This window comes from Actinia tenebrosa, unplaced genomic scaffold (assembly GCF_029948245.1).
Source record: "Actinia tenebrosa isolate PJP-AT-01 unplaced genomic scaffold, QUT_ActTen_1.0 PGA_scaffold11__36_contigs__length_13525064, whole genome shotgun sequence".
Classification (NCBI taxonomy): Eukaryota; Metazoa; Cnidaria; class Anthozoa; order Actiniaria; family Actiniidae; genus Actinia; species Actinia tenebrosa.
Window position 1 is genome coordinate 10814131 of NW_028292571.1, and position 106530 is coordinate 10920660.

Consider the following 106530-nt stretch of genomic DNA (forward strand, 5'->3'; position numbering starts at 1 on the left):
CCCTATCAGCAACAACGAAGTAGGATCATTAATAAGGCATAAAGAACACCCTACTATAATGACGTGCAACGATTGCAACAAACGATTCAGTTCCTTACAGCGACTTAACTATCACACCGAAAACAAGGTCTGCTTTAAGCAACGCGCAGCAACGACATGCGAACATTGCAATAAGACCTTTACGACCAGCCAAGCTCGTTCCTACCACGTCAAAAACAAGGTCTGCTTTAAGCAACGCGCGACAGAAACGACATGCGAACATTGCAATAAGACCTTTGCTACCGCGCAAGCTTGTTCCTACCACGTCAAAAACAAAGTCTGTCGCCGAAACAACGCACACAACCTTACTTGCGAAGAATGCTACAAGGTACTAAGCTCTCCTCAAGCACTAGCATACCACATGGAACACAGAGTCTGCCTCAAATCTCTTTGCAAAAGCTGCAACGCATCCTTTGAAGATGCCTGGCACAAATACAGATGTAAACGATACGACCTTTCAGAAGTCGTCTGCGAAGAGCATGGCGACGTAGCAGAACGTTGTTGTCCAGTCGACACGGTAAGGCAATTAAACAACCAGAAAAAAGAAATAGACAACCTCTTTGTGAACTTCGACGTCACATTTGAAAAGGTCGCCTGGGAGAACGTAAACTACTGGAACGACACTTGCGATAAGTGTGGCTGCGTCAGGAAGGAACAACACTTGTGGCAGTGCTTATACGATCCATCGCAAGCATGTACTTTCAGTCGCTACGCCGAAATGCGTATGAAAGATGCGCTGCTACAGAAGGCGGAAATGCTACGCCAGCAACGACGATGAAGTCGCCTAAGGATGCCATTGCGCGATGGACCTAATTCATTTCGAGGTTCCTTATCGTTAACATTCTATAGAGGATATTGAATGAAGTCCTTAACGGACTCCGTAGCCCAACCCACTATTGTCAAAAGCGCACCAAACCGTTCTGCACGCTTCAGACTACACATTTCATCATACAATTCCTGCACACGCTCTTTTAACCGATCTATTTCTTCCCTTTGTATTTCTATGGTGTTTTTTTTATCCTTTGCGTCGGCGGTCATTCTTCTTACTGCTTCCACTGGTTCCATCTATATATGAATCCAGATCACATGCCTTGTAATGCTCTGATAGTAGGACCCACCGGCTGCGGAAAGACCCAGTTCATCGTGGAGCAGCTATTAGGACCCTTTAGATACCGTTTCGACTACATCGTGCTATTATGCCCCACCTACGTGAATAACCGCACCTGGGAAGGCATAGGAGTGAAAGATGACGACTTCTTTGTGGACATATTGGACCCTAATGAGTTATCCAACCATTTGAAGTTCTGGCACAAACAATTCCCTAAAGATACACAGACTTTACTCATACTGGATGACATTGCCTGTGGGGACGACGTAAAAAAGCGCACCTCCGAATTAGTGAAGCTCGCTTTCAGCGGCAGACATGACAATATTAGTGTTTGGTTGCTCTCGCAGCAGCTTACCAGTGTCTCTAAACCCTTCAGGGAAAACATAGGCTCCCTGGTCGTATTTTATACACCCAGTAAGTCTGACCTGGAAACCATCTTAAGCGACTACGGCGGTGAGATATCCAAGGAACAGTTGCATGAATACATGCGGCATTTAAAGACGCATCAACATTCCAAGATGATCTTCTCTTTGAGGTTTCCGTATTCAATAAAGATCTCAGATCTTTAACTCCTAATGTATATGGAGATTGAGCAGCTCTTAGATGAAGTCCCCACACAGTTAGACGAAAGTAACCTCAAGGAACAACTCAACATCCTTGTGTCTTCGGGGAAGTGTAAAGAAATGATAGGCAAGGAACTTACCCATGAGCAAGTTAACAAGTTGTCAGAAGAGGAAGTCAAAAAGTTCCATAAGAGGTACGAGGCTGCCCTTGCAAGTAAGACCACGGACGCCGTCGCAGACTCCGCTATCCGACTTGCGACTAAATTGCTTGGACTTGCACTGCCCATAGACGATGTGGAGCAACTGCGGAAGGACATTAGCGAGGACTATGTCATATCCCAAGAACTTAAAATAACCTGCGGGTGGTTGTCTTTGAAGTGCGGTAAGTTAATGGCAGTAGCCTCTGCGGCACGTCACGTAGCTCAGCACGTCGACTTGAAGGAGGTACTAGGTTCCTTCGGAACATCTTGGAAGGACTTCAAGAAGGATAGAGAAGTCGAAAAGGTCTTCCAGGCGGCACTTGCTGAGGTACCTGATCAAGTCGCCTCAAGTACCTAGTCAAGTACTTAGTCAAGTCGTTGTCAAGTCACCTCAAGTACTTAGTCAAGTCGTCCTTAAGTCATTCTCAAGTACTTAGTCAAGTCGTTGTCAAGTCATTGCCAAGTCATTGTCAAGTCGTCATCAAGTTACTTGTCAAGTCCTTCAAGTCCCTTAATATAAGATGAGTGACACCGAAGAACAACCTCCCGTAGAAGATACCAAGATTACCAAGGCTAAATCTCCGGGCAGAGTCGCTGCCGGAAAGAAGCTCGCGGAGATGAATAAAAAGAACAAAGCAAAAAAGGAGGAAAAGGTGGAGGAAGAGGAATCCTTTATCAATCCTGGGTACGTCATTGGCGCGTTAGGAGTCGCTATAGCAGCAGGCAGCCTTTACTTACAATGGCGGGCTACGAAGCCAAAAGTAAAGTGGGAGGCCCCAACATATCACACACCTGTGGAGGTTAGAAAATGCAAAATCCCTGAAATGGAATGACCTTCTCGCTTTGTAATATAATGTCGACTGCATTGTTGAAAACTGTTGAAGAGGCAGCTATCATTACCTCTATTGTTGCGGGTATTGGTTGGGTTGGTAAGAAAGTGCTCAAAGAAGACTTTACTGAAGACCCAAGCAAGAGCTTCGCTAATTTCGCTAAAATGACCGCTGCCGTTGGCAGGGCTATCCTGCTAAAGGATTACCTACGAAAGGAAAAGTACCTGCCAACGGCGTGAAAATCCCTGTGATTTTCTAATATATAATGGTTAGCTTAGTCGCAGGTGGAGTTATTGCAACTTTAGCATTTACAGGAGCTAATTATGGCGGTAGATATCTGGATAAATTAGTTAGCGATGATAAAAACGCAGAATCTAACGCCGAAAGAAAAAGGCACGACTTAGCGCTGGAGAAATATCAGCGAGACGTGGCGGTTTGGAATAAAAAAAGACAAGCTTACAGGGATTGGTTGGATAAGAATTACCAAGACAAAATGCAGGCGGATAAGAACTTCGAAAACACAGACTACGCCTTCAAACTTTATTCGCAGGCGCACCCCACAGTGGTGTTAAAGAAGCCTGACTTTAAGAATTACTACCAGCTGTAATGTAGTTACGTCACTGATTATAAGTTATGATTATGTATGTACATAAATTAAGGATATATAAAATAAATGCACGAGGAGATACAACAACTGGCGACGAGCGATGGCTACAAATATTCCCGATTTTCCGCCTTTTAACGTCCATCTTGACAACAACGCAGGCCCTAGATGGGAAAAATGGTTAAAACGACTTGAACGACTCTTCATTGGAATGAAATTAGAAGATAGCAAACAGAAACGAGCACTTTTACTTCACTATGCGGGACCTGATGTTGATGACATATTTGATACACTTATTGACACCGGAGAAGATAAAGATTACAAGAAAGCAGTTGAGAAACTAGACGAGTATTTTAATCCTCAGGTTAACACTACCTACGAAGTCTACAACTTCAGAACAGCGAAGCAAAAGGAAGGAGAATCGTTGGATACATATCACACAAGATTGCGCCAGCTTGCTAAAACATGTGAGTTCGCCGACGTAGACAAAGAGATCAAAGAACACATTATTTTGACCTGCACATCTAACGCCTTAAGACGCCGCGCTCTAAGGGAAAATTTCAGCCTTAAAGATCTACTTCAACACGGAAGGGCATTGGAATTAAGCGAATCTCAAGCAACCCAAGTAGAAAAAACAGAATCCCAGGTCAATACAGTGAAAGACAACTGGAAAAATGCCCAAAGATACGATCAAAGGCCCGTGCAGAATGCCGGCAAATTCCGATCACGTGCTAGGCAACCAAAACCACAGTCACGCAACAGATCGACGTCACGCACTAGCGAAAACAAGCAACAGAAACCTAACTCCAAGAAGTTAACATGCTGGCATTGCGGAGGAAACTTCCCTCATCGAAATGAATGCCCTGCCAAAGGCCAAGAATGCCGTTCATGCGGAAAGATAGGTCACTTTTCACGCATTTGCAAAACAAATCCGCCGAGAAACAACCGTGTACGAAATGTCACGCAAGACAACGAAGGCGACGAATACTCTACCGAAGAAGAAGAAGAAGAGGAAGAATACTCGTACACAGTCAAGCCCAAGACAAATTCAAAGCTACCATCCTGCAACGTACTAATCGGAAAAACCCAAGTCAAGATGATGATAGATTCCGGAGCTACAGTCAACCTGATCAACGAATCGACGCTCAATACTATAAAACAGAACGTTCCACTAGAGCTGGAAAATGCAAAGCACAAGATATACCCATATGGCTCAAAGATTCCAATACCTGTCAAAGGCAAGATAGAGACAGATATCCAATTTCAATGCAAGAGCACAGCAACCACAGTGTTTGTAGTTCAAGGAGATGCAGAAAACCTGTTAGGCTACGACACAGCGAAGGAACTAGGTATTATTCAGATAACGGTGAATACCGTCACAACTGGCAAAGGATACAACCTAGATTCAATGCTTAAGGAATTCGACTGCCTGTTCGGACCAATCAAGAAAGTCAAAGGGAAGACAATCAAGCTGCACATCGACGGAAACGTCCCTCCAAAGCACCAGCCTCATCGCAGACTCCCATTTCCCATTAGAGCAGATGTAGAGAAGGAACTTGAACGCCTCGAAAAGTTAGACATCATTGAAAAAGTTACTGGCCCCACCCCTTGGGTCAGCCCAATTGTTGTAGTACCCAAGAAATCTGGCGAAGTACGAATATGTGTTGATATGCGAGAGGCAAACCACGCCATAAAAAGAGAAAAACACCCGATGCCAACTCTAGATGAACTCGCAGCTGATCTTAACGGAGCAACTCGCTTCAGCAAACTTGATCTGTCTTCGGGATATCATCAATTCGAACTAGACCCTGAAAGCAGACACATCACAACCTTCACAACGCACAAGGGTCTGAGAAGGTTTAAGCGACTTATCTTCGGAGTGAATGCAGCTTCAGAGATCTTCCAGAACGCACTTGAAGAGATCCTCTCGGGATTACAAGGATGCAGAAACCTGTCTGATGACATCATCGTTTATGGAAAGGACCAGGAAAGCCACGACAACAACCTCCACGCTACACTTACCAGGCTTAAAGAAATGAATGTACGTCTTAACAAAGCAAAATGCAAGTTCTCCCAAGCAGAAATTTCCTTCTATGGTCACGTATTTAATGCAGAAGGCATGAAACCCGATCCACAAAAGGTCGAAGCAATAAAGAATGCCAACCCACCACAGAGCGCAAGTGAAGTGAAATCCTTCCTTGGAATGGATCAATATGTTTCCAGATACATACAGAACTACGCTGACATCACAGCGCCTCTACGCAATCTTACAAAGCAAGAGATAGCCTGGAAATGGGGAGATGAAGAGCAACAAGCCCTCGACAAGATCAAACTAGCCCTGACTGGCAACGAAGTAATGTCCTACTTTGACCCTGACAAGAAAACCGAAGTCATCGTCGATGCAAGCCCTATCGGACTCGGAGCTATCCTGCTACAGGAGGACAAAGTTATCAGCTACGCAAGTAGAACACTGAGTGATCCCGAGACACGATACTCTCAAACTGAAAGAGAAATGCTTGCTGCAGTCTGGGGATTAGAGAAATTCCATCTATATGTGTATGGTTCAACATTCGACATCGTCACCGACCATAAACCTCTACTAGGCATATTCCCAAGCCATAAAGCAGCCTCAGCTCGAATGGAAAGATGGAAACTTCGACTTGCTCCATACAATTGTAATCTTGTTTACAGACCAGGGAGAGACGACAAGAATCCCGCTGACTTCCTAAGCAGGCACCCAAACACGAAGGAGCCGGATGATGACCATATCGCAGAAGATTATGTCAATTACGTTTGCAGAAACGCCATTCCAAAGGCAATGACATTACAAGAAGTCAAAGTAGAGACCAAGATAGACACAACCATGCAGGCTTTGGCTCGAGCCATAGAAAACGAAAACTGGTCAGATCCTGCAGTACAAGAGTACAAAAATCTCAAGGAAGAACTGTCCATTTACAACGGAATCATTCTCAGAGGAAACAGAATTGTGATCCCAAGCTCACTTCAAGCAAAAGCAGTTGATCTCGCACATATCGGACATCAAGGGATCGTCAAGACTAAAGGACTGATACGAGAAAAGGTATGGTTCCCAGGAATTGATAGAATGGTTGAGACCAAAGTAAGAAACTGTCTAGCCTGTCAAGCTACAACAAAAGGAAAGGTAACACCGGAGCCAACCAGGCCAACAAAACTACCAAGAGCACCTTGGAAAGAGGTCGCAATCGACTTTTGCGGACCATTCCCTTCAGGAGAATATCTAATGGTAGCCATAGATGAGTACAGTCGCTTCCCGGAAGTTGAAATACTGACATCTACCTCAGCAAGAGTAGTTATTCCCAAGCTTGATGCAGTTTTTTCCAGACAAGGAATTCCGGATGTTGTCAAAAGTGATAACGGCCCTCCATTTAACGGCGCAGAGTTTAAAGCCTATGCAGAAAACTCTGGATTCCATCACAGAAAAGTCACACCCTGCTGGCCAAGAGCTAATGGAGAAGCTGAACGATTTATGAAAACACTTGAGAAGTGCATCAGATCTGCTCATGTAGAGAGAAAGAATTGGAAACAGGAGATGTACAGATTTCTTCGTCAATACCGAGCTACGCCGCACTCTTCAACCTACACCTCACCTAGTGAAGCGCTCAATCAGAGAAAGCTAAGGACTGAACTTCCTCAAATTACATCAACGATCATGCCAACAAGCAAGCTACAACAGAAGGATGCAGAATCCAAATTCAAGATGGCTGAGTACGCAGATAAAAGAACACATGCAAAGGAGAATGCTGTAAAGCCGGGAGACACAGTGCTAGTACGCCAACCCAAACGAAACAAGTTGAGCACACCTTACAACCCAACACCGTTCATCGTGGAAGAAAGAAAAGGGACGATGATAACGGCATCCAACGACAACAAATCAATAACAAGAAACTCATCACAGTTCAAATTAATACCAAGTCATCTTGCACAGTACCAGCCCAATGACGAAGACGACGACTCCATCACTGGATCACCGGAAATGACGCAGCAAGAAGATAGCGCCCCTACGAGACCACCAACACCTGTGCAGAGACGTTCCAGCAGTCGTCAAGTGAGACCACCTGTCAGGTTCTCAGACTATATCGTCTACAAGTGAACTCTAAGTGAACTCTAAGTGAATATTAAGCACTGAGACCACGCAAGAACATTGTTGACATTTATTACTAATTACTAACGAAACACGTTCATGGGGATGATTAAATGTTTAATTCAGAGAGCATTGATTTAAGAGGATGTAAGCTTTTTCCACGTAGAGAGGGATGTAATGTAGTTACGTCACTGATTATAAGTTATGATTATGTATGTACATAAATTAAGGATATATAAAATAAATGCACGAGGAGATACAACACCAGCCTTCTAAGAAACAAAAAAATAGTGAGTTGGTCTTCGTAGGAGTCGCAGGGCTGGCAGGAGGCGTGGCCTTGGCGTATCTAATATAATGATCGTCTTTTTGGAAAGCGACAAGAATAACTTTACCACTTATCTGAATCCTCCCATCCGCGCGGAAAGGGTTCGGTTGGTTAGTTGCTCTTTGTACAATTCTTGGTATAATTTGATTGGCGGCTTTGTCGTTGACAATGCCGCCAAACCAAAAATACCAGATTCCCAATACACACCTATAACACTGGCTAAGGAGCTAGCAAAGCATGGATATACTCTTACCACAGGATTACCCCATGAAATGAAATTCAAAAAAAATAGTGGGAGCGTTAATTTAAAAGGCAGTTCATTGGTAGAACTCCTGGGCCTTACTAGTACCACAATAAATAGCGGTACTACATATGATGTAAAATGGAAAGTCGCATCCTCTTACGAAGTCTATTGCGACTTGATCCATAGTTACAATAATGGAGAAAAGTCTTCTCTTATGTCCAAGTTTCTACCCAAAGGTAATCCATTTGACCTGGTAGAATACACCCCCATTTCTTTGAGCTATGACTTGTCTAATTTGGTGGAAAGCATAAACATCACCATTAAAGTGGACGGAAAGACGGTGGATTTTAATGGACGTAAGATCAATCTTGTTTTATCCTTCGCTTGAATCAAGCGAAGCGCGATTCTATTCATATAATGGGCCGAACTGAGGACAAACTTAAAAGGATTTACTATGGGCCTGAAGGCTATTGGAAAGGAGCGTCAGCTATTAAAAAACTCGCGACCGCGGCCAGGGTATCAGATGAAACGGCTAAGAACTGGCTAAGAAAACAAACCCTCTGGCAGGTTTATCTTCCCGTGCCTAAGTACATTCCCAGGCCCAGCTTTACCGTAAATACCCCCAATGAAGTTCATCAGGCAGATTTGCTCTTCTTACCGCACGACAAGGTGAGAAAGAAGACCTATAGGTACGCTTTGACCGTAGTTGATATCGCAAGCAGATACAAGGACGCCGAACCCATAACCAGCAAGGATTCTGGGGAAGTCGCAGAAGCCCTAGGTAGGATTTATAAGCGCGTCTTGAAATGGCCTAAGCTGCTGCAAGTGGATGCGGGGACAGAGTTCATGGGCGTGGTGACTAAGACCCTGAAAGACCACGACACTAAGATTAGAAGAGCTGAAGCTGAGTACCACAGGGGTCAAAGCATCGTCGAAAGATTCAATAAGACCCTGGCCGAGCGTCTCTTTGGGTACCAGTATTGGAAAGAGCTGGAAGATCCATCCAAACGCAACAGAGAATGGACTCAGAGGCTCCCCCAGGTCGTCGCGGCTTTGAACAACGAGGCGGCCAGGGCTACGGGAATAAAACCCAGAGATGCCATAAAAAAGAAACACGTGGAACACAAGTCCTACGTCAGAAGTTCGAGGGCGGTCGGACTGAAGGAAAAAAAGCTCCCCCGCAACATAGTGGTCAGATACCTCTATCAGCCGGGGGAACTCGAAGGTGGCAGTAAGAGAGCCACGGATCCTAACTGGTCTTTGGAAACGTATGAGATTTCAAAGTCCGTCACCAAGGAAGGGCAACCCGTGTTGTATTACCTAAATGGCCCAAGTCGTGGATTTGTCATGGAAGAGCTGCTCATAGTCCCCAAAGACTCAGAGTAGCGCAGCACCGCGCGCCCGATTACACTCTAGGCATGTCAGTCTTACGTTACCTCTGCAATGCCCGCGTTTGTTGTTGATACGATCCACGGAGAACTGCTGATCGTCATTCGGGTCAAACCTCCATAGTAGAGGTATGTTACATTTGGCACACCTTGCCCCTTTCTTATAGACGTCGTCCACGCAGAGGTCGAACGTCATATTTTTTTCTTCGTCGTGGCGCTTGTAGCGAAGGAGTTTCTTCGTAATGTTCTCTTTGGCTACGTCTTCTGGGGTCTTATCGTAACGCAGTTGCGGACCCCAAGCTCTTTTCAATTGCTTGGCGTATTCTACGCGGCTTACGGCGGTGTAAATTAAGTTACTCCAACACAAACGCTGGTCTATGATCCACATCGTTTCTTTTACGGTTAATCCCTGGGCACTATGTACCGTCATGCAGTAACCAAGTCTCCAATCGGGGTGGGAAGTAATCCTTTCTACGTCTTTCATTTGCACCCAGGCTTTATCGTGGGTAACTGCGTTCTCTAAAGTAATGTCAGTGCCAGGTACCCGTACGTCTCTTTTCTGCATTCTGGTATCTCGGGGCTTATAGCAAACGGGTACGAGATTAGTGTGGAATCTTTCGCGGTGAATATTTAACAGATCTTTTTGAATACGGGCCTGAGAAGCACGCTTACTACTTAAGACAACATCTTTGGGGTTCCAGGCCTGTATGAATTCCTCATAGGACTTGGCTCGTACTCTCTTACGGAGTACTTTACATTGCTGAGCGTCTGTAAGGCCCCTTAGTTCCGCTTTGAGGTTCCTTACTTGATCCTTGCTACGGTAATCGGTGTTAATTTCCTCTGCGTAATCTACCATTCCTTTTAACCATTCGTGGGGCATTTCCCCTGCTATTGGGGGTGGCTGGCAAGGATCTCCTGCGAAGATTACCTGGCACTTACCTTTTAGGAAGTCTACGAACTCTTTTAGGATTTCTAAGGGCACAGTACAGATTTCATCCCATAAGATCACAGGAGGAATATCATGAATAGCTTCTGGGACCCATTTAGTGCCATTCCAACGAAAGAAACTGTGGTAAGTTTGTGCTTCAAAGCCCTTAGCGGCGAGTTCGCGTTCTAAACGATGTGTAGGAGTTAATACGGTTACTTTAGGGAATAGTTGCAGGACTCTGGTAGTCTTACCACTGCCTCCTGTTCCGTAAAGATAAGAGAAGCGGTGGTAAGAAATGGGGTCTGTGACACTTGGTAATGGTTCCTCAGTCGGGGTTACCGTTCCTTTAGTATGATTACCGTCGTAGGTTACTCTTGCTCGCCAGGCCTTTATCTCTTCGTCCTTGACCCTCCATTGCCCGCTTTCTGCTAATTCGTCGTCGGTGTAGAACTCTTGCATCTTTTCAAGCACTGCAGGTTTGACGTACAAAGAGTCAGTAGCTACTCTTGGAATGTCTTCCTTGTCAAACCGCAGCAACATCGCTAAGAGATTAATGTGGGCGTAAGCTAACATGCTAGCACGCAGATGGTAATACTGCGGTCTGTGGTCTTGATAGTAACACAAGGCATTCCATTGTTGCAGGGAATCTGTGAAATGATCCCACTTCTCTACTGACACCATTGAACCTTGGTCGTGAGCTCGTTGCACGAGGAAGCTTAATTCTCCTTTATCTGTGATTAAGCGGCGTTGCATGTGCTTCTCCCCTTCCTTTGCGCCCTGAGTGAACTTACCAATAACTATGCGGGCGGTAGCATTGTCTTCTGGCAACCATTTGGTAAACTCCCGACGACATAATATTGCCTCATGAGCAGCGTACGTAAGGAGTTTCCGTTCTTCAAGGAACTTTAATAGCGGCACAGGGATCCATTCCTTTTCTTGCAGATGCTTCCCATACCACGCGTAAATTATGGGATGTAATCCCTTCTTTAGCTTCCAGCTGGTCAATCTAACGAATCCTGTTGCTGGGGCATCGTACGTACCATCCAAAGCTACCCTAAAGAATTGGCTGCCCGGATGTCCGTAACGGTCATAATACTCTTTACAATCTCCTAGGCCTTTGAAAGACGCAGGGTAACAATGTTTCATATCCAGCGAGACATACTCGTCCTCGTCGTATTCCATATTCCAAAGACCTCCGTGACCATGTTCTATGCAGGCTTTTGGAATTGGAAGGTCGCTAGGAGTCGGCTTCCAGCCATTACGCTTCTTTGCGGCTAAGAAGTCCAGGGAACGAGAACTTAATACTTCGGGAAAATCTTCACCCAGGTCTTCACAAACGCTGTCTATCTTCAGCTGTTCCATTTCGGGTCTATACAAAGTACCGTCTTGTGTCATAAATTGCCTACCTTCTGCGTCCATTAACCAGATGGAATTCTCATGAACCAAGTCTGCTAACGGAGATACTTTGTAGACTGAGCGCCAGTAAACACGACGAACGACGTAAACGAATGAACAAGCTTTAATAATGAAACGTAGTCGCAAGATGGCCGACCAATAACAACAGTAATGAACAGGCGTCACTGGCGCGGGCGCGCGCGCATGACAGGCACAAATGTCCGCGGGCACAACGGGCTCGCTGGCGCAGTATCTTCTTCTTCCTTATTTTCTGTTAATTAACTGGATAACAAAGTTATTATGGTTCATACATCTACAGGTCGCATAATGTCTCAATATAGGAAGTAGTCCTTGAGGTAGGCTGGGGGTTTGCGTGTTCGTTGTGGTCTCGAGGGAGATTCTTCGCTGCTGAGTTCGTTGTTGATGGGCAGTGGGACGGTGAGAGTGACTTGCGAGGGTGGTGGGTCTTGCTCAGTTGTTTCTGGGGTTGTGTTGGTGTCTTCTTCCGATGCGTTGTCTTGATTGTTTGGTTTACACCAGCTTGGTAAGTCAACTTCGTATGGGCGGATAAGTTCCGATGGGGGTGTTGGTGGACTTGGTTCTTCTGACGCTAACGTTGGGTCTACGGTGGCGAAGTCTTCGTCGGCATCGTTGTGGATTACTTGAGTACTAGTGTGGGAGGAGGCGAGGGGAGCGGGAACGGCATAGCACTCACATAGCTTGACCTTGTATGATGTGGCGCGAAGTTGGGATCCGGTGAACTTCTTAATGTAACACCAAGGGTCGCTCACTTCTGTAACGATGTAGCGGTCACGAGCACGTAGTTTGTCGCGGTCAGCGATCAAATAAACTATGTCTCCCACTCGAATCTGTGGCTGAGGTGCGGCAACTCCGTGTTTGTCTTTGGACTTTTCGCTGTGGGGATGGTTAGTGGACCTCTTCTGGTGCTGTGCTACTATATTCTGGTAGTCAGATAGTGGGAGTTGGTCACAGGTGTATTGACTGCGCTGTGTCCATAGTTCACGAGCGGAGAGACCTTGATGGCGTAGGCGAGAGTTGAGACGAGCTGTTGCTAGTGCGAGGCCAGTAGAAGTAATGGGTCCACCTCCGGGCTCCTGTCGCAGAAGCTCTTCTTCTAGCTCTTGAATAGCCTTTTCGGCGACTGGGTTCTTATTCTTATTCTTTATGCGACCAACATCGAGCCAAATGTTCAAGTGTTTTAGACCGTCGTTGTTGCTAAGAGATAAGAAGCTTGGTGCAGGGTCTACTCGAATGACTGCTCTTGGACCGTCCAAAGGGTGTAGTTCCACAATGAGGCGTGTAAGGGCGTCGCGCAGGGTGTCGTACTTTTCGTCTTGTATTAAACAAGTGTTGGTGTAGGATGTCGAACACTCTCTGAGTAGTAAGATTGCTTGTCGTTGTCGTTTGATAACGTCAGCAGCGAAGGATATGCCGACGACGTCGGGTGGTTCTTCAGATGATTGGCTTACGAGAGAACTTGGAAACTTCCGTAAGGAGGCACATGGGTGGCATGACGAGGATACCCTGGTTAGGGCACTGTTCATGTCTAACGCAAAGAAGTGGCGTAGTACAACCATCTGAAGCTGGTTGCGAGATGGATGGTTTAGACGAACGTGGAGAGCTGTGAGAAGACCATCAAGTACGGACCGTGGTACTACTATTGCCTCAGATGAGGGGGTGAAAGGTTGGTTGCGTTTGACTACTAGAATGCCGTCTTTGGAGATGGACGTTACGTTTAGATAGCGTTTGATGTCTTTTATGTTAGTCAGTTTCTTCGAGGGTCTAGTTCCTTGTTTCAGATGGGCATGGACTCTGCGGAGGTCGGGACATCCGTTTTGGATTTCTCGCCAGGCTGATCTCGTGGTGAATGGAAGTGACTTGGTGTTGTCGATGATGTCTTGAACGGACACGTCATGGACGACAGAGTCTTCTGTTTCTTTGATGAAACTGCACACCTGGCATGTTGGTTCTTGGCACTCTGGAGCGTTGCGGCTCGTAAAGTCTGAAGGGAGGTTAGCCGTACCGGCCAAATGCTGCAACGTGACTTGATATCGGCTAACGGTAGTTAGGAATGATGTTACCCGAGGGCTTGCGGAAAATTCGCCGCGACAGAGTTTATTGATGGCTTGGACGCATGGTTTGCTGTCAGTGAGTACGCAAGTACGGTGTTCAGACTGTATTATAAACGGGCTGAAGTGCTTGACGGCCGCGGCGATACTCAGTGCTTCAATTTCACAGGGCAGCCAGTTGACTTGGTGTTTGCGGAGTTTTGCGCTGAAAAATCCGGCAAGATAGAGGTTGTTCTCACGGGACACATATAGTGTTGCTCCGAGGCCACGTTTGGTTACGGAGCCGTCTGTTACGATCCATAAGGAGTCGGATGGACGTGGTAGAGCGATGGCTTTGGTTGACGTGAGGGCCTGCTGAGCAGCTTTAAACTTGTGGAGAAGACTTTCGTTCAACGTAAGTTTGTCTTGTGACTGGAGACCCGAGATTGCGCCTTCGAGGGGGTCGATTAGGGAGGAACACTCTGGTAGGACGCGGCTAAGGACTTTGTAGGACCCGATAAAAGAGCGCATGCCTTTGACGGTAGTTGGAGGAGGACAAGATGCAAGAACCGCGACGCGATGAGGACTTGCAGATAGTTTGCCTTGGGACCACACCCATCCTAATATGGTGGTGGACTTTGGACAGATGACCGTTTTAGTTGGTGAGAGTCTAAGGTTGCACCTGTCAAGCTGTTCCAGGACCCGTGCCCAGATAGGTAGAAGGTCTTCGGGGCTTGCTCCTCCGCAGTACAAGTCGTCTGCTATCTTTGCCACGCAGCCTTCTTGGATGAAGTCACCAAGTACTCGACACATCATCTCTTCGAGTGCTGTTTCTGAGCCGGGCATTCCCATTGCGGAGCGGCAGTAAACGCGTACGCCACGAAATGGTGTGGCTACGCCGCAGTACTTCCTGGATTCTTTAGCAAGGGGTATTTGGTAGAAGGCGCGGCTGAGATCAGACTTTATCAGGAACTTCCATGGTGCAATGGTGCGTAGTGTGGAGTCAACGTCTGGCATGAGTGATGGTTGGGGTTTGCTGTAACGTCCCACGTCTGCAAAGGCAGTGACGAGGCGATGACCGCCAGAGGGTTTCTTTATGAGGAAGGAGGGGTTCAGGTATTCTACTGCCACGTCGATATCTTCGGGTTTTTGGAAGACTTGGTCTCTTTCCAGTTCGTCAAACTTCTCTTGCAGCTCTATTAGTTGGTTTCGAGAGTATTGAGGAAGGCGCCCTTTACGTTGGGGCGGCTGTACCGGTCCCATGTTTACGCGGGCTTCTATATGGCCCGCTGCTCCGTTGTACCCTGGAATGTCCGGTTTGAAGACGTTGTCGTATTTCTGTAGGACCTTCTGGAATTGGTCACGCATGGAACTTGTAAGTAGCTTGTCTGGATCTAGACTTACGCTGCCTGAGGACGGCGGGGTAGGCTTTACTTCTGTAACGGGGAGTGTTGAGGGTGGAGCCGCTTCGGGAGGAGTCGCTGGGACGGTTGGGCGGGCCCAGCAGATGTGGTCGTGGCGTCGGACGGTGTATGGTTCGTCGGACGTGTTGGTAATTCGCACTTTACCTCCGACTGTATCTATGACTCGTGGTTGGGGCCATGGGTTTTCGCTGGGTGGAGGGCGTTTGAGTTGGGACGTATCACTACGGGGTTCAATGGCGATAGTGTTGTCAGTTCCCAGCTCGGGGGGGACGTCAACTTCTAGGTAATCTCCAGGCCAGATAACGGTGGTGGGCGACGATGAACGTAACACATACGACGTGGCGTGGCGTATGGTGTGAGCCTGAGTGCTGTGTTTTTCATCGGTGTGGTACAAGATGGTTTCGGAGCCTTGTATAGTTATCTGTTGAGTGGCTGGGCGAACTGAGATGTCGTTTGCGATGAGGAAGGGTATTCCAGCGAGTATGTCAACATCTATGTCCTCTACTACGAGGGCGTCGAGCGCGAGTTTCTTGTTGGAACGAGAGAGCAGGACGTGTACTTCGCCAATAACGGTCAGCGGTGTCGTACCATCGGCTTGCAATGCTTGTTGGGAAGACTTTTCGACGGTAAGACCAAGTGTCTGGGCAACGGACGCTTTAATCATGCTGGTTTCGGCGCCGGTGTCGAGGGTCAGCCTCACTGGGTGTTGTCGATAGAAGGCGTTGAGTAGGGGTGACCTTCTGGTGCTGACCCTTCGGGAGATGGAACGTGCGGACGGAAGGGCTGACGCTTCACTGTCAACTTGATCAGGTGCGTACAGATCTAGGTTATCGTCGTCTTCTTCTACTTCCTCTTCATAGTTGGTTGTCGAGCGAGTCTTGGCGAGGAAGAGTCTGTCCTCAGGAGGTAAGTAAGGGCACTTACTTAGGAAATGCTGTTGATCTGCGCGGCCTGCTTCTTTGCATAGTGGGCATGACCTGGGGCGTCTGGAAGTCGTTGGGCGGCGACTGTTTGGCAATTTGTTTGGTTCACGTGAGGCAGGGAATCTAAATTTTGACGCTGTAGCGCGTAGTATCTTGGAATCAGCGGCTGTGCGTAGTTCGTCAAGCAGTGAGTCCAACGCTTGGGAGATTTCTGGTTTTATCGATGCGAGGGTTCTGGAGCGAAGTTCCGTGCCATATCGTTGTTTTACGAGGTTTGGTAAGTCCGGGTGGATTAGTCTAAGCCAGGTGAGAACGATCATATTTTCAAGACTGGGTGTTGATTCCTCGTCGGCGGTTATAATCTCGCCATGGTGGGTGATATTGCCATTAGCGATGAGGAGATTGTCTTCGACGAAGGACATCAGTCGTTGAAAGAGGTCTTCTGGGCGTTCGTCATGTTCCAGTTTAATGTTATTAAAGTCGATAAAGTGTGCTCCGGTGGACTGGAACCCATAATGCATGCGAATCATTTGCCAGATGGAGTTGATAGATGTTGAGTTCTTGACAATTGAATTTCTAGAGATAACTGGGCAATAATTAGCGATTTGGCCAAGCATCAACTCCAGATGGGTACACTTTTGCTGTGCTGTTCGACGTCTAGCGACAGGGACTGCTTCACCGTCATCAGTAAAGCCTCTTAGAGGGCCTCGAGATTTCTTTAGCCACGTCACGGTATCACCAAGGAAGGATGCGAAATTTACGTCGAGAGATAATGTATACTGTAGGTTTTGTCTCCATGCTTCGAAGGAAGTGATTGTCTCGTTTTTAGTCAGTGTCCATTGTTTTGGTGCTCTTGTTGAAGTCATTTTTGGAGTCGATGGTTTGGGTGATTGTTGATGAGGCCGTGTGAATGTGTTTCGTAAGCTCTTGTGTACGTTTCTTGCTGTTCGTTTTCCAACCACCGTACAGGTTGGCTCGTTACGAGACTTCTGCTATTGATCGTTGTATTTATACTGTTGTTCGTGGGTCCTTTAATCGCTGCCACCACGCCAGTAAACACGACGAACGACGTAAACGAATGAACAAGCTTTAATAATGAAACGTAGTCGCAAGATGGCCGACCAATAACAACAGTAATGAACAGGCGTCACTGGCGCGGGCGCGCGCGCATGACAGGCACAAATGTCCGCGGGCACAACGGGCTCGCTGGCGGAGGTCTTAACCTTCTTAGGAAACCTTAGTTCCCGCCAAGCGTGCCCATTATGTTGGTAGATAACAATAGGAGCTCCTCTACCTCCATATTTGTGAGTCCCAGAGTAAATAAACCCGTCTGTGATATCTTTAACGTGTATACGCCGCTCTAATGCCACTTCCAACTTCTTAATATTGGCTATGGTTCCTCCAGTCTTGCGGGTAGAATGCTCCCACTTTCGAATGGCTTCTCGGCGCTTTAAGGTTAACTTACCACCACGGGAAGCATCTTCAAAGAATTCCCGGACTAGCTTACCAACACAGTTACCAGGATGTCGCATTGGTTGTAACTTCTTTACATCTGGCGTGGGCATTTCATACGCCCCGTAAATTACCACTGTAACAGGGTAAGCAACCTCATAGAATAACATGTCAATTCCTTCTAATGCTCCCGGGTTGGTAGCCTTACTTAAGACGAACAGGTTCTTTTTACCAGACGCTCTAATGGGATTGCGGCCCCTTTCAATAATCCATTCCCCGTCCAGATACTTTATAAAGGTCAACTCCAAACGGTAATTACCCTCGGGCATTAGGTCGATTATCTGTTCTGCTCTTTCCTGCGTCATAGTCTCATCCGTATTACCTTCCATAAATGTCGTAAAGGCAAAGTCTGCGTCTAACCTGTCCAGAACCTGGGTTCTAAGTTTGCGCACAGTCTTGTTCTTGATACTTTTGATGGTATCCATTATATATAAAGGATATTTTAACCTCCGTTTGCAGTACCCAACAGAGCAGCAGTAAGGGACACACCGCGGAATTTCCGTAAATCTGCTGTACCCGCGTTCGTAATTTCCCGGGTAAAACCCGCAAATATACGGCATCAATCGCGAGTCCCCCTTACTGCTGCTCCTATAGACCATTTCACATGCAGATCCCGCGGCTCAACCTTAGCCTCGTCAGCGTGTAATATATTCTTTAGAAATTGCCTACAACCTGTGAAATTTTTAAGTGTTTCAATTGTTCGTTGATGTGTAAATTCCTTTCATTATTGCGGACTGTAGTCAAATTCTAAAGAATAATTACACGCTGACCAGGCTGAGGTTGAGTAACGGGATCCGTGAAATGGCCTATAGGTTGCTATCAATAGACGTTACTTCCGGTAATAGCTCTTTTTTGATGGCTTGTAGAATCTTGGAGGTTGTTTTGATCTCTTGTTTTCTGGTTTGATGTCGTGAAAATAGTCAAATACAAAAGTTTGAGGACTTATTTTGATATGTTTTGACTTAGCATCCGCTAGTTGCCCCCCAGTCAACTCCAAAAAGTCACGTGATTGATAGTAAAAGCAATATCTATCGCAACCTCTGAGATCTAAGGCAGGTTATGGCAAGTCACAGATAGAACCCTGAAGTAACCTAAGCATTGGCGGATTTAAGTCAGGGCATGGCTAAGACGTCGAGGATCAAACCCTGAAAACACCCCTGGGCTGAAACCGACCTTGATTCGGACGTATTTAATATGCATATTTCGAACTTTAAGTTTTTTTTCAAGGTGGCTTTATATAGCTTCGGGCTTTAGAGTAATAGAACTAGAAATTATTTTATAGCAAATAGAGATCTATATCTTGATATCAGATACACTCACCTTATTAAAGACTATGAGCCCGGTTAGGAATCATTTTTCGTGAAAATAAGCACGTGAATAGTTACCATAGCAACGACACGTCAGACACAAAACAGGCCCTTTTTGCCATTAAAAAATTAAAATCTCGAGTTTCCCGTGGTTAATCTTTTTTAGATCGTGTGATATGAAAGTTCGTTTTGTTATACCTATTATATGACAGCGTTTCATTAAAATCGCTGACTACAGAAACCAAGATATTAAAGAAATATCGATTTTTCAAGATAAAAAGTCTTCTGTAACCCAAATATTTTTTATATTGCGTCATTTACCTTATCATTCTACAAAGAAAATACTAAGAGGCTATTCAGTAAATAATACTAAAGGAGTGACGCATTTCCGGTTCGAAAAGCTTATTCAAAACCGCTAAATGTAAGTCATAATACAAACTTGTCATCTACGAGTGCATACCATGCATATATCCGTAAAAAAGTTAACTAACAAAATTTTAAAAAAATAGCGCAAAGTTTTGTAGATTTACGGTCTTCTGATGAAGTCTACTGAGAGTACTAATAGCTGTTATTACAGTCGAGCCTTCAATGAGATCATAAAAGTGAGGCTATCGGGTTGGATCTACTGAATGCTTTTAGCTTATTTGCCCCTCATTTGCATGCAGGCATAATATCTGCTATTTGTGCAAAATTGAGCAATTACTTACAATTTTTTTACTGATATATGGTATGCACTCACATTAAAAAGCCGATGGTAATCCTCCTATTAGAAAACTACCTAGAAAAACAGAACTAGGTTTGTTAGAACCGGAAGTCATTAGTGGAACTGTATTTTAATAACGTCATCAAAAGCCAGGAAACAATGTCAAGATTTGTTGTCATCACTTTTGTTGTCGTTTTGTGTTTTGTTTTAGGATTTTTACCCCCTTTCTTTCTATTCTAATACAACAGTCGGTGTAGCAAGAGGCTAAGATCGCACATGTTTTGATTTGGCGCCAAATTTCCTGCCAAAACCACAGGAACCCCATTTCTGATAAAAGACAAAAAGAGGTAGTCCCAAAAGGCTTTTGCTGTTAATTAATCATAGGAAAATATAGAATAAATATATCTCAAAAAATATAGATATGTCATTAACTCTGCAGGGAAGAAGAAATGAAGAAGGATCCTAAATGGAATGTTACAATGCCCTTTTGTTCGCTTGCTTGACCCGACTGTTCTCAAGGCTTACATGAAAATACAGAAGATATCAAACTTTTGTTGCATATGGGATACGTTGCTTTTTTTTTTTTTTTTTTTTTTGTATTTCCATGTTTGCCTCGCATTTAAAACAAATTTCTAAGGGTCCAATGGGTAGGCATGTCACTGGAAAATTTCAAAAACCCAGGTACTGGCACAGAAAGGTTAGAATTAAAGCCACCCCATTATAAAACAAGTTCAAATTTTTGAAAACACAAATTAATTTACCTTGTGGTTTATCGTTCAAGAGATAAAAGCAGTTTTCCCATTCAAGACCTAACAGCATTCCCTTGAGTATTATTTTTTCCTTAAGGTGTTAGCCAAGCAGTGCATATTGACCCGGGGGGTAGCTTGGGCGTATTTTTTTTTCCAATTCAGACTCCAATTCATTCTCTAGAGTATCATATCTTTGTTTAACAGCTGCTAATCAGAAGACAGATAGACCTCTAGCTAGGCTGGAACGTGTCATTCCCTAGAGTATCATTTCTTTGTTTAACGGTTGCACAAGAGAAAATACATGAATATGGATGCCATTCAAATAAAGAATTTTATTATCTAGGGAATGACAGTCTGAAATGAGAAAACATTTCTATGCCCAAGGTAAAAAGTCTATTCACTATTTTCCATACATCGGTTCACTGGTCAAACATATAGCATTCAGTCGAGGTTGCAAGGTTCAAATTTGAATAATCCTTTGAAAGTACCTTGGCGCCTCGCTATCAGATATAGAATCACCTTCATGGCCATGATTTCTATTGTTTCTTTCATGAATTATTAATGAGTTTTTTGGTATTCTATGAGGTAAGAATTAGGGGGTGTAAAAACCTAAAAATATATCAGTTGTGAAGCGCAATGAGGTTTTCGTATCCATTTATCGTAAGAAAAATAATTCCACTCAAAATGTCCTTAATTCTGTTGAGGGAGTACTTCTACCTTGGGCCCCAGTGGCTAGGGTGGGCTAGGGTTGACTCTAAACAATCATAGGATAAAGTTGAGCATGATAGAGTACAAACACTAAAAGTGTGCAACACTTTGCACTATTTAGTAGTAAATAGTGCTAAATAAGCAATAGAAAACAATAAGATTAGCATAATTTAGCAGTATTTATGTTACACACTCATAGTGTTTGTACTCTATCTGCAGGAAAACTTACAGATATTGCATTTTTGAGTTCACACAATATCATAGATTGGCTGAGGGCTCTCGGCCAATGGCAAGCAAGGTAGTAAAATGTATAATAATAATTGACTATTCTTTATTATAGTCCTTGGTACTGTCGCCAAGGGATACCCTAATAGGTGACGGAGGGCTTAGATCTTACATAGAAGCTTAAGCTTGGTCTTCCTCTGGAGTTATGTAGGTCACAGAAATAGCCTACGAAAAGCACTGCTAACTTTTATACAGATCTAAATACCACACTAACTCTCCTCTGATACATGGTATTTGGTTCAAACCACTACATGGGAGTAGCTTTTGTAAGGTCTCACCCTTGATTGAAGGAGTAACTTTCTGTCCAGATTTACTACCTCAACAAGACCTAGGTCATTTCAGGGTTCGATCCTTTGGTTGGCCCCAAGACTATTTTAGGGTTAAATCTGTGAGTTAGCCGTGCCCTGACTATGATCAGCCCAGAGGTTGTTTAAGGGTTCTATCTGAGAGTTAGCCCCACCCTGACTTAGATCAGCCCAGAGGTTGTTTCAGGGTTTGATCTGTGAGTTAGCCATGCCCTGACTTAGATCAGCCCAGAGGTTGTTTCAGGGTTTGATCTGTGAGTGAGCCATGCCCTGACTTAGATCAGCCCAGAGGTTGCTTCAGGGTTCAATCTGTGAGTTAGCCAGGCCTTGAATTATATCAACCCAGAGGTTGTTTCAGTGTTCGACCTGCGCATTTCTAGTGTGGTGACTTAGATTAACTCAAGTGGTGTTTCCAGGTTCAATCTATAAGTTAGGTGTGATATCTCTGGTCATTTCAGATACAATTTCACTAATAACAGTCTTATCAATCATTAGGCATTTAGTTCTTCCTCTCAATTTCAGCAATGATTTATTCCCAATTAATACTATCAAATAACATATATTACAGATGTTCCTTTCAATCTACTAATTCCATGCTGCGATGAAGATGTAATGAATCATAAACCCACAGGCCGACGAAAATTATAACAATACAGATGTCTGCATTTGTGGGTGGCTAGAAAATATAAAAAAAGCTCATTCAGGGTATGTCTTATTGCCGCACAAGCCGATTGGATAATAGCAACGTCACCAGCATTAGTGGGCATATAGGCATGATATTTAATGATAAATCAATGATGAAATTGAGTTTTATTTGTGGATTACAGAATACATTCCTCAGGATTGTGAAGTTTAATTCTGCTTTCTCCTGAATGAACAACCTGGGGAAAAAAGAAAAATTAACTTCAATTAGTTATACACTGAGCTCAAATAAGGCCACTGCTTCGTATAAATTGCGATTCCCAGTCACACACGCAACCGAGACCAAAATCACAAACGAAAAATTGAGTTTTGGTGGACGTCAATCAAAAGGGTTTCTTAAGCATTACTAAGGATTCCGACTAAGAAATTTCAAACGTTTAACTGCAAACTATCAGTATTGACTTATCTGATCTTGAAGATACTCAAGTCATAGTCAATACCGATAGCTTTGCAGTCAAGCGTTTGAGTTTCGGAGCCAGAATCCTGTGACATTTTTGAGAAAATATGTCCAGAGCAATAAATTCCAGTGACAAGAGGAATATGATAATGGCAACGGTCTTTGCACATTTGCACCTGTTCATGTGAGTATTCACACCAGTCCTGGTGTAGAAACCAATAGAAATGATAGAAAACCCTTTTCACTGATGTCCAACCAAACTAAATTTTTTGATTGCGATGACATTCTAGTTGACATTGCAGCATACACTTAACATATAGACATTCTAGTCGTTCACGTGTGACTGGGAATAGCAGTAACATTACTGTGTAAATCGTATTTCAATAGACCCTCTTAGCTTTGTTTTGCCCATTTCTTATAGTGTGTTTCACTCACGTGACAAGACAGCCATATCGGTGTACCAAATAATAGAAACTTTCTGCACAGTTTTTGAAAAAAAATAAAGTTCAATTTCCGGAGGATAAAACATGTTTCGTTTTGGTACACCAACACGGCCACTGTAACATCACGGGACAAGGCTCTACAACAGCTCAATTTTGGAGGACAAAACAAAAGAATTTCAATCTCCTGAGAATTGGAAACCTATTGTTATGTCCTCCAAATTAAACTGAATTTACATGTGCTGCAAGTGGTCTATATCATGTTTGTGAGACAAAGAAAATTTATCACATCAATAATAGTAAAATTGCAATGATTGGTCAAGATTGCTCTTAAACTGATAAAAATATGGAATTTTGAAACTAAGTATTTTTGTGGAAGTTTTACAAAGAAATATATGCGTCCAGCCTGATAACAAGGCTTGACCTGCATGTGATTGTACATACATTTCTCTGCAAGAATGCTTAGTTTTACAGTGCCAATCGCAATACCATTGGCACCAAGAATTATTTTAAGCAAATTTCTAAACCAATCAGAAGGGTGTTATTGTTACCTTTACATTATTTTGTGGTTAGAGTAATTTTTGATTGGTCAAAGAACAACAGGGGTGCTAACAGGAAAAACACAAAATTCCAGTTGGAAAACAAATGGTATGTGTCATCTGGATCAGGGCAGTTCCAGAAAATTTGGTCTTCTGTTTGAGGTAATCCAATTTTCTTGCTCTTTTAACTTTTTTCGATAGTTGCATGTACCATTTTTTGAAGGTCAAACTTTTGAAATGCTTTATTACAATTGCCCTATTTCACTATGATGTCACTGCTTGTTTATGTGGGGGATAGAATCGCCAAATCCAATAGAAAATTCAATGAAATTTGCTTCTAGCGACACAGTTTAATCTAAAATGGCCTGGTTTTCAGATATGTGTCAATATGTACTAAAAAATATTCTGAGCATTTGCTGGCTATTCTACTTCTCTTCCTGGATTGATGTGTTTTAGAACAATTTTCGGTGAGTTTGCATTGATTTGACCCCCTCCGATGACCCTGATCCTTTGCGTCTAAACAATAGATTGTTTTGATGTGACGTGAATGAATTTCCAACCAGATGGATTGGTTTATGGTAAGTACCTCAGAACATTCCTGAGATATTTCTAGGTGCCCACAGTATTTCGATCAGCACTTTAAAAATCTTTTCTGAACTAGATAAGTTTTTTTCATACCTTCTGTCAGACGAGCTCTTCCTCCTGTGGGTTGGCACAACACCATCGAGCAGGAGACACAGAGGACAACAGTCTGTGCATGGCTGAATACAGTTGTGATTTTATAACACCCTATGATAACAACAATAACAACTTTAATTAACATGGTTGAGAGATTTAAGTTTTGAACATTATTCAAGCCTGCAAATTAGCTCCAGACATTGGGCATTTGTTGACCGGACTCTTCTGTTATGTTGTGGATCATTGAAAAAAAAAACATGTTCACTCCAGATTGCAAACCTAGGAGCAGGTGGAAAAGTTTATCTGAACAGTGGAAACGATAGTCACCTTCCAACATGTAGCTATGCTACTATATGCCCACCATTTAAAATGTTATAGCTCATTTGAGTTACATTGGATCAAACTCTGGTTAATGATAAGTCGCCATGCAATCTAAAAAACGCTGTCTCAGAGTATTGAAATGGTTTTGATTCATAGGGGAAACTCCAGTTTCAAGTCTCCTGTTGGTTAAGCTTTGCCTTGGTTTTGTGTAGAATATTCATGTGTTATAGTCAAGGTTTGTGGAATTTCAAAGTGTTTGTATTATAAATAAAAAATAAATCACTTTATTTAAGTGTTTAGTTGTTCTAGCGCTTTCGCACTAATTGGGGACACTTTTTGCTCATACGCACTACCACTACACTTAATATTCACATGTTGATTTTTACAGAGGGAGAAAATCGGAGAAAATCCTTGTAGCATAGGAGAGAACAACACATCAAACAAACTCAATTCACATGTGGCGACCGAAGGTCTCGAACCAGTGACCCGACCCGTTGGACTCACAGTGGTGAAAGAAGACCAATAGCCATGAACGCCACCCATGCTACCCACCAATTGTTGAAGCTATGCATTCTTTACTTTACTGTTGGTATTTGTGAACATTTTGACACTGATATGAGGCGAAGGCTGTTTAAATGTAATCAAGGAACACAGTGGCAATTTGGAACCTGGAAAAGGTCCAAAGGTCTCAGGTATCCTGATACCTTAATGTAAAAATGTTATCCCATGTTATTACCGTGGACTGGTTTGACATAACAATCCACTGTCAGTATCATGGGAGAGTTTAATATAGGCTGAGAACAAGGGCTCCTTATTAGGAAAGTACAAGCAGCTTTGGATTGTCAGCCATTCTCCAATCAATACTTCAGACCAATCTGTTGTGGTACTTCAGTTTCAAATTCTGTTGCTTGATAGAGTTAAAAGTTATACTACTCTTCCCGGTAGACCGAGGTAGTTGTAATTTTTTAATCGCCTTCATAGCGTCTGTTATGTTATCCAGAAGTTCATTTCAAATCGACCACGTGATGCCAATGCTGTACCACGAGGACAAGTTTTTTATACCACGTGATTAAAACTGGACTGAATTTTTGATCACGTGGTGTAAAAAACTTGGTACAACATTGGCATCACGTGGTCAATTTGAAATGTACTTCTGGATAACATAACAGACGCTATGAAGGCGATTAAAAAAATCACAACTGCCTTAGTCTACTGGGAAGAGTAGTATTTGCACTTTTGCACTTATCTAAATGATGAAAATTTTCATTTTTTTACAATTTGGTTGGATTTCAAGGTAAAAATGACTAGTGATGTACAGTTTCATGAACTCAATGACATTATGACTGTTTCCCAATATGTTTTGAGATGCATCTGAACTTTATTGATTGACATAAATTAATGTCCATCCCAAAACAGTCCCTACACCATGAAAAATGTTTGTTGCTTGACATAAATTATTTATGTCCGCCATGAAAATTTTGTCATAAATTTATGTCCATTATGCAACACTACACAATGAGAAATATTTGTTGCTAGACATAAATTTGTCGGCCGTGAAAAGCTACATCATGAGAAATATGCGTTGCTGCACAAATTTATGACTAATTTAGCCTCAATTTTTGTGGAAAAAAGTTCACATGTTCTAGTGAAGCTTCATTTCTGTGTCAAAATATATTATTCACAATTTATCCCATGGGCAAAAAAAAGTAAAGAATGCACAACTTGAACAAAACAAATACTTACTATACTAACTCATACTAATTTTTATTCGGGGAAGGCAAAGTGATTATTAGAGGAATATTCAAATATTCACCATAATCACTGAGCCTGAGGAGAATAATTGTTTTAACATAATTTTAGACTTAAATATCAGAGAAAAGTTGAAATTTAGGATAAAAAACGTTATAGTATTACTTCAAATCTGGGAAACTTTGGAAAACCTAATTGTTTCAGAATCATCTGTCGCTCAACAAAACACAGCTTGAGAAACTCTATATTCAAGACTAAAATTAGACTATAAAGCAATATTGAACATAGATAAAATAAACAGAATTTGGCAGTGCATATTATTAAGTAAGTTCTCTTTGTGTCGTTGCTGCTTCGTTAAAACAAAATATTGTTTTCATGTGACAACATAATGACAGAGGGCAAATTATAATTAAGGAATATACAACATGCATGCATGCCTCTGTACTGTGATATAAACATGCTGGGAGCTGTATAGCACAAGAGAAGCAAGCTTAGGGACACGAGTAGTCAAGTGCTCTCTTGCTTTTTGAGTGCTCTACAGCTCCAAGAGCGTTTACTTCTGCAGCCGGCCAATCAGCACATGTTATATTTCAAATATTTTATAATGGCACATACGAATGAAAGTATAAAGAGATGTTTGGAGAAACAAGGTAAACAACACACTTTCTCCTTACCAGGGCATTTTACATCCATGAAATAACTGTTTGGACTTTGAACAAGTCGTTTCAGTTTATGACACCTTTTTTCTTCCTCAAGAGAAGGGTTTAACAGATCTTTGAACAGCTACGGAACAGAAAAACAAACAATTTAGAAAATATATCCTGCCAACCAATCCGGGGGGGGCTGACCCTGTTCCAGAGTAAAATCGCTGAAATTCATACCCTGTTCCAAAGCAAGATTGCCAAAAATCGTAACCCATTCCGGTATTGCGAAAATGGATACCCTGTTCCAGAGAGGTAATGATGAAAAGGTAAATTATACACTGTGAAAAAGATGAAAAAACTTACTGACAATTCGGACGCTAGTCCTTCGTCAGAGTAAAAGAGGAAGAGAGGAGAGAGCATGATTTCATATACCCTGTCCCAGAGCGAGCGCGATTTTATATACCCTGTTCCAGAGTAGAATTGCTGAAAACCATGCCCTGTTTGGTGGCACGTACCTGTACAGCGAATATAGGGGAGTACCCCCCCCCCCCCCCCCCCCCCCCAGGCAACCAATGCACTATTCAGTGTGCAGTATTTGACCTTTTTTGAAATAGCTCTATGCAAACTCAGCAAAAAATAAGATAAGATATGGCCACTGGACACTATACAATATGTAACTTTTGATTGAGTTTTCAATAAGTTAAAAATTTATATAGAAAACGTGGAATCTAGGCTATTGCACCACGTGAGAGTAATAAACTTGCGAGAATTAAATATACTCCTTCATAGAAATTGTGATCTAAAACAGACAGAAAAATTTCAAAATCACAATTCTAAATAAGCTTTTTTGAAAAATAAAGCAGTTTTATAAAAGGATAATTTTAGTTTTGGAATAAAAATCGTTAAGTCGAGCGTCTATTTGGAAGATTCGCTGATCAAGTTGTTTTCAAATCCTAGAGTAAATGAAGCCTTTTTGCTTCAAAACTTAAACAAAACGGCCTAGAATCACATTATTTCATACAATAATACCTAAAATTCTAACTATGGGACAGCTGATTTGCTAAATTTTAAGCTGATTTTAAGTTATCGATAGTTTTTTCGTAGCTGACTCTCAATGATTATAATTGAAGCTTTGACCATGTGTCTAACGAATACCAATCGAAATCGTCAAATTTTCGACAAATTATTTAACTTTGAAGCGATATTTTTACACAGTTCGAAAGATTGAAGTTTCATCTATCTTCCATGAGGTTTTTGGGGATTTATTTAGGGATTTAGGTGTAGAATTTAGTGCTTTTTTGGAAGGACCTACCGGCATGATTCAAGCTGTTTCACGTCTAAGACCAAAGAGAACGATTTGATCTCAGGGGCGGACCCTCGTGGATCAGGGGCTCGTGTTGCACCACCACAGGTAACCCACGTTTAAGAGGAATTTTTTTTTCAATAACGAGCAATAATGGCAAAAAATGCCAAAAACTAGATTTTCGTATGAGTTTTGATCCCAATTTTCGCTTTTGGTTAACACTCAAAACCTTTTTTAAACGGTTAGAAACTGATGCCTATGATAAAATGCCTGTTTGAAGCGGTATTTTCAATTGTACAAAAATGTATTCTTGCATTTGTGTTAGCGTTTGCTCTATCAGGCTTTTTTATAGAAAATATATGGGAAATAAGCAAATGAAGGCCTAAACCTCATTTTCGATTCAAATTTTTGTTTTCATCGGTCATCTCCAATTCCTAACAAATTAAACTTTCTGAATAACAAGATTTTAGCCTTGTACAACAGCCTTTCTTCAAGAAAATAGTTTTTGGCGCTCACTGCTTGAATACGAAAAGAATTCTCCCTTAATACTTTTATCCATTGTTTATTACCTTATATTATCATCGAGGAAAAAGACAGGTGTTTCACCAGGAGAAGTGACATTTCTGGCAAAATTAGTGTGTTGTTTAGTGTTCTCATGATACTACATACGTGTCCGGAAATTTTTGTATCCGTATCCGGAAATTTTCGAAAACGCTCCGAATACGGATACGTGTGGACGGTCGTATCAGCAAATTTTCGAATACGCTGACGTAAACACGATTTTGCACATGCTCAATAAGAAAAACTATCTGTGAAAGGGAATAGGCACTAGCGTGCATCAGGGCGAATCAAAAAATTTCCGGATACGTGTGGACAGCGAAAACGATTCGAAAACGATTCGAATCGTCTGCGTGTGGACGCGAACATTTTCGTATCTGAAAAAAAAAAAAAAAAAAAAAATTGCGGATACAGAAATTTCCGGATACGTGTGGACGGGGCCTAAACATAGTCGAAGGCGTTAGGCCTATTTTCAAACTGAAAATTAATTAATCCTGATATGCGCTGATATCATATGCAATTCGGCCAGTTTTGTCATTTGAATAAGCTGTTATGAATAAAAAGTAGATTGATCGCCGAAGCAATGTTCTTGTATGTTAATCTGCGAAGGTACGAATCTACACAATAGATGTCGCTTGAGACAACTAACGAAAATTCGCTCCAATAAATAATCCGTAGTTTACAGACTTCAATGAAGACAAATCAAATAGTATTTCAAAGAAGGTGTTAAAAGGAAAATAAAAGGACGACTAAAACACCTTTCCAGCTAAATTGAGCATTTAAATATGAAATTGAGCGAAATACTTTGAAACCTTAAAATGTCAACACAACTATAAGGACACAGGAAGCCCAAACTCTGGAACTTCAACTAGTATCCACGAGTTCGCCAAAGGGCGGTTTGATTTTTAGTTCTTTTTTTTTTTTTTTTAATCTTTAAAAGAACGTATCGCTCACAGATTTCTATTGTTTGTCTTCTTATTGATCATGAGATGATGTCTTAAGGTGGCTCGACTGGGTTTTGTTTGTGGCGTACCTTCGAAGTTTGAAGTGGAAATGCGTCGCTGCCAATAAGTTAATTTCAAATAAATTGTTATGACATGTCTAGAGATAGATTCAAGTTTTACATGAAATACAATTTATCACGATCGGAGTTACCATAGCAATACTGTGACGTCATGTCATTTTTTTATACATTCCGTTTTTTTGGCGAAATCAGACGTTTGTTTAAAAAATAGTTTAAAAGTTCTTAAAGTTCATATGTTTGTCTTCAAATTAACGAAGTTTCGAAGATTTGTATGGAAGCGTTTCGAAATAATTGCCATCGGAATTTTTGGGCAACAAAAATGTAAATTGTATAAATTGCATTTCATGTAAAACTTGAATCTATCTCTAGACATGCCATAACAATTTATTTGAAATTAACTTATTGGCAGCGACGCATTTCCCCTTCAAACTTCGAAGGTACGCCACAAACAAAACCCACTCGAGCCGTCTTAGGTGGCTGTCTACTTTTGAACATTCGATTTGAGCCAGGGCGGGAGGAGGGACTCCCTCCTCCCGCCCTGATTTGAGCCCATGATGTGCGCGCGCTCAAAAACCGCTGAAAAATCTACATAATTTATAATACATAATCTATATAATTTTGTTTGTTTATTTATCTATTTAATTAGTTAATTATTTATCTATTTATTTGTTTTGTTTACTATAGAATATCTTAGTTTTAAGTATTTTGCGCGCATGATTGTAACGTTCGTTAGCTCGCGCGCATGTGATTGTTGCTGTCTCGCAATTTTGAATGTTATTTCAATCAGTTTTTCCCTGACGATGGGTTTGTAACCCGAAAGCTCGGGGCAGGAATATGAAAATAGAAATCGTGGATGAAACAAAAAAGTAGTAAAACTACAAGATTTTATTGAAGAACCTCAACCTTGAGCTTCAACAGGGCAAAACCCTCAAATTTTGCACGGTACTCTCTATTTTGTAATAGTTTATTTGAATAAACTCCTAAAAATCTAGGTCATATCAATATTTTAGAAAAAGTTGAATATTCTAACACATAAAAAATCAGATTTTTGTAGGGCATTTTGTTCGACTTTATGAGTTTTTTTAAGAGCACCGAAACTACAAAATACTGACAAATCAATGTATCTATTTGTATTTTCTTCGAAAATATCCACTTCTTATTGTAGAATGATTGACTAGCCTTCATTCGTGCACACATATAGTCTGCAAATAACTATTATCTTATGAATCTTAATTTTTTTCTAATCACTTCCGGTGGCGAAATTTTTGATCCAAGAGCTCGCGCGTAGGCTTCCATGAAATGCTGATTATCTCGAAAACAAGCTCGGGGCACCCAATTTTTCTTTCCAGATTTGGAATAAGCATTAAATTTCAATTCGGAAAATCGAAGTTTTAAAAAAAAGTTTAATATTTTTTCCAAAAACCACCTCATATATGATCAATAAGTCAAGAAGACAGTCCGAATGGAATTCTATGAGCGATTTGTTAAAAGATAGTACAAAACAATTGTTTTCACTGCACTTTAATTTGGTACCCATAGTTGTGTGAAATAAATATATTATTAGTACTTTTTTATGGATTTAGTAAGAGCACCACACACCTTGAAAATGTATTAAAAACGTACATAGTATTTCAATATAATATGCATATGCCACAATAAATTCCCATTTTCTTTTATTTCAAAATCACTTTTCATGATACCTTAAAATATGTTGCTTTAGATGACCTTGTCGTGTAAATGCCTTATTACAGTATGTACACTTATATGGTTTGACACCTGTATGGAGTCGTTCATGTTTCTTTAGATCACCTTGTTGTATAAATGCCTTGTTACAGTGTGTACACTTGTATGGTTTGACACCTCTATGGATTCGTTCATGATACTTTAGATGAGCTTGGGTTTTAAATGCCTTATCACAGTGTGTACACTTGTATGGTTTGACACCTGTATGGATTCGCTCATGATCCTTTAGATGACCTTGTTGTATAAATGCCTTATCACAGTATGTACACTTGTATGGTTTATATCCTGAGTGGGTTCGTAAGTGCCGTAAAAAAGCTTGTTTCTTTTTCCATGTTTTTTTGCATACAGGGCAAACAAAGTGGGTACTGTGATCACAGTGAACAGCAAACAAATGACTATCATATTCTTCAGCTGTTTGGCAGTTAGTATCACACAAGACACACTTTATTTCCTTGTTTTGATCCACACGTGAACACCCATTATTAGTGTGTCGCTCCAACATATTTGCATAAGGAAACTTCTTTCTGCATATTTTACATTGAAGAGATTCTGAAACAAAGTTAAATAGCTACATTTAGTTTAATCGATATCATTTGCCAGACCCCGGGTAATCTGCGGGAATTTCTGAGATTCCCTCAACTGTACCTAGTGGATTGTGTAAGCCCCCCCAAAAAACAATGTATAGAGCGTTTTCACTCATGTGAGAAGGCAGCCATAAACAATAGAAACTTCCTGCACAGTATTGGCATAAAAATAGAGTTCAAATTTCAGGAGGATAAAAAATGTATTGTTTTGGTACCCCATAATGGCACTCTCACGTATTCTCACGGGCATTTTGAATGCCTTATTCACTGATGAAAGCTCAATCTTTAGGCTCCATGCTTTCTCATTCCAAAAATTCAGAACTTTATTCATATTTCCGCTCTCATAAAGATGATTACATAATGCCAATAAAAATCAAAGAAGCGATTACATCAAATGAATTACGTGAAAAAAGAAACCGAGCCAATAACCTTTACTTAACTACGTAGATATACGACTGTATGCAAAAGGGTTTAAACAAAAACAATATTTGTATCCTTACCGCCTTGGTCGTCTTGGTCGTCTTGATTTTCTAAAGGAATCCCAAGTTCCTGTGCGTACTTATCCCCATACCACACCAGGAGTTCTGTTCCCTCTGTTATCTGTTTGTAACTGCGGTAGAATATATCGCCTTTATATTGATAAGAGACTAGGTTTTGCTCTGTTTCACATCGGGAGCAATTTACAAATCTCATCCAGTTGGCGTTTGCTTCGTCAGCGCCGTCCACAAAGTGACTGAATTTCCCATCTTTCATGATCTGCAACACAGATTTTCACGCATCAGGATTTTTGTATCAGGGGTGGCGTAGCCTTTCACTTCTGGAGTTTAAGGATCGATTCCTTGACCTGCCTTCACATTTGGGTACAGTTCGTTTCACTAGCGTAGGGAGGGGAGATTTTGTATCGTGGGGGGGGGGGGGGGGGGGGGGCGGGCGGTGGGGATGGGGATACGGAGATGAGGTCAAATGTCCCCCAAAACAGTTTACTCTCGACACCAACATCTGATTAGTTCATGCAGGATTCCTGTGAATTTGGCGGGAAAATGGTACATTGGCCCCCTTCCCTCTATAATCGACTGACTGACTGACTGACTGACTGACTGACTGACTGACTGACTGACTGACTGACTGACTGACTGACTGACTGATTGATTGACTGACTGACGGGCATTTCGATCGGGCACAAGTTCAAAACGAAGCACAAAGCCAAATTTCTAAACCGGATGTCAACTAATTACCTATAGGCTTACTGGCCGAGTTTGACTTGCGATTTGAAGGTAGCGTCATGTATAATCTAATACACGAAGCTAAGATTGTCGGGATACACTTTTCTGAACAATTTACCTCCCACACATAACTCGTGTCCGTTTCATCAGCCATGTCTTCTAGTTTTACTTTTGTTCCTCGATATGGACCAAATCTTGACCTGTTTGGAATAAAGCCAGATTTAAGGAACACCCCTAGGCCTGCGTCGGGTATTGTCGACGGCTTTATCTCCAGAAAATCTGGCAAAGATGCTCTTGCGGCTGTTAGTGTGCTATCAACATTTTCCTTAAGCTTATTATCTGGAATAGCTTTTAAAGGACCGTGGTTGGGGCAATCACCGGAGTAGAGGTCTTGGCACTCTTCGCAGTCTATCAGAAAGAAAGAGAGAAATCAAAGCAAAGACTGTCAAACATATTAATAATCGAATAATGAGAAATTAAAAAATAAAATAAGAAGCCCAACTGACATCTCGGCTCACTCGCTCCAGTGCTCTTCGGTCGTATAGGTCTAGTTATACCGCCAAGAAATACTGGCGCGAGAGAGCGTCTGGCATCCATAATACCCAATGAAAGAAACTTAAGTATAGAAAATCTTAGTATATAATCTAGATTTTCCTCCTTCAGTCAAGATCGGCAAAGCCATATGCATATAGCATTTGATCATGAGCTGTTTGTCAGTATTGCGAGTTCTGTCAATCCGCGTTGTAAAAAAATCAGCTATAGTATAGCAACCCCGACTGAAAACCAAAGAAAATGCATAAAGCATCTGTGCTGTTTGTCAGTATTTGGAGTTCTGTCAATCGCCTTGTAAAAAATCACCTATAGTATTGCAACCCCGAATGAAAACCAGAGAAAAAGGCGAAATTTGTCTCGAGTTGTCGGGGGGTTAAATAATTAGTGAATAACGTTTTCCTTTACTTGGTTATGACCCTCACTGGAAGTATTTTAAAATTAATATGCTTTTGGCTTACATAAGTAATGATCGTCATCTGGTACTTCAGCTTCTCGATAACTTGCTGTCATTGATCTTGTCCTCTTTGGATATCTACTCCCTGGTTCAAGGTTTTGTTTCTCTTTCTCGTCCGTTTCGTCACTAAACAATGAAGCGTCGTTGAGCATCTGTTCGGAGATCTCGGCGAGGTCTTCAAAGTCGTCAGTACTTTGGTTATTTCTTGATCGACTAGTCTGTCAATTATCAAGTTTCACACCTATTTTACCATTTTTAGGCGAAATAGTAAATTGCACTAATAGTTTCGTAAATTTTAAAATAAGCAAAATCGATAAAAAACTGTAAAATTTTCAGTTTTAAAACAAACTTGCATTATATGAATAGACTCTTTTACCTTGGTTGAACTCGTTTGATTGAATTCTAAAAGTAGGTTTCTTTTTGGGCGAAACTCTGTCACAAATAAATGATTGAAATAATAATTCATTCGCACTTTGCACATTCGTTCATTCGTTCATTCGTTCATTCGTTCATTCGTTCATTCGTTCATTCGTTCATTCGTTCATTCGTTCATTCGTTCATTCGTTCATTCGTTCATTCGTTCATTCGTTCATTCGTTCATTCGTTCATTCGTTCATTCGTTCATTAGTTCATTCGTTCATTCGTTCATTCGTTCATTCGTTCATTCGTTCATTCGTTCATTCGTTCATTCGTTCATTCGTTCATTCGTTCATTCGTTCATTCGTTCATTCGTTCATTCGTTCATTCGTTCATTCGTTCATTCGTTCATTCGTTCATTCGTTCATTCGTTCATTCGTTCATTCGTTCATTCGTTCATTCGTTCATTCGTTCATTCGTTCATTCGTTCATTCGTTCATTCGTTCATTCGTTCATTCGTTCATTCGTTCATTCGTTCATTCTTTCATTCGTTCATTCGTTCATTCGTTCATTCGTTCATTCGTTCATTCGTTCATTCGTTCATTCGTTCATTCGTTTATTCGTTTGGGGGAAATAGGACGACGAGTGGAAAATTGAAAAATCGAACAAAGTCTTGATGAATTCTTTCATACATGCATTGTCTTGCATTTTTTGGGAAAGGGGGGGTAACGAGCGCGTTCTATACTCTAGCCTGGGTTTTTTAAGGAGTGCCTCTCTCTCCCTTATCTCCCTCCTAACGTCATTGGCACTTTGCATACATTTTTTTTACAGCGTGATGCGTCATCCTTTTTATGAATCCGAATTATGGCCCCTTCCCCAATTCCACACAATGGGGCAGAACAAAATGCATGGTGGTCCATTTCATTACATCCAACTAAATTTAGCTAAATTCAAGTTATAGTTATAGTTAGATTTCACCTGGTATGAATCTCTTGATCATCTTATTTCTTTTTGCTACCTCTTCTGAGACGCCTGGAATCCAATCTTCGTCACTATCGTCGCTATTTTCGCTACTTTCACTTTCATCTAAGGAGGTAAAGACTTTTCGCTTTTTGCCTTTGGTTGTTGCTGGCCTTGATTGCCGTTGCAGCCTGGGCGTTTTTGGAACTGGTAAGCCTTAAATTAAATACATAGCTAGTTAAAAAAAATAGTATCCGAGCCTTCAATGATCCAATCTCGGTACCTAACCGATTAGAGAACGGTAGCAATAAACACGATCAATCTATAATGGTTCGCTTTATTACTACTTCACTCTTGAATTTGACGCCTGTCACGGATTTCCATTTTTTTATGGCGGAAATAGTTGAAATCTTTTCGCATTATGTTATGATACTGAATGAAAATGTAAATCCTGTTAAATACCTAAATACCTGATGGGGCTTGGAGAAAAAATTATGTTTTCTACTTTTCCCACCCCGCTCTCCTCCAGTAAATGTTGAACACGTCATTTCTAGAATCATTTCCAAAGAGGAATTTTACATAAGCACGAATAGGAAAGCAAGGGAAAAATGGGCAAGCAAGTTGCAGCTTTTTTTTACCAAGACTTTTCATAAACTCGTGGTTTTCTTTTATTCTCTTTTGTCTCTTCAATTCGTACTCGGAAGGTTTCTGATAATCTACCTCCATCCTCTAATCTGCAAAATAAATAATAATAAAAATATATAACTTTTTGGACATCTATGGAATATAATAGAAAAATGCAAAACAAATTAGTGCAAGAAAATGTTTGGACATGGGTAACGATTATGCCCTTATTTTCTTTGCTGATTTCTCCAAAGGATTTGACCAAGATTTGACCTTGTAGACCATAACGTCCTAATAAATGAGCTTAATAATCTAGGTATTCATAAATGTATTGTTAGGTGGGTAGGGTCCTTCCTATAACGCGATGGTGAAAGCTTCTGTTGAAAAAAAATCTGTCGATTCAACTTCATCTAGGCAAATGTAAGGAAATGTAAAAAATAAACAAAGTACAATTTGTTTAGTCAATCTAGCGATAGTAAGCTTAAACTTAGTCGAAATATTTCAAAGAAAAGAAAAGAAATTTGAAAACTTTGTTAGAAAGCTATTTTATACAGAGTTTTATTTATGCTGATTTAAAACAAGGATAGAAAAATGGGGTGCCTTGAGCTCGTTTCAATATAATGAAATTTGAATATTACCATCTTGACTATTTTAAATCGAAAAAATATATATACAAAAAACACGGGAAAGGTTAACCAAGCTTCGCACAAAAACTAATAAAGTTATGGAATTAATTTTCTCAGAACATTTTCGTTGTACTTTATATTTGAGGATAAACTCAAATATTTAAAAAAATTGTTGAAAATAAAATTATTAAAGATTCAGCATTATAGTTAATGAAACGAAAATCTTTTACAAAATAGCGACAAAAACAAAATCAAAAACAAAGCCTTTTTTAGTTAAAGCCTTGTTTCAAAGTTTTTCTCAGACTTCAATAAAGGATATTGTTTTAACAGTTGTTTTATGTAAGTAAAAAGGGAAAAAAATCTTATTTTTCTTACCGAAATTACTGAAGTAAGCTTAAAAGCTATCAAAACTATGAAGAATTTTAGACCCAAAAAACTAAACAAAATGCAAATTTATTTTCAATTTTTGATTCAAATATGATTTCAGAGAAGTTAATTCTTATTTTGTTAATAGCTAGACAGTCTTACCTTGAAGGAAAGTCAGCAAAAAGACGAAGAAAACCTCTAGAAACTCTCTCTTTTGTCTTTTGCTGTTGTTTCTCCTTCAAGTCAACAAGAAATGAGGAAGACCCGTATGACGTCTCACGAATACTGGTTCGTGATTGGCTGAGCTACTCCAGTTTTGAAAAAGAGCGGGAAAACTCACAAAGGTTGTCAAAAAAGGCGGGAATGAAACCAAGTTATGGCGGGAAAAGTCAAATTTTTTCAAAAGACATTGTTTGTATTCAATGACAATTTACAAAGAGTTAGTTTTAGCATCAAGAAGTTCATAAGAAAAGTTTTGTCCCAAAACTTTTGTAAAATCCCACCTCTCTGGTTAAATCAACCAAAAATGTTGAAAAATGAAATGGGCTTCCTGTGTCTGACAAAATTCAATACGTCAGAATACATCAAAGCTCATCCTTTTTACGGTAAAAACACGCGAACAAGGTAAACATGAAAAGCTGTCAAAAATAAGCCCTATTTCATTGAAAAAATAAATCGTCCCCATTTTTCAGAAGACTAGAAAATAACCAAATAACTAATTAGCATTTGAAATTTGTATAGGAAATCGCACGATCTTCTCGTACAATTTGTGTTAAAATTAGAAATGGTAAAAAAATGTATATATACAAGATTACAAAAGTTATTTTTGCTTTCTTGTGGCTGTTTTAATGTGGCTGTCATGTATTAATTTTTTTCCGGCCTGTGATCCAAGCTTGTAAAATCAGACTTTCATTGCCACCCTAATATTCACCATCCCCGCGTCCAGAAGCGATAAATGGGATAAATCTAAATTTTTCATTTTGTAACACTGTTCTGTTTAGAAAACCTGTATACATAAGACAATATTAACTATTCTTCCATCAAATAAATAAAGATGTCACAGACTACTGTTGGTCTTATGTGTGTTTCATTGTATTCACACAGTAAAGTTTAACAACCACTAGTGCAATATTTCTAAACTGTGAATGAAAAATGATTGCACTGTTTTTTTGCCTGATTTTTCTACTCTATTTTTAACCTCCATTACAAAAAATTTCCATAATTTAGAGTTTGCTTTGCCATTTTTTGCCTTCCCCCTACCAGAAAGCATGAAGATTTTCAATAGTTATTTTATAAACCTATTTTAAAAAATCTTTATGCATAATACAGTATCATTTGTTCTTCACACCAGACAGATCGGAGATTCTGCTTATTGCTGTTATCATGTGGCAGATTATATTTGCACAGGTAACCAATCTAAACTAACACTGCAGTGCAGTATGTCTGGCTGTGAGCGACAATGCAACTATAGAAGGATTTCCTAGATATGGAGTCAAATCCACTTCTCTATACAATAAAATATGAAAAGAATTCAGTTCGACTACGACTTGTAATTTCTATAACTTTTTCTTGTTCTACAGCTCCACTCGTGTTTTATTAGAGAACATACCATAGCTAAACCTTATCTCTATTAGTTAAGTAACTAAATCGGCCCGTTTGTACGAAGAGTGGATAGCGTTATATGTCCGATGGATAAACCATTGCTATCCACCTTTCGTAGGGTGCTTGGTACAACTGGGCTCAGGACGTACTCCTTGCCTTTTGCTTCGCAAATTAAAATAAATATTTAAACAGGTCTTCATAGGTGTATTTACATCAATAAGCGTTACAATCAAGCTGGGTTTGCTTTTTCCATTATAAAAACACTAGGCCAGGGAATAACATTACACTCTTCTAATAACCTAGAAAATCCTTCAGTGAATACGTGCTAAAATGCTGCTGATTTTGTTGGTCTGTGTTTTTGTTGGTGGAAGTTTTGCCGGAAATCCTGATGGTATGTTTGTGTAATACCACCTCTTTTCTATAAACGCGCAAAATCTTTTGACTTAGGCCCCGTCCACACGTATCCGGAAATTTTGTATCCGCAAATTATTTTTTGCGGATACGAAAATGTTCGCGTCCACACGCAGCGTATTCGAATCGTTTTCACCGTCCTCACGTGTTCGTTTTCGTAGAATTTGCGGGTACGGTCACAAAAGTTTGAGGACACGTGTGGACGCAACCCGTATCCGTAAAATAAAATTTGCGGGTACAAAAATTTGCGGGTACGTGTGGACTGGGCCTTACATTATATCATTTATTATACAGATATTATTATTATCAACTTATTCGTTTTAAAATAAGTTTTAAGCTTATGAGAGGTGTTTATTAGATTAAACTGAGAACTAGCAACTAACTTCACATGAACCGAACTTAATGTCATATTAAAGAAGACTGATTTTTTGGTATTCTGCGAACTCCACGCTGAAATTTTAGTGAAAGAATTTTAGTGTGTAAACAAAATAGTTATGGAATATGTACGTATGAGTATGAAGTACGGAGGTGTGGAGAAAAGATATAAGCATATCTATAAGGAGTTATTAATTGAACAAAAGAAAATGTGAAGAATATTTTGGTAGAGTGCTCACACTAAACCCGTGAAACAAATACTAATTTTTAGCACTAAATAGTGATAATTAAACAATAGAAAACAAAGGATTCGTATAGGAAATCACACGATCTTCTCGTACAATTTGGAAATTAATAGACACGAGTAATGTTTTGAAAGTTCTTGTAATTGCACGAGCCTTTAGGCGAGTGCAATTAAAGAACTTTCAAACATTACGAGTGTCTATTAATTCCAAATTGTACGAGAAGATCGTGTGATTTTTTGTTTATAGTTCACTCAAAAAAATTTCAGTAAGAAATGCGAAGCGACGCCGTTCATCTTTGTCTATTTGGAGGCCGATTTTCAGTCCATCGCGAAACTGAAATGCATAAAAAACATTAGTTCTTACGGCTTTAATATTTTATTTAATTCTCTTTAAGTACAAAATGATAGAAAATATTTATTTTGACATTGTTTTGGCTGTGTTGCCATAGCGACTTAATTCGGTACTCCTACGGAGTACAATTAACGCTATAATTGTACTCCTCTCGACCAATCAGAGTCGAGTAATTTTGTTGAGTGTACTATAATGTATGAAATAGTACTAATTAGTACTATTTAATGTTCACGGTTTTAGTGCGTGCACTCTATTTGATCGAAGTTAATATGAATACAGAGCTCGAATAATCAGCGTTATATAAACGCGATGGAAATAAGACCTAGCCTCTTACTTTCCCATGCAGATCATTAAAATTTGTGATACATTTAATACCATTTCTCATTTTTTATACGAAATAAGATCAAACATTCCCTTCCTCATTCTTTATTTTTCTGTGCTTTTTTCATTCCAAGTTTATGCATTTCGATATAACACAATAACTCTTTGACTGTTTTATCCAGAGAATGAAGGCATCAAGAATGCAAATCTATTCGAAGGAGACATGATCCTGTCTAATGATCAAAAGCTATCTGCGAAACTTGGTCTTGATGTAGACTCCGGTAGCGCTCGTGGATCCATTAGGACGGGACATTGGCCTGGTGGAGTACTGGTGTACGACATCGCACAGTCTCTCCGTAAGTCTTGACTAAAACTAGCTCAAGCATAGAGCAGTTTTCGTATGACTGTGAAAAGCTCACGGCACGGACACGGTCGTGACACGGCAAGGCATACGCCAGCCCACTCATATTGCACGAGAATTTACTCTCCATCCAATCAAATGCCCGAAACACGCCACGCTCGCGGCGCAGACACGGTCACGCCAATGTCACTGCACTGCCAGACCAATCATATTGCGCGAGAAAAAAAATACCACAATCAAAATTCTCAAAATCATCACGGTTGCGGCAAGGCACGAATACGCCACCGACTTCACAGTCGTACGAAAACTGCTCCACACCAAATCGACAATATGGCTATCTACTTGAATAACTAACGTTCTGCAATGACTATCCTCGCGTTTACGGGTAAAACAAAAAAAACATTTTCACATGTATCTCTCATGCAGTCTAGAGCAACAGTTTTTCAAATTGGTCTCAATTTTTCGATTCGGTGTGTATTAGATAGGCCATGGGACTGGACTCGGTTTAAAGACGATGCGGAATTCACCGGTAACAAAACATGCAAGGGATGGGCCCGGTTCGAAAAACACAAGTTTATTGAAGCCGGTTTAATCCCCCCCCCTCCCCCCCCCCCAAAAAAAAAAGAAGAAGAAGAAAAAAGGACCAGCCTCTTGCTCGCTTTGTTCCCGGCAAGTCTACCATACTTACGGCGCTTACGGCGAGGCTAAAGCTGAAACAATCAGATCAATGCCGTTAAATTTGATATTAAGAGGAATATTTTTTCAATAATGAGCAATAATGGCAAAAAAGCGCCAAAAACTAGACTTTCGTATGAGATTTGATCCCAATTTTCGTTTTGGGTTAACACTCAAAACATTTTTTAAACAGTTAGAAATTCGAAACTTATCTAAACTATGATAAAATGCTTGTTCGAAGCGATATTTTCAATTGTACAAAGATGTTTTGTTGCATTTGTGTTAGAATGTTGCTTTGTCAGCCTTTTTTATTGAAAATATAATGGGAAATAAGCAAATGAAGGCCTAAACCTCATTTTCGAATAAAATTTTTGCTTTGGGTTAACACTTTGATTCCACTTTCATCGGTCATCTCCACTTCCAAACAAGTTAAACTTTCTAAATAACAAGATTTTAGCCTTGTACAACAGCCTTTCTTCAAAAAAATAGTTTTTGGCGCTCACTCCTTGAATACGAAAAGAGTTCTCTCTTAATTTTTATTCAATAGAAAGAGATAGTCGAGCAATGAACGCCATAAGAGCAGGAATGAAAATGTGGACGGACAATACTTGCATTCGGTTCAAACAGAGAACCAACGAGTATGCTTATGTGCACTTCCATATTGGAAATGGGTGAGTAAGATCCTTGGAATATTACATCACATTATATTATATCTGTTTATGTAATGAAAATATGTACCTTGACCTAGATCAGCCCAGAGGTTCAGAGCCGGTTCGATCTGTGAGTGCCTGACTTAGATTAGCCCAGAGGTTGTTTCAGGGTTCGATCTGTGAGTTAGCCATGCCCTGACTTGTTGAGCCCAGAGGTTCAGAGTTCGATCTGTGAGTTAGCCATGCCCTGACTTAGATTAGCTCAGAGGTTGTTTCAGGGTTCTACCTGTGAGTTAACCCTGCACTGACTTGTTCAGCCCAGAGGTTCAGAGTTCGATCTGTGAGTTAGCCATGCCCTGACTTAGATCAGCCCAGAGGTTGTTTCAGGGTTTGACCTGTTAGTTGGCCATGCCCTGACTTAGATCAGCCCAGAGGTTGTTTCACCATACTTACAATTCTATTCGCTAGATGTTCATCGGAGGTTGGTACGAAGAACAGACTTCAATATCTGAGTCTTGCGTCTGGCTGCTGGATACCCGGGATCGTTGCACACGAGATTGGTAAGTTTGTTTGACGGTATTATTTGATATACAGCTGGATTCAAAAACAGTTTTCGCCTCGTTCATCATGTCTGGGACCTCTCTGAAAAACACCTCGGAGATGGCAGCTTGCAGCATAAACACTACTATTATTATTATCGTCATATTTCGATTTGGTGTATTAATTTGATATTTTTACACTCCAATTTAGGACATGCCCTTGGGTTTTATCATGAACAGTCGCGTCCTGATCGCGATGATTACGTCACGATATATTTAAATAACGTTGATTTTGGTAAGTAGTCTTGATACCATACAATGCTCACGCTGATCAAAAATATTGAGGGACCTGAGCCTCCAAACAATTTATTTTTATTCGCGTGGCCATCGATTGTAAGTCCATATTTGGTAAGCTTACCTTATTTGTGACATAAAATCCACCCCCCAAACCGTGCTGACGAGGCCCAATACAGGTCGAAACAGCTGTCCACGGTTTCTAGTTGAGCTGGCTCATTTTTTACGCGACTTGAAGTTGTGAAAGGCCCATTGGCACTCTTCTTCAGTCGTTTCATGTAAGGCTCGTAATTTACCTATTACGCATGTTCTTATTATCCTTACTGAGTTAGATATGAGATATAATTTCGACAAGTATCCACGCTCTACCATTGACTCTCTAAACACCCCGTATGATTATGGAAGCATCATGCATTATGATGCAACAGCATTTGGAAGAGGACGAACCACCATCGTACCAAAGAGAAAAGGGGTAATTATATTTATCAACACCATCACTGCATTCTTATTATTAACATCATTATCGTCATCATTATCATCATCTTCATTACCACCATTAACATCATCAGCATCAGCATCATCGTCATCATCACGATGATGATCATCATCTTCATCATCACCACTAACATCATCAGCATCAGCATCAGCATCAGCATCAGCATCAGCATCAGCATCAGCATCAGCATCAGCATCAGCATCAGAATCAGCATCAGCATCAGCATCAGCATCAGCATCAGCATCAGCATCAGCATCAACATCAGCATCAGCATCAGCATCAGCATCAGCATCAGCATCAGCATCAGCATCAGCATCAGCATCAGCATCAGCATCAGCATCAGCATCAGCATCAGCATCAGCATCAGCATCAGCATCAGCATCAGCATCAGCATCAGCATCAGCATCAGCATCAGCATCAGCATCAGCATCAGCATCAGCATCAGCATCAGCATCAGCATCAGCATCAGCATCAGCATCAGCATCAGCATCAGCATCGACATCAATATCTCCATCTTCAACATTTCCATCATCATAATCACAATCATCATTATCATCATCATCAGCATCATCATCACCATCACCACCATTATCATCATCATCATTATCATCATCACCAGCATTAGAACATTATCATAATAATTACACCCAAAGAACGCCAAGGCAGACCGGGGACGATGACCTTTCATTCTTCTTGTTTTTTCTCAGGTGACTATTGGTCAGCGAACTTATATCAGCAAGATCGACATTGAGCAGATGAACCTGTTGTACAAGTGTAGCGGGACGACAGGGGGGAACGGTGGTGAGTATGCTGTAGTTGCTGGGTAATCAGCTGATAAAAGTCTTTGAATGGTTTTCAAACACTGACCAGCATGTGCTCTCAAACAGAAAGAATTGGTGCGTGTCAATCGGCTGATAAAAGTCTTTGAATCTCATTATCTGCTCTAAATGGTGTTCAAACACTGACCACCATGTGCTGTCAACCAGAAAGAATTGCTGGGTTTCACTCAGCTGATAAAAGTCTTTGAATCTCATTATCTGCACTAAATGGTGTTCAAACACTGACCACCATGTGCTGTCAACCAGAAAGAATTGCTGGGTTTCACTCAGCTGATAAAAGTCTTTGAATCTCATTATCTGCACTAAATGGTGTTCAAACACTGACCACCATGTGCTGTCAACCAGAAAGAATTCTTACCCTATAGGTTCTCTGCAGTAATCGGGATGCAGCTCAATTTGGAGAACATAACAATAGGTTTCCAAATCTCTTGAGATTGAAATTATGAAAAATGCATCCTCCTCCTAATTGTCTCTATTGCTAAGCACACTAAGATTATTAGCTTTCAGATGCTTATTTATAAAGTACTTTTCCGACTTTTCTAGGTTCAACCGGAGGCAACAATGATTGTGTGGACAACGATAAAAACTGCGCTTACTGGGCGAGTAAAGGAGAATGTGAGAAAAACCCAACTTACATGCTCAAGGAGTGCAAGAAGAGCTGCAAAAAATGTACGTTTATATTATTAAATATGTTTATATTTTACCACCATTATTTCCCGTAAGTGGCTCTTGCGGAAGGCTCGCTCCACACGCACTACCACTACATTCTATATTGAATAAATAGAAAACGCGCGCGCGTGCTGTGTGCTGTCATAAAGCACGCGGGGGTTGGCAGAACACAAGAGAAGTGTTAGGAGAAGCACGACGCGTAGCGGAGTGCTTCTGGACACTTCTCGAGTGTTCTGCCAATCCCCAAGTGCTTTATAACTGCACACAGCACAGCAAGCAAGTTTTTTATTTCTTTTATAAAATACAAATTACAATAATAGATAGGAATGACGCAACGGAAAGTGCGCGCGCGTGCAATGTGCTCTCATCTCAAAACCAATCAGAACGCGACATTCATAACAGTTATTTTATAATTATATCATGAACAACACTCAACTCACAAGTTGATTTTTACGGAGAAAGGTAAATAGACCCCTTGCCAAAATGGCGGACGAAAATTGAAATGCCTAATTAAAAGAAAAAAAAAATTTTATATATATATATATATATATATATATATACCAGCACTGAAAAGAGCACCTTTACGTTAATAACCGTACAAAGAATCATTATGCCAGATGTTATATTGGTCGAAAAAACTCAAGTTGAAAATTGACAAATTTACAGACAATTTGTATGTCTGGGGGTATAGCACAACATTCAAATGAAGAAATATTTCACCATTCAACTATTAACTTTATGTAGAATAGATACTGAAAATATTGTTATATCGGGGTTAAGTGCACTTTAATACAAGTTCCTTTACATTCACGCCTTCCGTGATCTGTGAAGCGAATTTTGGATAAATATAATTAAGCTCGATAGCTTTGAAATACGCTTAAAGTGTTCTTAAGGATTAATACTTAATTACTCGGGCTTTCCAAGGAATGCCTGAGGTATAAATTGGGCTTCGTTATTTTTTTCCTTCATCCACAAATCGCCCTCGAAGCCTAAGGCGCATGCGTCAAATCAAAGTCTATGCGGATATGAGGAAGGACTCGTCGCTGTTTCAAGTAATGAATAATATGGAGTCTAACACCCTCAACATTTTTAGCACGCGTGATTTTGCACAGACTTTTCACCATCTAAAAGGATGACAGTGTTCACGAAGAATTCGTTCGATTTTCTGCTATGAAGCCCGAGTTCATGCAGATATGCGTCTAGTTCCTAAAAAAATTAAAAGCGCTTCTTCGGAACATTATGACTCAAAGAAAGATTCTTATTTCCACTATAAGATGCGAAACTATGAAGCCCAAGCATATAGAAGAGTTCAATTAGGGATTCCTTAACAACACTCACAAGATGTGGGATCCGGTCTTAAACTCTCTCCAAATTGGCACCAATGAACTGAAGTATCTTAAGTATATCAGTAAGCTATTGAGATTTTTCACTGTGAACTCACGCTATCCAAAATTTTAGTTTTGCTTTTTTTTATCAAGAAAAAGAGATTGCAGTCAAATGTTTCAATAGATATTAGTTAGAAAATGGTAAAGAGACATGAAGAATGCACTTTGGTCTTGGAATGCGCTATACAGTATGCAGTATTCAGTATTCAACTTTTTTTGAAATAGCTGAATATCAATCAAAATACTTTTTCATGTGCAAATGCAACACAAATTTCGCGTGCAAATGTACACATTCTCGCTGTCTGATTAGCTAACTAGCAAAAAAAAGAAAAAAAAAGAAAAAAAAAAAGATGGGTGGCCACGGTTAGGCGCGTTGCACTGTAACAGTTTTCGTTTCTAAGAGTGTTTTTTTTTTTCGTTTTACTAACTATGGAGATTATAAAGTTATAAAAGGCTAATCTTTTTTATCTGACAGCAACTTTTACTGTGATGTCATATAAAAATCTTTTATTGTTAAAGATGAACATTTATCAGTCTTTCAAATGCCCGATTGATCGTACTCATTGAGAACCGACTTAATTTAACGATGATCTAACCTTCATATAATCTATTTCTTCTATAACTACAATAAATTTCTATCACCAAAAAAACCCTCTTTATTCTAAAACCCTATATATTCTATATTATTATTATTATTATTATCATTATTATTATTATTATTATTATTTTATGCAGTACTAAAACGTATAGATGCAAAAAATCTATGACCTGTATAATCTAAAAGGAAACTAACTACAATAAATTTAAATAGATGTCCCTATAAAATCATTGTCTTTAAAACGTTTCGGGAAAAAAAAAAAAAAATATATATATATATATATATAAACAATCAACTACAATAAATTTCTAGCACCAAAAAAACCCTCTTTATTCTAAAACCCTATATATTCTATATTATTATTATGCCAAGTTTTATTTGTCTGTATATATCATGTTTACATTGACCAGCGGACTAAGTCTAGGCTGGTTAAGTTCATCATTTTTTTTCAATCTTTTCTTCAGCTTATGCATATTCATAGAACTTCTTGACTATTTTAACGTTCTGGCTTAAAATCCATTTCTGACATCGTTCTATAAGAAAGTTCACTTCCCTGTCTGTATTTGTAATTGTTCTTAGGTCTTTTCTTAGCTGTTCGTGATGTCCTGCGAGAAAGTCAAACACTATGTTAATCTGATTTACACTTGAGCTTTTGCACTCTTTTTTGATGCCTGCACGTAGTTCCGTGTATTTTTCTTGTTTTTCAACAGTTCTCAGTTATTATTATTATTATTATCATCATCATCATCATCATCATCATTATTATTATTATTATTATTATTATTATTATTACTATTATTATTATTATTATTATTATTATTATATATTTCAGGTTGTATTGATGGAGATAAGAATTGCCAATACTGGGCAGGGATTGGAGAGTGCGAGAAAAACGCTGATTGGATGAAAGCAAACTGCAAGAAGAGCTGCAAACAGTGTTAAATGTAATGCACGTCTAAGAAAACGTAGATTAAATTAATCGTTCACCACATGCTCTTTGTTCATTAGATTGTTTTAGTTTCTTTAATTTTTTTTTTGCTGTTCGTTTGTTCGTTTGTTCTGATGTTGTTGTTGTTGTTGTTGTCGTTCATAGTTATTTATCCAATGAGCTATTACAAAAAGGAGGAAGGGAATGGGTCCTAGATTGACTGGTAAGCCAATATTTCCTTTCACAGTTCCCTGCGCCATCAGAGATTATTAAATTATTAGATTAGTCGCCCTCACAGTTCCCTGCGCCATCTTAAAAGGTAGCCATGCTTTTGTATCGAAGCGAGACGAACGGTTAACTTGCAATGATAGAGACATGTGGATAAATGTTCAAGGTGTTTTAAAAAGGTCTCTATATTGCAAGCTCACCGTTCGTCTCCCTTCGATGCAAAGCACGGCTACCTTTCAAGATGGCGCAGGGAACTGTGAAGGCGATTAATCAATAATCTAATTTGTCTTGATGTAACGTTTACCCATTTCAGACCATGTGTCACGTGTTACGAGAATAGGATTCTTCGTTTGAGTTATATATAATATTCATGTGTCTTCTCGCCAAAACCGTTAAAGAAAGAAATGATACTCTAGGGAATGCCATGTGGCGTGAAATGAGAAAACATTACGCCCAAGGCAGAGTCTACTGATTAGTCACTCACAGAAAACGTTTAATCCCACAAGATATTCATGCCAAAATAGACCATGAATAGAAAAGGAAAAAGTGGTATAGTACTGTCACGACTCTTTTACTCCGACGAAGAACTAGCGTCCGAAACGTCAGTAAATTTTTCATCTTTTTACGGTGTAAAATTTACCCTTTTATCATTACTGTTTCACTATAAACACCGACGCAGCTCACACTAGCTTTTAGATAGTTAACTCTTACTGTCACGTCTTTAAGGTTTGATGCCTGAACTCGGCCACATCAAATGCGTCATAGAGTTGCTTGTTAGTTCTCTCTTATGATTTACGGATATACTGCCGGGTTCCCCGGATGAATTCAGATTGAGTTCAGAATTCCTGATGAATTCAGTTGAAAAAGGGCCACCTTGTTCAAAACCCCAATTTATCGATACCCTGAAACAACCCTCTAGGGTGATCGATGGGGGCATAGATAACTCACAGCTTGAACACTGAAACAGCCTCTGGGCTGCGGGATCTCAGTCAGGTCACAGCTAACTCACTAACTCATAGATTGGACCCTGTAACAACCTCTGGGCTGATCTAAGTCAGGGCATGGCTAATTCACAGATCGAACTCTGAAACAACCTCTGGGCTGATCTAAGTCAGGGCATAGCTAACTCACAGATAGAACCTTGAAACAACCTCTAGTCTGATCTTAGTCAGGGCACGGCTAACTCACAGATAGAACCTTGAAACAACCTCTGGGCTGATCTAAGTCATGCATGGCTAACTCACAGATAGAACCTTGAAACAACCTCTGGGCTGATCTAAGTCAGGGCACAGATCATTAGCTCACAGAGAACCATAAGACAAACAAAAAAAAAAAAAAAATTGAATCAAGGGAGGTATGTCTGAATGTTTTATCGGATTCATTAGTTTTAAGAGTAGGAGGCGTTTGGAACGTGCTCACGTATTTTCTGAAGATTTGGACAAGAAGATTTAAATTAATCTAATTCTAGTCTAATATTCAAAAAAAAAAAAATCAACGCCTAAAAGCTAACACCTGCTGCTATATTGCCAATTTTTGCGGGGGTAACACTCGAAATCCTGCAGCTGAGAAACCCCTGGCTTCATTATATCTTTTCATATATTCTTTTGATGTTCTGATTGAAATGCGTATACGTAAGGATCCTTTAAGAATCTTTCGTTAAGAACGAAATGAACCATTTATTTAACGAATAGCATAAGGTATCGATATCCAACACAGAGGCAATTGTTAATGGAGTCAGTATGTCTAAGTGTTAATGAAAGAAACAAAATTTACTCTCGCTCTCTAGAAAACATAATATTAGCTTTCATAGCTTGGGGCGATTTATAAACTACTATTAGAAATATTGCATGAGCTAAATGAGACAAGAGAGAATATTTAGACTTTTGTTTAAGTAATCTTTTTATCTGGATGAATAAATAGATTAAGAATTGAACAATTTTAAAAAAAAAAAGGGACAAAGATGGATGGGAAGTTGTAAGATGGCGGGGGCGGAGGGATGGGGTGGCAGCGGGCGGGAGGGCTGGGGGAGGGCGGGGCGGGAGGGCGGGGGGGGGGCGGGGGGGCGAGGGGCTGGCGCGGGGCGGCGCGAGGAGCGGAGGGGGCGGGCGAGGGCGGCGGGGGGGGCGGGGCGGGGGGCGGGGGGGGGGGGGGGGGCGGAGGGGGAGGGGAGGGACGGGGCGGGAGGGGGGGGGCGGTAGGGGGGGGGACGGGGCGCGGGGACGGGAGGAGGTAGGGGCGTTGCGGAGGGGGGGTTGCGCAGGTTTATGGTTGATGTATTCTTCTTTATTGCTTATTTCTGTGCTTCGTCTTTCTTTTCTTTATTTCTTTCTTTTCTTCTTCTTTCTTATTTCTTTCTTTCTTTCTTTCTTTCTTTTTTTTCTTTCTTCCTTCCTTTCTTCCTAACTTTCTTTCTTTCTTTCTTTCAATTTCTTTCTTTCTTTCTTTTCTTTCTGAGCCCGACCTGAACAGGACTCATCTCTCCTTAATGTTAAATATCTTAAAATTACACTCTAAATTAAAATAAAAATATAAAATATAAGAAGTTAATTTTACCGGAAAGAAAACAGACGTGTCAATGCAGACTTTTCCCTCTATGACTGAAATGCTTTAAGTTTTGCAATAAAAAGTTGATCTTAAGTTCTGAAATATAAGTTGTTTTTTTTTTTTAGTTTGGTTTTGTTGCATATTCCACCCTTTTATTGAAGAGCTCGACTAAGTTTAGCAATTAAGAGTTTCCGAGGTCTTCATTGAACTCAAGTGATATTTCTCCCTTTAAGTTTTGCATTTTCTCTCCTCCTATTCAAATTGTCTAAGTTTAGCAATAAAAAAAGTTTTCTAGATCTTACATTGAACTCAAGTGATCTCTCTTCGCTCTAGGCTTTCATTATTTCCCCTTTTTCTTGAAGTGCTTCTGTTTAAGTTTTTTTTGGACTCGTAAAAAGTTACTAAGATGCTATATTGATAACAATGTTTCAAAAAACCCATTAAATCAAAAAAAACAAACAAAAACAAAAACAAAAAAAAACAAAAAAAACAAAAAAAAAAACAACTAAAAACGAATTAAATTCATGCGCTGCCGCACACATCGAATGATTTTTAGCTTTTTTCAAGTATCTTGTCAAGATGTATTTGAAAAGAAAGAGAGCGTCCACGTCAAAGTTTAATTATCAAACGAGTGTGTGTGTTTGTTTGCATCGAATCTATCGTTAATCGACACGTGCAAAATTGTGGGAGAGTCGTGACCAAAGCTGATGATAAGTTTAATCTTGAAGTTAATCTTGAATCAGTAGAACAAACAAAATATCATTTGGAAAGAAGATGACATAAATAAGGTTTGAATGAAAAAAAGTTAAACAAGAGGCAGAAAATTGAATAAAGAATTTCGGAAAAGTATTAAACCAAATATTGAATTTTCTTCTCGGGAAGTATTTCAGTTTTCTTAAAAGAATAAAAGATATTTAAATCATTGAAAGAAAAAGTTAAGAATATCCGGAGGTAACTTTTTGGTTGAGGGAACAAGGGAGAAGATTTTACCTTAAAAAAAGGAGAGATTCAATGGGTTTTAAAATGTTTTAACACCCAAACACAAAAAAACTCCCCAATATTACGAAACTTCTCGATCGAGGAGTTGAATAACAAACCGAAAATTTATTAAAATATTTATTCAGAAAGAATTTTTACATATTTTTCAAAGGGGATAATATTTTATAAGTCATTATAGCTCCTGAGTTGAGAATTATTGAGAATTTTGACACGAAATTCAGATAAATTTCAGTTGCCATGGCAATTTATTGCAAATTTAGCAACCAATCAATGCTAAGTTTTGGAAAATATATATATATCGTCAAAAGACTTTGCAGAATGTTTTACAAATGAATGGCAGAACAGAAAGAGCGAAACCAAGCAAGTGAACGAGGTAAGATTGTCATTCAATTCTACTTTTACTGTTTGCTAAGCCACATTATTGAAAATATTTTCAAGCAAGCATTTTATATTCGAATTCTCTACAGAAGAGTTACTAAACATAAGGGGAAATTCAATCTTGCTCTAGGTGATTAAGCTCATTCTTTCAGCCTCAACAAATTAGTTAACCCGTCAACAACGAAAAAAAAAAAAGGATATTCGTAGCGCAACATTTCGTAGTTCAAGATTTTCTTAAATGAAAGAATAAGATTTACCAAATATCTTTAGTAGCATATTGTTGGTAAAAAAAAAAATTTCTTTTCGACAAAATGAAATAAAACAAAAAATATAAATAAATAAATAAATATATATATATAAATGAATAAATGAAATAAAATAAAATAAATAAAAGCTGATAGAAAATAGTTGGATTCAAATTAAAATGCATTGTGCTTAGATTTCAAAGGCACCTGTTTCACTTTAAGCTTTTTTCTTATTTCCTTAACGATAATTTTTATCATGGATCAAAAGTAAAATCTAATTGTGATTTACAGTGCTATTGTTTCAGTTCCTCTTTATTTTCTACTGAATCGGAATTGGGGGTTTAAAATATTATTATTTTTTGTAGAGGAAAGAAAAAACCGGAAAATCATATCCGTAGAATAACTCTCGAAGGACGGGAGAGAACCAGCAAACAATTCTACTCACAAGATGACACCAAGATTCAGAATCCACCCATCCATTCCCCAGGCTACTCACAGTTAGCTCTCCCAAATTCAAAATGGCGGACGCGGCTAAGATAACACACGTAGCCTGGCAAAACACTCGGAGTTATCTTCCAATATAGACGAATCGCTTTTTATTCTTTACAAAACGGCTTTCTAGTTGTCTTTAGATGATTCTATTAATAAAAATGATCGCCTTACACATCGCGTACATATTGACAAAAGACCGCTCGATCCTCCGAAATCGGTCACGGTGCTCCTCTGAGAGTCAAATCACGAGCTTGACGTCATGTCAATAAATGAAGAGAGTAGCCTGGAAACGAGGTGACACTCAGAAACGTGCGCATTCACATGCCTCGCCACTATTGTTAGCTTAATCTTAAAAATTTTGGCATTATATAAGAAAAATAATAGATAACCTTTATCGAATCTTGATTTCCAAGTGAATTGTGAAGAAAGGAATAATGATAATCTTATATCTAAAATCGAGCAACATGAATAATAAAGTATAGTAGCTTTCATGAATAATTTTCAAAGAACAATGATATATTCCAGTGCTTAACAAACGGTGCCAGCCCGGAAAGTAGCAAGCTGGGAAACGACTGTTTTATTCAAAGATTATAAGTCTTATTTCTATTCAATTGCCTTATTTCACTGTGACTGACGTCACTGCTTGTTTATGTGGGGGATAGAATCGCCAAATCCAATAGAAAATTCAACAAAATTTGCTTATTTTGACCGTTTATATCTCACTTTCCGAAAATTGCGCATGCGCCAAAATATGGATTATGACAGAGCCCTAGTTCTTTGCCGCAGGCCAGAAGAAACGCAGGCTCTGGGTACTCAACACTCGAGCATGCGCAGTGAATATCCTCTCAGAATAACCGTTCTTCGACCAATCACATACTAATACTAATAATACTGTCAATCAATGCTAATGGTATATTTCAATTTAGTTCTTTTTCTTTTTCCGTGAAAGACGAAACCCGAAAGAACCGTCTGAAAAGATTCTTTGGAATCCAACAGAGTATATGTTCCATGAATGAGAAAAAGAATCAAGCAATAGCAAAATACTGGAATCGAAAGACAGCCTAATAATAGGATTCTTGAATGACAAATTAAGTCAAAATGGAAAACAACTCCAATACAAATAACATCGCCACCTGTCCTTTAGTTGAAAGCAATATGTGGTTCTTGGAGTACCTAGAAGATGTCTACATTATAAACTGCGTCTTCAACTTTGTGTTCGCGATCTCAGCAGTTGTTGGAAATTTTTTTGTTCTGTACTCAATCATTAAGACTCCATCCTTACATAAGCCATCAAGCTTTCTCATTTGTAACCTAGCAGTGACGGATCTCGCAACGGGATTTTTAGTTCAACCACTTTATGTCATCTACAAAATAGCAGAGATGAATGGTATTGTGGATATGTCATGTTATTGCGGCGTTGTCGTCAACATGCTGGCCAATCTCTTCTCAGGTATGTCTTTCATGACGGTCACGTGCATCAGCATCGACAGATACCTGGCTTTGTACCTTCACTTAAGATACGTTGCTGTTGTAACCACACAACGAGTGGTTAAGACAATCACGATGTTCTGGCTCATTGGAATCTTCTTCGTCTCATTTTACCCATGGAAAGTTTCAGTTTCTTTAGGATTTGGTGTCATAGCACTTGTAATGTGCTTGGGGATATCCTCTTTTACATTCTTCAAGATTTTCCAAGTGGTCAGGAAGCATCAAACGCAAGTTTATGATAATACCGCGTCATACAATGTAGAGGATAAAAGGATTGCCTTTCATGCACTGAACCTGTCTAAGTATCGCAGGTCAGTCCTTACGATGGTTTACATATATATAATACTTGTACTGTGCTATGTCCCATACATGGGTACTCTAGCATCACGGCTAGTGATGGGACTCACTAAAGAATACAAACTCGCTCTCAACGTTACAACAACGATAATCTATATCAATTCTTCGATAAATCCACTAGTTTATTGTTTTCGCCTGAGAGAGTTTAGGAATGCAATTATGAGGGTTCTTGGGAAGACAAGAGCTTCTAGCGAGGTTTCACGAACATTTCATTCTATTCCAAGGCCGAAAAATCGCAGAAGATCCTTTAAAACGAGTGATAGAAAATCCTCTTTTTAAGGTTCAATCTGTGAGTTAATGTTAGGTGCGCCCTGACCCGAACTATAGCAGCCAACAATGAGAATGTTACGTTCAATTCAGGGTTCGATCTGTGAGTTTGCCATGCCCTGACTTAGATCTTCATTTCCAGAGGATGTTTCAGGATTTGATCTATGAGTTAGCCATGCCCTGACTTAGATCTGACCAGAAGTTGTTTCAGGGTTCTATTTGTGAGTTAGCCATGCCCTGACTTAGATCAGCCCAGAGGTTGTTTCAGGGTTTTATCAGTGAGTTAGCCCTGCCCTCAATTAGATATCAGTCCAAAGTTTGCTCGTATGAATTATATATAGTTACATTATAGTGTTGTTAAGTAGAATGTATTTATCATTAGTTCATATATTATTTATAATTATTACTTGCGTTCGTAATGGAAATCAGAATTATTTAATCAACGCTAGCTTGGGGTTTCCCATTCCATAGCAGGTGTCATTCCCTAGACTATTGTTTCTTTGTCTAACGGTTGCGCACGAGAAGACAAATGAATATGGATACAACTAAAACAAAGAATTTTATTCTCAAGACCATGTGTCATTCCCTAGAGTATCATTTCTTTGTTTAACGGTTGCACATGAGAAGACACATGAATATGGATACAACTCAAACAAAGAATCTTATTCTCAAGACCATGTGTCATTCCCTAGAGTATCAATTTTTTGTTTAACGGTTGCGCATGAGAAGACACATGAATATGAATACAACTCAAACAAAGAATCTTATTCTCAAGAGAATGACATGTGGTCTGAAATGGAAAACAAAAAAGATAAATTTCGCATCACTGCTGTAAAATAAATACCATATCCGCCACGTAACAAGACACGCCCAAGCAAAAGAAATATGTCAACCAAATTGTTACAAATAATAAGCAATAAAGTCAATCAATCTACGTCCAGGTGATAGTTTATTGGTTACTTCAGAAACGAGTGAAGGACGGGTAACGAGCAGAAAGAAGATTTTGATAATTAATCTTATCAAAAAAATATAATATTTCCATGACGAGAAAGAGCACATCAAAATTAACAGGTCTCTGCAGTTTGGCTTCGATTGGCTCAGTAACAGCTAAATTATAAGCAATCAAAAATATCGAACCTTTTAAAGAAATGTATGTTTGTGAGTTTGCTACACAAAAGGTATGAAAACCCAATATCTTGAAACTCCAGACATTTACTAATTACGATGTACTCTTTCTTGTTATGGTGTTTATTTTTTAACTAGGTTAATTCTAAAGTTGGCAATTCGTTCCTAAAGTTGGCAATAGACCTTATTCGTGGTGTGACAATGTTTTCCCAATTCAGCGTGACAAACCTCTGGGGGAATAAAGAGCTATTGTTTTGAAACTCGTCGGGATATCATCGTTATTCCTTTCGTATTCTTTGAGATACTCATGAATTTTTCGAAGAGTAAAAACAAAAGAAAATGAATAATAAGGTCTATTGCTCCCCTAAGGGGAGAAAGTCCGCTTGTCACGCTAGTACTCCGTCCACACTAATGTCAAGACATTTCGATGCTTTTTGGCTCTCCGTCTACGCTAAGGCCCCGTTTACACGAAGCCGAATATTTTTGTAAACGCATATTTTTTTTTATCCGTTTAGGCCTACCGTTAACGCGGAGACGGTCTTTAGCCGGCTATTTTCGAAAACGCTTTTCAAAGCGGATATTTTTGAAACGCTGGCTATGCGTTTCCGTGTAAACACTCGAAGCCGGATATTTTCGTAAACGCTGACGTTACTAAACGTAGGAGATCGCAGTCTCAGGAACCATACGCATGCTCATTTAGCTCCTATGAGCGTTATCGTGTAAACGGTCGAAAACGATGAGCGCTACACGAAGCCGCATGTACACGCACATTTTTTTACCCGTATAAAAAAAACATCCGGCTTCGTGTAAGCGAGGCCTAAATCGCTCGAAGATGATGAGCGTATTTATCAAATAGGAATCGATTTGAAAATGCTGTTCAAAGTGGAGCCAAATGAAAACGGATATATACACACCGCTTTAGTGTGGATAGTCCAAAACGGAGCCTTTTGAAAACAATGACGTCTATAGCATTGCGGGATCTCTTCTCCAGGCCTCCCGTCCTAGTTTCAAAACAAATATGGCGAATGAGTACATTTTAATGTTTTTGACTTGTTTGATCGCTTTGTTTGGAACAAAATATTGCTTTATTTAACATTCTGTTGGCATGCAACACATAGAAGAAGAACTGCATCCATTCTAAGGACACTAGTATTTTCGAATGCTTCACAACGTAAGACTCGGGCAACTAATCTGTATCAAAGGCCGAGAAAAGGTTTGAATACAAACAGGTCGAACCAGCGCGTGGTGGAAAACGCCGCGGGCGCTGTTCTACCGGGCACGCGCAGATTGATGCATTACGTGTTAAATAGGTTTATTATTTTACAATGTATTCACAGTCTCTTATTTATTTATTTAAATTGATTATTCATGCTTTTCAAAAGAGTCAGAAGAGTCTTCTGGATTAATTTTTAGACTTATATATTGTAATGCGCAATTGAAAATTTTTTAAACTGATTTTTTGCGCAATATAAATTGATAAATCAATTTTTAATGATAGTTGATTATTGATTTCACTGCTACGTCCCCGGATGAGAAAATTTCTTTGGTTATTGTTTACTCGCATTACTTTTTTGGGGTACTTTATGGAGCATCTGCTTAGAAAACAAAGTGACTATTAGACAACTAAAGCCCCGTTTACACTAGCGATTTTTGCTGCGATTTTCTTTTTGTTGCGATTTTGTCCATAATAAATAATGGTAAAGAATTTATCCGTAAAGTTTTTTTCAGGATACCAAGATTTTCCTAGACGAATGTCTCTTTTGAAGGATGAGACAAAAGATTTCATATTTCCGAAAATTGCCACAAAAATCGCCGCAAAAATAGCCAGTGTAAACGGGGCTTAAGACAGACACACATTCATTAATTCATTCAATACTGGGCTGTTTGAGTTACCAAAGTATAAAAAAGGCCAGATCTTTAAATATCTTTGTGTCTTTTTTAGTAAAGATGGTTTTTGTTCTTTGAAAAGCCCTTTAGCTAACTTGCATAGTCTCACATATTAGACTTTTAAACACAGATCAATTTAGTAAAAATATACAATCATTCATCTATTTATTCTTTTCTTGCGGCGTTTGCCCTCAAAGAATTAAAAAAGCCATCTCTTACAATATCTTACTGCTCTTTTTAATATGGTGTTATTTTTGTTCTTTGGTAGCTCTGTCTAGGCCTTTATACCTATCTTATATCTTGTGACTATCGTTAACCAACAATTTGCACGAGTTTGAAGAGCTTTCGCTTCTTGATTACTGGTAATTTTCACCAATTGCATTCATATCGCGAGAAAATTACCACCATATTCAAGCATGCGCTAGTACAGATTTTAACCCAGTAATTAAGACTAATTTTCGTTATCAACATTTCATGATAAATCCAAGCGAGTGTTAGTTTAGGATTTAGGCAGATTAAGATTCCAGTTTTTCCTTCCCGCAAACGGCAAACGTGGCCACGTTTTTATCGTTTCCCAACATTTCACTTTACCTTTTGCAAACCTTCTCGACAAAGACAAGTATTCTTTTGTTTATCTACTACTTGGAGATTTTTGCGATTCCTTTTCACTAATTTTAAAGAATTTTTTAATGGTCAACTGACGGTTCACGTTTGCCGTAAACGAGAATCTTAAGCTTAGTAATTACACCGGGTGATTACCATCGTTTACCTTTTTCTCATGATAGCGTGTAAAATAATAACACCCGTTAATTTGTGCTTTAGCACACGTTTTGATAGGTAATTACCAGTTGAATTTTCGCCATTTACACTTGAGCTTCGCCTAAATCTTCTTTTAATCTGTACACGTGCCTTTCCTAGAGCTTCAGCCCTCAGGAAAACTCTCCTTTATACACCTTTAACATTAAGCTACCAATTTCTATCCCACCCAACCAAGGTTATTTTCAAATGGACAATTATTTTGGACACTATTTATTCCTTTATTTATTTTCATAAAGAAGCTTTTTATTTATTTTTCTATACTTAGCTTAATTCATTTATATATTTTTCATATTTTTATACTATAAAATTTACAAAGCATTGCGAATTTTGTAAATATGCCTTCTTAAGAATCTAATCATTATTATTATTACATAAATTTCGAGAGCACACTTGAGATTATAGAGCGTGTAAGTTTAATAGTCTACACTTAGGCCATGTTTATAAGTTAACCCAAATATTAGCTTTTGTTATGCGAAATCAGTATTGGAATCAATGGGCAGTCAGTTTATAGACTTCTACTCGCAACAGCAGTTTTTATCTGTGCAACTCGTGGAATACTGAAAAAAAAAGGTTAAGTTAGCAGGTGAGTTTCCAAAATCGAACGTTAATGTTGGGATAAATTTGCTATTTCATCCTTTGTTAGGGACATCTCGGACTTCGTGTGAGGTAGGAACGATAAACCTAGCTAAACACGTGTGATTTAAAACTATACAATGAGCAGCGAAACTTTTCATTTAAAAAAAACTCTTACATAGGAACTTTGAGGTGGCATGTAGCCCCTGTAGCTTACTTTCAACTCCTACTGCGTTAGATACAATTGTGCGGGACTTTACCTAAACTAGCTTGAGTCGGTAAGTATCCAGAATTTTGAGCCGAGGAATGAGAAAATTCGACGGATTTTAAGTCTTAAATGCATTCACTACTGTCGACCGATCTAGATTTAAGTATAAAGTAATCTAGATCTTAGTTACCGTTTTAACGAAAACGGAGAGAACTCGAAGTTTATAGTTTTCACGATATTTCCAGCGGAGGAATGATAATGTGAGAAACTTTTCAATGATTTGTATAATCAGTTTTTCCTTTTAAACCCAGCGAAATTAAATATAACCAATCAATCTAAGCAATAGCTAGCCATTTAACAATTCTACTAACTTCAGTTAGAGTTTAAAACAGAATTTGAGAGCAACAACTTTCATAATTAAGCCCCAAATATATCGTAATTCTGTATTTTTGAATCTTAAAGTTTCATTGAAGGACTTTAATGATTTTAATGATATACGCCTTTCCGCCATGCGCTGTCTATTCTTTGAACTCTTTCATCTGTTTCCCACTTCAAGTCCTTTTAAGTGCATCTCAAGGAGAACCTGTACTTCCAATGTGCTCCATAGTGTGCTTTCGCTGAAATATTTTATGGTTCATTCAACATCAACATCTAATATGTATTTCATTGGCTCCTTACAAATAAATTCACATTTGGAGATTATAACCAATAAGATGAATATATAGCAGTAACGAATAGAGGTTATTACACTCCTATAGTTATTTATTGCAGCTGGATAATTTTACGAGTGAAAGCAGCCTTATTTTTTCAAGCCCCGGAAAAAAGTAGCTTCACGAGTAAAATTATCCGGCTGTGGTACATAACTAGCAGTGTAATATATCGTTTATTGCACGACACGAAAAAAAATTTTCATATTGTAAATAAGCAAACTTAAAAGTTACATTCTCAAACCACTGAACATCACAAAGGGAAAAAAAGGAAATTTCCTCGCGCTGACATTAGAAAAAAAGAAAAAAACTCGTTCAAAACCGGTTCACAGACCGTGTATTATCGCTCTGTAATTCTTTCTCTTCTCTGCTTTCTTTTGGCTAACTTTTTTTTCTTTTTGGTTCTGCAAGTTATTGCCTGTGCACCTTCCTGCAAGATCCCTAGTTACGCCACTGAGAAAAAAACGATAAATGGTCCGATTTTATTCGATGTGCACCCTCCCTGTAAAAGTTCTGGTTACGGCCCTGTGTAATACACGGGAAATTTTGAACAAATTTTGCCACAATCTTTTGAATGGAATTTCACGCTGATTCAAAATACGCCAGTGAAGAACAATGAAGTGCCCCGGGCTCGTTCTCAAAATAACAAAATTTATGATGAACAAGGAGTTTCTTTTTAGAACGACTACTTGGATTTTAACATTATTTACTAGAATTTTAAACTAGAATAGATTAAGGTAATTATTGATAATAAGCTCAAAATTCAATTTTTTGTTCACTTAATGAACCAAACTCGTATGTTTTCAAACGATAACAACGAAAACACGCAATTCAGTCCAGTCACCATAATACATACAGCAGTTTGCGTATGAATGTGAAAAGCTTACGGCACGAACACGGTTGTCCAGACCAATCACATTGCTCAGTTTCTCACTTAAACTCTTCTAAATTCTTAGAAAACGTGCTGAAATTCACGCATGCGCAAATGCTTTTCTCTAATAGCCACAAAATGAACAACACATACTAGCACGCATGCGCTGATTGTGACTCACGCATAATTAGATAAATAACGCAAAATTTAGGAAAGAACATTAGCGTGAAAGAATTTCTGCTCTGGAGCCAAACTTAACAAAATATTTACAGCAACACCACTTCAAAATCTTCTAACCTCTATACTTCGTCTAGCTATTTGAAGGGTCGGATAGAGCTGATTTTCCTTAGGACCACTGAACAATTAGAGTGAAGTCATTAAACCCGTGAAATAGATATTAGACTAATACAACAATGATGATAAAAAGGTAAATTATACACCGTGAAAAGATACAGACGTTTCGGACGCTAGTCCTTCGTCAGAGTAAAAGAGTCGAAGGACTAGCGTCCGAAAGGTCAGTAAGTTTTTTAATCTTTTCACGGTGTATAATTTACCTTTTTATCATTACTGTTTCATTAGAAACACCGACGCAGCTCACACTAGTTTTTAGAACCTAATTCCATTGTTTTCTTTTGTCCCTATTTGATTATTACACGTTGTCTAGTGATTTTTATATTATTTTCTTCTAAGAAACTGAACTCTTTCTCAAGTAAATCAGATTAAACCAGATTCCTCCTGCTGTCATGGATGCCATCACGTGATGGTGCAAAGCGGCTTCTAATAGTCTACCAACTATCTCACGGGTTAATCAAAACCACTCTAAGATCTTCTAACTTCTGTTAGCAGAACTTTGTTAGGATAACTTATTCCTATTGTTTTCTTTTGTGTCTTTGTAATAATTACATATTTAAAAGGAATTTTTTTTCAATAACGAGCAATAATGGCAAAAAGCGCCAAAAACTAGATCTTCGTATGAGTTTTGATCCCAATTTTTGTTTTGGGTTAACACTCAAAACCTATTTTAAACAGTTAGAAACTTATGTACTATGATAAAATGCCTGTTTAAAGCAGTATTTTCAATTGTACAAAGATGTTTTGTTGCATTTGTGTTAGAATGTAGCTTTGTCAGGCTTTTTTATAGAAATTATATGGGGAATAAGCAAATGAAGGCCTAAACCTCATTTTTGAATAAAATTTTTGCTTTGGGTTAACACTTTGATTCCACTTTCATCAGTAATCTCCACTTCCAAACAAGTTAAGCTTTCTGAATAACAAGATTTTAGCCTTGTACAACAGCCTTTCTTCAAGAAAATAGTTTTTTGGAGCCCACCGCTTGAATACGAAAAGAATTCCCTCTTAATTAGTAATTTGTTTTCACAGTTGAACTTTTCGTTTCAATTGACCAGTTCAAGTAAACTTTCTAAAAAGATTACCAACAGCCTCTTCTCTTTACCCACCAATCCATTGAACACTAGAGAGTTTTAGTTTTACGTTCACGGCAAACGTGAAACGTCAGTTGATCAGTAAAAAAATGTTTTAAATTACTGAAAAAGAATCGCAAAAAAGTCCAAGTAGTAGAAAACTAGTAGTATTTGAGCCTGGTGAGAAGGTTTGTAAAAGGTAAAGTAAAATAAAGGAAAACTATGAAAACGTGGTCACGTTTGCCGTATGCGGGGAGAAAAAAAAAGTCAATCTAAAACTCTCTACTAATATAGATTTTACATTAAGACGATAACCAATATATAATGAAAAAATGATTAAGAATAACTAGAATGTTGCAACCTTTGGTAAAACAGAGTTGATCCAATCTTTCCGGCCATTTTTAGATTGATATTTTGGGCATCCAACATAGACCCTTTTAGCCCAACTGGACGTACGTTATTCACTCAACCATATCCCCCACAACACATCCCACTGATAGTAAATTTAAAAACCATTAAGAAGGGTTTTCTAGCTAAAAGCAGGTGTGCCGCCTTGCAATCTGCCGCTTTATACGTCACACGTCACAAATACGTAGATATATAAAAGTGCTCGATTTGTAAAGATTGTAACTTATTTTTATAAATATATATAATTGAATAAATCCGATTTCAGTCTCTTAATTTAGTTTGAACACGCCAAGGAATTGAGGGATTTTTATTAAGTTTACCATCGTTGTCTGCCAAAAGGGATCATGACAATTATTTTGTAGGCGAAAGAAAATCTTCCGGAACAACTTCAGCGGTGTTCCATTGTCTTAACCCAACTTAAAGATTGCTATGAGAATTCCTATTATCGTATTTTGAATACAAAGCCATTTGCTCGCAATGTATAATATATAATTCTGATGCCAAAGCGACTCATGAGTTGAATAGAGCAAAGTCTAAGTCTGAGGTCTCTCTTGTCTCAAGCTGTTCTAAGAGAAAAACAAAGCAGTTGCCTAGGACATAAAAGCTGAAGCTAGTACGTAAGCACGTCACCAAAAATAGGCTTTAAGTGTCTCTATACTCGCAAAAGTAGCCTCTATACCCTTAGTTCAGAGTTAAGCGATAATAGAACCGGAGAGATATATAGCATTACTTCTGTTTGTTTATTTAGCCACTAACAGCTGAAGACAGCTTTGAAGACTAATCATCATCAGTTTTCCTTGTATTCATAGGATTCATGTCTGATTTAGTAGAGCGAAAAGATCTTGTAATACGATAAACACTGCAGCTCGAACAGACAAACGGGTAGAAAAGGCCTGAAAATTATTTGAGCAAGAAAACGGGTAAATTTCTATTTAAATTACTTAGATAATGCACTAGTTATATTGTTGCTAAATGTAGTATATTTAGACTTTAATGGAAGAATCTCTGGAATATATGCTAGGTACCAGAGGAGACGGACGCAAAAATTTAGCCGATTCAGATTAAACATTAACTCTCTCTATGATGTCTGAGAATATCAAGCTAAGGATTACATTTCGTGACTTTGGAAGCGATTCATAATTATCTATTATTTTTGCTAAACAATCAATCAATTCAGTCCTTTCCTTATTTCTGACGTAACCCAAACAATGTCTTATAAAGGTCTTCATAAAATAATCTATGCCAAACCTTTTTTGCAGATCCCGAAAGCTTATACGTATTATCTGTTATTTCAACGTTGGACTTAAAAGATGGATATAAGAACCCGACGGTTTTATTTTCTGATGCTAATAATATCACAATTAATCGAGCAAGGTAAGTTAGATATATCTATTTGTGCAAGTATAATATTTATCTCGGTCTCAAATGAGATTCCCACGTAAAATATTCACAAGTAATCTTTATTTCATATATTTTACAAAGCTACAACAATATTTTTTCTTCTAATGATGGAATTTTATAGTCAAGCTCTTGAAGCCATTTTTTGGTTGGTTGGTCACAGAAAGCAGCGCTTGCTTTTTTAAAAGCTTCAAAAAATAGGCCTACAATGAAACGATATGTGTATCGATTCAAGCCTTATCAAACAAAAACAGTACATTTGGACCGAGTTTATAAAAAAGAACTTGTTTAGTTAGAAATGGTTATAGCTTTCTTAGTATAAGAATTACTCCTGTTAGCTACTAAAAAAAGAATTGCAATGAGCGAAGATAGCGTTGTAGAGGCATAAAACCGAGGAATTTTCTAGACGCTCATTTGATTTCGACTTAATTTCTCAAGAAAATTAGCGAGTTCTTTGTCAGGCAATTCATTCAAGATGTTTTGATGCAAAACGACTCTATTTACCATAATAACTTTAGTTAGTATAACGAATGAATAGCATTTTTTTATGACCTTTTCATGTAATAAAAGTCCATTTTCTTATTCATATTTTCCCCCCTGTTTTTTTTTTTGGCAGTTTTGAGACCAAAGACAATTTTTGTGTTGTTGTTGATTTACACTTTGCCTTTTTCCTTTTCTTTAGTTTTTTTTCAGACCGAAGAAAATTGCATTGTTTCTGTTTTAGACTTTTCAAAATTGTAAGCAAATAAAATTTAATGAAATGGTTTAAAAAGAAGCAAAATGTTATTCCTTAAACTAGTAAAAACACTTCAATTTGTCGACAGCTTTCCTAACATTTTAGATTTCAGATTTCGCCTACTTCATTCTTTCTTAAATTTACCTTTATCCAGACGAATATCGAAAAAGGTGTAAAAAATAAAGTAAATAAAAAAACAGAAACTTTTAGTTCTTAAGCTTGACGTTTTGAGAGTTTTCGCAAATGTTTAGTTGCCAGTGGTTTTTGACTTCATGATAATACCCCGAGGCCGAAGAAGACTTTTTTTTTGGAATTACCGAAAATAGTGTACCAGTCATACGCTGCCCTTACGAGTACTAGCTAGTTTCCTATGATTGTTTATATACGTATGAAATATTTTATAATTAGTGTCTAGAAAGTTGAAAAATTGGCTTTGGGAGACAAGCAAATTACTTTCGTGAACAATTTTCATGAATTTTATCATCAAACATCCTAAGTTTCTTTGTCTTCTGTCTTCTGTCGCTTTACAATCGATTTTAGCCCTACAGCCACACATCTTGGTTACGAAATTTTAAATGCAAATACCTCGATAACGATAACTAGTACTGATAGCAAAAAGCTAAAAATTGGCCAACTCGCATTTGAATGAATGTAGTTTGATTCTTATTATGAAAAAAAAGAAAAAGGAAAAAAACTTGGGTCACGATAGCTTTGACTAAAACCTTGCATGTAAAAAAAACCCTGGCTAAATGAGTATAAAGATATTCTACCGAGAATGCGTTGGTGGAAAGATGCCATCAAAAACCAACATAAATAAAGTGAATGAATGTTGAAAACTCTTGATAACAAAAGATGCTTTGTAACTTTAAACCCAACTTCGAAATGGACGTTTCGCACTTAGAACTTTCAGCAGAAAACTACTTTACTATATACTTGAATCAAATGTGGCAGAGCTTCAGTACACTAGCCTCTTACATGTTTAGCAAGAGTTTGTTAGATCTTTCCCTTGATTCGAGGGTTTTTGAGCTAATCGTATTCTGATTTTCAGTGTTTGTTTCAGGGTTTGATCTGTGAGTTAGCTGTGCCCTGACTTAGATCAGCCCAGAGGATGTTTCAGGGTTTGATCTGTGAGTTAGCCATGCCCTGGCTTAGATCAGCCCAGAGGATGTTTCAGGGTTTGATCTGTGAGTTAGCTGTGCCCTGACTTAGATCAGCCCAGAGGATGCTTCAGGGTTTGATCTGTGAGTTAGCCGTGCCCTTACTTACAGATCAGCCCAGAGGATGTTTCAGGGTTTGATCTGTGAGTTAGCCGTGTCCTGACTTAGATCAGCCCAGCAAAGTCGAGGTTTTCTATTAAATGCAGCTATATACCTTAAAACACCTGCATCCCCAACAAACCACAATTCGTGTCGAATAATTCATTGTTCTAGAATCCAACCTGATGTACTCTTTACCTACAGTACTGTTTATATATCATATCTTTATCTTTAACCTCTTTAACTGATTACTACTAGACGATTTGAAATATTGGAACTAAAGAGCTTGTCAAATGTAAAGCCTACATCTGAATATTGGTACTGTAAGTACACTCGAAACGTAAACAATCCTTTTTTTTCCTTTCTTTTTTTCATATTATTCCCTAAAATTTATACTGTTTCAAACCGCCTGGAAAATGACTTCAAATACACGCCGGGTAATCAAAATAATCTTATTTCCAGTCGATTGGCCCAAAGGTATGACTTGATTGCTAGATGCCTAATCAAACAAACTTACATCGATAGAAAAAAAAAAAATTTTTAATTATTAAATTTTCAGAAAATTATAAAATAATTATATTATACCAAATAAAAATAGAAAACAGAAAGAAGATAATTAAATAAATTTAAAGAAGTGCAATGAAAGGAAAAGAATTGTGAATGATAATAATAAGGCTTGTAGATTTATTTTTTCCCCTTCAAGATTAAGATCGGCGGTAATGTTAAAAACTGAAATCGGCTTTCGGAACCCGCTATGTACATTAGCTATGTATCAATATTTCGAAAACGTAAACCCTTTCATCTATACTATATAGCGTAAATATCCTCCCCATCAAGCACTTGATCAAAGCAGTTATAAATATTGGTTTTTCAATCATTAGATATTTTCCTTTTAGGTTTTCATTTTGCCGGCGTTATTCTATAAATGCTCCCCTGGGAAGCGGTTAAAAAGGCATTAACTTTTTAGAAACAGGAAAAATCCTTTTCGAACCATTTCCTTACGGTAATATGCTTTTTGGGATTCCACCTATCTAAGATTTTTTGCTTCTTTTTTTCTTCAAATCTAATAAGAATATTTTGCCGATTTATGTTAAGCCCCGTTTACACTGGCGATTTTTGCTGCAATATTTTTGCTGCGATTTTTGTGGCAATTTTCGGAAATATGAAATCTTTTGTTTCATCCTTCAAAAGAGACATTCGTCTAGGAAAATCTTCGTATCCTGAAAAAAACTTTAGAAGTAAATTCTTTACCATTATTTATTATGGACAAAATCGCAAAAAAATCGTAGCAAATATCGCAAAAAAATCGCTAGTGTAAACGGGGCTTTAAAACCGAACGAGTATCCGGAAGAGCGCCCAGCGCTTGACTTCTTTTAATCCTGATGCTTACCAAGTGCAAATCTTAATACATGAATGATCAGGTATTTAAAAATTGGTAAAAGAGAGGAAAAAACAAACATTTACTACAGCTGGAACTAAGAGACATGTTAAAGTTGAAAAGGAAAAAAAAAAAAAAAAAAAAAAAAAAAAAGAAGCTGCGAAGTTTGATAGAAATAAGTTCGAAACTCGGAAATATGATTTTCGATCGAAATTGTGAATTTTGTCATACTTCTGATTCGAGTAAAACAAAAACCATATTTGTCAAAGCTGGAAAGAGCATTTGAAACTTGATAAAACAGCGAAGTCGAAGGAATTAAGTTCCAAACTGGAATTTATGATTTTTTAAATGTGAATATTTTAAATTTAAGATATTTGAAAATTCATATGTTCACGAGTTTTGAACTTACTTTGTTCAAAATTCCCATTTATACTAATCTTAACATGCTCTTTCCAAGTATTGAAATTATTCTTCTGAGTCCTGGATATTAATTTTCTAATTACATGATAACAACTCACTATTCCTGGCTGTATTTAAAAGAGCTTTAACAGCTTTAACAGTTGCCAACATAAGATATATACTCGCGTAGAAATACTAAGCTATAATTGTAATGATAAAAGGGTAAATTTTACACCGTGAAAAGATGAAAAAAAAAAAAAAAAAAAAATAAATTACGGACGTTTCGGACGCTAGTCCTTCGTTGGAGTCAGTAAGTTTTTTCATCTTTTCACGGTGTAAAATTTACCCTTTTATTACTGTTTCATTAGAAACACCGACACAGCCCACACTAGTTTTTAGCTAGTTATTTCTTCTCAAGCTATGATTGGCTAACGACTTCAAAAGATCATGAATAATTCATAAGCCTTTGATCTATTTGAAGCGAATTTTAAGATATCGAACGTGAACTCAATTGAGTGGTACTTGACTACAGATGTATTACAGCTAATGCAATCATACCAAAAGATATCTATGTCTATCCTGTATCTCAATTGTACTTGGCTTCGTTTCCGATTGCCTGAACTTGACTTTATTCTGCTAGATATCGATAGAATTCTATTTGGAAATCTCAATACCATTAATAGAATCATACCAAGGTCAGCTAAGGATAGCCCTGATCGTATGATATTAATCCCCTCCGCATGCGTCTCTCTATTTCCTTCGAGAATTTCTCGTCTGTTTCTTCTGAGGCGTTCCTGTGGTGTTTGAAACGAGGGAGACTGAGAGCGAGATCCCAAGTGTGTATAAAAGAAAGGAAAATAAGAAAAATGTCTAAAAAGAAAGCCAGTACGATATATTAACCTAGACTTGATGGTATAAACACGTCGATTATCAAATACATATTTATTGGGTAGAATAAAATAATGTACCATATACGACGTTCATACTTTTTGGCAATACTAAAGAAAATCTGGTAAAAATGCTATTTCACTATTCAACGTTACAAACGAATCTAAAGCACTATATCTTGGGATCGTTTAAGTTTGAATTTTTATCATTTTTTCAGAGCATCACGGGCTTCGTTCTAGTCTCCTACGCAGGCGCTTTAGTGTCGTCACGCAACACTCACTTTCATAAGCAATCTCGTATCCAGAGCCTACGTTTCTTCTGGCCTGCGGCGAAGAACGAGGGCTCTGGCATAATGCAATTTTTTTTAGACCTGGATTTCTGGGATTTCCGGTTCAAGAGCGCATGCGTTCAAAGGCTTGTCAAAAGATATATATATATATATATATATATATATATGTTCCCGATTTCTAATTTTTATTTTGAAGGGAAGTAAAATAAAAGATTTGTTTCAAAGCATGATTTTCATTGATTATATTTCACTTCCGGTAAATTGCGCATTACCATATATCAAAAGACAATACCAAGAATCGAAACTTGTTTTAAGATTGACTAAGATGCATGGAGTAAAGGCTTTGGCAAACTTGGCTGTTTCCAGGCAGCATCTCATGAATTCAGAAAAAATATATTCGATTTTTCCGATTAACTGTTATGTTGCTGTAAAGAAAGATCAATGTCAAATTCAAGATAATATGATTAAAAAAAAAAAAAAAAAAAAAAAAAAAAAAAAAAAGAAAAGGCTTTGGCAAACTTGGCTGTTTCCAGGCAGCATCTCATGAATTCAGAAAAAATACATTCAATTTTTCCGATTAACTCAGTGTTATGCTGCTGTAAAGAAAGATCAATGTCAAATTCAAGATAATATGATTAAAAAAAAGAAAAAAAGAAAAAAAAAAAAAAAAAAAAAAGAAAAAAAAAAAAAAAAAAAAAAAAAAAAAAAAAAAAAAAAAAAAAAAAAAAAAAAAAAAAAAAAAAAAAAAAAAGAAAAAAAGAAAAAAAGAAAAGAAAATCTTATATGGATTCGAACCCAGCGACAGAAATTAAAAATTAATTAATTAATTAAATTGAATAAAAAAGAAAAAAGAAAAAAAAAAGCCGATTCAAATTTGCCATACCCCCGAGACATCCGCAGAGCTGAGGCGTCGTATGGACTTCGGACCTGACGGCGATTAAATCCTTCTGCCCTTGGGTGCACGAATTACGCAAGAAAATGTTCTAGCCAAAGCATCAGGGGAGAGACCAGGCGGCCCCCAGACCATATCGGCTAATCCCTTGCATCTCTGCCACGCACGGAATCGGTTGAAAGTATAATGTTAAAAACTCTAGTCTATTCGGTGCATTGTTTGCGCGGCGATTGTTATGCTGATTTACTTGGAACCGTGGTTCAGTGGAAAAAAAGCGGGCTTCAATAACACAGAGTCAAGTCCGGTTGAGGGAAGTTCGTTCCTGGATGGGTGACCTAAAACTAATACCTACTTAACGCTTTTTTTTTCCACTATTCCGTTAGTAACTTTCAGTAGATTACAATTCGTTTTAGTAGGGCAATCACTTACTTAGCTATGTATGATTACGGACGATTTTTCTTAGTACGCGAAGAGAGTCGTTCGTATTCTATATCAGCAGAAAGAAGAGGTTGAATCGCTTGAAGTTTTTTTTAATACAAAATGCTTTAAATCGATTAGAATTCGTTTTAGTTGAAAAATTGTCGTCGAAAATTAAAAGCTGCCTGGCTTTGATTCCGCCCTGCCCAGCTGTCTGTAATTATAAGTGGAAGAGAGTCACTTGCTCTGTACCGAGGAAAGACAAACTCGACAAATTGAAGTATATTAAGCGAAGGTCAATCGCTTGAAGTGCTTTTTTTCACAGATAGAAAACTTTAAGTAGAAAAGGATACGTTTTTGTTAAGAAATCGCCCAATGCAGTGTCTTTTCCCGAGGAAATTGAATCCTTTCTTCCCAATTTTTCCTGCCTCTTTTCATAGCTTCTCCAAGTGATGGTGCAAAGCCGATAATTTGACCTCAAACCAAGGGGCTTTTCGACTCCAGGTTCTCAAATTTTTCTATAAAAAATTCAACTTCTAAATTCTAGTCCAACCACTGGGACCGCGGAGACGGGGGGAGGGGAATGGAGGAGGGCTGTAATGTAACTCCCCTCCCCCCCCCCCCCTTCCCCCCTTCCCCCACTTTACCTTTTCCCATACTATAAAAATTAAAAAAAAAATACTATAGTCTCTTATAATTGCCAATCTTAGCCCCCCCCCCCACTTTTTCCCATAATAGTCTCTTATATTTCCCAATCTAAGCCCCCCCTTCTTTTACGGTGGTCAGCGGTTCTTGAATCATGGAACAAAGGCCACAGGTTTGTTTACCACTGGCTATTACTGTGTGGGCATGCTAACCAGGACCACCTGAAGAAAGCTAACCAATCACGACATAGAGTGAAAACAAAGAAATCAAACAAGTCAAACTTAAACCAATCAGGATCAAGCAACGAGGCCTAGACTTCTGAGGAAAACTGTTCTCAACAACTGTTGGAATGAGTGATTGTGATTGGCTGAGGCTAATAGGGTACTCATTTTGCTCTTTCTTGATTGGATAAAGCCTTTTTTATCGTAAATTTTGTTCGAGTGCTCCCGTTTATTGTGTTCGCACATTAATTGCTAATAGTCCCCTTAACAGTTCCCTGCGCCATCTTGAAAGATAGCCGTGCCTTTGCATTGAAGCGCGACAAACGGTGAGCTTGCAAAGATAGAGACATGTGAATAATTGTCTAAGGTGTTAAAAAAGGTCTCTATCATTACAAGCTCACCGTTCGTCTCGCTTCAATGCAAAGGCACGGCTACCTTTCAATATGGCGCAGGGAAATGTGAAGGGGACTATTCTCAAAAACAAAAACAAACAAAAAAAATTTATTATTTTCCAGGAAGAAGTCTATGGTGTTACGAATGCGTTTCAAACCAATCCTGGACACACTGTGAAAAAAATACTTTCAAGCGATGGTGCCGAGGCTCCGAAACGTCTTGTTTGTCGGCAGAGATCCAATGGTACAGAAATGGAATCTTTAAGAAAACTTATACAAAGATATGCGCACCCTCTGAAATGTGCTCTGGGTCTGACTGTTTGCAGATGAAAGCGAATTGTCGGATAATGTGCTGTAATACTGATGGTTGTAACATTGATTTTTGTAACAATAACATAGTCATCTCCGCATCTGCTTATTACACAGGTATTTGTGTGACCATTGGAACTGTTATAATGTCATTTGTCTTTCTTGGTGGCTAAATGCACACGCTGAATGAATCTTTTTATCATCCTACAATGACAGGCATGCTATGCCCGTCATGTGCTGTCAACCAGAGAGTATTCTTTGCTTGGTATCAATCATTTGAATGAATCTCATGAATCTCATTACCAGCCTACAATGGCAGGCAAACACTGCCCGTCATGTGCTATCAACCAGAGAGTATTCTATTGCTTGGCATCAATCAGTTGAATGAATCTCATGAATCTCATTGCCAGCCTACATATGGGAGGCAAACAATGCCCGTCATTCACAATCAATTAGAGGATACTCTAATGCTTGGTATCAAACAAGTTGAATGAATATCATAAATCTAATCGCCAATCTACGAAAAAAAAAAAAAAAAAAAAAAAAAGACAAGGAAGCACTGTCCATCAGGTGCAGTCAGTTAGAGGATATTCTAATGCTTGGTACATATCAAGCTTTACTCTATATGTTAGTGTCGAAGATGGAGTAGAGAAAGCTCATTCCATGGTATGATCAATTCCATATTTGGGTTGTGGAGAAGAAAGAAGAAGAAAAAGAAGAAGAAGAAGAAGAAGAAGAAGAAGAAGAAGAAGAAGAAGAAGAAGAAGAAGAAGAAGAAGAAGAAGAAGAAGAAGAAGAAGAAGAAGAAGAAGAAGAAGAACAAGAACAAGAAGGGAAAAAAAAAAAAAAAAAAAAAAAAAGTGAAAAAGAAAAGCTTTGGAAAGTCGAGGAAGTTTTGGAGGAAAGAGACAGAGAGGTTCTCGTCAAATGGTAAGGATAAGCGGACGCCCTCGACCTGGCTGCTAAGCTCTTCCCTAGTCCTTTTCCTTAAAAAGGGACACAGGGAAATACGACACTCAATGTTTGATGAGTCAACCAGCTGAATGATTCTCGTTAATCTCAAACTTGAGCAGACAGGGGAACACTGTCCGTCATATCAACCAGGAACTATTATACATTTGGCTTCAATATGGAGAATACATTGTATCAGTGAAACTCCGCATTACCAGCCTGCGATGACAAGCAACACTGCCCTTCATGTCCTATGAGTCAAAGAGTAGTTATATGCTTAAAACTCATGAATCTGTTACGCAGTTTTCTATTGAATATTTACCGGAAATGACACCGGAAATGACGTCTGCTTCAACTTTCAGTCGGGTGCCCTATGTTACATCAGAGATGAAGCTCAACGAAACTCTAAAATTCTTACTTGGCATATGGTAGTTTAGGTAACCGCCTTATTTTAAAATAATTGCCCTATTTCACTATGACGTCACATCAAAGCAATCTATTGTTTAAACGCAAAGGATCATGGTCGTCGGATGGGGTCAAATCAAAGCAAATTCACCGAGAATTGTTCTAAAACCCGTATCAATCCACGAAGAAAAGTAAAATAGCCAGCAAACGCTCAGAATATTTTTTAGTACATATTAACATATATTATATTTGAAAACCAGGCCATTTTAGATTAGACTGTTTCGCTAGGAGCAAACTTTGTTGAATTTTCTATTGGATTTGGCGATTCTATCCCCCACATAAACAAGCAGTGACGTCATAGTGAAATAGTTCAATTCGCTTTAAGATCTTAATGTCGTCATTTTTGGCCAAGTTTGAGTAAACTTGAAAACGCAAACCTAAAACGAATAAAATGATTGTAGCCATAATTGATCTTCGACCTTGAGATTTTGAAATCTATTTAGCAGCTTAATTGCGCGTATGTTTTCTCATTTCTCATAATCTGGCAGAACAAATGCATGAAATTGTCTTGAGAAAAAATTGTCTTCCCATGTACAACCGTTCATCAAAACAGTACCAATGACACTGTAGAGGATGACATGCGCTCTAAAAATGGGGAGACAATGCGCTCAAGCTCTTTGAAAAACTTAAAAGTCCTGAAATTTTTATAAAGTAACTTTGTGATTTCATGCGAAAGGATTATCTGAAATCACTATATTTAATAATAATATATCAGAAAATATTTGAAACATAACGTAAGCGGACTCAGAGACGTTCGAAAAAAAAAAAAAAAAAAAAAAAAGTTAACGAAGAAATAGAAAACGCGCGCGCATGTTGTGTGCTGTCATAAAGCACGCGAGGGTTGGAAGAACACGAGAGAAGTGTTAGGAGAAGCACGACGCGTAGCGGAGTGCTTCTGGACACTTCTCGAGTGTTCTGCCAACCCCCAAGTGCTTTATGACTGCACACAGCACAGCAAGCAAGTTTTTTATTTCTTTTATAAAATACAAATTATAATAACAGATAGGAATGACGCAACGGAAAGTGCTCGCGCGTGCAATGTGCTCTCATAAAGCACGCGCTCCAAACCAATCAGAACGCGACATTCATAACAGTTATTTTATTAATAATTTATTTTCTAAAAGTTATATAAAACGCGCACGCATGTCTCTATAATAATATAATATTTAATAGTTGATATTGCGCATTCTAACATTCTAAATGTGATCGAGTGTCGCTATACCGTGATATAAACTATCTGTGAGTCTTAGGACACAAACCAAGAGAAACACTGGGTTACGTTTCGCTTTCCCAAGCTTGCTTCTCTCTTGCTCTACAGCTCCTAGCGTGTGATATCACAGTACAGAGACATGCGCGCGCAACGTCTGCTTTTTATCCGGGGGGGAGGGGAAGGAGGAAAGGGGTTAGGGAAGGGAGGGAAGGGAGGGAAGGGAGGGAAGGGAGGGGGTTTGGTTGTGATATTTTTAAGCAACAAAAATAAAAATATGTGAAGTCTCTATCATTTATCGTAAGGAAAACAAAATAAATAAAATAAATAAAAATAAACAAATATCCATGTGTTACAATGTAGGTCCGTGGAATTTCAAAGTGTTTGTATTATTGAAGTTGTCCATTCTTTACTTTACCGTTGGTATCTGTGAATATTTGGACAATGAAATAAGGTTCTAGCCCCGAGTAAATGATCAGTTCTGTAATCAAATTACTACTGAGGAACACAGTGGTATTTGGCTTATTCTAAAGCAAATGTGGATGGATCCAAGGGCGGTAATATAGGTGACTAGTCTAGTGGTGACCTATATTACCGCCCTTGGATCCATCCCCCCTTTTACTTAACTTTCTCAGTATATCGTTAAGTAACTGTCACCCGTTTTTCCTTGAATTCCTGATAAAACGTTTGCAATAGTCCCCCCCCCTCCCCCTTCTAAAATATCTAAATCCGCCCCTGAAAACAGTGACTATCTATTAATGGTGGTGTAGCAGTTTTGCAGGAAGGGATTGCTTACTCAGTCTCCTGATACAGAGAATCATGACCAATCACTCGACACAAGATGGAAGTAAAATATATGTTTGCAAAGGGAGAACATCTGAGAAACAGTAGAAAAACGTGTGAAAAAGCTTTATATCCACATTTAGTAAGCTTACCTTTGATTTGAAAGTGAACGTAGATTTCTTTTTAATCATTTTCCAGCAATTTAAAGCTTTAAAATGTTGAAGATATGAACCAAAACTTGCAGATAATACAGCGAAGATACACACGAAATTGTCCGCCATCTTGAATTTAGCTTAGAGACCTGGCCTTTGACAAAGGAAGCCCAAAACATTTAAAACCACAGGGAACCCGCGCACACTTAAGTTCTTTAATTAATTAAGTTCCATATGGTATGCGTAGGTTTTTTCAAACCCTTGATGTCTTGTATAACATCCCCTTTAGTCTGAGGGACGAATTTTTTACCGTTCAAAAACTGGACCTGTACAAACCGTTAATCCGGAACTGTCTCTTTAATTGTATAAAAAACGTTCTGTTTACACCGAATCGTTCCCAAATTTGCACGGCTAGGCGTACGATTTTTTTGCTCGGATAGCTCAGTCCCATTTGAATGAATCCTTATATATGCGTACAGGTTTTTGACCGGTAAAAAATTCGTCCTGTACCATGTAAACGCAGCTTTAGTCTCAAAAAGGGCGTAGAAAGCAATGAGCATAGTTTTAATTTAAAAAAATTAAAATAACAATTTTTTTTTTCTCTGTTCTTTATTCTGTTGCTAAGTCCATTATGGTAAATCACTCTATACGTTTAATACCAACGGGAAAAAGTAGAAACAAAACAGACGCGCCTGCAGAGAACAAGGCAGCGAACTAGTCTCCATGGAAACAGAAGATGAATGGGCATTCATCAATAAACAGATCCAAAATATAACATCTCCACAAGGAAATGAATGGCACATTGGTCTCATGGTGAAAGATGGTCAATGGAAATGGGTCAGCGGTGCTCCATTGAGTATTAATCACTGGGGCCCAGCACAGCCGGCTGGTAATGGCCGGTATGTAGCTATGTGGAAAAGAATGTCTACAGGAGAGGAAGGGACGTTTAACGATGTGCCACGGTGGTTATCAAGGGGGTACATATGTGAAAAGTGTCAAGTAGTGCAATCAAATAAAGAGATTTTACCTTACAAACCGCAGCTATAAAAGTTGAGCATTGTCATCTAAGGCCACGTCCACACGTATCCGGAAATTTTTGTATCCGCAATTTTTTTTTTGTGGATACGGGTTGCGTCCACACGTATCCGGAAATTTTTGTATCCGTATCCGGAAATTTTCGAAAACGGTCTCCATAGTGGAAATTTTCGAATACGCTCCGAATACGGATACGTGTGGACGGTCGTATCCGCAAAGTTTGAAATACGCTGACGTAAACACGATTTTGCGCATGCTCAATAAGAAAAACTATCCGTCAAAGGGACTAGGCACTAGCGTGCATCAGGGTGGCTCAAGAAATTTCCGGATACGTGTGGACAGTGAAAACGATTCGAAAACGATTCGAATACGCTGCGTGTGGACGCGAACATTTTCGTATCCGCAAAAAATAAAAATGAAAAATACAGAAAAAAAATTGCGGATACAAAAATTTCCGGACACGTGTGGACGGGGCCTTTTTCATTCAATAATTGTTAAATATGAGTGTGGTTCTCATCGTAGAGTATTGGTGGGCGAAATGTTTAAAACCATTGCGTTTCTGATATGACACTTTGTTTTGATCTGTTGTCAAATTCTTGGGGTGCATGTTAAGTCATAGCCGCCATGTTGGTTGACGTTAACAAAGTATTCCTCATTAGCTTCTCTTGTTAGATCAACCAACACGGCAGTTGTTTGATAGGTATCCTTCTATTCTTGGGGTGCATGTTACGTCATAGCCGCCATATTGGTTGACGATAACAAAGCATTCCTCATTAGCTTCTTTTGTTAGATCAACTAACACGGCAGTTGTATGATAGGTATCCTCCTATTCTTAGGGTGCATGTCACGTCATAGCCGCCATATTGGTTGATGATAACAAAGCATTCCTCATTAGCTTTTCTTGTTAGATCAACCAACACGGCCGTTATTTGATAGGTATCCTCCTATTGTTGGGGTGCATGTTACGTCATAGCCGCCATGTTGGTTGGCGATAACAAAACATTCCTCATTAGCTTCTCTTGTTAGATCAACCAACATGAGTAATACTAGCACTAGTATAAGGAGTTTTGAGTCATGTGGTGGTACCCCTTAGAATAGTTAATAGATTTCTGAAGAACCAATCAAAACAGATTTCATCATCGTACATCTACTTGATTTCACCATATGAGCCACAGCACCATCAAGAGATTCCAGGGAGAGATTTGGTTGTTTAGACTACTTTTCTGTACCACTGGGGCCACTCTCTCTCAACTGCGGCAAAATAGCTATCCTAATAGATAATAATAAATAATAATAATAATTAATTGAGAAGCACAAATAGCATATACTGCTAATTTGCTGCCTCTCACTACTGTGGTCATGAATTAGACCGCAGATTGCTATGGTAACCACTCCCGCTGTTGCTAGGGAACCAAAGAGATATCAAATTAAGTGACATCGAAATGATGTCACTGCAAAACTTATGTCTTATGAAGGCCTGCTTAATTTGACTAGCAAAAAATAAAAACACGCTAGCCATTGCAATAAAATAAAAAAAATTATAATTAATAAATTTTTGTGTCATTTTGTTAGAAATGCATTATTGGGGATGGAGGGGGAATGGAGGGGGGATGGAGGGGGGTGGACGGGGGTGGAGGGGGAAGAGTATGTAGCATTAATGAGAGATGGAAGGATTTTGAGTTTTTTTTCTCTCAAAAATGATTTAAGTAAAGGTTATGCGGCCCTTGGTCTTGGATTTCAATGCAAATCCTCGCCCTGGTGTTTTAACTGTGGCTAAAAAAGCAAACAAGCCCTATTTTTAATGTTTGATGGAGGGTTTGAATTTTGATGGAAAACCTTTCCCGGGTTTTGAATTCAGCCCGCTCTCCCCTGTTAGTATCAATGCTGAATTCAAAACCTGGGATAGGTTTTTTTGCATCGAAATTTAAACCCAACATTAAACAATAGAAATAGGGCGTGTTTGGTTTTTAATTTGTGTGCAATTTCTCAATGTTTAAATTAACAGATCAAAAACAGTTTTCCGTGTTTGATACTCTGATCAAAACACGCGGGATGTTGAGAGAACACGAGAGGAACGTAGGAAACCACAACGCGTAGCGGAGTGGTTTCCAGCTTCTCAAGTGTTCTCCCAACATCCCAAGTGTTTTGATCAGAGTATCAAACACAGAAAACTGTTTTTGATTTGTTTTATAAAATAACAAACGCTCAAAAAGATCTGAAAAAAGCAAAGTCTCCCTACGTGCAGTCTTGTTCAAACTGACCAATAAGCGCGCACGATAGATTAAAAATGACGGTAGCGTGTTTTGATACTCTCATCAAACATGGTTTTCGACCAATCATAGCACGTGTAGTATCCCAATTATATTATAAATTAAATTCTTTAATTCAGTCCAAAATCTCCCACAATTTTCTTTATTTTATTTCAGTTCTCTGTTTGACAGTCATTGAAATGCTAGTCAGTGTGAAAGAAAAAATATCAAATTTCACAGGTTAAACTTCAAGGATAAAGGTAGTAAATGAGATAATAGGAAAGGTCATGTCTGGAGTCAAGGTACTCACTCTCAAAGCAATGAATGATGCACCACTGGGGTTATGGGCTTTCATCCTTAAGCTTTCTTGTGTCAATTCAAATTCCTGTAAACAAGAATAAGTGATACTTAATCCAGATTGAGCATATAAACTCAGAATTAATTGAGGAAGAGGGACATCTTTTCAAAAAAATTTTATTAGGTGTATTTTGGATAAATAATATTTGATAAGCAAAACTATTGTAATATATAAAAAAAGAAAGAAATAAAGAAGGAAGGAAGGAGAAAGGAAGGAGGGAGGAAGGAGGAAGGAGGAAGGAGGAAGAAAGGAGGGAGGAACAAATGAAGGAAGGAAGGAGAGAGGGACGGGGGGAGGGAGGGAGGGATGGGAAGGAGGAGGAAGGAGGAAGGAAGAAGGAAGAAAAGACGGAAGAGAGGGAAGGAGTGGAGGAGGGGGGGGTGAGAAGCAAGGAGGGAGGAACAATGAATAGGACGGAAGGGGGAGGGGGTGGGGAGGGGGAGGAAGAGGACTCCAGGAGGAAGTACGTCCAAAGAAAAGAAGGAAGCGGGGGAAAGAGGTTAGGAGGAGAGAAGGGAAGGACGAAGGAGGAAGAGGTTGGCAGGAAGGAAGAAGAGAGGGGAAGCGGAAGGAAGGAAGGAAGGAAGGAAGGAAGATTTAAGTGTTTTTCTTTTCCTCTAAAAAAATGTAGCTTACTGTATCACACCAAAGGGCAATTAAGCCAGGCTCGACAAAAAACAACAACAAAGTGCTATCCCTAGCCCTCCCCCCTTGTTACTTAGAAATAGTTTGCGAGAAAGAGTTTCAGGTAGAGTGTAAAACAAATCACTTACCTTTATTAACTGGTCATTCCTGGCTTTTGCTTTCAAATAATCATGTTTCATTGTTTTCTTTTTCTTTTCCTTGTTGCCATAGAGACTTGCTGATGAAGCAAGCAGCACTTCTCGTTTAGCGAGTCTGAAGGACAAAAAATAAATATTGAATTTAGAGTGATGGTCTATGTGAAGGAGGGAATCCAGAGAACCTGGAATTTTATTCATCCTTCCCCTCAATTTTGTGATCACAAATTTACCACTTATTTGCACAGGTAGCCCAGGCTCATAGTTTGTGTTGAATAACTGAATTGATAGAGAGACAGACAGACAAAGATTATATGGGTATTATACGAAGAATATATAGGTATTTATGAATCCTCATTTTTCTGCTTTAAAATCAATAATATCAAACAAAACTCTCACCGTGTGTTGTTGATATATTGAACAGCCCCACAGCTTAACTTCAGCTCATTTCATTCAGGTTTAGATGACGCTCCCCCACCATACACTACTTTGTCTGTCTTTCTCTCTGTTGATTCAGTTATTCACACTAACTATGAGCCTGGGCTACTTGTGGTATTTAGGGAGTGTTTATAAATTATTGTGTGGGGGGATTAATTATGTTGTAACATCAATTTGGGGGTACCCCTCTCCCCACACTCAAACATAACATATCCTCCCCCCTTCTCTTCCCCATCAAACAGAAAAAACGAAAGAAAAAAAAACATAAAAACGAAAAAGGATAGATTGGATAGATAGATTGATTAGCTTTTTGACACTAAAAACATCAGGTCGAATATACACAAAAAGAAAACCTGAAACCTAGAAGAAGCTATGTTCTTTTGAATTGAGTGTCTAAATTGAAACTCATCAGATATGAAAATAAGGGAAATATTTAGCTTAAAAAACTTAGCAGAAGCTTCAAAAAGATATAATAAGCGAAAAATTGTGCGGGTTTACACTCACATTTCTTCGTGTTTTTGATTCAATTCTGCTTCTTCAGCCAACCATCTAATATGTCTCTCCTCTCTCGACGATAAATCCATTTTAATACTCACTAACTAAAGAATGAAGAAGGTTTTAAAGCTTGAAATCGTTTGAGAAACCTCTCATTACTACACAATAAACTGGCGAGTCCAGCCGCCATCTTGGAAGAGCGAGCAGTTTCCATAGATACCTACACAGGGAACCCAAGTAACATCAACTGAAACGAAGGCTCATGCTAACTAAAATTTAACATATTTTACTCCAATTCTCAATGACCTCAATATTCTGCGAACTTAGACATTTACTAGACTTTTTACTGCCGCCAGTAAAGAACATGAAAGGTGCCCTCTGATCAATTTTCAATTGACTGCAGAGAAAAACCAAATTTCAGTGTTCAGCTTGTATTTACCGAGTTCAGACTCCATCACAGCTATTTTTAGTGTCGTGACAACACTAAGAATCGCTGCCCCAGGAAGCGTTGCATGAGGACACTAATACCAGGTGTATGGGATATTATGGAGTTTGCAAAATATTGAAAAATGCAGTAAGCATTTCCCGTAAAGAGAAAAAAACTTATATCTGTCCAGAGGAGTAGACAGGGCAAGAGCGCATCCAGGGTGGGGGGGACAAGAGGGGCTGAAGCCCTCCCTTCAGCAGGAAAAAAAACAACAAAACGAAACTGAAGAATTATATGCTTTTTTTTATTATTTTCCGTCGTGTTGACAGGAGAAACTCAATTAGCCCCACCCCCTTAAAGTTTTGGCTGGATCCGCCCTTGCAGGGTCTGAGTAAAAATCACTCCAAGTCATTGTTTCTACCATCTAATATGGCTGCCGTCACATGATGGTGAAACACCTCTATTTTTCAGCCAGAAATAACTAAGCTAGAACTAATTTTAGACTGTGATGATGACCATCAACTGTTCAGCCATTACTTTAAGCCCTGCGAGGGAGTATCTAGGTGGCAGCAGTTTATAATTTGTTTTATGTTATCTATTTTTTTCGAAATTTTACAATACAACTACTGTTAACTGGGGCCACTTTGACAGTTAGACAAAAGAAAGAAAATGTAGCTGTACACTGTGCTAAATGTATTGTTTTTCTTCTTCTTTAATGTGATGAGAATAAAGTATTATAAAAAGAAAAAAGGTAAAATATAGAATGAAAACAATGCATTCCAACTTTGAATGGTAGAGCCATGAATCAGAAACCTAGACTGCACGAGAGTTGTAATTTGGACCTGATGTTACTTGTAAACAACTAGACAGCTATGGTCATTTTCTCATGGGAATAAAAAGATGTTGAAAAGTTGTTTTTTACTGCTGTCTGATTGGCTTAACTACCCAAAGTTGGAAAGTATTTAGTAGTCACACTGTAACTATATTTCATTAACTGAATGCAACATAGGTTTTCTCTCAGGACGACATTATGTATGGTGATAGTGAATAGCACAATGCAGGTATTGCTTACGCAATGCTATCAAATACTGAAAATAAAACACTGGGCTGGGTTGTTCAAAGCTGGATAAGCACTAATCCAGGATTAACTCTATAGGTTTTATTAAAAGGTTAACCCAGGATTAGCACTAATCAGGCTTTGAACAACTGTGCCCAGAAGATAAAACTAGCCTGTATCAGCTGATTTAATCTGTATTACGACTGGCATTGTTCTTTAGCCTAAAAGTCTTTCAATAATAATATACAGATATACGCATGTATAGTCCACATAAATGCACAGGTCTCTTCATGATGACCACATAATGTTCTAGTTTATTTCTTGAGAAATGTTATTGATCATCAGTAGCAACATTCTGCATGTATTGATCCAGCTCTGCATCCAAGTGTCCCTTAGTTTGAGTCATGTATTCATCAAGTTCTTTATCCAGTGCATCTCTCGATTTGACAGGGTTAGTTTGGCCCCCTCGGCCTCTTCCACGACCTCGCCCTCCTCTGCCAGCACCTCTTCCTCTAGCTGCACCTGCACCTCTACTGCCTTGAGCTTTTCCACGACCTCCACCCATACCTCCACGCATGCCACGTCCAACACCCCTTGACATTCCACCACCACGATTCAGCCTACCTCTTCCGGCACCAGCACCAAAGCCACGCTTCAGTCCTGTTCCTTTCCTTAAACCACCTCTTCCACTTCCTATTCTTTGCTGGACACCACCTTGACCACCACGGCCGGCAGGTCGAAACCCAGTCATCTTGTTTGAACCCAGTCTTCCTTGCACTGATCCTTTGTTCTGATTCCCAAGTCTGTTTTGTACTCTTCCTCCAGGTGGCGATAATCCTAGAGCAGCTTGAACACCAGGTCGGTTTGCCATCTGTGCCGCTAGTCGTCGATTCTTTGAACTTGCTTGGGATTGCTGCATCTGTCCCATGCGCAGACCTCCGAGGGTAACTTGTGGAGGAGACTTTATTTGGCGGGCAATCTCAGTGAAGCTTCAAGGAGAGGGAATGAACGTCTTGATGATGGGCATTTTTTATAATTGAATTATTGATATTTTCAAAATATCATAAAAATCATTGCTGATTTTTTAAATTTTTTTGCCCTGGGGAATGAGCATTTTCTGGATGATTTCATTTCAATGAGTTACCTCATTTTTTTTTATCTGAGTAAAATGCAAGCACTTTACTCAAGCTGAGCTAAACAAGTTAGCACCAGCATTATCAGGCTGTGTATGGCTGTATTGGATTTTCATTTCTCAGCCTTTTCGTTTTGTTTTTGTTTTGACAATCATCCTTTACTTTTTCAATGCCAATTATGCATCTTCATCGAAAGTGATGAGGATTTTTTATTACAGCCTTTTGCTCATGTCCCCTATAGGTCCCTCTTAAGACTGCATTCTTTGCTCTCACCGGTCATTCAGGGTCTTGGATGTGGTGCTCTTCAGGACTATTTTGGCTGGTATAGCAGACATGACTGTTGTAATCAAATAAAACAAACCAAAAAGTATCATAATATTGGAGTAGTTTTCAATATTTAACAATTTATTTGCCAAAGTTGAAGTGATTATTGATGGAATATTTACCAAGCTGCGAGTCTTCGAGCAGCGAGGTATATATTCACCATAATCACTGAGCATAAATTTTTTATTCTTGAATATAGAGAGAAGTTGGAATATAGGATAAGAACGCTTTAGTAATACTTTCGATCTGGCAAACTTTGAAAGACCTCATATGGTGATTATGGTCTTAGTAACACTGCTCGATCAATCAATCAATCACAGTGCAAGAAACTTTGAATTCAAGTCTGAAATTATACTTAACAATTATTTGCCAAAGGTGAAGTGAATATCAGAGAACATTTACCAAGACGCGAGTCTTCAAGCTGCGAGGTAAATATTCTCCATATTCACTGAGCCTTAGGCGAATAATTGTTTTAGCATATACCAACTTGTGTACAGAGTAACTTATTTTTATATACAATAATTAAACAAAAACAAACAAACAGAAACTTGCAGTTTGTGTGACAAATTCACACAAAACTTTTAGCAAAACGTTTAGGCCATATAATACTTTGTTGCCTCTTTAGTATTGATAGGAATGGCATTTACTTTCATTTTTTCAATTTCCTCATCGGAAGTCGTAGCAAAACAATTGCTGGCTGATGCCATTTTGCTGCAGACTCAATATTCCGAGATTCAGAGGTGAATATCGTACAATATTCACCTCCAATTAACCAATGAGTGTGCGCGTTCCTAGGAAGTACACAAGTTGGTTTATGCTTATCATTTATATCCACTTATTGAGGACCAGACATGAAAACATTTGGCTCAAAGTCATGCGGTATGGACCGAGTGCGGCAATATATTTTTGATTCTAATGCATATATTCCAAAAAAAAAAAAAAATTGGAATCACTTTTTGTCAATGAAATAAAGAAATTTATTATATTATTACCAATGAAATATCTATTTTTCTCTATTTCGAAAAATTGATATCTTCACTCGTGAAAATAACATGTTATTTTCACGTGTGAAAATAACACCATTGCGATGGCTATTCAAAAATACACGGAAAGAATTGCCTGAAAAAGCCAAAACATACTTTCATTGATAATTATATAATAAACAGAATATTACATGGGCGCTTAGAGATACGAAATTTATCTTCTCGTGTTGAAAATCTCTCACTTGTGAGAGATCTTTTCAACACTCGAAGATAAATTTCGTATCTCCGCGCGCCCATGTAATATCCTCTACATATCTCATACTTAAGTCGATAACCCTAACCCTAGTGTCAACCTGGCTTAAATACAAACTGACAAAAGCCGTATTTCTTATTTCCATAGCCTATTTCATGCATTAACAAGAGAGATGAATGTCAATATCTTACACGAGTACCAGAAGATATCCGTAAACAAAAAAAAAGAATGAAGCAGACTCAGATTCGAAGATTGAACTTTTGTAATATTTTAGGTAAAAATCAAATATTACTAACTAATTATTTGGTTATCATTTTGATCAAAACCTAAATAAATACCTGGAGATAATACGCCTATACAAGCAAATTTTAAACCAGAAAAAAACACGAAAGATTGTGAAGAGTTTAGCTCTGAACTGTTACAAATTGCCATCTTGCTAAAACTTTTGAATGTTTTCGCATTTTAGTTCACAAATAAATATTAAAACACTATAGCTTGATTCTCTTTAACCTTTTTCCTTCAAGTAACGATTCTATTTTTGGAATTATTTGTGCAACGGGGAAAACTAAAATGGCGGTAAAATGACGTTGTTGTCAAGGCACCATAAAAATGATACGTTGGAGTATTATTCTAAAAAATAAGCACGCTAAACATAACTAAAGATAATGTCATAATTACTGAATGCTTGTTTTTCCCTCGATGGCTTGAATTTCTTGAAGATTTGAAGCGATGACTTTCAATAACAGCCAACAACCTTCTTCACTAGACGATTGAGAGACGCTTCCTTGGGTGCCAGCGATAATTAAGGTCAGCGGAAAACCCTGAAAAAAGGCACAGGAAACCCATGCTTGCCGACCGACTTTAACTATAAATCCCTAATAAATAAGTAGTTCAGTTTAAAATCCAAATGCTTCATTTAAAACGTAAATACAGGCTAATATTTGCTCAAGACCTCTCTCATATTTGCTTTACATTTTATAATTTTATAATTTATCGATATTTTTTGATGAATCACTATTTTTTGAAGAAAAATTAAAGGAGATCATAACGCTTCGAACGGCAAAGAACTTGAACCCTGGAATGTGCTTAGCAAATAGTTTACTTTTGCTTCTTTAGTCAAATATTATCTCAAAATAAATATTGCTATGTAGCTCATGTTCCTTTGTGAGTAGACTTTAACATTTAATATAAATAAATAAATATAGGCTATAAGAATATCTATATTCACGGCGCAGTGTTGTTATCAGGCCGCGCCATTGCGCATAAAAATCGCGCATGAAAAAAAAACAAAACAAAACAAAACAAAACAGAAATGGCGCACAAATTTCAGCTCTATGCGCCCCCAAAACTTCCTTATAGCTTTAAAAGATTTAAAGTACTTTTGAAATAATTAAAGTTGCATTATATTGTCAATAAACAAGGTGAAAGTCCATATGAAACGACACGAATCGAACATAGCCGACATCTTGTATTTCACTAGCCAACTCGGACTAGTCTGTGTTAACTGACCTTGTTTATTGGAGGCTCAAGTATGGCTGCCCAGCGAAAGTTTATTGTGTTATCATTACTAATAAAACTGTCTTACATTGTTGTAGATTTGCAACAGAGTTACTGGCAAAAAAAACCAACATTATTCTTTGTTTTAAGATTTTGGAAATGGCCCATCCACTGGTACCCATCCATTTTTATAAATGGCCCCTAAATTTTGGATTGGTGGGCCCTTTGACCACCTGAAAGAAATTCCTGGCCAGAACACTGTATTGTCAAGTTCAAGAGCTGAGAATATAAACGAGTCATGCCTGAATGAATTTTTCCTATCGCGTATCGTAATTCTGACTCTTGAAACCCTGTTCTCCTCATCGATCTTCGCTTGTTCGTGCAGAAAATACTGGAGTAGATGAATCATGAATAGTTAAACCAAAAAAAGCTTTTGCCCATGAACTGTTCATTGAAAATTCTTAGAAATAATCGCTTCGAAATCATCGCTGTCTTCTCGGCTTGAAATCCTTGTTCACGAAATTGACAAATTAATATTTCTAGTTCAGCTGTCTTGAATTACGGCGAACAACGAAATAGAGCATGCGTAGACATGACCTGTGCCACTTGATCTGCTAGCTCCGCCCTCTCATAATCACTTGATAACATAGTGACATTGATTGACATTTGGTACATGATAATTGATTGGAGTATGGATGTGAACCCCATAGCATATGCCCGCAAAGGTCTCTTGGGTAAATTTCTGAAGATCCCTGGGTACTGTTGCGCAACTTTGCCATTTTGTCGTGGAGAAGACAGGAAAAAAACAAAACAAAAACGAAACCAAAGACGTTTTATGACTGTGAAACCACAGGTATCTCATTAAAAAATCCAGAGACATTTTATGATTGGGCTACCACAGGTATCCCAGTAAAACATGGCCACTTTCGAAATGATAGACACTGGGGCGAGTTTTGATTATTATCTTGTTAGAACAAAATACTTTGTCATTTGAGAAAGCATCTCAACATTAGTAAGTCTGACAAATTTGAACAGGATTATTGGACTAACTCTATAGGTCTTATTAAGAGTTAACCCAGGATTAGCACTAATCGGGCTTTGAACAACTGGGCCCAGAATTATTTTCCCTTGTAACCTTACATTCTTTGTAATTTTTTCAGACAATTGGTTCAATTCAACATTTGGTTGTTATTTCATTTATTGAAAAAGCAAGCAAAAAAGCAACAAAGTAAACATAACAAAAATAACATAATCTTAACGTTGATATGCAATTATTTTGTATACCTAATTATTCAATTATTTTTCAATTAGTTTTACAATTTTATGATAAAAACGGTTCACAGTCGATAATTGAATAAAAGTGAAAATGGAAATGACAATCATTTTCTAATCGAGAAAATGTTTATGTTAAAAAATTAGCTGCATTTTAAAAGTGAATGACTGCTACGTTGTCATGGTTAGATGAGATACTTAGCAACGGCAAGAGCCATGGCGAGGAGAGTCACGAACGTCACAGGCTTCAGGGGCACACCTCCGTTACACAGGTCACTGTCACAGCAATAGGCTTCACACTTTTCCTGGTTCTTGCAAAATTCCTTGGCTTTACTGCACACTTGGCTGGTAGTGCAACTTTTATTGATCACACCATTTAAAATCGATTTTCCGCATCTGTCTTGTGAACTTTTACACGTGGTCTCCCCAGTCTTACAGTTTTCATTTTTTTTATTGCACACATAACACTTGAGGGATAGAGCTGAAAATGTTATAGCAAAAAGAAGAATTAAAAAGTAAAAGAAGAACAAGAACAAGAAGAAAATAATAATAATGATAATAATAAAAAAACCATCAGTATGTTTTCTAACGTCGTCGATGACTACAGGCGTCATACGAATACGAGTGTGAGGAACTGTATAAACCCCTTGCACTGAGTCCTTAGAGGAATTGTTCTGGGGAACAAAACAATGGATTTTTTCTTTCTTTTTTCTTTTTTCTTTTTTCTTTTTGCATAAGAAGAGACGTCCTATCGTTTTGTCCCCCAGAACAATTCCTCTAGGAATTCAATACAAGCCAGGGGTCTATAAAACGTTGTTTATACAAAGAATTGTGCTTCAACAAAGTATGCGGAAAAACCGAATGAGATATGAGATTACAAAGGAAATCAAAATATCAAACTTGCCATCGCTGATCACCGCAAAACTCAACGGGGGTCAAACCTAAATCTGATTAGATGGCTTCTCTGCACGTCACAAAAAAAAAATTTGCAGCGCTGTGTTCAAAAAATCCTAAATTATCCGATTGTCGGGTAAAAAGAGGCGGTTTAGCCTCTGGAACTCAGGGTAGTTAAAAAAACGTAATTAGTTATAAAATATCTCAAATTTAAAAGGAAGTTTTATACCATTATTTTATTTATTTTTTGTTGTTGTTGTTGTTGTTGTTGTTGTTGTTGTCAAAGCGAGAAAATATTAACATGTATCCGAAATATCTTTGTCTTCTGATGCATTAGCTCAAAGGAAAAAAAAGTTTTTTTTGCTTTCCGGATAGCACCAAGTTGAAACTTGGTTTAAGATATTTTGAAAGGCGCTTTACAATGACTTGTGAATGAGAGATGTTTAGCATAAGGTGTAGGCACTGAGGGTTGTCACTGCCAGGGTTTCTTTACGTCCTTGAGTGGCTCTTTTACGCCCCTCCGATGTTGGTTAGTAATGATAAAGTGTGGAGAGAGAGAGAGAGAGAGAGAGAGAGAGAGAGAGAGAGAGAGAGAGAGAGACTGCCATTTAAAGTGGTCATCCAACCCACTTGAAGGTCTAACCATTTGCAGATGTAATTACAAAGGCAGCACCTTCACCTCAGTTATTTTAAGACCTTGAGTGTAGGTCCGGCCGATGCTTGAACCACGACGCTTCCGCACTAGTCTAACCCTAGCTTACAGGGCCCGGTTGTACGAAGCCTGGACCAGTAGCGCTATCCAACGGATAAATCTTATCCAGTGAATAAGTTTATTGGATAAAAGCATCGGCTTATTCACTGGATAAGGATTTCACCGCCGGATAGCGCTATCCAGATTCGCACAACCGGGCCCAGACCGACACTCATATGAACTGAGCTAACTGGATGGCGGTGGTTTGGTTAAGCAGGTTTCAGAATAACTTTGGATTCTAATTTTCCCCAAATGAATTCAGTAAAAACTACAGGAGTTCACGATAGGCTGCAGTAATGCCTAATCAAAACGGAGCGGTATTTTCTACATTTATTTTACAGCTTTCCAACAGGAATACAAAAACAGCTATGCATTTCGATGAGTCTACGGTCAAACAAACGTTAGTCAAGAAATTTTGGAGATTTTAGAATCCTAGGCGTAATGGTTGAATGCATTTGAAAAATTAATTAAGTTCCGTTCAGGATTGGTATCCTCCCTAACATAAATAAGAGACATTGGTACTGATTTATATTTCCGACTCAGAAATAGGAAACCAATCATGCACCGTTGCATCAGTTTGCCCAATGGAAAAGGCTTTGCAGCTCAGTAATCACGTGCTGATTAACTCACTGAGAGCAAATGAATGAACATCTTGATTCCCATGGGTGAAATATACTGGTGAGCAAACAAACTTTCTACAACCTGTTTCGAGAGATCGTAATAAAACTGCATTTTGTATCACATTGGTTACACATCGTTTCATTCAGTTCTTTACAAATAGCTAAAAAGAATCACCAATTTAAAATAAGATAAAACAATTTGCTCACCAGTACAGACACGTGACCCTTAACTTCAAAGGGTCTATCAAAATCTTGTCCCACAAACAACTACACAGTATTTGTTTTAAAGAGTTGAGGGAGAGAAAAAGCGGTCTACAGGAAGCCCAAGGAGCAAAAAGAGCCAAGGAGATGCCTGCGGAAGAGGATAAGTCAAGCCGGATCGACATTTATAGAGTTGGATTTGAATGCATTAGATGAGCCTGCTCTCAGTCAATAAAATTTGAAGGGCTCTGCAGTGTAAGGTGGGACCAAGCTTTATACTGACATCCCCTCGGCTAGTTCAAAACAAGTTGGAAAGTAGGTGGGTTCACACTAGCGATGTTTAGTAGGTCATGAGTATACTTTGGTTGTACTTTGGGTGAGCATCGCCAACTATTCCGGCCATGCGCCGCTCGCCAAGTCAGCGGATATTATGTATAAAATAAAAACCACAGGAAGCCCAAACTCTCTCAGGCCCGGACTTAGAGAAACAAAACCTTTTGCTACGGTATTCCTGTGCTTCAATAGGTATCCTATTACAAACGATGGCAAACGAGAGCTGAAGATTCAAGCTTTATTTTGGTACCAAACATGCCGTATTTTGCGAATAATTTTCAAGATTTTTGCTTCGCAAAGTGCCTATTCATGAAGAAGGATCTCACAAATATTCGTCTCAAATCGGAGCTTTTTGAAAGTAAAAAACGAAAAGTATAAATTCGTTCAATCGACCACAGATTCTACATCAGTAGTTTAGAATGTGTGTATTTTATGGATCGACCCCGGCAAATGAGGTAACTAGTTCTGATTTTGAGAAATCCTGTTTATAATATTTGACCTTTTGTGTTTTTCTTCAATTTAACAAAGCACATATGGCAAGAAGGCTGTTAAAATCTAACTATCGAGACGAAAAGGGTTTTCCAAACAAATTAAAGTATGTTTGGTAAAAATCAAATGCTTTAATGTTATATATTGTTCTTCTACCCCGGCAAGTGGAATACTGTTTACACAGAAATTAATAAATCGAAAACTATCTTGACTCTCTATACATTTCTTTGTAAAATCTGACTTAACTCGCTTAACACTTTCAAGCGACACCGCTGCATTTGTACGCGGGCGCATGACCGGAATAGTTGGCGATGAACGGTGTCATGGTCTGCTCAAGTAATACAGTCAATTCAAAAAACGTTGTCGTCGACCGGCTCAAGCCTACGCGACTGGACCGAAAGGAATATGGGTAAAAATCACTGAAGCGGTTAAATATTCGTTATTAATTAATTGTTCCCGTTAGAAATAAGATAATAATGGCGAGAAACAATCCATCAAATGCATGTCTTTGGGATTAGGGAAAAAAAACAACAAAGTAGCTATGATTCAGTTCACAATTTCAAAAGGCATTAAAAAACGTCTCCTTCAACACTTCCTACTCGCCTACGAAGGTTCGTACTGTAAACCAGGCATAACTAGTCAGATAAAATAATGGAGTCAACTCGACTTAATGATAACTACTCAGAGATCCTTTCGGTCCAGTGGCGTAGGCTCGAGGGGTCGACGACAACATTTTTGAATTGACTGTATACTTAGTAATTATGGTAACGCTGCCTCTTCAAAGGAGCCGAAGTACGTTTCTAAGTATACAGTGAACTATACTTTATGCTTTCCTAATCCCTTATGTCAACAACAAACGCCCACCAAGCAATCTGTATCGGGTGGCTCTTGAGTTGCAAAGTAGATGTTTTGATTGACAGGCACAACAAAGGTAAATATACTCAGGAAGCTGGTGTAAACCCTTGTATACCTTAAACCTATTTTGGAGCTAGTGTGGACCCATCTATGGATAACTCTGGACGGAGAAAATACGCAAAAATCGTGGCATCAATAAACATTATTATAATACACTCGATAAAATTACTCGATTCTGATTGGACAAGAGGAGGATAATTAATTCCCAGATTGTACTCTGTAGAGTCCCAATTAAGTTGCTCAATTTTGGTTTAGCGTATTATAAGAAAAAACAATCGCACAATCTTCTCGTACAATTCGGAATTTATAGATACTCGTGATGTTTTGAAAGTTCTCAAATTGCACTCGCCAAAAGGCTCTTCCACTTTTGAAGACTTTCAAAGCAACACTCGTACCTATTAATTTCGACTAGACCCTTTGCAGTTAAAGGTCACGTGTCTGTAATGTTGAGCAAATTTTTTATTTTTATTTTAAAATGGTGAAAAGAACTGAATCAAGCGATGTGTATCCAGTATGTTACGAAATGCAGTTTTATTACGATCTCTCGAAACAGGTTGTAGAAAGTTTGTTTGCTCACCAGTAAATTTCACCCATGGGAATCAAGATGTTCATTCATTTGCTCCCAGTGAAATAATCAGCACGTGATTACTGAGCTGCAAAGGGACTATTATACTCGAGATCGTGCGATTACCTATACCAATGTGGGATGGCGTGTGACTGGAAGTCAAGTGGATTATTCTGTATAAAAGAAGCTATAATCCAATCAGAATTCGAGTTTTGAATCGGTTATTACTTCGAATCTTGAGTCTTTGTATTCTCAGAAAAAATATTACATTTCAATATTCGAGTAATACAATACAATACAATACAATTTTATTTGGCACCTTATACTAATAGTACATGAGTGTTTGATTCCAAATATATTATAGTTATATATATATATACTATGTATTAGATAATTTTCTTAATTCATTTTCACGTATCAGCATACATTGATGAATGTATGCTGATATGGCTCTTTGTAGAGACGCTGATTTTGAATTGATTAAGAACATAAAACGACTGTCAGCGCTCATATTGTTGAAATTAATGCTGGTGTTTTTTTCTATGAACTCTCTTAAGTCGTTTCTATGAGAGTTATATAGTGGACACCAAACTAGAAAGTGTTTTTCGTTTTCTACTCCCGACTTACACACTGGGCAAATCCTTTCATCGTAAATGAGATAAGGCCTCTTATACCTCCCCGTTTCTACTTCAAGCTTATGGTTACTAATTCTTAATTTTGTAAGCGCCACTCTGTGCTTAATATTGGTGACTTGACTTAAATATTCTTCAAAGTTATAATCCGTTTTGAACTGACGAAAGACTCTGAGTTTATTTTTATGTCTGTCGTCTTTCCTTTCATCATTGTGGAGATTACTCCATAAAATTTGCCTCTCAATGTCATATATTCTTTGGGTTATTATTTTTCCATATTCATACCATCTTGGAGAAAGTTCATTTTGTTTCATCCAAATTATCCCCAATCCGAGTTGTTCTAAAGTAGTTTTAATTTTTATGCTCCAAAAGGCTTTTTTAGTTTCATTTTTAATATCTTGGTAGACTTCGGCTGAAAGTTTTTTTGGGTGTAGTTCCGACTTTATAATTTTATGCCAGAATTTAAAGCTTCTACTGCATGCTTTGCATTTTAGCGGAAACCTTCCTAACTCAGCTCTGCATGCAAGGTTACTAGCATTCTTTGTCACCTTGAGGAGCATTTTGCAAAATTTCAAATGAACAAGTTCCATGGGCTCTTGGTCTTTGGTGCTTAATGTTTCGATACCCCATATCTCACTTGCGTATAGAAGTATTGGTGTAACAAGCGAGTCAAACAGTTTTATAGTTAATTTGATATTGGATGTGAAAAATTCTCCCATTTGTTTTTTCATCTGAAATAGTGCCTTTAATGCAGCTTTTTTTAATTCTTGTTTTGCAAACGTAAAGTTTCCAAAGGTTGTAAAATTTAATCCTAAATATTTATATGATTTAACGTTTTCTAGTTTAGATTTGTTCAAATAGAATTGGAAGTTATTCATTGTCTTCCCTGTATTATTGAAAACCATCACTTTTGTCTTTGTTATATTAACTGTTAAGCCTGATTGTTCACAAAATGCCTCTAGCTTGTCGAGATATTTCTGAAGCCCTTTAGCAGATTTAGAGAACAGAACCAGGTCATCTGCATATAAAAGAGTACTAATCGATTTGCCATTCAACATTACATCATTGTTGTTACACGAATTTAATGAGTCAGGCAGATCGTGAAGATATAAATTAAATAACGTAGGGCTCAGCATACAGCCTTGTTTAACACCCATATAACAGGAAAATGTCGGAGAAATGTGTCCATTTACTTTGATTGCTGATTGATCAGTGGAGTACATCGATTGTATCACTCTTAGAAAATTTCCACTTATACCAACATTTTCAAGTTTTGCCATTAATTTTTTCCTTGGGATGCAGTCAAACGCTTTTTGAAAATCTACAAAGCAGGAAAAAAGGAAATTATTTTTCTTCCGTGGCTTACTTTTAACATATTTATCGATTACGGATTTCAGAATAAAAATACTATCTGTTGTTCCGTGCTTTTTTCTAAACCCACCCTGTTCCTGTTTAATTATATTATTCGTTAATGAAACCATTAATGTAATCTAGGGGGGGGGGGGGGGAGGGGGGGGGGGGGAGGGGGGGAAGCTTGAAAATTGGCATTCCCATGGCAATGACTAGCCTGACAAGATGGATAACTTATTATTATTTCAGAAAAATACATTCACATGACTGCTTTGTTTATAATTCGTGCATTTGCTATTACAGTGGATTGGTAGTCACTGCGATATGAACTATTTTATAAGACCCTTCCTCGTTCCATTGTCTCTCTCTTGCTCTACTCCCCCCCCCCCCCCCCTCCCTCCCCACTTCACCCTCCAAGATAATCATAGCATGGGTTGAATCCTGGATATTTGGCAATGCATATTTTTAACTACAAGCCCTTATCTTTTAATCATTTATGGGAAAAAATAACAAGTAATGATAATAAAAATCACAAATAAAACGAAGAAAAAATATTACTATATAGAATTTGTATTACTATATAGCTTTCGCACCACTAGTACATCACCAGGGCTAACATAATTCGTAAAGAATGATTTATATAAACTAGAAAACTATTTGCTATTTGTTTTATACCTATTTTCATAATTAAAAAAATGATGATGACATATTCTTATGCCAATACAGAACAAAAATACGGTATAGAGGGGTTTTACTGTATCTGCTTATTTTTTCTATGACTGAGGGTCGATAAGAGATCGATAAGAGGTCGATGAGAGCTTGATGAGAGCTTGATGTAAGATTACCTCCTCTCCTCCTGCTATCAGGCTATCGATAGCTTAGCTATCAGGCTATCAATAGCTTAGCTATTGAGGAGGAGGGGAGGAGGAGGGGAGGAGGAGGGGAGGAGGCGGAGAGGAGGAGGTAATAGCTATTGATAGCCAAGAAGTTAAGCTATTGATAGCCTGATAGAGAGGTCGATCATAGAAAAAATAAGCAGATATAAGATTATTATAAAATAATTTTGGTATTTCAAATGGTCTTGGCCGTGGAAATGAGAATTGGTTATGGGCTTCCTGTTTTTTCCAATAACTAAATCGGATGGGCTGCCTGTGGGAATAAGAATTGTCCATGGCTTCCTGTTTTTTTCCAATAACTGAATCGGATGGGCTGCCTGTGGAAATAAGAATTGGCCTTGGGCTTCCTGTGTTTTTCAATGACTAAATCGGATGGGCTGCCTGTGAGAATAATAATTGTCCTTGGGCTTCCTGTGTTTTTCGATAACTAAATCGGATATGGGCTTCCTGTAGATTTGTGCATTCACAAAATTGTTTTGATGCCGTGTCTTATTTATCACGTGACAAAAAATGATTGATGGAAAAGAGATATGACAGCATTAATAAGCTTGAATGCTAGGGAATTTTAGAGTCATTGTACTACGGTCCAGTATGAAATAGAATGAACGCTGTTTATATAATATAGAACAAGATAACAGAACTAATCATTTTCAGCTGATTTTTTCCTAATTAGGAAGAACTTAGTAGGTCTTATTGTTTATCGTTTATGAGTCATTAATTGCATTGTGTCATCAAGTTTTCATTAGTCCTTTGAATTCATTGACGGTAGCGTGATATCCTCGAGAGCCTAACTGGAATAACGTAGCCATTGCGTTTCTCAAAAGAAAATTTTTTCAGGTCTTGCTTGCTTGCTTGGTTGGTTGAGTTTTGGAGTTAAAAATTCAAAATCCCCGCGCTCTATAAATTGGATTGGTAAACAAAAGACTTGTCCAAACTTGTCTAGCAATAAACTTATGGCGTCAATTGGTCGTCATGGCAACCTCACAATACCTACCCGTCATTTTATGGTAATAAGTAATAAAAATAATTAAATCCACCGCATATGATACACGTAATGCGTGACGTATTAGAACATAATTAAATCCACCGCAAATATACTCGAATCCACCGCAAAATTAGTAAATCTACCGCGAAAACCGGGGTCGTGCGGTGCTGCCTATACTACTAGAAAACAACGGAATGAAACTAGTAGTGTTTGATATAAAAGTTGTGGGTTTCAAAGTTTGTCTCACTCCAGTGTTGTTATGGTGGTATTTGTCTGTGTTAATGTTACTATGACTCCTTATACAGGTTAAGTCAATATATTCTTTTTGTTATGTATAAACAGGTTTTCATAGTGAGAAATGTTAGCTGCAAGAGTCCTTGCACCAAACTCATAAGAGAACATGATAATTGTTAGTACTTATAAGTACTAAACAGCACTATATATGCATGGACAAAACCAAAAACTTAGTGTAACTTAGCAATATTTCGTACTAATTTTTGTTCATGGGTTTAGTGCAAGCATACTAGGTTGCAAATAAAGTTAGTATGTGATTGGTTAATACAAAGACATGTCTCAGTAGCCTTGGTTCCCCAGTTTGCATTGGCATTTCTGATTTTATACTGGCACCTGTTAATTACCATAAATGGTATTAAATATATTTAGGCACTGCCTAAAAGCGGAGCTCCCGATACGCAAGTCTCAGGGAACCCAATTTTAATGAATGTGGAAGATAAAATTAAAATCAGAAAAAAATCTTCAATTTTTTTATTCAATATTAAGATAATGTCTCCCATAATAAAAAACATGCACTGAAAACGAATCAATCAAAATGCACTACATCGTTTTCTTTGCGCGAGAATACTCTCCCGATCCTACTTATATGAATTTTGTACACAACTCACCACCAGCCCCCCCAGGGGCTAGTTTTTTTCTTGGAAGATTCTTCGACAAAGTTTTCCATGGCCGACATTTTTTAAGCTTTGAATTCCTGGTTAATTTTATTTATTTATTACATCCATTTTGAAATCACAAGCAAATCCTGCAATCTGATTGGTTCCCTGCAGCAGTGATTTCAGCATAAATCGCACGATTTTGAGCTCTAAATTGCACGATTTTGCACATCAACTGATATGAACCAATCACAAGAGAGACATGTCATTTTCTAGCCAATTATATCAAGGAATCCATCTGAGTGTTGGGCTCAACGCTTCTTGCGAAAAAAAAGAGCCACGGCTCAAAAAAAATTTTCTGAAGAACGATTTTACCGTCAAAAGTCGTAAAAAAAGACTGAAAAAGCCATAAAAAGGACTTAAAAAGACCAACTGATCACTTAAAATTGTCAAAAGCATCTTCGTAAAGTAACTGCTTAAGTAAGTTGAAGATATTACCATGCGAAAAGCAGTGGGGGAAAATGCAATCGGCATCTTTTGAATGTGACTTCTTGGCGATTGATCGTGGATAGTGGTTTCCTTTCAATCTGTAAAGCATAACAACACATCGACGAAAATACAGTCATTAAAAGAAGTTTTTCTTAAGAAGAAGATTTTTGCTGAGCTACGTGACTTCTTAAGGACAACCGAAGGACTAAACAACCTTTGATTTTTGCTGTTTTCTCGGCACAAGTGTGATCTTAACATGTTGAACAGAAATCGTAAAAACACAAGCAGTGAGCATTGGCTGTATGGACAACAGCCAGTTCATTACAACCCTTTTGGGCAGGATTGTTTTGCTATTTAATGTAAGTAAACGATTCTTAATACATGTAATGCCTTTTGGTCCTATATAAATTCATTTTAGTTTTGGATTGAAAGTGTTGGTTTTCAAAATGAGAATCATTGCTCGATCAGTATAAACAAGTTCTCTTGACAGCATGCCATGTTTGAATCGACTGCTTATAGATTGTAAGTCATATCGGTTTAACTGGGAAAAGCGTCTTTTTCAAAAAAGATTTCAAAATGGATATAATAAAGTGGTAATTGAACTTCGTGTCGTGCAATTTTGGTCTGAAATCAAACTTGCAATTACAAATCGCACTCCCGCTACGCGGTCGTGCGATTTTGTAATCGCGCGTTTGATTTCAGACCAAATTGCACTCCACTCAGTTCAATTACCATTATAAAACGAAAGATAACTACAAATAATCCAATACAATATCAGGTTTAGTGAAATTTACCTCGGATGTCTTTCATTGAAATCGAAATTGTGGAGATTTCCGAACTTTTATGGACAAATCAAGACTATGAAACAGACTTGAAAGCTAGTAAAATAAAAAAGGTGAGCAAAATACATAAGCTTAAATTATCCACATCAAAAGTTTTATGTTTTTACAAGAACCGTGTTTTTATCTATAAAAGTCTTAACTATTTTTCGAGAAGCTTGAAAACATAAGCTTACTAGATTTTGAAAATTCAATTTTACCAGTTTTCATCTTGTTAACAACAAAAGTTTTTGAAAAACGAATTAGTTTACATTCATTTATACTTGACAAGAACAACTGAGGCAAAATAGAAAATAACGCAAAATGTGATTAGTGCAAATACAAAATAAAATTTCCTTTGTCAGTAAATTGCCATTTGGAAATGTCTTTAAATATTTTCTTAGCTTTTGAAAGTGAAAGAGGTACAGCTCTTTATACAATAACATCTCTCACAACAACACAAATTTAAGCTCAAGTTGAATATTTGGTGTAATTTTAAAACTCATTCAATATTTAGATAAATTATCTGTAGAAAGATATAAAATTATTGAATGAAATTCAAAATGAAAGTACTCTTACCATAAGAACAAAACAAGTACTTTTTTTCGCTCGTTCGTCATGCTAGTTTGTTGCTCGTTTTCCGGTAATGTTGTAGCTATGTTATCTACACTAAATAAAACAAAATAGAAAATGTCCTAACCTCTATCTTCGCACTGTGGCGAATTCTTTTTTTTCCATGATTTCTTCAATAAATTTTTGTTTCGTTTTTACAATATTTACAAAAAAATGATAGTTAAAAAGCTCGTTAAAAAAGGTCGTCATTTTCCAAGTGACGTGTAATTTGAAAGCTCGACCAATCAGAAACGCGATGTACACCTGGCGGGCGACACTTTTAGCGTTACGCACAGGGTTCCCATGCGATGACCACGAAAACTGAGTTGCATAGTTTACCATATTCTATACCTATGGTGCTCCGCTCGCGTGGGAGCTCCGCTATGAATAAATCTATCCTTTGTTTACATTTAATCGCATAAATCATTTTATTATTATTATTTTTTTTTTACAAGAAACTGACTTTACTTTCTTTAATCATATCCTTTTTGTAATCACTACCAAATCCTGCAATCTGATTGGTTCAAAGGAGTGCGATTAATTCCCAAATCGCATCCTAAGGAGCTCTTAATCGCATCCTTTTGAGCTCTTAATCGCATCTATTTGAAAGAACCAGTCACAGAACAGAATTCTTATATTCAGCCAATCAGAGAAGAGAATGATTAGCATTATTTATGAATATTCAATGATTTGCTGATATATCTTTTATTTTATACCAGGAAAAACCTGATTGATTTACTTCTTCTTCTACATTATATTGATTATTCTGCACTCTTTATTGTGACTTAATCTTCTGTATGATTTCAAAATTGAAAAAGGATATGATTAAGTGGTAATTGAACTTCGTGTCGTGCAATTTTGGACCAAAATCATACTTGTGATTAACAAATTGCACTCCCGCTACGTGGTCGTGCAATTTTGTAACCACTCGTATGATTTGGGTCCAAATTGCACTCCACTCACTTCAATTACCATCATAAATCGCGTTATTCGCTTTAAATCACCCTAAAATTACCAAAGATTGTTTCTTGAAAATGTTTTTTTAGCATGCGATTTCTGATCGTTCAGAGTTGTAGTGACTTCAATGTGAGCGAAAAATGTTTAGTTTCCGACGGGAAAATTGCCTTCAAAATCTGACAAGATGAATTTCTTAAAGTTATTTCTTAAAAATACATTCACGTGACTGCTTTGTTTATAATTCGTACATTTGCTATTACAGTGGATTCGTAGTCACTGTGATATGAACTATTTTATAAGACACCTCCTCTTTTTATTGCCCTCTTGGCCCTTCCCCCCCCCCCCCCCCTCCTGCCTTCCCACTTACACCCTCCAAGATAATTATAGCATGGGTTGAATCCTGGATATTTGGCAATCAATATTTTGAATACAAGCCCTTGTATTTTAATTATTTATTATAAAAAATGACAAATTATGATAATAAAAATTACAAATAAAACGAAGAAAAAATAAAAACCAATCGTAGCTGTGGTATTGCCGTGCAATCGATTGTTTTTATATGTGCTATTACTATATAGAGTTTGTTTCTACCACGTTTATCGATTTTTAACAAACTTTCACACCACTAGTGCTTCATCAGGGCTAAAGTACTTTGTAAAAAATGATTCATTTAAACTAGAAAACTATTTGCTATTTGTTTCATACCTATATTTTTATATAAAAAAGGTGGTGATTACATGACCGATGTGTTATTCCAATATCGACACGACTTAATGAAATCTACGTTAAAGTGCTTGACAAAGATCTGCCTTTTTGGATATTCCGTTGTCATGGTTACATCAGGTACTTAGCAACGGCGAGAGCCATGGCGAGGAGAGACATGAACGTCACAGGCTTCAAGGGTACACCTCCGTTACACAGGTCACTGTCACAGCAATAGGCTTCACATTTTCCTGAGTTCTTGCAAGCGTCCTTGAGATAGCTGCAGATTGAGCTTGTAGAGCAGCTCTTAGTAATCACACTGCCAGTTATCGTCTTCACGCAAGTGTCCATGGTCATGAGCACGTTTGTGCACGTCTTCTTCCCAGTCACACAGTTTCCATCATTGTTATTGCAGACGTAACACTTGATGGATAGAGCTGAAAGAAAAGAAAAGAAAAGAAAATATAAAAAAGAGAAAGTATAATCAGCAGTATGTTGTTGTATCAGTGTGTTGTTGTATCAATGTATTGATCTGCTGTTTTATCAGTGTGTTGTTGTATCAGTGTGCTGTTGTATCAGTGTATATTGGTATGTTGTTGTATCAATGTATTGGTATGCTGTTGTATAAGTGTGTTGTTGTATCAGTGTATTGTTGTATCAATGTATTGGTGTACCAGTGTATATTGGTATGTTGTTGTATCAATGTATTGATCTGCTGTTGTATCAGTGTGTTGTTGTATCAATGTATTGGTGTACCAGTGTATATTGATATGTTGTTGTATCAATGTATTGGTGTGCTGTTGTGTCAGTGTGTTGTTGTATCGATGTATTGGTGTACCAGTGTATATTGGTATGTTGTTGTATCAATGTATTGGTGTGCTGTTGTATCAGTGTGTTGTTGTATCAATGTATTTGTATGCTGCAGCATCACTGAGTTGCTGTATCTTTTGGTGTGCTGTTGTATATTGCATGTTGTGTTGGTATATCATTGCATTGGTATACACTGATATTGTTCGCGGTAATTTTACGCAATGTTTCTTTTTGTAACCCGCTTCAAAGTGAATTTAAAAAATCAGGTTAAAAGAAAATATCAACCTAACTGTCCAACGTCATAGCTGTGAAACGTTTCGTGACGTAAAAGTTGGATTCAGAAACAAGTTTTTTTGTCATTAACCCTAACTGCTCCTTTTTGTAACTTAAACATAACTTCATGTGTATTTAGAAAAGCTACATCTCGTCAGTGGCATATTGTATAAATTTGAACTTTTGTCACCCAATGTATATTAGAACAATCTACCATGGTTAAAATATAAGCTTTAACCTCAACGTATGACGGAAGTAACGATCCGTGTCAAACCGTACAGATTTTCCCGAAACGGCAAATTTTCGAAGTAAAGCATGTTTCAAATTTCACTAGTAAAACTTTGATATCTCGCAAATGGTTTCATATTTATACATGAGACTTTGAGCACACCTTTTATATTTATTCTGCGTACCCACTGCAAAATTTGAGAGCGTTTGGATTTATATTTCAGAAATTATAAACATTTTTCTTGAGATGGCCATTTTTCGTTACTTTTGAATTTTTTTCAACCCCAAATGCCTTAGGAGGTTCAATGGGAAATCACTCGAGAATATTCGCTCGCTTTTCAGATCGACTGGAAATCTTCAATGGATGTAAGTAGTTAGTAGTGGACGTTATTAAGCTCGATCTATCCCGGTGTTTATCATTGAAGCCACGAAGGTGTTCCCTGTTGTAACATTTTGCGACTAAGTTGATGATTGCCATTTCTAAAAGACAGAATCAAAGACAATGAAAGTCTTATGCCTTAAAATAACTCATCTGATCTACAAATACATAGCTTTATCTTTTGCCAAAATGTTTACAGTGAGTTTCTAAAGACTATCTATAATACGTTACACTAGGGAGCACAGATGAATCTATAGATAGTTAGATAGATAATTAAAATTATATTGCAGCCACATGCCTGAATTACTTAATTATTTACAATTTATTAAAAGAAAATATTAATGAAATATTAAACCTAAATTACAAGAATATAAAATATATAATAATAATAATAATAATAATAATGATGATAAACTACACTAATAATATAATATGATTAAAAAAATTGTCATAATAATGATGGTTGAAACCGCCTAGACAGATAAAAGGATATACGGTGTATTTATATCTACACATACATTCATATTCTAATCGTTAAACTTGGTTTTAAGATCCGGAATGCTAAAATAGCGCTGGTTTTTCATATTATAAACTGGTTGGTGCTCTGCTGGTAATGGCACGCCTAGCTTTTGGTTTCCTTAGTCTGCTAAAATGAAATTTAAAAACTTAGAGTATAAATTATCATAATGATCTAAAATGGGTGTGATACGCAACTCCTGGGCTTCAATAGAAATGCCTGAAGTAATGGCCCTTTTCTCTAAGTGTGTAGAGCAAAAATGTGCAGAATTAATTGCATTTGCTTGGTCTTTCTGTGACAAAGTAGAAAACTCTTCGACATCAATCTGACTGACCAAATCCCTATTACCGGACTTTGATCCGCTTAGACGTTTCACCTCTTCCCACCATTTCTTTGGATTCACATCTTTCAGTTGTTGGATTCTTGAGTCGAAGTATTTGGCTCTACAGACCTTTCTCTCTCTCTATTATTTTTGGAATAAATCCGATATCATTACAGTCAATATCATGAGAAAATAGACAATAAAATCTCAGCTTCTAACAATAAGATGTAGTTTTCATGAATCAAGAGTTTACTCAGGCAAAGGAATATCATCGTCGCGTGAGAAAATGTACACTGCACTCCGATTTCAACCAAACTAGTATCGTTGTAAACTTTGGTTTATGTGTAGTAAGTGTGCGAAAAATCCTGTTTAACTTATGTCTGTAACGGACTTTATAGCCGTTTCAATTCAAGTATAAAACTGTTCCCATCCGACCTCAGAACTCCGGCAAGTGTTGGAATATATTAGTATATATGGACAACAGTTCCTCTAAGTATGTCGTAGCGAGTCCATGCAATGATTTGTTGACGAGCATAAGTAACTTATATACTCGATGCGAGCTTTTATTGGCAGCATTACTATTTCATTTAATTCTAATTCTGCAATATTTAAGAGAGGTCTAAGTTCTATTGAAAAAGAAGAACACTTCAGAGTTGTCTTTGGATTATCTTTCAGTGCTATGTAGACGAGCAAACACTACTGACTCAGGAAAGCACTTAAATCTGTCGTTGAATATAGTTATCCGTTCCAAGTTTAATTCCTTATATAAGACTTTGTTTTGTTCCTAAGTTATGTAATGGAAGTCTACATTCTTATCCCAAGAAAAAATATTATAAACAAAATTAATTTGGGATCAGTCGTTTTGCTACGTAGACGCCACCGATGGTAGAAGCAAACACTAGCGGAAAAAAAAAGCTTAACTCTTTTTTTCCCCGTTATTCTATCATTCATATGTACTTATCCATTCGTAGTTTAATTCCTTAATGAGATTTTGTGTTGTTTTTAAGACTATTTAAGGAAAAAAGTCTTTTTATCCAACAATTTACTTGTTCAAGGTTGATTTCGGCTCGGCAGACAGCCGCCCTCAACGTACGAGCGAACACTAAAGAAACCACTAACATATATTATTAATATCTATTTATCCCTTATGTATTTATTGGACGTTAATAGTTATCTACTTACCAGAAGGGATAAGTGCAGCAAGGACGCAAAGTGTTACAATGAGGAGCTTCATCTTGGCTTAGTCCTGAACGAGGGTAATTCGAAGACAAACTTGAATCAAAACGAGTTGTTCTAGATGTTAGATGTTTTCCAAGAAAGACGCGATATGTTAGTGAAAGCAGTATTTTAAGGTGTAGCCCCGAATCGAAATGTGTCAATCAAACTCACGTGGTATAATAAACAATCATTGGATGAAGCTAAACATATCTTTACAGATTATAAAATCCAAGGTCATTTTATCGATCAGACGAGGCTGCATGATGAAGCGTATAAAATTTAGCAGTTCATCACGCACCTCAAAGCACGACGGATGGATTTTCAACGGTATTCTTCCATATTTTTCGACAATTCATAACTTACGATATGCAAACAACCACGCTTTCTGGAAAATCTAGGGTAGTTAACGATGTCCCAATGTCTCTAAGTTAAATTTTAGAATGTTTGCCGATTACACCAACATATTTTTTTAGGACAAAGACCCAGTCATATTGGAAAAGTGTCATTAATCAAGTACTGGATCAAGAGGGGAGTAATATGATGACATACTGTGAATCTAATAAATTGCCTATCAACCTAAAGACAACACATGCATTACATAAAAATCAAATCCGCTAGGAAAAGAGCACCTATGATTAAATTCGCTCAAACTGAACAAAAACGTTAGATTAAATATGTAGGATTTTATATCGATCAGCATCTGCACTGGGAAGATCAAATCAAACTTGTACATAGTAAAATATCTAAGAACATGGGAGTGATTAATAAGTTAAGGTACTATATATGTTAATTTAAAAACATCACGAGATATATATTTTTGATAATTCATCTATACCTAGCATATGGGATATTTTGAGGAAATGCACTGTACAAAACAAGTTTATCCAAAATATCTGCAGCTCAAAATAAATGCATGAGAAGGAATTTCTTTCTAAGTAACTATGAACATGCAACCCCCCTCTGAGTATTAAGTATTTCAACATTTCAAAATATCGTATATAACAAGGCAGGCGAACTTGCGTTTAAAATTATTAATGTTAGAACGTACAAATGTTCCAGAACTATTCTGGCATGCTTAAACTTGCAAACGAACAACATCAATGTAATGCCCGTTGCGCTTCACAAGATAATCTCCTTTGAGTTCCCTCAGCCAAATTATGGAAAGTTTACATTCCAATTTTTGAAAACAAAAATTTGGGAAGCGATTCCCATTAGGACGAAAAAGCTCAATTCTTTTTCTCTCTTTAAGTAAACTTAAAAAATCTTCTTCTTCTTAA

The 106530-nt window shown here is 38.1% G+C and overlaps 8 protein-coding genes and 1 long non-coding RNA gene across 11 annotated transcripts in view; 3 read left to right on the forward strand and 6 right to left on the reverse strand.

Moving 5' to 3' along the window:
• Positions 1–11850: 11850 nt before the first annotated feature.
• LOC148912544 (uncharacterized) lies at positions 11851–17026 on the reverse strand. The gene has a single exon (XM_089027858.1). The coding sequence runs from the start codon at positions 17024–17026 to the stop codon at positions 12077–12079; it is 4950 nt and encodes a 1649-aa protein (XP_088883984.1). The 3' UTR covers positions 11851–12076.
• Positions 17027–22241: 5215 nt separating this feature from the next.
• Positions 22242–28561, reverse strand: LOC116298930 (small ribosomal subunit protein eS27-like). The gene is made up of 4 exons (XM_031707512.2): positions 28512–28561; positions 27230–27338; positions 24486–24596; positions 22242–22610 (listed from the first exon to the last, which is right to left on the reverse strand). The coding sequence occupies exons 1-4, from the start codon at positions 28515–28517 to the stop codon at positions 22582–22584; spliced, it is 255 nt and encodes an 84-aa protein (XP_031563372.1). The 5' UTR covers positions 28518–28561; the 3' UTR covers positions 22242–22581.
• Positions 28562–31768: 3207 nt separating this feature from the next.
• LOC116298928 (uncharacterized) lies at positions 31769–36683 on the reverse strand. Its single transcript, XM_031707509.2, has 7 exons — positions 36596–36683; positions 35976–36173; positions 35017–35072; positions 34645–34858; positions 33753–34042; positions 32912–33167; positions 31769–32376 (listed from the first exon to the last, which is right to left on the reverse strand). Exons 1-7 carry the CDS (start codon positions 36681–36683, stop codon positions 31769–31771), a joined length of 1710 nt encoding a protein of 569 aa, XP_031563369.2.
• Positions 36684–39429: 2746 nt separating this feature from the next.
• Positions 39430–48375, forward strand: LOC116298933 (high choriolytic enzyme 1). Its single transcript, XM_031707513.2, has 9 exons — positions 39430–39566; positions 41061–41234; positions 42462–42585; positions 43033–43124; positions 43315–43398; positions 43730–43869; positions 44601–44694; positions 45276–45401; positions 48217–48375. Exons 1-9 carry the CDS (start codon positions 39506–39508, stop codon positions 48324–48326), a joined length of 1005 nt encoding a protein of 334 aa, XP_031563373.1. The 5' UTR covers positions 39430–39505; the 3' UTR covers positions 48327–48375.
• A 5931-nt stretch (positions 48376–54306) lies between these two features.
• Positions 54307–55525, forward strand: LOC116298927 (adenosine receptor A3-like). The gene has a single exon (XM_031707508.2). It carries the CDS (start codon positions 54354–54356, stop codon positions 55320–55322), a length of 969 nt encoding a protein of 322 aa, XP_031563368.2. The 5' UTR covers positions 54307–54353; the 3' UTR covers positions 55323–55525.
• An 8330-nt stretch (positions 55526–63855) lies between these two features.
• On the forward strand, positions 63856–73252 carry LOC116298932 (uncharacterized). Of its 2 annotated transcripts, none has more exons than XR_004197394.2 (4): positions 63856–63942; positions 64139–64249; positions 64589–64703; positions 72364–73252. It is a non-coding gene; the product is annotated as an uncharacterized LOC116298932 (long non-coding RNA). The 2 variants fall into 2 exon arrangements; XR_016119315.1 differs by lacking the exon at positions 63856–63942 and having other exon boundaries at positions 63976–64249; positions 72364–72484; positions 72667–73252.
• Positions 73253–76833: 3581 nt separating this feature from the next.
• LOC116298920 (centrosomal protein 15) lies at positions 76834–81657 on the reverse strand. The gene is made up of 4 exons (XM_031707501.2): positions 81471–81657; positions 80523–80646; positions 79702–79776; positions 76834–78412 (listed from the first exon to the last, which is right to left on the reverse strand). The coding sequence occupies exons 1-4, from the start codon at positions 81548–81550 to the stop codon at positions 78353–78355; spliced, it is 339 nt and encodes a 112-aa protein (XP_031563361.2). The 5' UTR covers positions 81551–81657; the 3' UTR covers positions 76834–78352.
• Positions 81658–82171: 514 nt separating this feature from the next.
• On the reverse strand, positions 82172–86424 carry LOC116298924 (uncharacterized). The gene is made up of 3 exons (XM_031707505.2): positions 86317–86424; positions 84352–84415; positions 82172–83934 (listed from the first exon to the last, which is right to left on the reverse strand). The coding sequence occupies exons 2-3, from the start codon at positions 84411–84413 to the stop codon at positions 83277–83279; spliced, it is 720 nt and encodes a 239-aa protein (XP_031563365.2). The 5' UTR covers positions 84414–84415; positions 86317–86424; the 3' UTR covers positions 82172–83276.
• A 14817-nt stretch (positions 86425–101241) lies between these two features.
• The window catches only part of LOC116298921 (uncharacterized), a 13507-nt gene continuing 8218 nt past the window's right edge, over positions 101242–106530 (reverse strand). The window contains exons 1-2 of one of the 2 annotated variants that reach the window (XM_089027709.1): positions 105218–105379; positions 101242–101943 (exon numbers count right to left, since the gene is read on the reverse strand). In XM_089027709.1, the coding sequence (XP_088883835.1) occupies positions 101639–101943; positions 105218–105269 (357 nt within the window). In that variant the 5' untranslated portion in view covers positions 105270–105379 and the 3' untranslated portion in view covers positions 101242–101638. Of the gene's footprint in view, positions 101944–105217; positions 105380–106530 lie in introns of those variants that run through there. The other variant, XM_031707503.2, reaches the window with a different exon arrangement.

Bases quoted from the DNA above. Each gene is read 5' to 3' on its own strand.
- LOC116298930 (XM_031707512.2), bottom strand. The intron at 24,597-27,229 runs GTAAGGAGAAAG...TTGTTATCATAG, and splicing joins CATGGATGTAAAATGCCCTG to GGTGTTATAAAATCACAACT. The intron at 22,611-24,485 runs GTATGAAAAAAA...TTTTTTCCCCAG, and splicing joins AAGAGCTCGTCTGACAGAAG to GTTGTTCATTCAGGAGAAAG.
- LOC116298927 (XM_031707508.2), top strand. From the start codon at position 54,354: ATGTGGTTCTTGGAGTACCTAGAAGATGTCTACATTATAAACTGCGTC.
- LOC148912544 (XM_089027858.1), bottom strand. From the start codon at position 17,026: ATGACTTCAACAAGAGCACCAAAACAATGGACACTGACTAAAAACGAG.
- LOC116298928 (XM_031707509.2), bottom strand. From the start codon at position 36,683: ATGGAGGTAGATTATCAGAAACCTTCCGAGTACGAATTGAAGAGACAA. The intron at 34,859-35,016 runs GTAAAAGAGTCT...GATAATTGACAG, and splicing joins ATCAAACGAGTTCAACCAAG to ACTAGTCGATCAAGAAATAA. The intron at 34,043-34,644 runs GTAAGCCAAAAG...TCTTTCTGATAG, and splicing joins AGATGACGATCATTACTTAT to ACTGCGAAGAGTGCCAAGAC.
- LOC116298933 (XM_031707513.2), top strand. From the start codon at position 39,506: ATGCTGCTGATTTTGTTGGTCTGTGTTTTTGTTGGTGGAAGTTTTGCC. The intron at 42,586-43,032 runs GTGAGTAAGATC...TCTATTCGCTAG, and splicing joins CACTTCCATATTGGAAATGG to ATGTTCATCGGAGGTTGGTA. The intron at 43,125-43,314 runs GTAAGTTTGTTT...ACTCCAATTTAG, and splicing joins GATCGTTGCACACGAGATTG to GACATGCCCTTGGGTTTTAT.
- LOC116298920 (XM_031707501.2), bottom strand. From the start codon at position 81,550: ATGGATTTATCGTCGAGAGAGGAGAGACATATTAGATGGTTGGCTGAA. The intron at 80,647-81,470 runs GTGAGTGTAAAC...TTTGTCCTTCAG, and splicing joins AATCAAAAACACGAAGAAAT to ACTCGCTAAACGAGAAGTGC. The intron at 79,777-80,522 runs GTAAGTGATTTG...TCTTGTTTACAG, and splicing joins GGAATGACCAGTTAATAAAG to GAATTTGAATTGACACAAGA.
- LOC116298924 (XM_031707505.2), bottom strand. From the start codon at position 84,413: ATGTCTGCTATACCAGCCAAAATAGTCCTGAAGAGCACCACATCCAAG. The intron at 83,935-84,351 runs GTGAGAGCAAAG...CTCTCCTTGAAG, and splicing joins TCCAAGACCCTGAATGACCG to CTTCACTGAGATTGCCCGCC.